Consider the following 144,179-nt stretch of genomic DNA (forward strand, 5'->3'; position numbering starts at 1 on the left):
AATCCCAAATCTGAGCAATGTGGAAAAGGACTTAACATCTCTCTTTTATAAGTGAACTGCCAGCTGGGGCCATCACTCAGACTGGAAACAGGAATTCAGCAAGTGGGTCAAAGGGAGACTCGAGATTTCAAACAGGAAGCGACCTGGAATCTGCTTCTGGCTGCCAAAGGTTGCTAGTGTAAAGCTCCTGGGGAAAGATGATCCTGCCTTTGTAGTCAGAAGGTCATTAGGAGGATTAAGCGGAGGGGCTTGCGTTGTGCAGTATGCTTAGTGAAAGGTAGAACCAGACCGAACCAGCTAATTTTAGTCTGAACTATGACATTTAGCCTCCCTTGTGATGTAGAGCAAATCATTCAGCCTTTCTGGGTCATAATTCTTTCATGTACATATAACTCAAATGTCATGGCTCCATTAGACAATGTAAACACATAAAAGCAACATTTGCATTAAATAGCAAAATTCCTAGTGGAGGAGACACCACCAACTTCATTGCTAGAAATTAGCCTACTAAAATGTCCTCTGGGGACAGCTGAGGCTTTCCAAGGCACAGTCTTAGGTACACTCAGACACAGCCTGTGTTTCTCTACTTGTCACACTCTGACTTGGCTCTTTAGTACACCACTAGCCTTCCCTTTTCCACACCCCGCTTCCGTAGGTAGTACTGGCAGGAACACTTGTGTCCCCTACCATACCTTTTCAACTTCCAGTAATTCCCCTTAACAAAGTACAGATTGGGCTTTTAACATTACGACTTCACTGAAAATTCCTGTGTAAAAAAATGATGAAAGAAAACAATTTAGGTGATACAATTAAACTTTACTTAACACTTAAGAAGCAGACAATCACCGTTTGAAGGACTGCAAAATGAACTGGAAGGCAGGATGCTTTTATTGGGTAAAGAATAAAGGAAGAGCCCTAACCGGTTTGGCTCAGTGGATAGAGCATCGGCCTGTGGACTCAAGGGTCCCAGGTTCGATTCCGGACAGGGGCATGTACCTTGGTTGCGAGCACATACCCAGTGGGGAGTGTGCAGGAGGCAGCTGATTGATGTTTCTCTCTCATCGATGTTTTTAACTCTCTCTCCCTCTCCCTCTCCCTTCCTCTCTGTAAAAAATCAATAAAAAATATTAAAAAGAAAAGAATAAAGGAACAAAAAAATAGAAAAATATCTGGTTGGCTGGAGCCACATAGTCAACCTTGTTTGGGGTGAAAAGGAACAAGAAAATAAGTATAGAGCTCAGACTTGGCTTGATGTTTAGGGATTGGCTGACTGGACATACTGCATTTCTGGTCTAGCAGAGCATTTACAGGGACATCAAAGTTAGCTAAGTTTTGATTTGTTGATGTGCCACCCTGGGGAGGAGTGGCTCCATCTTGGGCCTAGAGATTTATTTCAACATGAGCAAGGGAAGGAAAAAATAGAACACACACAGACTCCCTCTTTCCTTCCTTCCTTCCTTCCTTCCTTCCTTCCTTCCTTCCTTCCTTCCTTCCTTCCTTCCTCCCTTCCTCCCTTCCTCCCTTCCTCCCTTCCTCCCTTCCTCCCTTCTTCCCTCCCTCCCTCTCTCCCTCCCTCCCTCCCTTCCAATGAATAGTTATTGAATAACTAACAATATCCACTATGTGCCAGGCATGTGTAAGTGAAAACAGATGTGGTTCTTGCTTCTAGGTCCCATAGTCTAGTAGAGGAGGCAGACATTAACTAAATATGTAATCACTCAAATAAAAATCATTGTAACTTGATAAATGCTTTGAAGAAAAAAGTAGAGTTATAGATAAGGACGAGCTTACTTAGTCTGGGGACTTGGGACAAGAGTTCTTGAGGAAATGAGAGTAGAGCTGAATGCTAGAGGATTCATGGGCCTTCAGAGGCTAAGGAGGCTGGACAGAGAAAGAACATTCGATACTGAAGGAACAGCTGTGGGAAGGCTCTGAAGTAGTCTGGCCCTATTTGAGGAACTGCAAGGAGAACTGTCTGAGAGGGAGAATGATATGAGAGCAGAGAAGAAAGTTAGGTAGATCTTGGATAGAACCATAAGAAGCCATTGAACAGGGGAGATGTGAAATGCCAACCCCACGGGGATAGAGTGCACATACCTCAAGCAGTAGGCAAACAAGACAAAGCTAGGAGCAAAGCAACTGTGCTAGGGAAAGAAATATGGACTTTGTAAACTGGATACATTTTATTTTAAAAGTATTAAAAGAATAAGCAACATCCATGCAAAACTGTATACAAATGTTCAAAGCAGCATCTATACTAATAAAAGCCTTGGGGGTGATCAGGCCAGCAGGGGAGGGTATTTGGGGGCAATCAGGCCAGCAAGGGAGCAGTTAGGGGGCAATCAGGCAGGTAGGTGAGCGGTTAGGGGGCAATCAGGCAGGTAGGTGAGCGGTTAGGAGCCAGCAGTCCTGGATTGTGAGAGGGATGTCCAACTGCAGGTTTAGGCCCAATTCCACAAGGATCAGGCCTAAACCTGCAGTTGGACATCCCCCGAGGGGTCCCATATTAGAGAGGGTGCAAGCTGGGCTAAGGGACACCCTCCCCAGTGCACGAATTTCGTGCACCGGGCCTCTAGTTATTTATAATAGCCAAAAAGTGGAAACAACCCAAATGTCTATTAACTGGTAAATTGATAAATAAAAGGTGATATGTCTGTACAATGGAAATATTCAGCAACAAAAAGAAATGAAGTACTGATACATGCTACAGCACGGATGACTCTTGAAAACATTATACTAAGTAAATGATGTGAGACAGCAATGACTATTGTATAACTCCATTTATATGAAATGTACAGTATTGGCAGATCTAGAGAGACACAAAATAGATTATTGGTTGCTTAGGGTTAGAGATGAGGTAGGGAATGGACTGCTAATGGGTATGAGGTTTCTTGGAGAGGGGGTGGGCAAAATTGTCCTAAAGTTAGATTTTGGTGATGACTGCACAACTCTGAAAATATACATGCATGCATAAATAAATAAACAAACCACTTTAAGTGGGTGAATTGTATTATATCTGATTATATCTCAATGAAGCTGTTAAAAAAGAAAATAATTTTAAAAAGAATCAGGAAATGGGGATATCTATAAAAATAGATCTCAATCCTAAATTTCTCCTGACATTATATTCATTGTACCCCAAATAATTGACCACAATGACTGTCTTGCTAGGGTGAGTTGGGAGGATTTATGGCTCTGTTAGAATGGTAGAGTTGAGCCCATTGTTCATCTAAATCAGCAGTACCAAGCAGCTGTTTCAGTTAATCACACCAGAACTGCAAAAGGCACCAAAAGAGTGCTCAATCCTTTCAGTATTTTAAGAGTGGTCTTAATTTGTTAAAATAATACCTTTTCTCTTTTTAGTACTTTCCTTTGAAAAACTAACCCTGTAAGTTTTCTTAAAATCTTATTTTCATTAAAATTGTTAGCTTAACTTTAAGATACTGCCTTTTAAACATTTATTTTCCAGTTTTAAAATCTTGATTAGGAACATATGAATCATTATTTATTAAATACATCATAGGTTCAAAATAGCTATAGAGAAAGGAAATATGAGGCTCAGCAGGTGGCAATGCTTTTGCTTTCACACTCTGAGAAGGCCAAGGTTTGTTAGGGAAGCATTCCTGGTATCTGTATTAATCAGTTTCATAGTTCCTCAGCAGGTGTGTGTGTGTGCGTGTGTCCAATTTCATTTGACTTGTGCTGTTGACTCTGTTAGGTTCTTATAAAAATTCACTTCATTTCCTTTTCTGGCTTTCGCCTTACTGCTGTGTGAATGCTGAAGTGTAATTCAGGCTTACCCACTTGGGTGAGGCTGGTTAAACTGTGCCTTGTTTTATGTATGAGGAAGCTGAGCCTCAAGGAGAAGGTACCTTGATTTGATTGCTTCACCAGTTACTGAGAGGTTTTCCAGTCAGAACTCAACTCTCTTGATTTCTGTTTTAGCAAAACACCTTTATTTTCCAACCTTCAACCTCTATCTTTTCAAGTCTTATACTTAGGAATAAATATCTTTATTAAATATCACTTTATGTTCCTTTTTCTTAGAACTGACTTTAAGATTAGAAGAGGTGCTTATCGGTGTGGTGTAACTGGAGGGGAAAGGAAATCGAAGGTGACTTTTCTTTTGGGGCCATTTGTTTTCCCAAATAACAACTACCAAAAAACCCCCACAAACAACCCATTTATTTATCCTATTGGGATTAAATAACAGTAACTGAATATTTGTCCGGATGTTTTTAACCAAAGGCAGCAAACAGCACTAGGGCTCTGACCTAATGGATTTTAAAAGAGGAATGTCAAGGTCATTGGAAATTAAGTCTTTCAGGATTGCCTCTCACATGGATTACATGTCTCCCAGTCTTTTTGCTTCCTCTGTGGCCTCCTTACGATCCATTCTCTGCAGGAAAAATTTATTTATTCATTTATTTATTTACTTATTTATTAAACCGTAGGCGTCTCTTCCCTATTTAAAACTCTGTTTTCCACTGCACTTTGAATAAACTCCCAATTCCTTACAGAGCCTACAGGATCTGGCCCATGTTTGTTTGCTTCTCCAAGTTTCTTTCTTCTTTCTCATTTTTCTCCTCAAACCCAATTTAGGGCCTTTGAATCAGTGGTTTACTTTGCCTGGAAAAACACTTTCCACTGGTGTTGGTTATGGAAATCACTACGTTTCTCCTCCTCAAAAGGGCCGCCCCTCGAGTAGCCGCCCAATCCTAATCACCATCACATCATTGATGATATTTCCTTGGTATAGGGCTTAACGCCAACAGATGTTTTCCCTCCCTACTTCGGTCCCTCGTCCCTCCCTCCCCCCCAAGATCCCTGGACCCTAGACTAGTCTTCCTCGCGGCCCAATCGACAGCCTGCAGTCATGGCTAACATTTGTAGGAGCTCACACAAAAATTTCGAAGAAATGAACATAGGAATGCACTCTTTCCTCCCTGCCTCTGTGTCCCACACAGGGCAAAACTCATGATGAGATGCTCTTAAAAATGTCTTTCTCATCTGCCAGATATTTCCACCCTGAGGAACAGATGCCCTTGAGGAGTCTGCAGCTGGACTGGACGGGTCCTCCCGACTCTCGGCGGCGATGCTCACACACCAGCTTTCCTCCGGGGCTGGCTTTCTCCGCGGCCACGGCTTTTACTTCCCGATTCCCATACGCGTGGAGACGTCGGGGGGAGCACCAGGGCCCCGAGGTTCCCGGATGCTAACGGTGGCGGTTCGGCTGGGGCCGTTGGCTGGTGCGCTCTGAGTGGTCCTCCCGGGAGATGCTGAGAAGGGGCGGAGCCACCGACGGGATGAGCCGCACTTGAGCGGCCAGAGTTGGTGGGGCTGCCGCTGGGGCAAGGGCCCGGGAGTCGGAAGAAAGCAAAGCTTGCTTGTGACGAAGAAGGAGTCCAGCGGACCCCAGGCGGTAAGACTGAGGGGTCCAAGGAAAGGAGGCAGGGCCCGGAACCAAACCTACAGAGCAAGCCGAGGCTTGAGGTGTTTTGCCGGAGGAAAGGGTTAAACGGTTTCCAAGGTAACGGATCAGGAAGCGCGCACGACGTTCGCCGCAGGTTCAGAGGTTAGCCTGGAGTTTAAAGCTCCCACGGCTGTGCGGGGTTCTGGCCAATGGAGAGGCCGTCTCCACCTCACGTGACGTGAAGGCCGCTCCGCTCGCGGCCGCGGAGCACGTGAGCAGCTTTTCCCTTTTCTTTGCTTTTTTTTAAAAGCCCACCCACTTTTGCGCGGGCTTGGGTCACGAGGTTCTTCTCGCGAGAGGGCGCGCCTCCCTCTCGCGAGAGTGAGTGGGAGGCGTGGGGACTAGGTGGTGGTGCGGGCCAGAGCTGCGGCGGCGGAAGCCCGGGTGGGCAGGGCGGGGGCGGGCCGCGGGGCGGGGAGGCGGGCGGGCTGGGACCAGAGCGGGCGGAGCGCCGGCCGCTCTGCAGCTCGCGCGCCGGGTCGTTGCGGGCTGGTGATAAGCCTGTGGGCTGCGGAGGCTGCGGTCCTCAGGTGAGCTGAGTGCGTTTCCGTTCGCCGCGTGTCTGCCAGTGGCGGCGGGATGTGGGGCCGCGAAGGATGGAGGGGCCCAGTTCCGGCGTCCCAGCCTCCGCCTGTCCTCAGTCTTTGCTCTGACTTGGGGCTGCTCAAGAGCTGCGCCTTCGCTTGGAGGTGGGAGGAGGGCGGGAGGAGCCAGCGGAGGGAGGAGCGGGGCGGAGGGAGGAAGCCTAGGGCACGGGGGCGCGGGGGTGTGTGTACCGGGGCTGAAGAGTCCTCCGGGGTCCAGAGTGTGCGGCGGAGCTGCAGTCCTTTGAATGACAAGTTCAGCTTCCACCCCCGAGGTGCGTGGTGGGGCGTGCGCTTAGATTGTGTGCTGGAGGCAGAGGACGTTGCACTTTGTCCCAGAACAGCAGCATCCTTCACTGTCAGAATCCTTGAGCCCTGGCACAAGGCGCAACCCGTGTGGCAGAAATGGAAGGCGTCAAGCAGCTCTTCAGAGGGTTGAAATTTACATTTTCGGTCAAATTTTCTCTAAGGCTGTTGGTCGTTTAAATGCTGGTCATCCGTATTCCGAATGGATGGAGTATACGTCTGTTATTCCAGGCACCTAAGCTGCTTTATAAAAAACAACACATAGATGTGACCAAAGTATTAAAAACGTTGACAAAAAGACGATAGGAATAAAATCTAAACCACCACCGTAGTATGACTTGGTAACAATTCTTTTCTTCTGCTTAACCCTGTGCTCTGAAGCCTTATTAAACGGAAGGTGATTTTGCTTAAGATGTTAAGGAAATTTCAGGACGAGAAATACTGCTGAGACATCTAGTGCAAACGTGAGTTAAAAATTCAGGTTCTCTTTTCAGCTTTGTAATTATCCAGTCCCTCGCAAAACCTGTAAGCTTTCCTTAGCTTCTTCCCACCTTGTTAGGGATGTTGTGATGATTGACACGTGATTTTGGTATGTAAGGGGTTCTCGATAATGCAAAAATGGTTTTAATGTTTTATTTACTATTTTAGAGTAAATGGAAGTACAGTTCTCAGCGCATGATTAGGACATTTAAAATGTTATGACTTAATGAATCTTTTGAAACACACTTCGTTTTCAAGTAGTACCCTGGTTTTCATACTTTTTATGTTCCTTCTAGCAGCACTGCTGCAAGGGTTGCCAGTGAATTTCACTGTTAGTTGCAGCTATAACAGAGCAGTTTATGAGAGGTCAAAGAATGTAGGGCAGTTGGAACAAATGGGATCCCAAGCTGAACTGGTAACTAGTCATTAGTGTATGTCTGTACCTACCCACATAACTGCATTATTGATAAGGACTGGTGATATATCCTAGTTGTTGAGGATATGGTACTTGCCAAAGACCCTGAACCACAGTGAGAAATTCTCTAGCTTCTGATCTCCTGGGGTAAGTCTAGAAACTGAAGAAGTCTTTTGCTTTAGAGGCTTGAAGAAGGATAGTACATTTAAAATGTATGTGTGTAAATATTATATACATATTTTTTAATTCTAGGAACTTACCTTCTAGAAAAGGAAATCAAACCCAATCACCCAATCAGATGATACATTATTGCTCATTTTTAGGGAAGTTTTCATTTATAAATCGTGGAGTTCTGTCTATACTTGGAGAAAATGTGAAAAACTTAGGAAATGTCTTTTTGAGAATGGGTAAAAGAGACCCATCTGTATTAAAAAAATTCCTTCCCATTCCATATTGGCAACATGATATTCAGGGATAGAAAAACGGACTTATTTTATTTATTTTTGCTGGTCTTTATAACCTTTTGGCAAGGTTTCAAGCTTTTAGGATGTAAGTATTAGTTGTTTTGTCTTGCCTTTGAAAAGTAATTGAAGTAACTTTGGGTAGAATAATTATTTAAGTAAGCCGAATTTGTTCTTTTTCTATTAAGTCACCTACCTTTTAATAATAAAATGAACTACTTGGCGAGAACAAGGAGTGGGGGCAGGTCAGGAAAAGATACAAGCTTAGCTTGGGCTTGAGTTAAGGGTGTCTATATTGGTGAAGTGGGGAAAGGAAAGAAAAATACTTTATCAGTTTAAAAACAGACCAAACTTTTATACGTAAAAGTTCATTTTATTTAAAAATATTTACTAGAAATTGAGGCATTTGAAATATAGGGTGGGCCCAAAGTAGGTTTACAGTTCTCATGGAAGATATTACAATATATATATAAAAGTCCAAGCGACCACCTGGCTGGCTGGTAGCTATGCCACACACTGACCACCAGGGGGCAGATGCTCAACACAGGAGCAGAAACCACAGGCATGGAAACATGAAACAGATTGATGAATCTCAGAGGGAAGGAAGAGGGGGAAGGAGGGAAGAGATTAACCAAAGATCTTATATGCATACTAGAGGCCCGGTGCATGGATTTGTGCACCGGTGGGGTCCCTCGGTCTGGCCTGTGGGGATCGGGCCAAAACCAGCTCTCCGACCCCCTGAGAGGTCCCTGATTGCCAGAGGGCGCAGGCCAGGTCGAGGGACCCCACTGGTGCATAAATCCATGCACCAGGCCTCTAGTCCTATATAACAAAAGCCTAATATGGAAATTGTCCCCTTGGGAGTTTGACTGCTCGCTATGATGTGTGCTGACCACCAGGGGGCGGTGCGGAATGAAGGAAGGCCCTGGACAGCAGCCAGAAGACCCCAATCGGCCCTTATCTCCGGCCAGGCCTAGGGACCCTACTCGTGCACAAATTTCCTGCACTGGACCTCTAGTTTTAAATAATAGTACAAGAATAAACTGTTTTATGTACTCACAACTGTAAACCTACTTTTGCTCCACCCTGTATGTAGATTAGAAACTTGGCAGGATAAAAGGAGAAAACATTTTTAACATTTTTGGATTAATCTGAGAATGTTTCATGGGAAGAAATAAGAAGTGATGTAGTGGCCTGAAACAGGGAGTGTGTTTACTTGAGTGAAAATGAGGTAAATTGTGAAGAGTTTTAGGTTTTGGAATCTGGCAGATCTATAAATATTACTGAGCCTCTTTTTCCTCATCCTGAAAGAGTTAACATACCTCAAAAGGTATTGTAAAGAGCATAGTAGTTGCTTACTCAGTCTTTTTTTCATTGACCTCTTTTAATAGCTTGAGGATTATTTGTGAGGAACAAAACCCCATTTGAATTAACTTACTTTAAAAAAGGTGTTTGTCAGACAGTTAGATAACTGCCTTTAAAGTCTATTGTATGATGTCTACTCCAGCTCAGTGTCCTAGGGACCAAAACATCTTCAAGGGGTTAATCTTCTAGTTTTTTTCTGGGAATTCATGTTCTTATTCTCTGCTACTCTATGTTTTCTGCTACTAGTACTCTGTTATGTCTGTTCCAGGTTTTTTTTTTTTGTGTGTGTGTGTTTTTTCAGATTGTCCCTCTCTTTAAAGCTCCTGGTTTCTGCTTCCCCATAACTTTGGTTTTCATGAAACTTTGATTTGTCATGGTGCCAACACCAGACTCACTTTGACACTGAAGTATGATTCTCAACAAATACCTCTGTATCTGAATTCTGAATTTCTGAAGAGAGAATCTGAATGGTTAGGTACCCCTTCTAGTTCAGTGGGCTGTGGTTGGGGGAAGATGAAAATGGGAAAATGAATGGAGAGGAGACTTAGGTGTGTCTCACAGATTGTACTTTTTTAGACTGGGTACCGAAAGTTCTCTAAGAAAGCGGTGTGGACAGGGAGGAAATAAAACATATTAAAAAAGAAAGAATATCATTTCCACTCTCAGGAGTTTAGAAGTCTAGTGATGACCACTTCATATTTAAAACTATTTCTTGAATTTAATCACAGTAAATTCTTCTAAATCTACCTCACCTGCTTTTCAGACTGCTACCTATTTGTGGTTCTTTGTTTATCTGCCCAGGAACACTTTATTGTGGTTGTCCCTTTGGATTCTCTCTTGATCCTCTGTTTTTCCCCAGTCTCTAGGAGTCCAACCATTGCCTGATACATTGCAAGGTTTTTCTACTTTGGTTGGTGAGGATGCAAACTATTCCAAGTCCTGGCTGGATCCAGGTATTGTTTGGCCTATTGCTCTTTGGTAGTTATTTTCCCAACCTCAGATATTCTGCACAGATCAACATTGAGCCAGGGACTCTAGGGGAACTCATCTGCACATTTCTAAAGCTGTTACTCTTCCTGAGCTCTCTCTCCAGTACTCTGCCCTACAAATTCCAGACACTTTGGCCTTCCCAAACCCTGATCTTTGTCTCTGCAGCTAGGTGAGGCTTTCCTTTCCCTATGTTGTGACAAGGATGTAGCCAGATCATAGTCCTGCTTTGCCCGTTGTGAAATGTTTGAAAACCAATGTTTTACATATTTTGTCTTGTTTTGTTATAGTCATATTGAACAGAATATTAATTTTTAACACTTGGCCATTTGTTTGGGATTTGTCAGAATGTATGTTTGGAGCACATACTGTAAATATTTCTCAAATATTATAAAATTAGAAATTATTGTAGTCTTTTATTTTCTCAAATAATTCATTAAATGTATCCATTTAAACATTTAAAGACATACTTTGCACTTTAAAAATAATTACTTTTTATTAATTGAGCAGATGTTTGAATCTTACTGTGTTAGAATGCAAATACAATAAAATACTTTTGTCTCCAAGGAACTCACAATAGGAGGGAAGCATGCAAACAATTGCACCAGAAAAATAAAGTACAAATCACTTTGGCAGCATAAAGGAGGTGGCTACTGTTTGGGCAAGGAGATAAGATAAGCCAAGCCTTCCTAGGGAGGCCCTTGAACTGATGCATGAAGAGTCAGTAGCAGTTCAGCTGATGCAAGAAACGGTAGATTTGATGAATGTTTAGGAGGAGGATGGGTCAGGACTTGGTGATTTACTAGATGTGGTAGTCTGTAGTGATTGAGGGGAAGGTCAGTTTCTAGCTTGGCTTACCGGCTTATTTGGTTTACTAACTCTTCCTGATACAAAGAATGCAGGAGGTGATTGTTTAGAGAGAAAGTTTCATTCAGTTTTCAAACATATTAATTTTGGGGTAATTGGGACATTTAGTCAGAAGTACCTAACAGAAAATTGAACATAAGGAACTGAAACTAAAGTGCATGAAGTGTACTGAAGATATACATACATATTAGGGAGTTATGTGCATAGTAAAAACCAATGGTAGAGATAAAATATCCTTGGAAAACTAAATAGTATGAATGCCAAAGAGGACGAGGTGGAGGTTAGAAAATATTAGTATTTGAGGCCCTGGCTGGTGTTGCTCAGTGATTAGAGTGTCAACAGTTCGATTCCTGGTCAAGGCAAGTACCTGGGTTTTGAATTGGATTTCGCCCCCCAGTGGGAGCTTGTGGGGGAGGTGACTAGTCCATGTGTCTCTCTCACATTGATGTTTCTCTCTCCTTCTCCCCCTCTTTCCTCCCTTCCACTCTCTCTGAAAAGTAATGGGAAAATATCCTCTGGTGAGGATTAAAAAAGAAAATATTAGTATTTGAGTAGCAAATTATAAAAGAATTTAGAGACAGTGACTAATGTAATGGCTAGAGAGATAGACAGGTGTTTCTCAATCAAAAATAAAAGAGTACTTGTTAAAAAATAAAGATTTCTATTTTCCATGTAGACCTAAATCTAGATCTTCGGGGTTGGGGGCAGATTTTAGAAGTAAGCTGATCCTTATGTGTACTGAAGTTTGAGAATTGGTGCAGTAGGAAGAGAGTCAAGATAGGACACTATTGTTTTTTTTAAAATATATACTTTTCATTTATTTTTTTTTTTACATAGAGGAAGGGAGAGGGATAGAGAGTTAGAAACATCGATGAGAGAGAAACATCTATCAGCTGCCCCCTGCACGCCCCCTATTGGGGATGTGCCCACAACCAAGGTACGTGCCCTTGACTGGAATCGAACCTGGGACCTTTCAGTCCGCAGGCCGATGCCCTATCCACTGAGCCAAACGGGTTAGGGCAGGACACTATTGTTGATGGAAGACTAGGAAGGCGTTTTCAGAGACTCCTTGGCTTGGTTAAGTCATGTTATAAAAAGGCCAAGAAGTAGATGATGCTGTCTTGAACATTTCTTAGGCCAGAGAAGAGGAGAAAAGACTGGGAAGTATTTGTTTTTCTTATTATAAAAAATGTTTGCACACCCAGAAAAATAAAACACACAATATTGCATTTACCTAGACAAAACCAATATTTATACCCCTTAATATATGTTCTCTTTTATTGCACATAAAAATATACACATGTAATAATACAGATTTTACATAAAATGGGGATAATGTGAACATGTTGGAACCTGCCTTATTTCACTTAATTTATTATCTATATATATATATAAGGCTAAGTGTCCATCATCTGACCGGTAGCTATGATGCGCAGTGACCACCAGGGGGCAGACGCTCAATGCAGGAGCTGCCATGACAAGCACTGGCCATTTAAAAATAAATGGCACCACAGAACTGGTGCGGACAAACCAACACTCAGCTTCCCCCAAGTGGGACACAGGCCCCGCCACCACCCCAGAGCGACACCCCACCAAATCGCAGCCAACACTGCCAAGACCCGATGGCACAGCCCAGCTCAGCTCGGAAACTGTGGTTGTGGGCACCGGGTAATGACGTCGTAGCATCGCCCAGCTTCCTTTCCCTAGCGACTAGTATCCTTGGAGTTTCTTCAGCCCAGGAACCCAACTTGCTTTATAGCCAGGTGCAAACATTTTACAGTTTAACCAAATGTTTGTGAAGCGTTTTCCCGTGCCTCTTCTCATTTGATCCTCACAGAAGTCCTGGAGTAGGTAGATAGGAGACTCGGTAGAATCCTATTTTCTTTTCATCAGCAAGACGTGAATAGCGATATTAAAACACTAGAGGCCACGTGCACGAAATTCATGCACGGGTGTGTGTCCCTCAGCCAAGCCTGCACCCTCTCCAATATGGGACCCCTTGAGGGATGTCCAACTGCCCGTTTAGGCCCGATCCTAGTAGGATCCTAGTCCGACTGCCTAAACGGGCAGTCGGACATCCCTCTCACAATCCAAGACTGCTGGCTCCTGACTGCTCTCCTGCCTGCCTTCCTGATTGCCCCTAACCACTTCTGCCTGCCAGCCTGATCACCTCCTAACCACTCCCCTGACAGCCTGATTGATGCCTAACTGCCCTCCCCTGCAGGCCTGGTCACCCCCAACTGCCCTCCCCTGCAGGCCTGGTCCCCCCCAACTGCCCTTCCCTGCAGGCCTGGTTGCCCCCAACTTACCTCCTCTGCTGTCCTGGTCACCCCTAACTGCCCTCCCCTGCAGGCTGGATTGCCCCCAACTGCCCTCCCTTGCAGGCCTGGTCCCTCCCAACTGCCCTCTCCTGCTGGCCATCTTGTGGTGACCATCTTGTGTCCACATGGGGGCAGGATCTTTGACCACATGGGGGCAGCTATATTGTGTGTTGCAGTGATGACCAATCTGTATATTACTCTTTTATTAGATAGGATAGAGGCCTGGTGCACGGGTGGGGGCCGGCTGGTTTGCCCTGAAGGGTGTCTCGGATCAGGGTGGGGGTTCCCTTGGGCTGTGGGGTGCCTGGGCGAGGGGCCTGTGGTGGTTTGCAGGCTGGCCACGCCCCCCGGTGACCCAAGTGGAGACCCTGGTATCTGGGATTTATTTATCTTCTATAATTGAAACTTTGTAGCCTTGAGCAGAGCCAAGCCTCCTGCTCGCTCCGTGGCCGCCTCCCTTTTTGTTGGTATTTATTTATCTTCTATAATTGAAAATTTGTAGCCTTAAGTGGAGGCCAAGGCAGGCCAGGGCTGCGGAAGCTTGGCTTCCTCCATCGCTGGGGGCAACTCAAGCCTCCTGCTCTCTCCAGCTCCATGGCCGCAGCTATTTTTGTTGGGATTTATTTATCTTCTATAATTGAAACTTTGTAGCCTTGAGTGGAGGCATGGGCCTGCCAGGGTATGCAGAAAGCTTGGCTTCCTCCATTGCTGGAGAAACCCAAGCCTCCTGCTCGCTCTGTGGCTGCAGCCATCTTGGTTGGGTTAATTTGCATACTTGCTCCTGATTGGCTGCTGGGTGTGGCTTGTGGGTGTAGCAGAGTGATGGTTAATTTGCATATTACTCTTTTATTAGATAGGATTTCTTCTAATTAGTTTCCTTTCAATGTGCATGAATCAGTACACTGGGACACTAGTCTTCCCATGTTATATGACATTTTATAACATTTAAAAAAAGAAACAACTTGTCACGAGTGACCACTATCATGAATTTAGTCTGTATCTGTCATTTTTCCTAAGTGTGTGCATACACACACATGGGTGTGTCAGAATTGTGTTTGAAATTTTTCTTTTAATCACAAGTAGAGAACACACTATTTACACTGTTCTGTAACTTGTTTTTTCCATTTATATTTTGTGGACATGCTGTCATATCAATATGTATTGATATAACTATTTCCAACAGCTGGGTAATAATAATATGAATATATTATGATTTCTTTTAATTGGTGGACTTATAGATTAGTTTTGGTATTTTATCTTATTTTATTTTAATTAATATTCTTTCACATATATCTTTATGGATTTTTGTAAGTATATATGTAGGATAAGATGTGAAATTGCAGGATTAAGTGATAACGTATAACTTATTCAGAGTGTCCCATATCTCCATTTTCTGTACCCTTTATAGTTGTTTCTTTAATTGCTTTCTTTTGTTGTATTTTATATTTTGTGATATTTCTTAAAACTTCCTTGGTGTTCCAGTGTTTTAAACAATGTGTGTTCTGCTTTTTTGTTGCTTCTAAGGGATTTTATATTATTTTTATATCCTGTGTCTTTCCTGGGCTCTGGCAGCTCACTTTTGACTTGTTTGCCTTGTCTGTCTGTACTTTCTTGTCTCGGATCTGCTTTTTTTAAAAATGACTTAGGTTCACTTTCATTTCTTTGACTATAGAGAAAAACAATTAGTATTTTCCTGTTTAGGAGTCTTGTTTATTCACCCAGAATAGGTCACAGAGCAAAAAAAAAAAAAAAAAGAAAAGAAAAAAGGCATTAAATGAAAAATTTATTATTTTAACACAGAAGTGTCCTCAGGAAAAATACTGTATTTTTGCTCCTCTTATGAAATCTGTCTAAAACTACATACACTCTAATTATATAAGATCATGAAGTAACTCTGCTCTGTTACTCTTTCTCTCCATCTGTCTTGGCATCATTTCCAAAAGTGATTGTTTTTTCTTTACCAGAGTGCAAGTCATTTAATCTCATGTTAGGTCCACTTTTATGGACCATTGCATAGACATTCTCTGATAGATTTTTTTCTTTGTGAGATGTTTTACTTACATTTAAGATATACACAGTGAAGGAGTAGGGTTCATAATTGTGTGTTTTTTCAATGAGTGAAGAAAAGTGTAGATGTGAAATTAAATTTAGTTTCTTTTTTATTAATATAAATTCTGAGATATTATCCTGAAAATAAATAGTGTGAATTTTGGGTGGCATGGTTATATTTGTCTGGATTTTTTTTTCTTTCTTTAGTTTATTCCTTCTTATATTTGTTTTATTTATTTAAAAATTTTTTCTTTATAGGTCATTCATTTTTGCCTTGAAAAGAGTGTTTTATCTAGGTTTGCTACTCAGAAATATTGTAGGTAGAGTCAACTGGGATAGCTAGAGATGTCAGATCTGGGATGTTGTCTGAGAGCACCACAGGCCTCCCCACAAACTCACTGTGACTCTTTCTTCTGCCTGAGGTGGGCATGGCATGTCACACCTTCAGGTGAGCAGCTCATGTAGATAATTGGTCAGTTTTTTTCCTGGTGAAGCCTCCAATGATTTATTGTTTAATCTTTGCTCATATTGCCTCTTGTCAGCAGCTGCAAAGGTTATTGCTTTTTCCTATCTCTTTTCTCAACTCCGCCCTTTTATAGGAGTCAGAGAAAGTAAAGATTTTTTGTGCGTCTCTCCTGTCTGCCCTTCCTCTTTGTTTTTAAAAGGCTGCCATTACCATCTCAGGAATGCACGCCAATTTATTCAGTAACTCCCTTTTTTCTGGTATCTTGACTGCTGCTTATTTTTCTCTATGATAAAGTGTGATGAACAGCTTTTCAAACCTTTATGCCTGGTTATTAGAGTTTGAAGATTTGGATTTGAGTCCTCACTCTACTGCTTGCTGTGTGGGCTTGGATGAATTGCTTAATTTCCACTTGCCTGTTTTTCTAATTATAAAATTGGAATGCTACTTAGCCAGTCCTAAGGATTAAATGAGGTATTAACTTAATAATCTCAGCAAAGCACTTGGTGCTTTATAAACTTTAGTTAGAACCATAGATGCTCCAGAATCATCGTTATCTTTGCTGATTCCCAGAAGTAGAATTGTGTCATAGGGTAGGAATATTTTCAGGGTTTTGATATGCATTTCAAAATTGCCCTCCAGAAAGGTGGTGTCAGTTTCCTTGGGAGCTGAATTTGAGAGTTTTCTGAAACCCTTGCGTTGACCTCTATATTACATGTTTTACGTGAAGTTTGAGGCAAGTCCATTGGCCTAAGGGCTCTGGCAGTTGAAGAGAACTCTGGGGGTGGGAAGGGGAGTGAGTTGGCCTGGGACAAATAAAAGGATTATTTTCTTGTTCTGGCCACATAAATCTTTATATTTACACCTTGTTTTGATAATTTTGGTCCTCTTGTTCATTTTGCTCCATAAATATTTTAATTTTTATTTTACCTATGTTTTATAGTTTCCAAAGTGCCTCTCATAAATTATTTTCCATTTGATTCCCACAATAAACTTGCTGGGTGAGGATATATATATATATGTATGTGTGTGTGTGTGTGTGTGTGTGTGTGTATATGTATGTGTGTGTGTATATATATATATATTGAGGAAACAGATCCAGAGATAATGCAATTTACCTAAAGGAAACAAAGCTAATGAGAAGTAGAACAGGAACACAAATGATACTTTTCTGAATCCTGGTGTCTCTCTTTATCTTGTGCTTTTGGGACCTCTGTTTCCTTTCTTGCAGTCCTACTTCAGGTCAAGTCATTGGTCAAATTTTATTGTTAGACCACTAGGATTTATCTTAGTTCAGAATAGTATCTATATATATGAAGAGGTAATATGCTAATTTGTTCGTGAAGGTGTCCCTGTAACGACCAATTTGCATATTGATGCATGCGCAGCAGCGGGTGGGCGGCAGGAGCCAAGTTCCCGGGGGTCTGAGGAGAGCGCCTGACAGGAGCCCGGACTGCAAAGAAGGAAGAGGAAGCAGCCACCGGGAGCTCTTCCAGTTCCCCTGCACGGACACCCTACCCCAGCCCCCACACCCCCAGGGGGATGGGTGAACACCCTACCCCAGCCCCTGCACCCTCGGGGGGGGGGGGGGGGGTACAGGGAGGCTGACCGGATGGGGAGAAGACCCAGCCTCGGGGGTAGCTGCAGCCCGCACCTCCGACACTCGATCTCTTCCCCCGCTACCCCAGCCAGGGGCGCCCACAATAGCACACTGTCGACCACCCGTCAGCGCCCCCAGGGCCCGCCACTGCCCAGCCCTCTCCTCTGGGGCTGGGCACACCTCTCCTCCCCCCCCCCCCGCCCCCCCCACACACACAGTAGCAGCGCCCCCTTTGCAGAGGAAGCACGCTGAACCTCACTGGGGGCGCGGCTAAACTTGCCCTCCTAGCCTGCCTGGCTCCGCCCTGGCCCGGCCCCCACCCCGCACCAGGAGATTGGAGCCCCGCCCTGAGCAAGTAGAGCTGCGAAACTGCCACGTACAATTTAAAGAATGGCGCCAAGCGGGAAGGTTTGACAGTTCCCCTTCGGCCTCACCGTCCCCCCTAGCGCCCCCCTAATTTCCTGCCCACCGCCAGTGCCTCCAGGGACAACTACCGCTACAGGGCTGCTGGCCAGAGCCCGCCCCTCCGAGGCCTGCGGAACCCTCTGCAAAGCTTCCATAGCTACAGTCCGAGGAAACAATCATGCCCTCCTCCCCTAATCAGCACCTGCTACCGGCGAGGGTACCTGTGGGCTTAAAAATAACAATCCCTTCCCATCTAGACATCACTTACTTGATGAAACATTTCTAGGTTTATTAGCTCAGAACCTCCTCATGACAACCCAGTGAGGCAGGCAGAGAAGAGATTACAATTCCCATGGTATATGTGTATGTATTCAGAAATGAAGCTCAGAGAGGAAAAGTGTCAAGCCCACTGGTTCCCAAGGTGCAGCACATGCCCCACGGCGGGTGGGGGTGGGGGGGTGGGGAGGGCAATTTGATTTTAAGTGGGGGCAATTTGAGAATGAGTTAACAGTGAATTTTTTGCATTTCTTATGGTTCTAAGGGGCATCATCTACAGCATATCCTACATAATAAAAGGCTAATATGCAAATGACCGAATGGTGGAATGACCAGTCACTATGATGTGTGCTGACCACCAGGGGGCAGACACTCAACGCAGGAGCTTCCCCCTGGTGGTCAGTGCACTCCCACAGGGGAAGTGCCGCTCAGCCAGAAGCCGGGCTCATACCTGGTGAGCACAGCGGCAGTGGTGGGAGCCTCTCCCACCTCTGTGGCAATGCTAAGGATGTCTGACTGATGGCTTAGGCTAACTAAGCTGTCAGTTGGACATCCCCCCAGGGCTCCCGGACTGCGAGAGGGCACAGGCCAGGCTGAGGGACACCGCCCCCCCCCCCAAATGCACGAATTTCATGCACCAGGCCTCTAGTCATAATTTTTTTTCTGAAAAGTAGAACCTAGTAATCTCTAAAGGAAGGTGTATGTGTGGGTGCACACACACACTTCAGCTTTATTTCTAGTACAAGAATATAAAATTAGAACTCCGCTAAACTTTAGGGTTTTTTGCAGTTCTGATGGGACTAGGTTGAAGTTTGGTTTTCCATATAAGTCTCTTTATAATAAAATTTATATTAATAACTGAATGTCTTTAAAATTTCTATGAGGTTATTCTTTTTTTTTTCAGTCCTCATCTCAGGATACGGTCATTGATTTTTTTAGAGAGCAGGGGGTAGGTAGAGAGACAGAAACATCCCCAACTGGGGATCGAATCCAAAACCTAGGTGTGTGCCCTGACTGGGAATTGAACCCAAAACCTTTTGGTGTATGGAATATGTGCCAACTAACTGAGCCACCCGGCCAGGGCAGTTAGGTAATTTTTATAAGACAAGTTTGATTGAAACTAATTAACAATTTCTTAAATCTTTATTGACTCAAATTTTTTAGTTATTTAGTGATTTAAAATTCAATTCCCATTCCCACCCTTTACTATAATAAAACATTTTCCTGGCTGTTCTCCCCTGTATCCATAGCATCTAATGCAAGTAAATGTTGAATGAATGACCAAGTTACTGTGGTCAGATGTTGATATTGAGTGACTAATACTGAGTTGATTTAAGCTCTCAAAGGTATTTTATTAAAGCATTGATCAAAAAGTTAAGACTTAATTTTAGAGTGTTTCCCAAGGGCTTTGTGTCTCTGGGCATACATTTGCACGCATGTGTTTTAAGTACCATTCATTATTGAATTTGGATATTTGCTGAACTCTAGTATGCTGTTAAGATCCTATCTAATAAAGAGGGAATATGCTAATTGACACTCACACCATCACAAATATGGTGGTGCCCACAGCCAATAAGGAGGGAATATGCTAATTGACTGTCCCGCCCTCAAAGATGGCGGCATCCATTCCCCTCAACCCCGCTGGGGTGCCTGCCTCCTGAGTCCCCCAGTGCCCTCAGCCCCCCAGCTGCCCAGGGCTGGCCCAAGGCACAGGCCAGCCTTGGATGGCGGCTGCCCAGCTGTCCAGGGCTGCCCGAGGCTCAGGTAACCAGGGCTGCCCGAGGCTCAGGTAACCAGGGCTGGCCGAGGCTTGCGCTGCTGGCAATGGCAGCAGCAGAGGTATGATGGGGGTGTCGCATTCCCCTGATCACTGGGTAGCAGCAGGCCGGGCGGAAGGACAACCCCTCCAGTGCATGAATTTTCATGCACCGGGCCTCTAGTTACTATATAAAGAATTTGTTTTTGTTTATTTGATTTTAATTTGATATGTACAGATTTCACAGTTTTATTTGTATATTATCAAACCTATCTGCTCAAGAAGTAAGAATGTCTAGAGCAGTGGTTGGCAAACTCATTAGTCAACAGAGCCAAATATCAACAGTACAACGATTGAAATTTCTTTTGAGAGCCAAATTTTTTAAACAACTTCTAACGCCACTTCTTCAAAATAGACTCGCCTAGGCCGTTGTGTTTTGTGGAAGAGCCACACTCAAGGGGCCAAAGAGCTGCATGTGGCTCGTGAGCCGCAGTTTGCTGACCACGGGTCTAGAGCATTCACAGTTGCTATGAGGATAGAGTGCCTTCTATAAATTGTTTTCCATTTGATTCCTATGACTTTTAGGAGACAAGAAAAGAAGGCTGTAATCTTTTTGTGATATTCTCTATTTTAGATTTTAAAAGGTTTTTCAAATACTTATTGAGGCTTTCAAGTATTTTCTTATATTTTCAAATATTTGCAGTAAAAAGGGCAGTGAGATTGAATGATAAGTAAACTACTTTATAATAACCTTGAACATAAAAGTAAAATTTTTGTAATAATGTAGTATCTTATTAAGGTACTGATATTAACATATCTTTCAACTATTCTTGTTGGAATTGCTAAGTAAAAATTTTATGGCTCAGAATTTTTGTTTTTACTAAAAAAATATTTTAGAAGTTATTTTAGGGCAAAATGCTTGCCTGAATCACTAAAGTTAATAAATTGTTTTCTTTTAATATGTGTTCTTTAGGTGTCTTATGGATTAACTCTTCATTCATCACATACAGCAGCAATATAGTTATGGCGACCTTCCAGACTTTCAGAAACAGTCGCATGAAGACTAGAGCATCTGTTAGAAAAGTAAGTTCTCTATATTACATTACTTTTAGTGATAGTTTAGTAAAAATGTTGATTTTTTTTGTTAAGCAGCTATGATATTCTTGTTTTTAAATTACTCTCATTGAAATTAGTAACATTAAAATAATGCAAAGATTGGAATATATGACAGTAGTGATAGGAAATCATGAAGATAATGAACCTTATTTCCTAAAGATCACAGTGCCTCCCCATTTCTTCTCAGCAGATAGTTTTCTATCATCTTTTTAGCAATATAAGTATCAGGTGTAAATTTTCTTATAGATCTTTAGCTCTGCCCCATCTATCTGTCTGTCCGTCCGTCCGTCCATCCATCCATCCATCCATCCATCCATCCATCCATCCTTCTTTCCCTTGGGCTAGAAGGACTGAAGGCATATGGCATTTTGGTGACTAATTTGCCCTGTAGCGCCACTTTTCTGTCCTTGCCTCTCTCTTTTCAAGGAACCTGTACCACCAGGGGGCGTACTTCTTATGTACACTTTGCCAGAGGTATTGCTGTCAAGATGCTTTGGAGGGCTTCCACCTTCCTGCCTGTAAGGACATGGAGGATGCAGCAGCCACTTTCTTCTCTCATTGGTGCTTTCTCCCCATTCTTTCATTCATTCATTCATTCATTCTGGAAATACAAATTTGAATGTTTTTTATAGGTCAGGTTCTACACTAGGTATTAGATAATCAGTAGTGAGCAGATTTCTACTTTCTGTAAACTGTAGTGTATTATACTCTTCATATTAGCAACAGGACTCATAGCTTTAAGCGAATGATTAAGTTATACAGATTGCTTTATATTAATAATTAGAACTAAGAAATATACATACAAAATAGTAATAGTAATGAGCTAGTGACCTTGTTTTTTAAGCATAATACTACATACCTTTTTGACTCAAATTTACTAATATGAGGAATTAGGCCACAGCTGAAATTTCATACTATTATTTTAATATCTTTTGTTATTCAGCACATTATCCACATTAGGCACAAAATAAAGATTTGGTTTGAATTCATTTGAATATTTGGAAACTCTTAGATAAAAGTATGTGAATTCAAATGTTACATACTGTTTATATGTATGTGTATTATGCATACACGTACCATTTTTGATGTCTTTCTTTGATATGGCTGAATGACAAAACTTACCTATTGGCTAGTGTGGAAATTGAAAGGTGTACTTGAATTCTCTAGATTGCATTTTACTTTTAATTGAAAATAGAGACACATTAAATATTTATTAGGAATCAAGTATTATGAAGATCAGAAAGAGCTATACTTTCTACTCTATTATTTTTTAAACATGTTATTATGAAAAATTTCAAGCATATTGAGGAGTTAAAAGCATAGTATACCAACACGTAAGTCTGTATACCAAATACCAATACTCAACAGTTGTTAATAATTTGTCTTATTTGGTGTGTATATGTGTTTGTGTGTTTATTTTTTGGCAGAACTATTTGAAAATTTAAGTCTTAATGTCTCTTCACCCCTGAACACTTGAGCATGCTTCTCCCAGGAATAACAGCATCTTCCCACATAACAATAATACATGATCACATCTAAAAAAATTAAACATAATTTCGTTATATCTAATATTAGCCATACTCAGATTTCCTTTATTACCCTTAAAATATTTTTATAATCCCTTCTTAACTTCCATTTTGGATTCAGTGTAAACTCCTAGGCCTTAAGTTGCATTTGATGGTTATGACTTACTGACTTTCTTTTGGTCTGAAAGTTTCTCCTCTTTTTATTTAAATAATTTTTTAAAAAGTAAATATAACCTCAAGATTTTATTGTCTTCAGAATAAAACAAAAGCTGAAGCTTAGAACTGGATCAAGAAGTCTTTTCGCTTCTTTCCTTCTCCCAATTCAAAATGCCTGTGTGTCTTAAGGTTAGCATTCTCTTAGATCTACAATTGGACTCAATGCATTCAAGCCTCAGCAATTTTAATTTGAGCCTTTTTCTGGAAAATTGGCTTAGTCTGCCCACTATAGCCACTCTGCTTCCTGTCATAATGCTGCTTTCCCTGGGTATGCAGAGAACCCTTGTCCTTCTTGTTCTGTCTCCATGTGGAGTCTTGTACCATGGGATCTTATACTTCGTGTACTGTGTCACTTTGTGGGACTGGTGCTTGCCACACTTCTCATAGAAAGTCCAGTGGGTTTTAGGAATGTTCACCATGTCTATGAGAGTGCTATCCGCATGGAACAAGTCTCTCTCTCTCTCTCTCTCTCTCTCTCTCTCTCAATATATTCAATACTAACTTGAACAGACTAGGTCAATTTTTTGTACAATATTCCATATTCTGGATTTGTTTAGTTGTTTTTTCACAGCAATATTTAACTTATTTCTCTTCTATATTTCATATAGACTAGAATTTAGGTATAAAGGATTAATTAGATTCTGGTTAAACATATTTGGCAAGAATACATGATAGGGTGATTTGAGGACAGAATTTCAGGTTTTCCTATGATCAGCGATGCAAAAATTGATCAGTTGAGTAAGGTAGTAACTCTGTATACCTAGTATTTAAGCATAATACTACATACCTGTTTGACTCGAATTTAAGAGCTGTCCATTTTCTATTTTTTAGTTAGCAGATAATCTATAGGCTGATACTTGGTTGTATGTAAATATATTGTGTGTTTTTTCCCCCCAACAACCTTTCATCTAATATTTTTGGCATTTCTTAATGACCCTTTCCCGAACTTGTTATTTCCTAGAAGTTGCAAAATGGTAATTTTTCTCTATTTTCCTTTTCTTTTTTTTTTTTTTTAACATTTATTAGCTAACATTTTTTTTTCTTAAAGAAAAGCTTTCTGTCATCTACCTTAGATGAACTATGATATCTCCTATAAAGGGAGGGTAAATGCCCTTTAATTACCAATTTTCAGATTAATGTTTTAGTGGAATAGTTACTTCCAGTGGTGGCAAGTGAGTTTTTTCCCCTCACTCATTCATGTGTTTATTTGTATTGCTCTGGACTCATAGATTTTTAAAATAATCTACATTTTCCAATCCTTTATTTATTTATAGTCACTTATTCACTCATTTATTTGTATCAAGTTGCTTAAACCAGTGGTCGGCAAACTCATTAGTCAACAGAGCCAAATATCAACAGTACAACGATTGAAATTTCTTTTGAGAGCCGAAAACCGACTTCTGCGCATGGGCCACGAAGTTTCAATCGCACTGTATGTGCGCGCCACACATGATATTTTGTGGAAGAGCCACACTCAAGGGGCCAAAGAGCCACATGTGGCTCACGAGCTGCAGTTTGCCGACCACTGGCTTAAACTATTCCAAACTTGGCCTCTGGGAGCCCCTGCAAGCTGGTCCCTATGTCCTTTTGTCTCAGGCTCATAATTCTTGATTGCTTCCTTGTTTCTGCTACAACAGATTGACCCCAGTTTCACCTTCCACTTTCCCTTCCTCAGACCTGGAATTGGCTATTCCTCTAAAGAACTCTGAATAATATTCAGAAACCAAAGTCTGTGAACTAGGAGTAGGAATGCTTATTGCTTCTTCAAGTGTCATGAGTTTATATTGATAGTTCATGTTCAGATTTCACATTTTAATTCATGTTAGTATCTTAGCCTGAAAACCTTCACTCATTAATGAAAACAGAATCATTTAAAATATTGAATATTTTCAAGCCCACAGAAAAGTTGTGGGAAGAAAAATACAGTGAGCCCCACATATATTTTTCACTTATATTTACCCTGTTAATGTTTTACCATAATCATTCTATCTGTGTTTGTACACATGCACACATACATATGCACTTTTTTAAAAAATCCTGACCCGAGAATATTTTTCCATTGATTTTTCGGCAGAGTGGAAGAGAGAGGGAAAGACGGAGAGAAACACATCAATTGGTTGCCTCCTGCATGAGCCCCAATCAAGGCCTGGGCTGGGAGGAGCCTGCAACCAAGGTATGTGTCCTTGACCAGAATCGAACCTGGGACCCTTTGGTCCGCAGGCCAACACTCTATCCACTGAGCCAAACCAGCTAGGGCCATATGCACTTCCTTTTTGTTCATACATGCAGACCCAGAGAAAAGCCTGGAGACTGAAAAATATACCTCTGTAAGCAGAGGGCAGGGGAAGACCGAAGAAAGAAGTAGGTCGCTCCAGTCCAGCAATTAACAGAGTTTATTAAAGGAAACATAGGCTCATCTTGTGCTGTGGCAAGAGGAAGTAGATAATCTCCGTGATGCTTGGCAGGCATTAAAGAATTATTTAGAGCAGGGCAGGATGGATGAGGGACTGGACTGGTCCCAGGTAAGGGAAAATGCCTTTCATGCTCATCCGGGCAGGCAATGGTCTGTTCCAGGAACCAGCACAGCATGGAAATTGGGGAGTCAGCTATCTCTGAGGGGATTTATGGGAAGCAATCTCTCTTCTGGATTTACAGGAACAATCTCTGTTCTATCCAGGATCTAATATAATACAACTCAAGGGTCCAGTAGTGGTCATGCCAGGAAACAGTCTCTCCTCCATACCTTCTGAAACCATATGAGAGTAAGCTGCAGATATTATTTTACTTCTCTTCTGAATATGTCAGCATACATCTCTTAACATCAGCATCATTACCACCCTTCAAAAGTCATTAATTCAATAACATCACGTAATATGCAGTCTATTCACAAATTTCCCTAATTATCTCAAAATATCTTTGTTACTTTTCCCTTGCCTGTCTTTAAGGATGCAATCAAGGTTCACATTGTATGTTTGGGTATTGTGTCTTTGTGGTCTCTCCCAATCTAGTCCATTTCAATGGTCTAGATTCTTTTCTCATGACAGCAGGTCTTTGAAAGTCTGGACCAGTTGTCTTGTAGAACATCTCTATATTTGGAGTTCATCTGTTTTGCCCTGTGATTAGGTTTAGCAGGAAACTCCCAAAGGTGATGTAGTCTTTCCACTCTGATGCCAGCTTGACCAGGTGGTTAAGGTTATAATAATCTCCAATACAAAGACACATAATACCGTTGTAATTAATAAGTAATCTGTAGAGTGATTCGATGAGGCAGTGTGAGTATCCAGTTCCCCAGTAGTTTATAATCCAGTAGATCAGGATACACTGATGTTCCTTTCCTAAATCAATAATTACAGGGGGAGTTACAAATCAGATTTTCTAATTTTATCATTCTGTCCGTATTTGTTAGCATTTTTTTGTTTGTTTGTTTGTTTGTTAATCCTCACCCGAGGACATTGCCTTTGATTTTTTTAAGAGAGAGTTGAAGGGAGAGGGAGAGACACAGAGAGAGAAACATCAATGTGAGAGAGACACATCGATTGACCTCCTCCCGCACATGCCCCGAGGAAGGCTGGGATCAAGCCTACAAATGAGGTACATGCCCTTAGAACTGGGACCCTTCAGTCTGAGGGCCAACACTCTATCCACTAAGCCAAACTAGCTAGGGCAGTCAGCATCTATACTAAAAAGCACAATGTGCTAATTAGACTGGACGTCCTTCCAGATGACCTTCTGGACAAAGCCGGGGCTGCAGGGAAGCCCGGGTCCTGGGTGCCAGAGGGAAGCCGGTGCCAGCAGCTGGGAGAAGGAAGGCCTACTTTTGCACAAATTCCATGCATTGGGCTTCTGATTCTTATATAAAGAAGGACTCTTCCCCAGCTCTACCCTTTTATCTATCTCTTTTTTAGATTTTTTTAAAAAAAATTAGTTTTTATAGTCTGTTACCATTTTTATCCTTTTAATACCCAAATTGTCCCAAATTAGGCCAGTGGGAATTACTTCAAGTTGGCTTCCATGTCTTTTGAAATGACCTATTTAGTCTCTGGGCATTTCTTTGCATTCTGTCAATAAGAATTTGCAGCCACACTTCATATTTTTTCTATTTCTGACCTAGAATTAACCATTTCCCCAAGGAGCTCTAGTTCTTTTTATTGGTACATGGTATTTAGAAACCAAAATCTGGGTACTAGAAGTGCTCATTGTTACTGAGGGTCATTGCTTCTATGATTTTTCAGTGGAAAAATGTAGTACATATATTTAAAGAGTCTTGAGTTCATATTGATAGTTCACATTCAAATTTAACTACATTCTTTCTTTTCTTTTTAATTGTTTCACTGGTGGTCTGTGAGATCTGAAATGTTGGCGACCGCTGGTTTAAAGTATTATATATGTCTCCTTTTTCCCCCATGGACCCCTCCATAGCCACTCCCACCCCCCAGGACAAGCCCCCACCTCCCCAGGGTCCGTGTCCTTTGTTTATGCTAATATGCATGCATACAAGTCCTTTGGTAGATTCCCCCGCCCACTTGCCCTCCCACCCCTGCCTTCCCTCTGAGGTTTGACAGTCCGGTCCGTTCTGTGTTTCTCTGTCTCTGGATTTATTTTTGTTATCAGTTTATGTTGTTCATTATATTCCCCGAATGAGTGAGATCATGTGATATTTATCTTCCTGACTAGCTTATTTTGCTTAGCATTTCATATTTGTATCTCTTCTCTTAGACTGAAGATTTTCACTAATTTTCAGTTTATTAAAATAAGCACACATTTATTGAGTTCATATACAGCGTGCGGCAAATGTAGGTTTATAGTTCATATGGAAAATAATACAATAATAAGTAATAATACAAGAATAAATCTGAGTTTAGTGTACTCACAACTGTAAACCCACTTTTGCCTCATCCTTGGTGTGTGTGGTATTGAAATGTAGGGAAACACATTGAGTTAAATACAATTTTACAGTCTCTTGTCTCAGTAATTTGGTTTAATAGGTAGGCAAGACAAATATATCATGAAAACAGAAATTATAATATATTGTGATATAGATTAAATGATCTTAATTATACATTATGTAGGAACTTTGAGATTTATTATGACCAAGGGATGGGAACTTCGTCACATGTCTTGGAAGATTGAGGAATAAGGATATTTCTGATAGAAAAGCAGATCAACAGATCAGCAGGAGAGTAAGTTAGAAGGAAATTAATAATCTATTTATGTCTAATTATAATAGTTATTATTTTCTTTATGTAACTTTTCCTTCTTCTAGTACTTAGTACTTGTGACATCCTCTCCTGCCAAATCTGCAATGCCTTTCCTCACATTCATCATATAGCTAGCTGCCTTAAGGTCCCTGAAAACCTTATTTGTGGTTATTAAGTCTTTTTCCCCCCATAACCAACTTTGTTATGAGAGTAATCACTATTGTAAGCATACCTTATTGTAGCTTCCACAGTGTCTCACTCCTTATAAATTATTGCTTCTGTTCTGCCAATGACTTAGATATCAAGTATGCAGACTGTTAGGTTTTAATGTAGGGTAAGAGTAAGTGAACCTGGTGTAAGGGCCCCGTGGTCTTTCAGTAGGTTGAATGCCTGGGTTATGATATGTGTGTTTTGAGATGTGGAACTCTATTTAAGCATTTTATTCTTTTTTTCTCTTAGCTGAATTGAGTTCTGTATTTATCAAAAGGTATATAATATGCCAAATGAATATTAATTGAGTTAGTTACTCTCCATTTAAAACTAGAATATCTCTTGGATCTTTGATCTTGTCTTAGAATCAATCTTGTCTTAAGGATATCTTTTGTTTTCAGAGCTTCAGTGAAGATGTGTTCCAGTCTGTAAAGTCTTTATTACAGAGTGAGAAGGAACTGTGTAATATATCAGCAGAGGACTGTTTAAAGCAAGATGAACATACCAGTTTGACTGAGGTTTGACATATTATTCTCTATACCCTTTCCTAATAAAGCAAAATGTATGTTCATGCATTTCTGTAGAACTGCATTCCTACTTTTAAAATGCCTAAAATGTTTACATGTTGATACATGTATGAGAAGTACCTGTTTTAAATACCCACTAATATAATTGTCATTTAATTCAGTGCACAGGCATTATTGCCCACTCATCAGACAGACAGTGCTGTATCAGATGATTCCTACTCGATTTAGTAATTGGTACTTTAATACTGAAACTTTCTACTGTGAAACATGAAATATATTCTTTTTTTTTTGGTAATAGTTTTTTTGGTTATTGTTAGTTTTCTTGGTTGTTTAAATTCAGTACCTTGAGTCAAAATGAAAAAGTAGTGCTAAATTTATTTTGAAATTAAGATATTTAGTACTTGAAGATAAGATATCATTTGCTCACCAGTTTCACTGCTACATTAGTGTTTCCTATCTTTGTTTGAATTTATTACTAATAAAAAGGAATAACAGCCCTAGCCGGTTTGGCTCAGTGGATAGAACGTTGGCCTGCAGACTGAAGGGTCCCATGTTTGATTCCAACCAAAGGCACATGCCCAGGTTGCGGGCTTGATCCCCTGTAGGGGGCATGCAGGAGGCAGCCAATCAGTGATTCCCTTTCATCATTGATGTTTCTCTCTCTCTCTCCCTTTCCCTTCCTCTCTGAAATCAATAAAAATATATTACAACAACAAAAAGCTTAAAAAAAAAGGAATAACATTTTATTCTTCAATATAATCATAGTCCATTAACACATTTATGATATCAAATAAAAGAGGATATGAGCTCATTGAATCTGAAAAATAAGATATTAGGTTGTTAATACAGATTTTTTTGAAATTAGTATTCTAATAACATCTTGATTATTCTTATGTTTGGGAATGATTTTCTTTCCTGTTTCTTGAGAAACTATATTGAAATAGTCCCATAGGATGATGAGCACACCTTTCAGGCCTGTAGTGTTCTCTGACCAGAGCCTCTTCTTTTTGTATCAGCTCAATTTCTATGGCTCTTGACTATTACCTTAATTTCCCTTTTTACTTTATTTTCATAAAGCTGAGCCACTCTTAATCTCCTTGGTTGTTGCCATGTGTGACAAGTCTCCTGTGTCCTTCTGCCCTCAAACAATTTTCCAGCCTGTATATCTCCAGCTGCTTATGTAGTGCCTTTCCAAGCCCACATTTTGGCAAGGTCTTCTTCGATGAATGGGATATGCAAGACTCAAGTGGCATCTTTAAAACCCCAAGTCAGCTTATTTTCTCTTTTGTATTCAGTAAAAGGAAATTTGAAAGAATAGAAGGAATTTCTTTCTCACTTTAGAGTGTACATATCCCAAAATATCTTTTCGAAGAAAGGAAGGGAATTTAATTGAATGTTTCTTTGTTATTGGGTGCCTGTAATATACTAGGCACTTTCCTCTACATTATCTGATTAACCCTCACAACTGTGGAGGAGAAGTTGTATTGCCTTAAGTTTTATAGATGCGGAGACAAGCTACTAGAGGTTAACAATCTACCTAGACCTGTAGAAATTAACTGTAACAATTCTGTGAAGTAATAACCCTAATAAGTCAGAATAAACATCCTGAGCTAATTTCTGACTTGCTTCTGAATCGTCAGAAAGAGATCAAAAGTATATTGTGTTGCTTTATATTTTAACTATGATATTTTCCCTTAATTCCTAGATTATCCATATTGCTATTATTTAATTATTTCATACTTTTAGTCACAGTGCTTGCTTAGCACACAGTTTATTATTCTGTCTTCAAATGGAAAATAATTCTTCCAATAATGTCAAAGACAAAAGGAATATAAACTTTACTTTTATTATTTTTAATTCTCACCCAAGGATATTTTTCCGTTTGTTTTCAGAGCGTGGAAGAGAGAGGGAAAGACAGAGAGAAACACTGATGTGAGAGAAACATCTCAATAGGTTGCCTCCTGCATGAGCCCCGACCAAGGCCAGGGCTGGGGAGTAGCCTGCAACCGAGGTACATACCCTTGACTGGAATCGAACCTGGAACCCTTCGGTCTGCAGGCCGATGCTCTATCCACTAAGCCAAACTAGGGCTAGGGCTGAGAATATAAACTTTTAAAATAATACTTTTTTTCAGATTATAAAAGCAGTACATATTTCCTTATAGACAGCACAAAAGAAGAAAATTACTATCATTAATCTTATGAATGAGGGGAAAAAACCCACAGTGATAAAAGTAGAAAAAAAACTGGCTGGTGTGGCTCAGTGGTTGAGTGTTGGCCTATGAACCTGGAGGTCATAGGTTCATTTCCCGGTCAGGGCACATGCCCGAGTTGTGGGCTTGATCTCCATTGTGGAGCTTGCAAGAGGCAGCCAATCAATGATTCTCTCTCGTCATTGATGTTTCTGTCCCTCTTCCTCTCCCTCTCTCTCTGAAATCAATAAAAAAAGAAAAAAAAATATGATCACTTATAATTTCATTGTCTTGAGTTAATCACTGTTGTAGTTTGATGTATTGCTTTCCGGTGTTATTCCCATGCATATGTTTTAAAAAATATTGTTGAAATTGTAGGCATACTCTTTATCATTTTTGTGTAACTTGTCTTTTTTATTTAATGTGACATGTCTTCATATAATTTCATATTCTTTAGAAATTTAATTTATGTAAATTTCTACAGAGAAATCTCTATATAAGGGCATTGATGGAAATAAGTGATGATAACACAGGGCGTCAATAAGGAGGTAACCTTGAGGGCCTCCTCTCTGAGGAGGTAACATTTAAGTTGGATCTGGAAGAATGAGGTAGAACTGGGCATGGGAACATCCAAGGAACAGAGATCCAGGTTGAGGGGGCCCTACTGTAAAGCCCTTAGGCGAGTACATACTGGCATATTCTAGGCCCAGAAAGGGAGCCTATGTGTATAAATGAAAGTGAGGGGAGATTGAAGCCAGCTAACCCAGAGCCTTGGGGCCTGTTAGGATTGCACTGGGAAGCATGGAAGACTTTTGAAAGGCAGGTGACATGATAATTACTGGGATCTGGTGGAAGAGAATTGTAGTAGCGCAGATGAGAAGTGGTGGTAGCGGGAATGGAGAGAAGTAGATGTATGTGAGATATGTTTTGGGAGTAGAATTGATTGAACTTGCTAATGAAGTTGAAGAACTGCACTGTGAAGCCAAATCTTTGGTGGAAAGCCTCATCATCATCTTTGAAAAAATTAATCATTCTGTCCAAAATAGTCAGCATTTTTATTTATTTACTTTGAGGTCTAATTGACATAAAACATCATATTAGTTTCAGGTGTACAACATAATGATTTGATATTTGTATATGACAGTATTTTAATTCTTTATGTGTTTTTTTCTCTTTCTCAGCTGTCAGTAATCTAATTGAGATAAAATGTTAAAATTTGAACTAATGGAGCTTACTTTATATATTTTTTTTTAATCTAGGTCACATTTCTAGGTTTTAATGAAGAAACAGATGCTGCTCATATACAGGTATGGATGATTTATTAAACTGGGAAGGACCAGGAGAGATTATTTGGAACAAATTTTGAGACACGTAAAATTTGCCTTATTAACCAAAAACTTAACACACTAAACTTTTCTGTTATCATTCCTGTTTAAAGTTAAAAGGTGACATTTTGAGATCAGCTTTGGACATTTTCACTGAGTATTCTTGGTATGGAAAGCAGTTTTAGGTTAGGAAACCACAAAAGTCAATTATCTTAAGAAAGCTGAAACCGAAGGCTGAACTTTTTCTCCTGAAGTAGAATGTAAGCCTTGTTTTTTAATTTGGATGGTTTTTATAATCTGACCTCAACAGTCAGATTCTTATATTTTCAAATGAGATAGAATGAAATTTAAATGGTAAAATAAATGAGATAGAATTAAATCTAAAAGGTAAAATTTATAAAAAGTAATATTAGCCAATGCAAAACTTTTAGCCTGTTTGATTTACACAGGAATTTACAGAGGGACTGACAGTGAGATTAGGATCAGCAAAAGGAAAGCTTCACCGTTACATAAAGAGTGGTTGAAGCTCCAGGAGGTGTGGTAGGCATACTGTGTTTTACCTCATGCAGTATCTTAAGGTTTGTGATTGCCATATGTTTCCTTTTGTGGCAGTAAAGGTATCCCAATAGAAGAAGTAACACTATTCAATTCTTTGTGAACAATGCATAGAAGGTGATAATGAAAACTCTTGTGTGTCTTGATTGTACCCTTAGCTGAAGGGAAAAGTTTAGGCAGAAGGTGCAAGAGAGGACATACTCCTGAGAATGTGAGGCTGAAAGCAGAAGTGTTCCAAAGTATTTCTCTCTTGTTCTACTTCCTCTTTAAGAGTTACTGATAAAACCATAATTAGAAAGGAAAGTACTCTGAGAGGTCAAGGTTGTTAAAATACCTTAACTGGGTAAAATCCTATCTAATAAAGAGGGAATATGCTAATTGACACTCATGCTGTCACAAAGATGGCGACACCCACAGCCAATAAGGAGTGAATATGCTAAATGACTGCCCTGCCCTCAAAGATGGTGGCGCCCACAGCCAATAAGGAGGGAATATGGTAATTGACTGCCCCGCCCTCAAAGATGGCGGCACCCAGTCCCCTTAGCCCCCTAGCCACCCAGGGCCAGCCCGAGGCACAGGCAAGCCTTGGATGGCGGCTGCCCAGCCGCTCAGGGCCAGCCGAGGCTCAGGTAACTAGGGCCGGCCGAGGCTTGTGATGCCACCAGTGGCAGCAGCAGAGGTGTGATGGGGCGTTGCCTTCCCCTGATCACTGGGTCACCTCCCGCCCCTGAGGGCTCCCGGACTTTTCATGCACCGGGCCTCTAGTCTATATAAATAAAATAAAATAAAATAAATAAAAGCCTAAGCAACTGTTATGACCGGATGACCAGCCAGTAGCTGTGACACACACTGACCACCAGGGGTAGACGTTCAATGCAGGAGCTACCCCCTGGTGGTCAGTGCACTCCCACAGCCGACCTCCCATGGCCGGCCACACTCCCACGGTCCCTCCCCCTGGCCAGCTGGCCCTGACCAGGACTGGGCAATATGCCCCGATTGGCCCCGATCACTGGCCAGGCCAAAGGGCCCCACCCGTATATGAATTTGTGCACTGGGCCTCTAGTATTTACATAACAAGGACAAATGAGAGAAAAAAGCTATTTTCTTTTTCTTTACATCTTCATTAAATTATCAAAGTTTAATACTTCAGAGAGAAAAGGTAGAAAAATAGATTTGTATTTTATGAATATAAAACTTAAACTCCAATGAAGTATAATCTGTAGGCAAGAATCCTGTATGAAAAATTTCACAGTTAAACCTGAGGACTGCAGGTTGACATTTGCAGCTAAAAACTATTAACCCTCATGGATGTGTGAGGTACCATGTAAAATTTTTTGTATCTTCATATTAATACATTTAAAGGGGTACAGAAATGGCAGGTATTAAAATATTTTAGTACACTTCATTTTTGAGTTTTAAAAAAATTGATTGTGGTTGATAAGCATATGTTAACTATTATGAACTGGAAAATTTATTAACCAGTAGACCTTATGATTTTTAGATAGGACCCTCATTATAGGAATCTTAACAAAATTTTATTGTTTTAAATTAGGATTTAGCTGCTGTTTCTCTGGAACTTCCAGATCTTCTGAATTCACTACACTTCTGTAGTCTAAATGAAAATGAAATTATTTGTATGAAGGATATAAATAAATCACCAAATATAAACAATGGTCCTCTAAATCAGGTAACTTTTATATATAATTTCTAATGAGTTCTTAAGGGCAGATTTTACAATGACATTTGATTAAGACTGTTAAACTTTTAAATGCTTCGGTGAAGTTTTTTTTTTTTAAATAAACCATATTTGAGGAAGTATGATTCATGAGAAATCTAACTCATGAAGCTTTGAAATCATGCTGAATGCTACAGGAAAATGGAATACAAAAATAGAATAGTACCTGGTTCCTGTCTTCAAGCAGTTTGCAGGGTAGTTGGTAAGTTAGGTGAATGATTAAATAAGAAAAATCACAGGGCTGTACAGTAATACAGGAAAACATTATTGCTAAATGAATGGATAGTAAATTCTGTAACATTTAAGGAGATAATGTAGGTAGAATTTCAATACCTGGATAAGAGAAAGCTGGGAGAAAAAGATTGGGGAGTGAGAAATGTGGAGAAAGAATAAAGAAAAGAATTAAACATTACAAAATCAGGTTGCATTTCAGGATGCATGTATTTTTCTTTTTTATTTTCCCGCATGAGATTGTGTTATTTCTAGGCTTCACTTCCAGATAATATGTTTTGTATGTATAACATGTTTTGAAATTAAAATATATTTATCATCTTTCCCAAGAGTCGTCATTCTGGAATGCTTTGTGTCATGAGAGTGTCACCACCTACATTACCAAGACTCAGAATTGATTTTATCTTTGGTCTCCTAAGTAAATATGCTACTGGTATAAGATACACCCTGGATACATACTTGCATCAGAAGCGCCAACTTGAGACCACTAATGAAGATGATGATGATACTAACCAGTCAGTGTCTTCTATAGAGGATGATTTTGTCACTGCGTTTGAGCATTTAGAGGAAGAAGAGACCTTAAAGCCATATAATGATGGTTTGTTCTTTACTAAACTTCTTGATTTAGAGGATTAAAGTTTAAAGTTAAGTTTTAAAGGCTTTAAGGCTGAGTTACTCAATTCTTTTTAACCTTTTTTTCCTGATTGTCTGAGGAATTACTTTTCTTGAGATTTTTTAAGTTCATTGCTATCTGATTTTTATTTTTATTGATTTCAGAGAAAGGGAGAGGGAGAGAGATAGAAACATCAGTGATGAGAGAGAATCATTGATTGGCTACCTCCTGAACACCCACACTGGGAATCGAGCCCTCAACATGGGAATATGCCCTGACCAGGAATCGAACCATGACCTCCTGGTTCAAAGGGCAATGCTCAACCACGGAGCCATGCTGGCTGAGCCGTTCTTACCTGGTTTTTGGTTTTGCTATTTCTGTTCTTATTTTGTTAGTACTGTTTACCTTATCGTAAGGGTTTGGAACATGCCTAGGGTCAAACTTGAGAGGAGTTAACTGGCAGAATCACTCACTGTATTCGTGTTTCTAACACATGTGACAACATACTAAGCATTCTGTGTATTCTCAAGTATGGGGTAAAATTAAATTATTTTAGTAGAAGATATATTTGCTTTTGAGAATGATTTGGGATGAATATGTTAGCATAATTTAGAAGAGACATGTTACAAATAAATATTTTATGCTGAAAGTCTATTCCCATTGATTTAAATTTAAAAAAAAATCTGTTCAAGAATAATCTGATCATTTTATTCTTTTCCTATAGGAGTAAACGTTACTGCACTAAAGAGCCACTGTGATGCTGCTTCACAGACTACTTCTGGTCACCAGTTAGAAACCCATGATTTAAGGATTCTGGTTAGCTCTGGGCGGCAGAAGTCATTGGCTAAACCTTCAACTTCCTTAATAAATGTTCTGGGACGTAAAGAACAACCTGGGAAAAGTTTAGTCACAACATCAATTTCTGAGCCTTGGATCCAAAGGAGTTTCTATAGGTCATCTAATGCTTCAGATAAAGGTCATGACATGCAGAAAACGTTTTTTTCTTCTTCTCCTGCCTATTCATCTGAATCAGAATGCTCAAGTCCAAGTCCAGTTATTTTCTTAGATGAAGAAGGATATCAAAAAAGTTTAAAAGCCAAACTTGAGTTACCAAAAATTCCTGTAATGAAAGATGATATAGAGGACTCAGACTCAGAAGTAAGTGAATTTTTTGATAGTTTTGATCAGTTTGATGAACTAGAACAAACTTTAGAGACTTCTTGTCCATTTCTAAAAGATTCTGTAAAAGAGAAGATATTGCAAAAGAAAGGGCACAAACATGACAAATCTTCTGTAACCACTACTATGAATCCTCAGAAATTCAAGTTTGATTGTCCAGCTCTCCCAGCTAATGTTCGAAAGCCAACACCTCGTAAACCAGAATCCCCTTACAGCAACCTGAGTGATGCTCCAGATTCTCCGCGCCCAGTGAAGGCATCTGGGGAAGACAGTGGCTTGTTTAGCCCCATTCGGTCCTCTGCTTTTAGTCCTCTTGGAGGCTGTACACCTGCTGAATGTTTTTGCCAAACAGATATTGGTGGAGATCGGATTCATGAAAATCATGATTCTATTTATTACACCTATGAAGATTATGCCAATAGAATTACATGTGAAGTACTGGGCTCGGTCCTTCATACTCAACATACTAATGCAATATCAAACATTAATAGTGTTAAAAAGGGAGAAAATGAAACCATTGCTCTTAAGAGTGGAAACCTTGATCAAAATAAATCTAAAAATAAACCCTTAATGATTAGAGATAGCATTCAAAAATTTGCAGCAGATCTTGTGGAAAAAAGTTTTGGCAGTGCATTTAAAGACTTGCAGAAAGGATTCTCTTCATGTACCAATGCATTGTGCCATTTAGCCATCAAATTAACATCATCCGTTTTTCAGATGGCATTTAATGAACTGAGAAGGCAGCGTGCATTTTCACTGAAAGAGCGTGCTATTAGTGGTCTGGCTAATTTTTTGGTGAGTGAAGCATTATCAAATGCTTTAAAAGATTTACAGTATGTAAAGAAGCAGATATTTACAAACATAGTTGCTGGGTTTGCTGCAGATCTTGCTGAAGAGCTTATTTTTGAAGGTATCATGGAAGTGTGTCAATTTTCATCTCCTCCAACACCTGCATCTCCAAAGTATTCATTTGACTATGAAGACAAAGTAGTGAAGTCATATGCAAAAGATTTGTCTGAATCTGTAATGCAGGAAGCATTCATTGAGCTATCACAAGTTGATGTGATCTTTACAACAAAGGCAGCAGTTAGTGTTTCTACAGATAACATAAAGTATGTGAGTGCAGAAAATATTGTGCCATGGACACAGACCTCCACATGTCCCATTTTTAATAGTCAAGCAATTGTGGCAAAACCAATGCCAGAATATAAATACACTGTACAGCAGGCCTTATTTTGTACTTCTGGAATTGTAACTTCTATACCAGTGCCCCTGGCTGGAAGTGCCCTTCTCCCATATCACTTTTCATCTAATATATATCAGGCAAAGACTCATCTGTCATCTGGTGATAGTAATTTGAATGGTGATTCTACTGAAGCAGGTGTTTTCACAAAAAACAATGAAGAGGAAGTAGCTTGTCTCAGAAATATTAGTTTACCTTCAGAACACAGTCTAGGTAACCAGAATGATTTTAAACCAACTAATAATGATGTTGAAGTGCAAAGCTCTTCAAAATTAACAAGTGATCCTGTGATTATTAGCAACTTTTCTACAGCACTGGTGCATTCTATAGTAAATGAAACTTTAGAGTCAGTGACATCATTCAAAGTTACAAAAACAGTTGATGAACACACAGATTGTTTAACTAAAACAGTAAAGGGAAAAAACCCTCCTTTCCACAATGATCAAGTGACCCTGCAACAGAGTGAAGCTAGCAATAAGGACATGTTTGTTGATCGATTATCTAAATCTGTTATTAAACATTCTATAGAGAAAAGCAAATCAGTGATCTCCAATGTGGATAAAAATATGGTAAACAGGGAAGGCTTGCCTGTTGCTGGAGAAGAGTCACAGTTGATCTGGGAAAAGTTTCCCAGATCTCTTGATGCTCAAGATCACTTAACTCACTGTTCACTTTTAGTAGGAAAGGATTGTGTTCCAGAATGTAAAGATTCTATAGCTCATGGATTTTCTTTAGAGCCACTACCATGTTGTTCTACTATGGCAGGTCAGAAACCTGATTTGAAGGAAGCTGCTAAGGACACATTAGTGAAAAAGTATAATTTGAATAATATGGCACCTGTGCCCTTGTCTTTTGGGCAAGAAAGCCCTTCTCCCCATTCACATACTTTCTCATCTGCAGTGCTTACATATGTAGATGGTTTGCATGTGGAAGATAAACAGAAAATCAGAGATGGAAATGTAATACCTGATACTCCTCCATCAACTCCTCTAGTACCATCCCAGGCTAGTTCTGAATGGGATATCAAGAAGTTAACCAAAAAGCTTAAGGGGGAATTAGCAAAAGAATTTGCACCTGCTACACCACCTTCTACACCTCACTACTCATCTGTTGGTAGTTTGTCTGAAAATGAACAAAATACTATTGAAAAAGAAGAGTTCATGTTGAAACTCATGCGATCTCTTTCAGAAGAAGTTGAAAGTAGTGAAGGTGAAGAGCATCCAGAAGTGGATATGAAGGCAGAGCACTCAGAGAAAAAAGCTCAGTTTGCTGACGCATTAGCTTCACACATCATTTCTCTTGCAACTGAAATGGCAGCTTCCCATTTAGATAATAAAATAATTCAAGAACCCAAGATTAAAAGCCCTTGCTTAAATGTGCAGAGTCAAAGAAGTGTATCACCTACTTTGTTAAATCATGCAGATGAAAATTTACAAGCATTATGCAATTTTGCAGGTGATATGGCCGCAGAAGTCATTACAGAAGCTGAGAAAATAGCAAAAGTTAGAAGTTGTATGCTTTCCAGGCAGAAGAAGAGTAGTTATAGTGATGGTGACCAAGACCATAGAACAGAAGAGAAGCTGAATATAGAGACGGTGGCACACCCAAGAGAAGTTGATCCATTTATTCTTTCATTACCACCAAGTTCTTGTATGTCAGGTCTGTCATATAAGTATCCCAGCTGTGAAAGTGTGACAGATGAATATGCAGGTCACATTATCCAAATACTAAAACAGGAAGGTGGTAATAGTGAGTTAATTATGGATCAGTACGCCAATAGACTTGCTTATCGGTCTGTCAAATCGGGATTGAAAGAAGCAGCTAAGACCGCAACTATGAAGTGCAACTCAAAAATGTTTCTCTTGCAAAACTCACAGGTGAAAGCCAACAATGAACTCTTAATGTTCTTAAATAAACACCACCAAGAAGTAGATAAAAAAAGACAAAGTAAAGGAAATGGAGGTTACCTCTGTAAAAATCAAACTTGTGAATGGACAGGGGATACATACAGAAATAAATGCTCTGAACTGTATAGTTTTTCAACCTCTCTTGCTCACAGCATAACCAGAGATGTTAAAAAAGAGCTTACATTGTCTGCAGTTGGCTTGCCAAAATCCTCAACAGATTCTTGCCTTTATGAAAAGTCTGGATGTGATGAAGATAATGAGTCTCACATTGAGCCAGAATTTCCTAAGTTTCTTCAACCTTCCCCGCAAAATCACAGATTTTACCACAGTGCAGGCAGCTTAAATGCGTATGGTTATGAAGAGAATGTTGTTCAAGCTATAGAACAGTATGCTAAAAAAGTAGCGGATGACACTTTAGAACTCAGTTTAGGATCCGCAGTTTTCCAAGTGTCTGAGACCACAAAAGCAGCAGATAGGATCACTTATGCAGAAAAGTTGTCACCTCTTGTAAGTCAAGCTTGCAGGTATTGTGACGAGAAAGAACTCCATGACTGCAGTGGAAATTCACCTCAACATTCTTTCAGACAGGATTCACTTGCTCATAGTAAGCCAGGTTCTAATTCAAAATTTAGCAACGTTTATCAGAAATCTAGAATTTTTCACCTTGATGTCCCTCAAATTCATGTTGATCTTGATAAGAAGACAGTGCTCGCTGAGAAGATAGTTGCTGAAGCTATTGAAAAAGCAGAGAGAGAGCTGAGCAATACCAGTTTGGCAGCTGATAGTGGAATTGGACAGGATGGTGTTAGCTTTGCTGAAAGCCTTACTACAGAAATAATGACATCAGCTATCATGAATGTTGAACATGCTGTTAGTAGGTAAGTTTCAAATTTCTTTTGGGTCTGATGATAAAATGAAAAGTGAAACTCCATTATTTCTGGCTGGATGGCTCAGTTGGAAAGGTTGCGGGTTTGATTCCCAGTCAGGGCACCCAGTTTGCAGGTTTCATCCCTAGTCAGGGCAAGAATAAGAGGTAACTGGTATTTCTCTCTCACATCGATGTTTCTTGCTCTAAATTTTAAAAAAATCAAAGAAAACCATATCCTCAGGTGATGATTTTAAAAAAAAGTTAAACTTGATCATAATATGTCTTAGATTCTGTTCAGAAAGGCAGGATTTTTTTTAACCATAAATTAACAATTTTTCTCTGTTACATTTATGTATTGCTTCATATTCTACATATTACTTTGATATACATTCTTCATTATCCCACAACAGCCTTTTGAGGGAAGGTATTAACCGTTTACCCAACTAAAATATGTAGCTCTTATGGTTTAAAACTATAGTGTGATTGTAGGAATGCCCAATATAATTCTGGTTAGTATATTTTAAATACAAAATGAGACTAGCCCCAAAATGGGGGCAGTTCAGGACCTATTCTAGGCACTGGGGAACAAAAGTAAGTAAAACAGGCAAAAATATGTGTTCACTTGGACTTCATGTTACAGTAAAGACAATAAATAAGTAAAATGTGAAAAAAATAAGTAAAAGGGAGTTAGTGTTTTTGGTGGTGGCAGTACGTGGCAGCAGGTGGGGCTGGTTTGCAATTTTGAATAGGTAGCAGGCAAAAGTAACCCTGACAAGGTAACATTTGAGCAAAGAGCCAAAGGTGAAGAGAGAATAAGTCACATGAGAATCAGTGGAAAGAGGGTTCCAGGCAAAGGGGTGGGACTGTGCATGTGGAGGAAACGGCAAAGAGGCTTGAGTGGCTGAAGTGAGTGAGTCTAGGGGAGTAGTAGGAGATAAGGTATGGGTTATGAGAGATTGTCACACCAGGTTATATAAGTATTTGGCTTATTTTGACTGGTGAGAAGCCACTAATGGGTTTTGATCAGAAGACTAACATTTTTCCTCTTTATGTTTAAAAATACACTTTTGACTGCTATGTTGAGAATTAAATGTAGTTGGGCAATTGCAATAATTGAACAGTGAATGGCCTTCCTTGTGAAAAGATAGAATAAAATTTGAGAATGTTTCTTCATTGGAAAAAAGTGAGAAGGGTTAGGTTTATGATACACACTCAAATTCAAAGAGATTTGGCTTAGTTTGACTCTAAGTTTGATTTACACTACTAGAATTACTTGAACTACTTTTTTTGTTTTTTAAAGCCAAAATAAAGGGCTTTATTTTGTTTTGTTGTACAAATAAAAGTACTATCTTACAAAGCAGTTGGAAAACTTAGGAACTTGTGCTCTTTCATAGTGGTCCCACTTGAAAATATGAACTGCTTTGAAAAGAATTTAAATGATGCACTTGGGATGGATGGGTGTTCGTGGGTACTCACTTAACTCTGAAAGTAATAAGCTGCCCTGCTAAGTCTCTTTGTTAGCAGACACAACGAAAGGGGGTTAGGTGGACCATTGGTCTGACTCTGAATATCATTTCTTGTTTTTGTTATCTTTATTATTTAGAAGAATTAAAGTCTTACTAGAGGCCCAGTGCATGAATTCGTGCACGGGTGGGGTCCAGCTGGCTTGGCCCCAGTCGAGGCGGATTGGGGCAGGGCCTGTAGGGAGGAGGAGACAGCAGGAGGTTGGCCAACCGGCCCGCCCCAATCGGGCCCAATTGGGACCGGGCCGGCTGGGGAAAGGGGCCGTGGGGGGGAGGGGCAGCTGCAAGAGGTTGGCCAGCTGGCCCCACCCCCCGATTGGGCCTGTTTGTTGGCCACAGTGGGCATCATAGCAACCATTCGTTTCGGTCGTTCTGGCATTCTGGTCGCTGGCTTTTTATTTATATATATATATACTAGAAGCCCGGTGCATGAAATTTGTGCAATGGGGAGGGTTGTCCCTCAGCCCGGCCTGCACCCTCTCCAATCTGGGACACCTTGGGGGATGTCCGACTGCTGGTTTAGGCCCGATCCCGCAGTCGGACATCCCTCTCACAATCTGGGACCGCTAGCTCCTAACCGCTTCTGCCTGCCAGCCTGATTGCCCCTTGACAGCTCCCCTGCCAGCCTGATTGACGCCTAACTGCTCCCCTGCTGGCCTGATCGCCCCCAACTGCCCTCCCCTGCCTGCCCGATGGCCCCCAACTGCCCTCCCCTGCCGGCCCAATGGCCCCCAACTGCCCTCCCCTGCTGGCTCGATGTCCCCCAACTGCCCTCTCCTGCTGGCCCAATGGCCCCCAACTGCCCTCCTCTCAACTCGATGGCCTCCAACTGCCCTCCCCTGCCATCCCGATTGCCCCCAACTGCCCTCCCCTGCCAGCCCAATCGCCTCCAACTGCCCTCCCCTGCCAGCCTGATCAGCCTCCTTCATGCGAGGTGGCGGAGACACCGGGACTGGCCTCCTCCGTGCCACGCGGAGCCGTGGGATCCCCACGCGGAGCGGCCGCGGGATCCTGCCTCCGCTGTGCACATGGCCATCTTGTGGCGGCCATTTTGTGGTGGCCGTCTTGTGATGACGTCACGTGCGAGGAACACTTAGGTTTTTATTAGTATAGATAGTTCAGAACCTGATGCATTTGGCATTCATTCATTCATTCATTCATTTATTTTAGTCCAAAAGAAACAGAAGACTTTCAGTCAACTGAGTCTTTCGGTAGCCAGCAGATGAATCTCAGTATTGGTGATGACAGCACTGGTAGCTGGTCCAATTTAAGTTTCGAAGATGAGCATCAGGATGAAAGCAGCAGTTTTCATCATCTAAGTGAAAGGTAACTAAAATTTTACATGTGATTGCATAGTTTAGATCCTCACACCTCTGAAGTGAGCTATTAGTTTACATTGAGTATTATTTAAAATTCTGAATTTGAGAATCTGTCATTATTTTCAAAATGTATTTTACTTGCAATATATTTCTAATGGTTTTTAACATTTATTAAATACTAGAGTCCCAGTGCACGAAATTTGTGCATGGGTAGGGTCCCTAGTGGCTGCCAGCCGGGGGCACCTCCCTTTCCCTGGCCACCGGCCCCGCCCCCTGGTCGAACTGGTCGAACTCCCAGTCAAGGGGGCAATTTGCATATTAGGCTTTTATTATATAGGAAAATAATTAGCCCAGCTAATTTTCTCTGGATATGCCAATAGTTGATTTGAAAATGTTGCATACATTTAATTTTATACCCTTTAGGCTTTACCTGGACTTCTAATGAATTTTTTAGGAAAAACTTTTTTTCCCCTTACTTTAAAGAGAGTACTTTTTTGCCGAAACCGGTTTGGCTCAGTTGATAGAGCGTCGGCCTGCAGACTGAAAGGTCTCAGGTTCGATTCCGGTCAGGTAATTTCCCAGGGATTAGTTTAGGTAGTATTTTTGGGGGGAGAAGGGTTCTTACTTGTCCTGCTACTCAGGAAAAAAATGATCCATAGCATTTATACTCGAATGACTGAAAATACATAAACTCATTATAAATTGTTTGGTATAGCAGAAGGCACCTACCTCATATATAACTTTTCTTAATTAACTTTATTTTGAATAAAGTTATGGAATATTTTATTTATTGTGATACAGTTGTTTCTTATATGTATAACTCTATACAGGCATTTTCTAACCAATAAAATTACATAAAATCTTTATCCACATTAATTGAAAATTGGAAATGATAAATACCATTTATAGCTGAGTCTAGGGAGTGGAGAGGATTCTCAGCATACATACTTCCAATTTTGGGCATATGTGGAAAGGACCCTGTGAGGCTCTAGGTGAACAGAGCCTTGGAATGGACTTATCAGGAGCGGGAGGTAAGAGGAGGGATGAGGGAGCATAAGAAAGGAAATGGCTATCACTTGTTAAAACATATCATTTCAGAGTATTTTGTTTGATGCTTGGATTAGCTAATAATTATTAGTATTTTTATAAAGTATTTTATTATAGTTTCTTAAAATGTAGTTGTAAATCATCAATATTTCTTAAAATGTAGACCCAAAAATGGCAGTTTTTAAAACTGGTAGTAGGAAGTGGGGGTGATAATCACACATCATCACTTGGCTCTTTTCCATAACTTTAGACTAGAATATGAACACTTAAAATGTTCTCTCATCTTTGAGAGACATAGGCTTCTAGAGTTTCAGTGAGGGTTGACATTTCTTAGGAAATCCCAGTGTTAAAATGGGAAAACTAGGGTTAGAGGCTAGTGGCATTAAGAGGATTGTAGCCAGTAGAACAGCTCTATGTGGAATGTTACCTAGTTCGATGAAAAGAGGGAGACATCTACCATGCTCTGTTCTTGGTTCTGTCCTATATAGCATTATTTTATTGGTGATAAGTAATACTCATTTCTGAATGACTCAAAACGAAGATGAAAACAGTACATCAACAAGTGTTGGTGAGGATGTGGAGAAAAGGAAACCCTGGTGCACTGTTTGTGGGAATGCAGTTTGGTGCAGCTACTATGGAAAACAGTATAGAGTTTCCTCAAAAAATTAAAAATGGAACTGCCTTATGACCCAATGATTTTGGGAATATATCTGAAGAAATCTGAAACACTAATTGGAAAGAATATATGCACCCTTATGTTCATTGCAGCATTATTTACAATAGCCAAGATTTGGAAGCAGCTCAAGTGCCCATCAGGAGATGAGCAGATAAAACCTGCAACCGGCAGTACATTTACACAATGGAACACTACTTGGCCGTGAAAAGGAAATCTTACCTTTTGCAAAAGCATGAATGGACCTGGAGAGTATTATACTAAGTGAAATAAGCCAGTCAGAGAAAGACAAATACCATATGATTTCACTTATATGTGGAATCCAATAGAAAAAAACACAAACTAGAAACAGACTCATAGACACAGAGAACAGACTGACAGCTATCAGAGGGAAGGGTGTTGGGAGGCTGGGTGAAAAAGGTGAAGGGGTTAGCAAAGAAAAAAAACAATTCATAGACGCAGAAAACAATATGGTGATTACCAGAGGGGGAGGTAGAAGAGGGTAAAGGGGAGATGAATGGTGACAGAAGACTTGACTTGGGGTGATGAACACACAATACAAAATACAGATGATGTATTATAGAATTGTACACTTGAAAGCGATATAATTTTATTAACTAATGTCACTCCAATACATTCAGTAAAAATTTTTTAAAAATTAGGATGAAAGATAATCCCATTAATAGAATCAAGGTTCAAAAAGACCAAATTGGGCTGAGGCTAAAATAAGAATATTTAATATGGATAAATGCAAGTTGGTTCAGAAAATTAATTATTTGAATTCAGGATGGGGAAAGTTTGTCTTGATAGCATTTTGTCAGAAAAACTGTAGTTTAATCTACCACAGTCTTAAGAACTATTATGGCATTCAGGTTCAGCACAAAGAAAAAGTTAGTGGGACTCATCCAGGCTTGTTGGACATACAATTTCCAGGGCCTCATGTCCCAGAGATTGATTCCCTAGGTCATTAGAGGGTCCCAGAAATCTGCATGCTTGATAAGACCCTCAGATGGTTTTAATGCAGGACGTTCAGAGAACACATGTAAGATAATACGGCTTTTCATGTTTCATATTTTGATGACATGTGGTGTAGTAGGCACTGTTATTTTCTGGTACAGAGATCAAGGTAGGAGATTAAAGACTTCAGAGGTTTGGACAAACTTGCATTTTCCCTCTAAGTAGGAAGTTCCATAGAGGGCACCAGTTAAAAAAAGAAACAATAATCTCAAAATTTCACAAGTGTTTAGGAGGAAAGTATAATTATTAGATCAGAAAGAGAACTGGTCTATGTAAGTGAATCTCAAGTATTTCAGCAGTTTGTGAATTTCTTTCCCCGCACTGATTTTTAAACAGAGTGGAAGAGAGGAAGGAGGAAGGAAGGGTGACAGAGACAGAGACAGAGAAAAAACATTGACGTGAGAGAGAACACATTGATTGGTTGCCTCCTGCTTGGTCCCCAACCGGGTCCTGGGATCGAACCTGCAACCAAGTTACGAAGTACGTGCCCTTGACCGGGAATCGAACCCTTAACCCTTTGGTGCATAGGCTGACACTCTAACCACTGAGAAAAACTGGCCAGGACTCGTTTGTGAATTTCTTAGAAGTTAAGTTGTAGCCCTAGCTTTTTTGGCTCAGTAGATAGAGTGTCAGCCTGCGAACTGAAGGGTCCCAGGTTCGATTCCGGTTGGGGGCACATGCCTGGGTTGTGGGCTTGATCTCCATTTAGGGGACGTGCCGGAGGCAGCCAATTGGTGGTTCTCTCTCATCATTGATGTTTCTATCTCTCTTTCCCTCTTCCTTCCTCTCTGAAATCAATAAAGATATATTTTAAAAAGTTAAGTTGTAGTAGATTTAGGTAAGTGATGGGGCTGGACTTGCTAAATTTTTTAGATAACTTTTGAGATGTGGCTGAAAGCCACAGTAAAGAATTTTTGGCCCTGACTACCAGTGGTTTGCAAATGCCTGTCTTTAACATAGGAAACATGAAAAGACATAAAAGAAAATGATGGAAGCAGGACAGTCTTTAGGAATGAAATGAAAAGACTTTTAAGTGAAGAAATGAAGTTGTTTTATGTGTGGTTAACATAGGATGATCGTTCCTCCCAGTTTGCTCAGGACAGTCCTGGTTTACTTCTGTTCTGGTGTAATTATTGTTGGTGACGTCTTTCATTTTCAGAAGTGTCCTGGTGAGGTGAAAAATACATGGCCATCCTAGTTTTAAGTGGCATTTTGTAAATAACTGACTTCAAATCTTTACTTCAAGGGGCAACATGGAAGGGGGAATGAGGTTAGATAGAGGGAGTTCGACAATATTTTAGCTGGTATTTTCATGTTCATCTAATACTTAGATGATTGATTTTATTAAATGGGGGAATCATTAGTGTATGGGTAAGAAGTTTGTATATTTTTTTTGTTTAGATAATCATTCTGTTAATAGAAGTAAATACAGTGTTTGAGATCATTAATTTCTCTGGCTAGTAGCTCTCTGTTCACTCTCTATTTCTGTATTTTCTCAGTTTTGGTTTGTTGGACAGACTACGTGGGCAAGATTCTGGTTTTAATAGTTTTATGATAGAGCTATGTTTGTTTGAATATATGTGAAAAGCTACTGCTCCATTTTAACTTTTATTCTCTAATACGTTATAGTTTGTCACAATTTGTTAGTAGCAGAGTAAACATGGATATGTAAATTATTCGAGATTGCTTGGAAACTACTTAGAACTTTTAAATAATCTTCCTTTTTCTAGTAACTTTGTCAACATTTACTGATGCCTATGAAATTATTTAATGTTAATTCATTTTTTAAAACCAAAATTTTGGTTTATGTAAATCTTAACTTTTATAATTGCCTAGCCTAATAGGGGGAAATATAGCTGCTTTCACTGCAAACTAATGTGCTTACTAATTATTTTAATGATTAGAATTTTTAAAAATTGCATGTTTAGGTGTTAACCTGAAAGATTGAATTTAGTTTTGTTTCTGAACACAGTTGCCTTTTGTTTTTTATTGCTTTGCTGCAGTTTTAGAATATAGTTGCTTTCTTCTTTTGATTGGCTTAGTATAAGTTGTTATCTGTTTGGCATTAGTGACTGGCCAACCAGACAAGTGAAATGCTTGAATAAGCCTTGGTTAGTCAATATTCTGAATAAAATGTATGTTATTTGCCAACTACTGAATTATATGTAATATATAAAATGAAAATAATGACATAATAAGAAAACTTGTTTTTGCTAAGTAGTTGAAAAGGTCTCTTTGGGACTATGTTTTGGTGCCTACTTCCCTCACCCCCCCCCCCCCCAAGTCTATCACTGTTTGCACTATCTAAAGACCTGAGAGAATGTTAACATGTGTTTTTTTTATTTTTTAAACTTATTCCAAATTGAAGAGTATTAGCTTTTAAAACTTGACATATACTTAATTTAATTGTAAAACTTCATTCATTCATTTGCTATCTTTAAAGACATTTTGTTGTCATAATCTGTAAAATAAATATACATTTAGAATAATTTTTATGATCTCTTGAGGACAAGTAGGAAAATGTCCAGATCTCTGAAGCTGTCAGTTACCTTTTACAGTAGCAGTGTGGGCCTCTTGACCCCTGTGGATGCTGCACTCCCTGTGGCAGTTTCAGAACAGCCACAGTTACCACTTGACTGAAGCTGTTCCAAGGAAAACCACGATCGTCTTTACTATTCATTTTCTAGTTCAGCTCTGTTCTTTTCTTCCTCTGGCAGTAATGGTAACAGCAGTAGCTGGAGCAGTCTTGGTTTAGAAGGAGATTTGTATGAGGACAATTTATCCTTTCCAACATCAGACAGGTTGGTCCAGTCCAGAAACTTAAAAACTGATGAGTCTTTCACCACTAATGCATGATGTCATATTCTTAAAACAATGTGGGTTACAATGCCAATATGTATCAAGCTGCTTTTCTCCTATTTTTTGACATGATTCTGCTTGATAAATTACATCTAATGAAAACATCTACTATGCTAAGATATGATTGACATCTAATTGCAAAATGTATTACTTTTATGCATGTATTGCTCTGCTTGCTATTTTTCATTCTACCAATTATTATTTCATTAAAAAGAGCTTGCTTCCTACAGGATTTCTGGTTTGTGTTTTTTTTGGTTGTTTTTTTTTTTTTTGGTTTTGTTTTGTCTTTTGTTTGTTTTTGTATATAGTTTTATTTCATACATAAGAAAATGTGTTCTAACTATGTTAAAAATATATAAACGGCATCAGCAGAAGCATTAATAAATAATTATTTGTGGCATTCTATGATATTCAAATGCTGTGTTACCTAAAACCAAATTAGTAGAATATTTTTGGCTTCAAATTATTTTAAATTAAATTTTATTATGAAATTATTTGGTGCTCTATATATCATGGTCAGGTAGAACTTCTAGGTTACGATAACTTATCTAGGCATCATTTGCAATTCGTATTTTAACATGAAATGGTGTGAGAAGCAAAGCTTCCTTTTTTATTGTCATTTCTCCCCTTTTTAAATACCACACATCGTATTGTAACATTCATTCTTTACCACATTTCAAGAATTGGTTTTAATACCATTATTAAAGCTTTTTTGTTTAACCGCTTCTGTTCTTTTATTCGAAAAGTGATGGGCCAGATGATAAAGACGAAGAGCATGAGGATGACATAGAAGGTAATTGACAATTTGTTTTTCAAAGTGTTTGCATGTTTTGTTTTATTTTTAATATATTTTTATTGATTTCAGAGAGGGATGATGAGAGATTCATTGATCAGCTGCCTCCTGCATGTCCCCCTACTGGGGATTGAGCCCATAACCCAGGTATGCACCCAGATCAGGAATCTAACCATGACCTCTGGTTCATAGGTTGACACTCAACCACTGAGCCACAGTGGCAGGGCCATGCTTTTCTATAAGGTTCTCTAGAAGAGTCTTTAATTCTTGTATTTGTGCATTTCGTCAGTTAGGCTCTGGGCCATTACAAATAAGGGTATCTACACTAATAAAAGAGTAAGATGCAAATTGACAGTACCTTCGCGATGCCCACCAGCCAATCAGGAGTGAGTATGCAAATTAACCCAACAAAGATGGTGAGTTAATTTGCATACACAGTGCCGAGCAGCTGGGGGCGGGGTGGGACACTTGCGTCGTCTCCATGGCAACGATGCAGGCATTTTGCACCTCCCCAGCCGCTCTGGGCCTCTGGACAGCGTGGGAAGGCAGAAAGGCGGGTATGGGCTGGAGTGAAAAGGCGGTTCTTGCCCGAGTGAAGGCGGTGCTGGCAGCCAGGAGAAGGAAGGCCCATTCTTGCACAAATCTTCATGCATCGGGCCTCTAATTTACATTATAAATCAGGGTATTCTTAAATTAATTTATCCAATGTCAGGCCTTTTGTTGAGCAATTTGTATTATTTGATTGCTAAACTAATGAAGTACCCATTGATATAAAGACTGAGTTGCTTTAAAAGAATGATTTAATTACTTGTAAGGGAAATTTATGATCAACTCTATAATTATCTTTTTCAAAATATAAATTTCTTACTCATAAGATATTATTTATTATAACTATAGTGTATGTCATAATTCTTTCCTTCCAAACAAGTAACTTCTAGAATTAGTGTTTAATGACAATCTCACATAAATCATATTTCCTCTTCACATTTCTGCCCAAATTCTAGTCCTACACTCACATACATGTATTTGAAGAAAATACTCAATTCTTCCTTTAATGAACATAGTTCTGAATATGTTAATACCAGATACAATTGGTTACGGAGTTCTGGACTATGATTTGTAACCCCTAATTCAAATATATTAGACTGTCTGAGTGAATCTAAAAATGGTTCACGTTGAAGCTGAATGTTTTTTAAATGTATATATTTTTATTGATTTCAGAGAGGAGGGGAGAGGGAAGAGAGTGATAGAAACATCAGTGATGAGAAAATCATTGATTGGCTGTCTCCTGCACGCCCCACTGGGGATCGAGCCCACAACCCGGGCATGTGCCCTTGACTGGAATTGAACCTGGGACCCTTCAGTCTGTAGGCCAATGCTCTATCCACTGAGCCAAACCAGCTTAGGGCGAAGCTGAATTTTTATTGTATTTAGATGGTTGTTGAATCCCCCCCCCCCCCCGAATCTTATTTTTCCTTAATTATGAAAATACCAATTATGTCTTCTCTAGGGTGGAACATAAAAATATTCATACTGTTTGAGGTACAGTGCTTGTTTGTGAACTAGTGATTTTTTATGTTATCATTTATTTAGAAGTGGGTAAACTGAGAAAATTGCCAAAATGAATTTTTTGAAATGTATTTTATAACACCTAAATTTCCAGTTTTATTACCAATTGTACTTTTCTTGTTTAGTAAAGTCATGTACCAATTTTTTAGCTAAAATCCTCAGACCTAGGATGATTATTCTATTTGAGTGCTAGTGCCTCTGCTAAGTAGATATTCTCTTCATACAGGGCTTCTAGAAGTAAGTTTTTTCCATCAGATATAAAGTAGAAGTAGGGTGGTACTTTCTGAGTTATGGATAGGGTAGTAATTTAGCTTTATTTTTGTTAAAGTGTTGACTTTTTAATATAGAAACGTTTTTTACTTTTCCCCAAGTAATACCTATGAGTAGGTTATTCCAAAGGCTATATACATGGTATAAATGCATGTGGTGAATATTTTCTGTAATGAATGCTAACTTGACCGAGGAATGATTAAGAGAGAAGAAAATATAAGTTAATATCTATAAAATTCATTTAGAAATTTTCACTTTTGGCACTAGGCAGGCTGTTAAGGATTTCTTTTGTGAGTAAGTAGAAATCAGGAGATTATTTGAAAATATATGTCATTATCCAGATTGTGAGATTATAGTCATCTCTCATTATATAGAAAACTAGAGACCCGGTGCACGAAATTCGTGCATGGGTGTGTGTGTCCCTCAGCCCAGCCTGCACCCTCTCCAATCTGGGACACCTCGAGGGATGTCCGACTGCCCGTTTAGGCCCGATCCTACAGTCGGACATCCCTCTCACAATCCAGGACTGCTGGCTCCCAACTGCTCGCCTGCCTGCCTTCCTGATTGCCGCTAACAGCTTCTGCCTGCCAGCCTGATCACCCCCTAACCACTCCCCTGCCAACCTGATTGATGCCTAACTGCTCCCCTGTCAGCCTGATTGCCCCTAACTGCCCTCCCCTGCAGGCCTGGTTACCCCTAACTGCCCTCCCCTTCAGGCCTAGTCTCCCCAAACTGATCTCCCCTGCAGGCCTGGGTCTTCCCCAACTGCCCTTCCCTGTAGGCCTGGTTGCCCCCAATTTCCCTCCCCTGCTGCCTGATTGCCCCCAACTGCCCTTCCCTGCAGGCTTGATTGCCCCCAACTGCCCTCCCTTGTAGGCCTGGTCCCTCCCAACTGCCCTCCCCTGCTGGCCATCATGTGGTGGCCATCTTGTGTCCACATGGGGGCAGCCATCTTTGACCACATGGGGGCAGCCATCTTTGACAACATGGGGGAAGCCATCTTGTGTGTTGGAGTGATGGTCAATTTGCATATTACTCTTTTATTAGATAGGATAGAGGCCTGGTTCACGGGTGGGGGCCGGCTGGTTTGCCCTGAAGGGTGTCCCGGATCAGGGTGGGGGTTCCCTTGGGGCATGGGGCGGCCTGGGTGAGGGGCCTGTGGTGGTTTGCAGGCCAGCCACGCCCATCGGCAACCCAAGCGGAGGCCCTGGTATCTGGGATTTATTTATCTTCTATAATTGAAACTTTGTAGCCTGGAGGGGAGGCCAGGGCAGTCCAGGGCGGGTGGGAAGCTTGGCTTCCTCCATCGCCAGGGGCAACCCAAGCCTCCGCTGGCTCCAGCTCCGTGGCTGTGGCCATTTTGTTGGGATTTATTTATCTTCTATAATTGAAACTTTGTAGTCTTGAGTGGAGGCCAGGGCTGGCCAGGGCGGACAGGAAGCTTGGCTTCCTCCATCACCAGGGGCAACCCAAGCCTCCTGCTTGCTCCAGCTCCGTGGCTGCCACCATACTTGTTGGGTTAATTTGCATACTCACTCCTGATTGGCTGGTGGGCGTGGCTTGTGGGCATAGCGGAGGTACGGTCAATTTGCATGTTTCTCTTTTATTAGATAGGATTGTAGCCAACTTAAAAAAATTTTTAATTAGAAATTGGTAAATTAAGAGATAGATGATGTAGATTTATAGAAAGATTCAAAATTATGGAAATTCTAAGGAAACAACCCTTAAAATTTTTGTTGTTGGTTGTTTGTAGTTTAGGATGTCAGTCCCTTCTCTGTTTAGTACCTTCTCTAAAGACAAAGGTCACTCATAGGTGAGGCAACCAGGAGTCCTGAACTGAAAAAGCCAATAGTACAGAGAAGACTTGGGGTGACAGCTTCCAACCCCATGACCCCTGCAGGAATTACAAAATGGCCCAGAGACCATATTTAATACGATAGTGCACCAAAACCCTTTTTTGATTTAAAGTCATTGGTAAGAGAGGAGGGCAAAACAGTACATTTATTTTAAGAGAATAATGTGGACCAGCTTTTTAATTTTTTAATTATTATTTTTAATTTAATCCTTACGGTAAATTTTCCATTGATGTTTAGAGAGAGTGGAAGGGAGCGTAAGAGAAGAGAGAGAGAAACATTGATGTGAAAGAGACATACCAGTTGGTTGTCTCTTGCACATGCCCCTACTGGGACCAGGATCGAGTCTGCAACTGAGGTACATGCCCTTAACCTGAATCGAACCCACAGCCCTTCAATTCACAGGCCAACGCTCTAACCACTGAGTGAACCTGCTAGGGCCAGACCAGCTTTTTAAATGAAAAAATTAGGGACCTACACATATCCTAAAAATAATTAGTAGTGGTCTAGAATGCAAACTATAAAAATGAATGAGGGACATTAACCAACAAATTTCCATTACTGGTAGAATTTGGTACCATGTCTGCCAGCAGGCCGTACTGTTCACCTTTTGTGTGGGAGGGCCCATGTCTTAGCACTGCTTATTTTCCAGCCATCCTAACTTAAACAGGAGTGTTAAGTCATTACTTTTACAGTCAACAGAGATTCATCTTACTTTATGTTGAAAACACAATTTTATTTTATTTTTTAATCACCCAAGAATATGGTTTTTTTTACTTTGGTTTTATTTTACTTTCTAAATCCTTATCCGAAGATATGATTTTCATTGATTCTAGAGAGAAAGGAAAGCGGGGGTCGGGGGGGGGGGCGTGGAGAGAGAGAGACATCGATGTGAGAAAGAAACATCAGTCGCCGAAACCGGTGTGGCTCAGTGGATAGAGCGTCGGCCTGTGGACTCAAGGGTCCCAGGTTCGATTCCGGTCAAGGGCATGTACCTTGGTTGCGGGCACATCCCCAGTAGGGGGTGTGCAAGAGGCAGCTGATCGATGTTTCTCTCTCATCGATGTTTCTAACTCTCTATCCCTCTCTCTTCCTCTCTGTAAAAAATCAATAAAATAAAAAAAAGAAACATCAGTCAGTTGCCTCATATATGCCCTGACCAGGGATTGAACCTGCAACCTAGATATGTGCCTGATTAGGAATCAAACCCATAACCTTATTGTTGCACAGGAAGATGCTCTAACCAACTGAACCACCTGGCCAGGGTGAAAACATAACTTTCATTTAAAAAAAATAAACGTGAGAGCAATATTTTATTTATAATAGCGGTGTGCCAGAAAATTCCCTTGTCTTGCTTTTGGGATTAAAGTGGTTGTATATAACATTTTTCCATTAAGAGCATGGAGCCAGATTGCCTGTGTTCATATCCTTCCTCAGCCACTTCCTGACTCTGAGACTCTGGATCTCTCTCTGCCTCTGATACCTTACCTGTAAAATGGAGATGATAATAGTTTCTACATCATAGGTGGTTTTGGATTATAGGACTTTGCATATCGAAACAGCTTAGAATAATACTTTAATGTATGCTATACAAGTAGTTGCTGCTGCTGTTTCTCTTAGTTCAGAAAGCTTTCTTAAAGTCCATTTAATGTGTTTATTTGAGGTTTTTATTTGTGTGTTTCATTTGTATTTTGATTGTAATCTTGCTTTATAGTTTCATTTTCTCTCCCTTTACCTGTGGATCATATTTTGACACAAATGATGGCATGTGTGGTACTTCAGTACTGTGCTATCAGTAGGTGATCAAAGTTATCCCTTTGTTTTATATTATTTCGCCCTTTCAAAGAAACATTTTAATTGATGTTTTGGTGTGGTTAAGAAAGGATGAATTTTTCCAAGCATTCATTGGAATCTTAAGACGTGGCAAATATTTACATACCCTTGGAAACCAGAGTGTTGAGAGTTGAATTGATGCATTTCACTTTATATTGTTTAAATTTAAATATTAGGTTTGGGGCAAGATGGAAAGACTCTGCTAATAACGAATATTGACATGGAACCATGCACAGTAGACCCTCAACTAAGGATTATTCTTCAGTGGCTCGTGGCCTCTGAGGCTGAAGTTGCAGAACTTTCTTTTCATGACTCTGCAAAGAAGGAGTTTATACAAGTAAGTATCTGCCTTACAGGGTGGTTGTGAGGATACATTTAGTACATGATGTTCTGTGTCAACTGGTTGATCTAATAAGATAACTCATTGATAGTAGAGTGATTAAATGTGTAGGCAATAGAGTCTGATAGTTGGGCTCATATATCAGCCCTGCTACTCTCTAGCATACATGTAACTTTGGGCAAGTTCACCAATTTCCTGTCTGCACTGTGTAAGTGAGTATAGAATTTACAGAGGTTTGTGAGGATTCAATATAATACTATAAAAAATGCTTAATCTAGTGCCTGATACATCCTAAGTTCTCAAAGTTAGGTGCCATTAATAAACATTTCAGGTGTTTCTATGAAAAGATTGAGTTTGTATTTAATTGATTTATAATTGTGCCTAGTACTTCGTTTGTCCCTTTCTCTGTTAATCCAGTTTCATTATTGTGAGGAGCTAGCAAAATCAAAAGTCAATAGAAGTTTAAATTCTAATAAGGGACAATGGACCTGTTTAATAAGGTTCTAATAAAACATTCAGATTTGATGCACTAATAGGATATTTTTATTGAGAACGTACTGTATACCAAGCACTTTGTTAGCCAAGATTTTCAGTTTACTGCACAAACCAGCATTTGGGAATCATTACCACAGTTCTTTTATCTCAAATATCCAAAAAATAATGAGCATATTTGCTAAAGAAATACAATGGCATGTTATTACAATAAACATCTGTATTTTGATTAAAAAATATTTTTTCAGTTTAGATTCTTAGGGTTTTTGGCTCAGAATGTTTCTTATCAGAACTTTGGTTTAATTTAATTGTAAGGTATAGAATAGTCTTAATGAATAACCAATGTAAATTGCTCAGTAATAAAAGGGGAACTGTCCAGTTTCTCGTGATTCCTGGTTCAGAATTTACAAAAGTATTGTTGGAAGAAGTATGTGAAAAATATATTTTGAAAAAATACTGTGTTTTTTGTTGTTTGTTTTTACTTAGATATATATTTTTTTTCGTTTTTTTTTTTTTTTTCTAGTTTAGGTCTCTGTTTTTGGGCAAAGGGAAAAATAAGACAGAAAGTGATGCTCAGGAATAAACTGTCAAGAAGAAAGAATGGGTAGGAAAAGTGTTAGAAATGACCTTAGGGAGCAAACATTTTCAAGTCATTTAGTCTTAGATAAACTGAGGGCTAAGAAAGGCCAGCAGCAGAGCTGAGTGTGATAGCGCTTGAGTTAAGGGAGCTTGTCCCTATGGAACCTCAGAAAATATTCTGCCAGTTCCTCAAAAAGTTAAAGATAGAAAAATAAAAGTTAAACATAGCATTATTGTATAGCGCAGCAATTCCACTCCTAAATATATGAATGTTGTCCATTGCAACATTATTCATAATAGATCAACAGTGGAAACATCTTTAGTATCTATTAACTAATGAATGGATAAAAAAAAATATGGCATATCCATGCAATGGAACATAATCCATCAATAAAAAGGAATGAAGTAGATACATGCTACACCATGGAGGAACCTTGAAATTATTGTGCTAAGTGAAAGAAGCTGGTCATAATAGATCATGTGATATAAATAATAATTTCATATAAATGACTTCATTTATATGAAACTAGAGGCCCGGTGCATGAAAAATCATGCACTGGTGGCCGCGGGGGGTGGGGGGTGGGTCCCTCAGCCCGGCCTGCCCCCTTTCATAGTCCAGGAGTCCTCAGGGGCGGAAGGCGACCCGGCGATCAGGGGAAGGCGACGCCCCCATCACACCTCTGCTGCTGCCACTGCCAGCAGCGCAAGCCTTGGCCAGCCCTGGTTACCTGAGCCTCGGGCGGCCCTAGGCAGCTGGGTAGCCGCCATCCGAGGCTTGCCTGCGCCTTGGGCCGGCCCTGGGCAGCTGGGTAGCCGCCATCCGAGGCTTGCCTGCGCCTTGGGCCGGCCCTGGGCAGCTGGGGGGCTGAGTGGACTGGGGGACTCTGGAGCCAGGTGCGCAGAGCGGCCAGACCCACCTGAGGGCAAGGCCTGGTCGTGCTGCATGCCTGCCACCCCGGTGGGGCTGAGGGGACTGGGCACTGCCATCTTGTGGCTGTGGGTGCCGCCCTATTTGAGGGCGTGGCAGTCAATTAGCACATTCCCTCATTGGCTGTGGGTGCCACCATTTTGTGAGGACATGACGGTCAATTAGCATATTCCCTCTATTATATAGCATGGCCAAAATAGACAAATAGAGACAGAAAGTAGATTAGTGATTCTCTAGAGTTGAGGGGGTTGGGAGAAATGGGAAGTGATTACCGATGTGTAGGGCTTTCCTTGTGGTGTGATAAAATGTCCTCATATTGGTGGTGGTGATGGTTGCATTCAACTCAGTGAATAATACTAAAAACCATCAACAGGTACACTTTTAAAAGAGTGAATTGTGTGGTATGTGAATTATATTTTTATTGAGGTATAATTCAAAAGCTATTTTTTGAAAGGCTAAGCATATTTACATTACAGAAATTGAAGTAGTTTTTACAGAACTAAATAAAAAAAAATGAATGAAGATGTTCTGATTGGTGATGGTAGAGTTTTATTTAAACCTGTATGTATTAACTTTTTAAAAATCCTCATTAGAAGATATGTTTATTGATTTTAATCAAGAGAGCAAGGGGAAGAGAGAATGAAAGAGAGAGAGGGGAAAACATCCATTGGTTGCCTCCCATATGCATCCTGACCGGGAATTGAACCCTAAACCTTTTGGTGTACATAATGACGCTCCAATCAACAGAGACACCCGGCCAGAGCTACTTACTTTTTTTTTTATTGAGGTATAATTGCTATATAATATTATATTAGTTTCAGGTATACAACATCATATATACTGTATTGTGAAATGATGACCACAATATTTTACTTTTTGGGTTTTTTTGAAACATTAACATTTCTTAACTTAGAAAACCATGTTTCCTTTGAGGCTACAGTGTGTATTCCAAAAACACACACCACACTATATGTTGTGGAAGAAAAATCCACATCCTTTTATTAAGCTTGACATTGTCTTTATTATTTTATGTTTCTACTAGAGGGTGTGGCAGATGTATTTAGTTAGGTTAAGAGTATTTAGTTAGGTTAAGAATTTCCTGTAGAAATGTAGCACTATACTCCCACACAGGATATTCGCTTGGTGAGGTTATTGGAGTTCTGTCTCCAGCAATGCCAAAGTGTCATTCTGTGGAGGAGATGTGTTTATAAAGGGCAGGAAAGGAAAATGTTTAATTTGTGTAAAGTGGTGGTTAGGGAGAAAACTTGGTTATAACTGGGAAACAGTATTTTATTACAAACAGCAGGATTCTTAGATTTCGCTGATGTTAATAAAAATGAAAACTTTATTGTTATAAAATTATTTTTGGCTAATGTTTGACATATCTTTCTGTCTTATTAGCTTTCAAAACAATTACAAGAAAAAGGATGGAAAGTGGGAGACCTCCTGCAGGCTGTGCTTAACTACTATGAGGTGGTGGAAAAGACTTCCAGTGAGGAGAAATGCAAGTCACTGTATGATTGGCTCTTGGAAAACGCATAGAACAAATTCCAAACCAGTATATGTTTATTACTCGTTTTAGGAGAGGAAGAAACAGATAAAGACGCATAGGATAAAATTTGAATAGTGAATATTAACATTTAAAGTGAATTGGGGGAAAGTAAATATAGCTTGTTAAGCTCATTTGTCGTCACATACTGTATATAGTTCATACTTTTGTAATCTCTGTCAAATATTATCTTCATTCTTCTATACACAAGTGTAATATGTTAAAACCTTAAGAACGTATTTGAAGGAAGGTGTAACCATGAGGTTTTCAGGGACAGTCATGTCATTCTTTTTACATCCAAACTGTGCTGCTAGAAACTGCACTGAGGTAGCTAAGGATAGGTTCCAGGGATAAAGAGTTAGAATTTGCTCCTTTGTAAACAAGTGGTATCCTGTTAATAACTAATTTGACCAAAAAAAAAAAAAAAATAGCATTGGAGCTGATTTTTTTCTGGTAGTTTTGGACTCATTTTTAGAAGTCAATTTTATTTTGAAAGCTCAGCTATTGGTAGGTTTTTGAATCCCTCAAACTATTTAATTCCTTAGGAACATTAGTATTTTAGGTTTCTGTTAATACTGTAAATGATAGTTTCCTCAGCCTTTCATCAAAGTACATTATTTCCAATCATTCTGGCAGGAAAGTGAGTGTGTGTGAGTGTGTGTGTGTGAGTGTGTGTAAAGGAATACTTTAACCTTGCTGCTAGTGGTTTGTGCCCTCTTTTATTTTAATATTTTCTTGGTTAGAAATTCACCATTGATATTAAAAAGGTGCTTTAAAATAAAATGTCTGTAAAGATTGTGCAGCAAAAAACTTTATTTTTTTTTTTGACTATTTGGGGTCCCCAACTTATCCTATAAATTAAAATAAAGTTGAAAAACATGTTGAAATTTAAAAAATTAATGTTAATAGGGAAATGCATTTAGAGAAGCCCAATAATGATTTTCACTCTTGAATTTTTGAAAACCTCTCCTCTTGAGCAAGGATAAGTTTTTTTCTAGGGGGAAAAAAAAAAAAAGGATCCTCCCGTGATAAAATCTATCTGCACTATTTTGTAAACCTCTGACATGATCCTTTTGGGCTCGACATTTCCTACTGCTTTAGCTTTAGAAACTGCAAGTTGATTTGTCTAGAGGACCAAGATTGTGTCTTGGTTTTGTATTGGAGGGTGTGCATGTGTGAATTTTTGGTTCTTCTATGAGTGGATTTTGTAATCCAGAGTAAATCACTTTTTTCTGGGGGCTTTGGTTTTGCTTTAATACATTTTTTTTTTCTGAGCACTGACTTTTTTGGAAGCTGCACATAGTGTAGAAGCCATAGCACCTGCCATGGGACAAGAAATAGGGGTACTTAATGTTAATTTGAATTAATAATTATGGTAGAGAAATATATTTTATAATGAAAGAGTCAAATTTGCTTTTTAAGAAAATGCCAAGAGCTATTTAAATATTTTGAGGTTATATTGCAAGCTTTGGTTTTTCTCAATTTAAGATAAAGAGCAGGCCTTGAAAATAAAAGTTCCTCAAGTTTCTTTAAGTATTTTTTAAGGTGGAGAAATGCAGGAAATTATATAACCAGAATTGTTTCTGTCTTTAGCTTCTTGGAACTTGAGATACAGCAGCACTGGACTGGGTTTTTAAATGTTAGGAGCTGTGTTGTTAATTATAACATGTGTTAACTGATGATTAAGTTTGGATTGAATTTTTACAAATGTATAACTGTCATTGCGTTTAGAAACTTCAGTGTATGTATGGGTTTGATTAACAGCAAACTGAGTTCTGAATTTCTTTTAACCTAAAGTGACATTATATTACTTTTGTAAAATTTTGTGCTTGAAAATGTTTATGTTTATTTCTTGTGGCAGTAGTCATTTTGAGGTAAGATTTTCCTCAGCTCCTTTTCTCCTTTGCAGTTTTATGGAGCTGTGCTGTTTTCCGAGTTCTCTTAGTTAGCCTCCACTTATGTCAGCCCAGTTATTAGGTATTGGCATGCCTAGTAATAATCATAGAAAAGTCCACACTTGTATCAGTTCAGTGCAGGGGCATAGAGAAAATGTTAAGTATTGGCAGATGTGAAAAGAAGCCTCCTTACTTAGAAAACATTTGTGTTTAGAGCAGTATTTTTACCAAGTACAGTCTAAATTTACTTTCTTTGAAGGCACTTTGTGATTTTTCCAAAGACATTCTAGATCCCTTTGATTGCTCAGTCTTTAGAACAGCTCTGTTTTTTGAAGACAACTCTGTCTTATTTGAATACAAATCTACTTGACCTATTTATATTATAATATTGTATTAATGCCATTCTGTAGATTTGGCTCTTATGAAATAGCTTATTCAGAACTGTTAAAATTGTGATGTGCATTGAGTTGAATTTTCTTTATCACATTTAGAGCCATTGAAGGATCTGTGGAAAGAAAATTAATGAGGCCTCTGATAAGGGGTTTTTAGAACATTATTTTAGATTGAAATGTGGCAAGTCTTTCATAGTCTTCTTTTCTCAAGCTAAGTTTAAATTTTTAGGTATTAGTAATGTTGATTTTGAAAATATGTACAGATTTATACAAAAGAAATGATTCATTTATAAATCACAGAAGAAAATTACAATGTCTGTTGGATGGTTTGATACAATTTAATGGAATAAAACCTTTGAAAGTATTCACTCAGTGAATATATGTGATGACATCTTTATACTTTGAAAAATGTTTCACTTACCCTTTCAGATATTTGATATGAATTAATTAAATTAATAATACTTTCATTATGCTTAAATAAGTGGTTTATGTTGTTGATAAGAGAGTTTGATTACTTACTAAATGCACCCTATATGAAATGAAAGGTGGTTTACCCAATGACTTTGACATTAGTGCACATTCCCCAGAGGCAAACTTGAGTCATCATCAGAGTCCAGACCCAGATGTTTTCTTAGTTAATTATTTAGCTAATATTATTCTTCCACAATTAAATGTTATCAATTTCCCATCAGTATATTGCTTAAATTTTATATTTTTCAATGGAAACTTTCCAACTAATTTTTAAAAAATGACACATCCATACTCAAACTGTAGGGAAAATACTTTCATTTAAAACCCTATCCACCTGTCACCAGCACAAAAGAGTTAGAGCTTCAATGGGAATTATAAAATTGTACTAAAGTGAAATACATTTTTTTCTCATTTGTAGCAAAAAGCCCTGTATGTAGTTACTCACTATTTCTGCTCTGAAGAAGCAGATACAGTGTTAGTCACTCTTGTCACTTTATTTATTTATTTTTTTTACCATCCATGTACATTCCTTTCACAAGGGTAGAATTGTAGTTGTAGAAGTTCATTGTTTTATTTTTGTTGTAATGTTTGAATACTATTTAATATCAGGTTTAATATTGCTGGATTTGCTATCTTCGGTTATTTGTGCAGTGTTAAAAGTAATTCACATTCTTATTTAATATACCAGATATATAGCAAAAGCAGCTTTAAATAATTGTAGTTGTTTATTTGACTGTGCTGAATTACTATATTAAAACCTTGTATTGTATAACAGTAACTTCTTTCTGCTTTTCAGTAATTTAATATGTTCATTTACCGAAATATGAACTTTAGGATGCACTAAAATTTTGTTTCAGCAGTGGTTCAAAATAAACATTTCAGAAATTACTTTTGTAATAATTCACAGTTGTTCTTTTATCTTTCATCTATTGTTTAAGTCTGTGATTTTTCCCCTTCCACCTAAGAATTCTCCAATAAACTTAAGACATGCCTGGCCTTGGTTTCATTGTATAGTATCTTATTAACTACTCTGTACTGAACTAAAACAAAGGCATACAAGTGGAACTGCTATAATAGAAGACACATCAAATAATCTCAGTGCTTCCAACATGGTTTTCTAGAACAAGAGAAGTTAGGAATGAATATATATATATTTAAGTCCTCACCTGAGGACATGTTTACTAATGAGAGAGAGAGAGAGAGAGAGAGAGAGAGAGAAACATCGATGTGAGAGAACTGGGGATCGAATCCGCAACCTTTTGGTGCACGGAACATGCCCTAAACAACTGAGCCACCTGGCTAGGTCAAGAATATTTTTAATTGGACACTGGATTCTAACTACTTATTTAGGTGCTTCTGGATTCTGACACCGTGACTTGAAAGGCTATTTGTCTAATCTGATTTGGATTTTAGTACAAAGTAGAACAAGCATGTCAAACTCGCAGGCTGCTTTCAGCCCACTGATATAATGGTATGTAAGAAACGTTTTAATAAAAATTTCGTAACTTAATTTTTACAATATCCTGTTATACATAATCTATACTAATAATAGCCTAAGTGGTTGTCACACCCTCACGCAACACGCCCTAACGTCGTCACAAGATGGCTGTCACAAGATGGCCGTCACAAGATGGCCATGCTCACAGTGAAGGTGGGGCCCAGCGGAGGAGGCGGGTCACGGCAGGGGAGGGCAGTTGTGGGTGATTGGGCCAGCAGGAGAGCAGTTAGGCATCAACCAGGCTGGCAGGGGAGCAGTTAGGGAACGATCAGGCTGGCAGGCAGGCGAGCGGTTAGTGGTCCCGGATTGTGAGAGGGATGTCTGAGTGCCATTTTAGGCCCGATCCCTGAGGGGGTCGGCCATTCTGGCAGTCGGACATCCCCTGAGAGGTCCCAGATTGGAGAGGGTGCAGGCCGGGCTGAGGGACTCCCTCGTGCACGAATTTTGTGCACCGGGCCTCTAGCTATTAATAACAAACTACAATGTTTGCTAATGACTGATTACTATAATCATGTTGCGTTCATTTCCCTTACATGCCTTAAGCACAGGCGCACCATTTCTCTCCACTAATACTAGCAGCGAATATTTTAGCAGCTGATTGCCACGTCATTAGTCTTGGACTGACTTGTTTGGTGTGCGCAACAGGAAATATTTTGCTTTCAGAGAACAAAATAAATAGGTTTATTTGTGTTATGCTTATTACTTTGTGCAGTTATTTTGTCTGGTAAGTTAATGTTTAAGAAAAACTAATTTTTATTAAAATATTCAATTATTTTATGTTAACGATCATTTATTTCAGCCCTTTGTATTCAGCATGTCTCTATCAAAATAAACCTACATTTCTATGAAAATTGAAGCTTTTGTTTTTTAACGGCCCACATAAACTTAAACCTTGTTTATTTGGCCCATGTTAGCCTTTGAGTTTGACACCCTTGAAGTAGTAGAATATTTTGATTGCCTTCACTATGAGTGTGTTATGAAATAATTCTGGCGTGGGTTGAACACTCCTTCCATAGAACATAGGGATCATACCTCTATTATGCCATGAAGCATAAAGCACTTAACCTTTTGCACTCGGATGTCGAGTGTGACTCGACACGGTTAGCATCGGTAGCAGCTCTTTTTATACTCTTTGAATGTATCAATAATTTGAATTATAAAAAAATCCAAATAAATAAGTTTGTATGAAAAGAAACTCCAGTTTTTTATTCTACTGCCATGCTTTGTAAAATCTGGGGTATTTAAAAAATTAAATCCCGAGTAGAATAAAGGAATCGAGAAAAAAGCAAGCGAGTGCAAAGGGTTAAAAGTTAGGTGCTGTTAATTTATTACGAATGGAATTTGACTGCCTTAAGTATTTTAAGCCCTAGAAATTAGGGAATGATTTTTCTAGTTTTTTAGGAATGTTTCAAAATGCCAAGAAATTATAACAAACAATGGCTTGGGTGTGAGTGCATCCCAGTCAACACAACAATTTAAAAATTCTGAGAAAAGGTTAGCAAGATTACTTGAACTGCAATTCCAAAATTTGAACAATTTTGTACATTGGGATTATTTGTGATCTGTGTCCTATCTGGGATAGAGAGGAGGGTGAGGGACAGGGCTTGATGAAATACTTCAGATTTTTGAAAGTGGACAGATAGAGAGGAGTCACATATCCAAGGAAGAATATGCCCTTGGGGTTCTTATGTGAAAAGTGTAAGAGTAAAAATCTGAGCCCTTTTTGCAATAGTATGTTTATAGCAGGAACAAAAGAATGGGTGAAGGTGATTCCTTGGGGGTAATTGTTGCATTTTTCCCCTCCATCCTTAGTAGTTTTGTAATCACCTATTTGTGTTTTAGGTTAAGGAGGGTAATGCTTTAGATTGGAGAGAAATACAAAAGAAACATTTTAAGACAGGATTGAAGCCCCTGAATTTGATGTTTTAGCTCCTCACTCCCCTTCCCCCATACCTCTTCTTTTAAACAGATACCTACATAGATTTCTTAGCTTAGAGTAAGGGGTTAAGACTGGACTCCTGTTTGCTGAATCAGCCCAATGATATGCTTTGGCCCAATGGGAGAGTATTTTAAGGTAATTAACACAAAAATAAGGAGGTTTCACATTTCAATATGTTTTGTTACAGATTCTCCTTTAAAAAATGGAAGCTCTGGAACTGATTGCACTCCTCTGGCAGCAGTCTGGGTTTATGTTTCTTTTTACCTCTGGCAGGACCTGCTCCACTTCTCCCATTTCTGTTGCCCGCTGGGGGCCTGTAGGTATTTGAGATGCAACCTCTGATTTAAAGCAAATGAGGTCATGTGCTTAGAAAATTTGAACGATAGTCAAGCAATTTTTCCATTCTCTAGGATTGCTTGAAGGGGGGAGGAAGATTCTAGAAATTATAAACTTGGTGAGTTGATTTCTCCTGAGAAGAAAGCAAATCATAATTGTTGAACGCATATTGTTTTAAGTATAGAGAAGAAAGCAGGGGGAGGCTGCATAGGTTTACCAAGAGCAGATTCTGTTCGATTTACATTTCCTTTTTCAATAGAGTTATTGTACGGAGACATAGTATCTGTGTTTTAATGAGGCATTTTACATGGAGAAAAGGAATGAACATTTGTAGCTTCCTGGCTTTTTGAGAACATGTTCCCAGAGATCTGTAGTCAATAGTTCAGAACCCACCTGGCAGGTCAGCACTCGGAGGCGCCCTAGGCCATTTGTGCATGGCTTTTTATATTGCCTTGGGTGAAGACGGTTGGAAATCTGTCGGTCAGGGGTGTGCAAAAGAGCATTATGATAATTATTCAGTAACAATATCAAGGAATACTATTTAAGTAGAATTGAAGTAAACTAGGAGCAGACAAGGGACTTCTGAGTCTATTTTCCCTTTGTCTTGACTGAACCATGATTTGACATTTTCCTTCAAAGGTGGGAAGGTTCTATGTTTACACACTGCTCCTTTACAACTATGGGCTTGAATATTTTACTTCAAATGCTATATTTTTATGGCTTTCTTGATATAAAGTTACTTTTCTCCCTGTTACCTAAATTCTATGATGCTTAGAAATCCTATAAAGGCTTAAAATGCTGTTAGGAAGAAAGAGAAGCTGCCAGAATTACTTGTACCTGAAATCAGCTTCTTTTCTGTTTATAATGGTGTGTGTTTGTGGGGCAGAGGACATGGATTCCAGGGAGATTGAAATGCTACAATAGCTTTTCCAACCTGTAAGTCTATGTTACTGAGTCAGCCTCAGATGCATGTAGCAAATGTTGGGAAGTCATGTAAGTTGCCTAAGTTTGGGGAAGTCAATAGACCTCTTCACTGGCCCTGAACCCCAAGAAGCCACGGCTTCCAGAAGGAGGGGGCCTGGTTCAGTGGCAGAGTCTGCCGTTGATACAGCTGGTGAGATACAGTCAGTGTGTTGAGGGAAAATCAGATCCCGTAAGACCCAACTAGGCCCAAATGGTTAAGTGCTATAATAATGTGGGAGGTAAATCGTGGTCCTGCCTAAATACAGGGCAGTGGGAGATGAGAAACCCTCAGGCATGTATCAGGATCCGGAGAGGCTGCAGAGAGAAAGTATGTTGGTGCCAATGCCCTGTTGGGAGTGGGAATATGTTTGAATGAAAAAGAAAAGCTCAACATTTATTGACACCCCACCCCCCCCCATTGGTCTGCCGTTATGGAGCTTATTCTTTAGTGAAGAAGAGTCTTTTTAAAAAAAAAAAATGTTTTTATTGATTTCAGAGAGAGGAATGGAGAGGGGGAGAGAGAGAAACATCAATGATGAGAGAGAATCATCCATTGGCTGCCTCCTGTACTCCCTCTAATGGGGATTGAGCCCACAGCCCGGGCATGTGCCCTGACTGGGAATCAAACCATGACCTCCTGGTTCATAGGTCGATGATCACCACTGCGCCACATCAGCTGGGCAAGAAGAGTCTTTAAATGAACAATTTAAATTCTGTTGTAAGGTAGGAGCGTAAAACAGGGACTTAGGATTTCCCTGAAGATGTGAGGCTGAGGCTTGGGCTAGGTTTGAGCTTAGTAGGTCCCAACCAGGCAGGAAGTTAGGGGTGGAGGGGAGTGGGAGAGTGGCTCCAGTACAGCCAGCAAGCACCCTGAGGGGAAGAGGCTCGTGACTTATTTAAAGAACCAAAGACCAGTTCCGCTACAGCATGAGGAGTTGTGACAAATCTTGAGAGCAGCTTCTTAGCTAGCTCTCACTCGGATGCTTAATGAAAGTGTTTGTAGTTTTCTGCACTGCAGTGGAATGCAGTTTTTCTACTGCAGTAGTTGGTTTTAAGCCCAGGGCATGGTAGATGATAGTCTTGCTTGACCCTGTGCTATTCAAACCATGCCTAGTCCAGATACCATCTGAAAAAGAACAGAAATAATGTGAACCATCCACACCCATAACAGCCTAATATGAGAGAGCTAAAAATATGTCAATTGAGTTTTCACTGAAGGAAAAAGGCTGTTTGGGCCTGGAGAAGGAAAGGTGTGGGGGCTTTCAGTGTAGACAGATTGAAACTTGTCACCCTAGAGCAGTGGTCGGCAAACTCATTAGTCAACAGAGCCAAATATCAACAGTACAACGATTGAAATTTGTTTTGAGAGCCGAAAGCCGACTTCTGCGCATGGGCCACGAAGTTTCAATCGCACTGTACGTGCGCGCCCGCACGTGGTATTTTGTGGAAGAGCCACACTCAAGGGGCCAAAGAGCCGCATGTGGCTCGCGAGCGGCAGTTTGCCAACCACTGCCCTAGAGGACCAGGTAAGGACCGGGAGTAGAAGTTAGTGACAGGTTCAGCTAGCTCTTCAAAAATTGGACTAGATTCCCTTCATGAAAAAGGTGTTCTTGTCCTTAGAGATGTGTCTGCAGTGCTGGCTGATCACTTCTGCAGGTTTTGAAAAGAACTCCAAACAGTTCATAACTTTAGATTAAGTGACTTCCATTCCCATACACTTTTTTTTTTTTTTCCTGTGGCAGTTTAGAAAAGTAAGAACATAGGTTCTGGGGTCAAAAGAACTTGATTTAAAATTGTAGCTCTGCCACTTGAGACCTATCGGTATGACATGGAGCAAAGGACTAGAATGATGGTACTTTTTCTTTGGTGTGTGTGGGGGATCATTTCGGTCAGGTGCCTGGGGGCACAACTAGTTTGGGAGCTCCTTACTTTAAATTGAGGTCTCCTGGATCACCAGGGCAGCTTGATGGTGCTGCACTCCAGGCCAGGGCCTGCATGTGGAGAGTGCAGCCTGGGAGCGCCAACCTGACGAAGAGGTGGTTTATCCTGTTGGTGGTGCGGGGAGAGGACTGCCTTTTGCCTGTCTAGCCCTATGAGGCTGCCAGAATATTACTCTGGTTTTTGTCAGGTTTGGCAAATATTCTTGGGACAAAAAAATGGTGTTGAGTGCTGGGTTTACCTCCTAGGGTCCTTTGTTTTTGTTGGATTTTGACCCACTGACTCCTCAATTTCTTATTAGCTTTCAAGACGTTTTAATATTTTTTATCCACCTTCCCCTCCCAGGTAACCATAATATTTTAATCTACATGTAGTTAGTTCTTAAATGTTATTTTCTCCATATGCTTTGATGTTGATGTCCCTTTTATTTTTGTCTATATTTTATCTTTGGAGAGGGTCATAAGTGCATATGTTATTAAATTCTAGAAGGTATAAGAATGTGCAGTGAGAGCGGCTTTCTCATCACTTCAGCCTGGAGAACCATTATCAAGTATGCTGCGTAGAACGTGTGCTGTACAGGACATTCCAAAGCGTTGCTTTGCTGTTATTGTTGGATATTAATTTGAAAGTGTCAGAAACAGGAACTGATTACTATACTAGTAAAATCCAGGTTAGTGGCTACTTCTGGGGCAGAGGGATATACAGGAGACTAATGTATCAACAATATTCTATTTTTTGAGTTGGGTAGTGGTTAAACTATCCGCACAGATTACATGCAATTCTGTGTCAACTTTTCATAGAACGTGTACACATGCGCATGTGAGCGCATACATAATGTTTAAAACAAAACTGCAAAACTGACCATCTTCAAAACGACCAGAGGGTACAGATGGGTTACCTGCAAAGCAAAGTTTGGTTCACAGCAACCTGCTGAAGAGTTATGATAGAAGCCAAAAGATAATAGAACATCTTCAAAGTTCTGGTTTAAAAAAGTCAAATCCAGAAATTCATATTCTGCTAAACTATTTTTCAAGAGTGAACATAAAATTTCTAATAGACTGAAAGAGTTTACATTTAATTTACCTGTGCTGAGAAGAAAACCTGATGAAGTGTATACTAATTTTATAAGAAGGAAATTGAGCTCTAAGGAAATAGTGGAGAAGCAATGTTTAAAACAATAAGTAAAATAGAAAATGAAAGAAGGAGCAAGTACCCAAATGCAATACGTGTTCATATAATTCCTATTTACTGTTATGGCAAGCACTTCACATCATTGAAGCTACATATCAGCCTTGTCCTTATTCCTAGTTTTCATGTGGAAAAGACTCAGGCTCAGAGATGTTAGATTTCTTACATAACAGAGATAGGGTAATGCCCAGGTCATTAGACTCCAAAGCCCAAGTTCTGCTCATCACTCTGTCACCATATTTACAAACCAAAACACAAAAAGATGACAACTTGTAATAACATAGAGACCATTTACATGCTAGCATACTTCCTTCATGTTTCCCCCCCATATATCCTATCTAATAAAAGAGTAATATGCAAATTGACCATCACTCCAACACACAAGATGACTGCCCCCTGTGCTCAAAGATGGCTGCCTCCATGTGGACACAAGATGGCCGGCAGCGGAGGGCAGTTGTGGGTGATCAGGCCAACAGGGGAGGGCAGTTGGGAGGGACCAGGCCTGCAAGGGAGGGCAGTTGGGGGTGATAAGATCTGCAGGGGAGGGCAGTTAGGGGTGACTGGGACGGCAAAGGAGGGCTGTTGGGGGTGGCCAGGCCTGCAGGAGAGGACAGTTGGGGGGACCAGGCCTGCAGGGGAGGGCAGTTAGGGGGGACCAGGCCTGTAGGGGAGGGCAGTTGGGGGCAACCAGGCCTGCAGGGGAGGGCAGTTGGGGGCAACCAGGCCTGCAGGGGAGAGTAGTTGGGGGTGACCAGGCCTGCAGGGGAGGGCAGTTGGGAGGGACAAGGCCTGCAGGGGAGGACAGTTAGGGGTGATCAGGTTGGCAGGGGAGGGCAGTTAGGGGTGACCAGGCCTTCAGGGGAGGGCAGTTGTGGAGAACCAGGCCTGCAGAGGAGGGCAGTTGGGGACAACCAGGCCTGCAGGGTGGGCAGTTAGGGGTGACCAAGATGGTAAAGGAGGGCAGTTAGGGGTGACTGGCCCAGCAGGGGAGGGCAGTTAGGGGCAATCAGGCCAGACAGGAAGCAGTTAGGCATCGATCAGGCTGGCAGGGGTGTGGTTAGGGGGTGATCAGGCTGGCAGGCAGAAGCAGTTAGGGGCAATCAGGCAGGCAGGCAAGCGGTTGGGAGCCAGCAGTCCTGAGTTGTGAGAAGGATGTCTCACTGGGACATCCCACTGGGCCTAAACAGGCAGTCGGACATCCCTTGAGGGGTCCTAGATTGGAGAGGGTGCAGGCTGGACTGAAGGACGCTCCGCCCTGTGCATGAATTTCATGCACCGGGCCTCTAGTCTACACTAATAAAAGAGAAACATGCAAATTGACCATCACTCAGCTACGCCCACCAGCCAATCAGGAGCAAGTATGCAAATTAACGCAACAAAGAGTGCGGCGGCCACAGAGCTGGAGCGAGCAGGAGGCTTGGGTTGCCCCCAGCGATGGAGGAAGCCAAGCTTCCTGCCCATCCTGGCTGACCCTGGCCTCCGCTCAAGGCTACAAAGTTTCAATTATAGAAGATAAATAAATCCCAGATACCTGCTTCCAGCCAGCCCTGGCCTCCGCTCAAGGAGGCATTAAAAAAAAAAAAAAAAAAAGAAAGAAAAGAAAGAAAAAAAGGAGGGGCTGGGAGCCTGGATTCCCAGGGGGCGTGGCCAGCCTGAAAACCGCCCTCAGCTCCTCACCCAGGCTGGCCACACTCCCATGGGGTGAGGGTCCCCGCTGGGGGGCTTGGCCAGCCTGAAAACGGCCCTCAGCCCCTCACCCAGGCTGGCCAGGCACCCCAGCGGGACCCCCCCCCCCCCTGAAGGGGCTGTGGCAGCCTGAAAACAGCCCTCAGCCCCTCATCCAGGCTGGCCACGCCCCCCCCCCCGACGGGGACCCTCACCCCATGGGGGCATGGCCGGCCTGCAAACCACTACAGGCCCCTCACCCAGGCCACCCCATGCCCCAAGGGAACCCCCACCCTGATCTGGGATACCCTTCAGGGCAAACCAGCTGGCCCCCACCTGTGCACTAGGCCTCTATCTATACTAGTAAAAGGGTAATATGCTAATTAGACTGGGAGACCTTCTGGATGTTCTTCTGGACAAAGCCATGGTGTCGGGGCCGAGGTAGAGGTGGTTAGAGGCCAAGGTTAGAGGAGGGCAGTTGTGGGTGATCAGGCCAGGATGGGATGGCAGTTGTGGGTGATCAGGCTGGTGGGGGGTGGGGCCATTGGGGGTAAGCAGACCAGTAGGAGGGCCAGTTGGGGCGAGCAAGCCATCAGTGGGGGTCAGTTGGAGGTGATCAGGACAGCAGGGGGAGCAGTTTGGAGTGAGCAGGCCAGCAGGGGGGCAGTGGGGGCGAGCAGGCCAGCAGGCAGAGTGGTTAGGGGCAATCAGGCAGGCAGGTGAGCTGTTAGGAGCCAGCAGTCCCGGATTGCGAGAGGGATGTCCGACTGCTGGTTTAGGCCCGATCCCTGTAAACCGGCAGTAGAACATCCCTCGAGGGGCCCAGATTGGAGAGGGTGCAGGCCAGGCTGAGGGACAGCCCCCCCCACCCCCCTGTGCACGAATTTTATGCACCGGGCCTCTAGTATTTTATATAATTAGGATTTTCTTTAGTTCATAAATATTTGTCAAAAACATTTTTAAAAGCTTTGGACTTTTCAGGTTTGGTTGTCAATCAATTTGGCCACTCTCTTGACTGGAAATAACGGCCAGAGCTCTTTGGTCTGACTGACTTGATAGTGTATTTTTGCATTCCTATTATGTGGGATTGCTTTGTGTCAAAGTTGGTTCAGTAAACCATTGGTTGTGCATCCCTTGATTTAACGGACTTCAGATTTTTTAAAAAATATATATATTTTATTGATTTTTTACAGAGAGGAAGGGAGAGGGATAGAGAGTCAGAAACATCGATGAGAGAGAAACAGATCAGCTGCCTCCTGCACACCCCCCACTGGGGATGTGCCTGCAACCAAGGTACATGCCCTTGACCGGAATCGAACCTGGGACCCTTTAGTCCGCAGGCCAATGCTCTATCCACTGAGCCAAACTGGTCAGGGCTAACGGACTTCAGATTTAACGGACAAAATTTCTGGTCTATATGTCATATGTGAAAATTAACGCCCTTTTAGTTTTAAAATGCTCTTAACCAAGGTTTGCTTATAATTACACTAGAGGCCCGGTGCACAAAATTCATGCACTGGGGGCGGGGGGTGTCCCTCAGCCCAGCCTGCATCCTCTCCAATCTGGGACCCCTCAGGGGATGTCTGACTGCTGGAAGTCAGACACCTAAACCGGCAGTTGGACATTTCTAAACTGGCAGTTGGACATCCCTCTCACAATCCACAACTGCTGGCTCCTAACTGCTTGCCTGCCTGCCTGCCTGATTGCCCCTAACTGCTTCTGCCTGCCAGCCTGATCAAACCCTAACCGCTCCCCTGCTGGCCTGATCGCCCCCAACTGCCCTCCCCTGCCAGCCTGGTCACCCTCAACTGCCCTCCTCTGCCAGCCTGATCTCGCCCCCAATTGCCCTCTCCTGCCGACCTGATCTCTCCCCCAAATGCTCTCCCCTGCCAGCCTGATGGCCCCCAACTGCCCTCCTCTGCCGGCCAGATCTCACCCCCAACTGCCCTTTCCTGCCAGCCTGATGGCCCCTAACTGCCTCTGCCTGCCTGATCACCCCTAACTGCCCTCCCCTGCTGGCCTGATCTCACCCCTTCTGCCCTCCCCTGCAGGCCTGATCTCACCCCCAACTGCCCTCCTCTGATGGTCAATTTGGTTCTGATTGGTCGGTTTCTATGCCAGTCAGCATCAAAAGCTCTACCTCCTAGGCAGCCATTGGCTCCTCACAGTTGACCCAGATTTGGTTCTGATTGGTCGGTTTCTATGCCAGTCAGCATCTCTGGGCCTATCAATGGGGCCTGATCAGAAAGGCCTGGTGGAGGCCTGGAGGGAAATGGAGGTGTGGCTGCTGACCAGGCCCAGAGCTAAAGAGAGAGGCAAGTGCTGATCAACAGCTGCCACAGAGGCTATGGATCAGACCCTGCTTCTCTCTTTAGGCCTCTCTCTGGGCCTGATTCACAGCCCCCTCAGCAGTCAGTGCTGGGTCACAGTGCCTGCAGCCATAGCAGTCAGCGCTGGGTCACCACGGCAACCCAGCGCTGACTGCAGGACTGACTTCCGGTTGGATCAAGCCTCCCGGTCTTTGTGGATGTGACAGACCTAGGGTTTTTATATATTAGGATTAACAGTTTTTTTTAATTATTAATTCAGTAATTATGAATTTTGTTCATTCATTCATTCATTAATTTTTAACAAATTTTAGCAGACAGGCCATATGTTGGGAAATTTTGCTGACATAAATATATATTATATATCTATAACTACAGTTTACATATTTTAATTCAAGAGTCACTGCTCATAAACAGTGTTCCTCAAATGATTAGCTCATGATTGAACCACATCATTGGGTAATTGGTTCTATTACCTGGCTAGACTTTCTGTAACAGTTTTATTTAACTTCTGCCGCCTGCTGGTGATGTTAAGCCACGCCCCAGCCACGTGCATTTGTTTATCCAAGGTGACTGGTGAATGCATGCATTTACTGGACCTATTCAGTATAAATTTAAAATTAAGAGTAATACATGTAGAAAACTTTTCTCTGAAAGTAAACTTTTTATACATATTTAATTTTAATTATACAAATGTGTCTACATAAGTAAAAACAGGTAAACTAATTTGTCAATTTTTTAACATACACATTCAGAAAAATCTATTTATTACATAACGGACTTTGGGCTTTACTGGACACCACCTTGCCAGAATTAGTCCATTATATCAAGGTTTTACTGAACAGCTGAATATCTTTATAATGTATTTTATGTATATCTTTTGAGAAGGACAATATTAATAAGGGTCTCTGGTTGGTTTCTAGAAACCAGGCAAAAGTCATTATCTCAGCTTGACAATTTGATTTTTCTCTCTCCTTATCTTCAATCTTATTCTGCCCATCAGAGCTGACAGCAATAGAGGCCCTTTCATGCATGAACTAGAGCTCATCTTGCACCAGTAAACATGCACTATGTACCCTCCCATACTTGTTCAGGCTTTTGAGATTAACACTTTGGAGTAATCAGTTATCTTTGACCTCTTACTCTCCACCCTGACTCCTCTCTCCAAGAGGAAGGAGAAGCAGGTGTCCAGAGAAAAAATAATCCTCTATTCAGGGGAATGGGGAAAGTGAAATGTTAAAAGATGTTTAGGAAAGTTTGTAATTTGGTGCGATGTAAACCCATACTCCATAGCCAATGATTTTGAATCAGGTATGTGTAGTTATTAATCATTACTATTTTGTATTGGGTACAATATATTGAGTCTTACAAAAGATGGCTCGGTAGTACCAGATGATAGGAATCACCTAAGAGATGAGCCACATTTCTTGATTAAATAGTCTGTAAGGTAAATTAAAGAAAAGCACAACAGCCCTGGCCGGTGTGGCTCGGTTGGAGCATCGTTCTGTGCACCGAAGGATCACAGGTTTGATTCCCGTTCAGGGCACATACTCAGGTTTGGGGTTTGATCCCCGGTTGGGGCATGTACAGGAGGCACCTGATTGATGTCTCTCCCCCTCACCCTTCTTCCCCTTTCGCTAAAATTCAGTAGAAAAATATCCTTGGGTAAGGATTTAAAAACAAACAACACGAAAAGCACACTAAATCAGCTTGTTTACAGACTTGCATTTTTGTTAGCTTGGCAGATGATTAACCCTTCCATTGAAAACAAACATGCTGCATAAAATATTAAAACTTTTCCTAAATGCCTGGATAGGCAGCATGAAGGCAAGGAAAATGTAGGCCAGCATAAAAGTGAAATTGAGTGGGGGAACCCCAACTCTCCCACTCTGGGGATCAGAAGAAAACTTGTTTCTGTCCAAAACTTTGGCAGTAAATTGAGAGGAAAAACATCTTCCCTGAGAATTGATAAGCTAATTCTCATGTGAGCTTCAGTCTAAATTCACCCTACCTGGGCAGTTTAAAAAACCTCAAGTGAAGAATTTAACATTTTTCTGTTAATGCTTCTCAGAACCTGCGGGAGGCAACCGAATCCCATGTTCATCCTAATGTTTCGATTATTCCCAAAGATAAAGTTCCAAGAAAAATGAGAAACTTAGATTTTAAAAATTGACAAAACCATGAACATGAACGAAGCAGCAGAGTGGAAACCAGCTCAAAACAAAGACTTCAGATGTTGGTATTGTCAGATGCAGAATATAAAGTAGCTGTGTTATATATTTTTGTAAGACAAAAAGGGAAGTTTAAATATGAACAGAGAACCTGCTCATATCCACTAGGATGGCTAAAATAAAAGAGGTGGGGACAGAAAACGACGGCCAAATAGGCAGATGTGCCATGCACCTCGTGCTGGAGCCAGACTGGAAAAGCAACTAAACGGGCGATCATCCACAGGAATGAACAAATTACACACAGCTGAGGAGACAATTTACAACAAGGAAGGGCAGAGGAGGCCTGGAGAAAGGTAGAAACGGGGATCTGGGCTGGAGAGGGACACACAGCCGCCGGGCGGAGAGGGTGAGGAGGACGCTGCACTGCACCACAGCCGCGAAGGCTGCGCCGAGAAAGGCGCCCGAAAGACAGCCCAAGCAGCGCAGTGCCGGGAGGAGAAAACTCGCAGTTCGTGGTGGTTTTGGTTGCTTTGTCTTTGCTTTTATTTGCTAAACCCAGAACATAGGATCTTTCCATTGCAAACACTTGGAGCAGCGAGAGAGGCACAGTCTTGAGGTCCCTGAGGAGAGGTGGGGGAGGGGAGCAGGGCAGGGACACGTGGCCGGGAATCTGGCATTGGGACATTGTTGGACTTCGAACCCTAAGAGGCCATTTCTCTCCTGAAGAGCCAGCCCCTCCCGGTAATACAGCCGGCCACACCCTGCCTGCATTTTGAAAACAAAGGCAGAGGCCAAGTGTCTGGGTCTGAATAGGCCCCAAGAGCCCCCAGTGACTGGATTGGCAGAGGGGCCCGTCGGCCTTGCTATTCTGTGAACCAGACTGAAGAAACTCCAGCTTGCCAGCCAACCCCACTGGCCTCCCTGCAAGGATCTCTGACCAACCAAGGCCAGAGTAATATTTTGGGTCGCGTGTGGAGGAGTAGCTCTCCTCAGGAAAAAACCACCCATCTTATTCCCTGAAAGCGAAACAACACCAACCCCACCTAAAGCCCTAAGCCCTGTCAGAAACAGACTCTGAGTGATTAAGACTGACAGCTGGTCCTAGCCGGTTTGGCTCAGTGGATAGAGCATCGGCCTGCGGACTGAAGGGTCCCAGGTTCGATTCCAGTCAGGGGCATGTACCTTGGTTGCGGGCACATACCCAGTGGGGAGTGTGCAGGAGGCAGCTGATCGCTGTTTCTCATCGATGTTTCTAACTATCCCCCTCCCTTCCTCTCTGTAAAAAATCAAAAATATATATTGAAAAAAGACTGACAGCTGGCAGACAGGCAAAGAGGGCAGATTGGTCCCGCCTGCTTGTGGCCAAGGCTTGAGGAGACAGACACAAGCGGAGGGCCTGTGGACCGCTTAGAGCTTCAAGCAGGGTGCTGAAAGCCAAAAGATAGTGCCTGACAGTGGCCAGCACCTACTAGCAAGTACCTAACAGGAAGCCCAGGATTAACAGAACAGAAGAGTGGGTTCCTAAACCAGCTCCCATGGGGCATTAAACCTCAGCTGAAACTAACGACACTTCACTTTTTAATTTTTTTATTACCTTTTTATTTTTATTTTAAAGCTAGAGGCTGGGGGCACGAAATCATGAAGGGGGGGGGAGGGGGGAGGGGGCGGGGACCCTCAGCCCAGCCTGCACCCTCTCCAATCTGGGATCCCTCAGGGGATGTCCGATTGCCTCTCGCAATCCGGGACCGCTGGCTCCTAACTGCTTACCTGCCTGCCGCTGCCTGATCACCCCTAACCACCTCTGCCTGCCTGCCTGATTATCCCTAACTGCTCCCCTGCTGGCCTGATCGCCCCTAACCACCTCTGCCTCGTGCCGCACCCAGGACCCAGGATTCCCTCCTCCGGCCAGTTGCAGGCACCCATAACCCAGGCTTCCCTCCCTCTGGCCAGCTGAAGGCACCCAGGACCTGGGCCGACTTCGCCTGGGCCAGCCACAGCCGCAAGGGACTGTGGGTGGACAGCTTCATCCGGGTCCAGCCGCAGGCGCCTGGAACCACAGGGCAGGCAGCTTGTCCCTCTCCCAGGCCGCAGCCTGGCTGGTCCCCATTTCCCTCTCCCCAGTGTTGAGTGTCTGAGCCATTAGGGCATGATGACCATTTGCATATTAGCTCTTTATTATATAGGATTTTAAATTATTTTTTATTTTATCTTATTTTATTTTTTACTTTTTTGCACCCTTTTCTTCTCTTTTCCCTGTTTGAGTGTTTCTGATATGGAATTTTTGGACTGGAACACGTGATGTTCCCCTGGGTTCTTTGTCCATGGGAATCGAAGAATAAATCCATGGATGGAAGGTGGTATAGCAAAGGTGGAAATTTATTGAAGATCAAGTACAGACTCTCATGTGGGGAAGGGGGAAGAATCTCACAGCGCAGACTCCCAGGAGGGGGAAAGAGTTCCAAAGAACAGACTCTGACAAGGGGAGGGGGAAAGAGTCCCACCAACTTCCTGTTTCCACGGTTTATAAAGGCTGCAGTTCCTGTGTCCTGATATCCCCTCTGATTGGTCAATATTCCCTTTCAAATTGGTTACTATAGTAACTCCCGAGGCCCGCCTCCTTCATTGTCCTCCTATTACCTCTGGGCTTTCTTCCTCCTTCTTTATTTTGTAAATATAGACCTCTTGGCTACTCCCACTTCCCTTGTCTTATGTAGATGTAACTGTTGCCGCTCCCTTGTGTTATGGAAATGTACCTTCTCCCAGTTTCCCTTGTCTTATGGAGATGTAACTTCTACCAGTCTGTAGCCCTTTGTTTTTTCCCATGGACCCCAATTCTTAAAATTCCCTAAACCTGCCTATATACCCCTAAATTTCCTGTTTCATTCTTTCCCCCCCTTTTTAAAAATGGATCTTCTTTATCTGCTTTATTGGTGTGTTATCATTCCAGTCTCTGTTGATTTATTCATATATCTAATTTCCTCTTCCCTGCTCTTACCCCATTTTCTCTTCTCTTTCCTACTCAATTCTCTTCACTACTCAATTTTTTTTCTCTTGTCTCCTAATTTTTTAACTTGTTCCACTTCTTAAATTTAGGCCTATTTACTCTCTCCTCTATTCTCCTTTTCAAAAAATTTTTATTTTTAATTAAAAAAATTTTTTTTCTTCTTGTCTTCTCGTTTCTTTTCTCCGTCCTCTATTCTAAGCCATGGTCCTTCCCCTATTCATCCAATTCCTCAACCTTATTTTCTCTATTTAAGCTCTGCATCTACAGGTTCTGCCTTTGTTTCCTGGGTGTTTTATTTTGTGCTTTTTGCTTCATTTGTTTGTTGTGTTTTCTCCCATAGTCTTTTTCTTCTTGCTTATTATCATTCTTGTTCTCTTTTCTCTTTCCTAATTCTCTTTTCTCTGGTGGTCATTGTTATTGGGGTATAGGTGTCTTGTATACAGTTGTGTTCTGTTCCTTCTGTGTCGTGTCTTATCTTATTGTATTTTGTGCTGTTTGATCAGCGCCTCCATAATGGTTGGCACAATGTGGTAGGGAGCGAGCCACACAATCAGACAACCCGAGAGGACACTCCACCCATGAATGGGACAATAACATTCAAGACCCAACTATATCAGGAGAACCCAATTATCTCAAGTAGGGGGCCTCCCTAGTGACATTGGGGGAAAGGAGAACTAATACATGTCTAAATAATTATAGGAGGAGAAGAGAGAGAGAATGAGCAGAATTAATATTTAAAAAGATAATTGCTGGAATTTTCCAGAAATGATGGAAGAGCCATCCACGGATTCAAGAAACCCAACAACTCTCAAGTAAAAACAGAATACATATTAAATTTTTTAGGAAAAGCTATACATATATTTGTCTACTTTTGTGGATTATTAAAAAGCTAAAATGAATTTTCAGGGTGTTCAGTAAGAATATATATGTATATATATACTCATAATAATATATATATACTCATATATATGCTATATGTATTCATATACATGTTCTATATATAGACGTCAAGGAAGTATAAAAAAGAAACAGACTGGGACCAAAAAAAAAAAAAAATAGAAAAAACAAAATAAGATGGTAGGTATAAAGCCTGCTTTCCTCATCACTCACAGGTGTTCCTGACAGTACCCTCCAAAAAACTTCCTGCACAGGAACATCAGAGTCTGTTTCCAGGGCAACCTGATCTGTGAGATTGGTGCAATTGCTTTGAAAAATGATTATTACATAATTAAGTTGGATTTGTGTGTGCCCTATCACACAGCAATTTCACTATCATATATAAACTCTAGGGGAAAATCTTGCTTATGTACGCCAGGAGGTATGTGCAATATTTTTGAATAGTAGACTGCATATATAAATTGTGATATATTCATTCAAGGACATTTTATACAACAGTGGAAAAGGACAATTGCTATGCATCAACATAGATGCATTGCAAAAATATAATAGCAAAACAGGCATGTCGCAGAACACACAAAAGTAAATCCATTTAGGTAAAGTTCAAAAACAGGCAGAACTATATACTGTTGTTACATATACATATACACACTTATGTGTATACATACGCATTATGTATATACATGAATACATATATGACTATTAAAAATATAAGGGAATGATTATTACAAAATTCAGGATAGTAAATTACCTGTGGAGATGGGGAAAGGGAAGAAGATGCAATCGAGGCTTCTAAGGTACCAGTAGTATTCTTTTTATGAGTGCTGGGTCCCTGAATGTTCAATTTATTATTGTTCTTCAAAGTATACACATTCTTTATGTAATATTTTAAATGTATGCTATACATCACAATGAAAAAATAATTTAAAACAGATACAGTAGCCCTCCCCCCATCCACAATTTCACTTTATAAGGTTTCAGTTACCCGTGGTTAACTGTGGTCCGAAGATATTAAATGAAATATTCCAGAAATAAACAATTCATAAGTTTTAAATTGTGCGTTGTTCTGAGTAGCATGAAGAAATCTCAGGATGTCTTGCTCCTTCAGACCAGGGCCTGACCCATCCCCTGGTCCCGCTATCCACGCTGTGCACCGCTGCGCACGCTCCCCGCTCCTTGGTTACGTGGTATCCGTCTTGGTTATCAGACTGACTGTCGCTATGGCAGTGCTTGTGTTCAGGTAACCCTTATTTTACTTTATAGTGGCCCCAAGGTGCAAGAGTAGTGATGGTGGCAATTCGGATACGCCAGAGGATTCACAAAGTGCTTTATTTAAGTGAAAAGGTGAAAAGTCTCTCGACTTAATAAGGCATTTTATTTCACATCAATCCTAGCAAAAGGGTAGGAGAAGATATTTTGAGACCACATTCACATAACTTTCATTACAGTGTATTATAACTTATATTTTATTGTTAGTTATTGTTGTTCATCTCTTCCTGTGCCTAACATATAAATTAAACTTTATTGTAGTGTTGTGCATCTAGGAAAAAACAGAGCATGTACAGGGCTCTTAGTACTGTCTGAGGTTCCAGGCACCCACCGGGGATCGATATCCCCTGCAGATACGGGGGGACTACTGTACTCAACAAAATTTGTTGAAAGGAGGTGTGGGGGTGTATTTTTTTTTTTTAAGTGTTTGCAAAAACAACTTTGAAGAAAAATGACGTTTAAGCACAAGAAGATCAAGGGGGGGAAAAAAAAACAACGGAAACTTTTCTGTTTCCTGAATTTTTCCCTGGAAAAATACACATTCCCTGGGTTTTCGGCTTGTCAGCCTCTTAACGTTGGGAGGAGCAGGGTGAGGGAGGCCATGGGAAGCAGTCAAAGAAGCCAGTGTCCCGGCCGGTCTCATCACTGTGTCTGTGTGTCCTGAGGATGCACCAGGAGGTTGTGACCTGCGCGGCTGTTGCCCTGCGGGGACGGGAGCAGAGGAGGTGGAGCGGAGGAGGGAGGAGATGGTGGAGAAGGAGGCTCTAAGTCAGAACCTTGAGCAGGAGAAATGCCGGGAGGCGCAAGGACACCAGCCGGCCAGGGGCCAGGGAAGCGGGCAGAGCTGTCGCGTGGCCCGGGCTCTCAGGCGGGAGTGGGGGAATGCTGATCTCCGGAAGCTGCCTCGGGTTCAGGGTGAAGGAACAGCAGAGATGCTGGCGCCCCGGAGGGCCGAGGCGGTCATCCTGGCAGCTCGCCCTCTGCATGGCCCCCAGGCGCCTGTCTTTCGCAGGCACCTCTGCAGCCTTCCCCCGGGCTCACGGCAGGGCAGTCTCCCATCCAGCGCAGAGCCTCGCAGCGCTTCCTTACAACCGAGGGAGGGAGCCTTGGGGAAGGCATGGCCTCGGGTCCAGAAACTAGGTGATCGCTCTGCCCTTCAAGTGCAGTGTTCCTTTGAGCCTCAAGGTGGTACAGCAGCACAGCCCACGGCTTACAGAGCCCCGAATTCAGCGCAAAATGCTTCCTCGGGCACCATTGGCCCGGCCTTCAACCTCCTCGCAGTCTCCTGCGGGCATTCCTTGTTGCACATTCCCGGCCCCTCACCTGCACCCCCAGTCAGGATCTGGATCATTTTCTCCTCTTTGTTCACTTCTGCTCAGGTCTCTCCCTCAGTTTCAGGTTAGAACTGCTGTCCTGTGCTCACGGCCCCCGTCCGCACGGGCACCTCCCAGGCAGTGCCAGGCACGCAGGACAGGTAGATACTGGGGCTCCTGGGGCTGTCGCATCCACTGTCCCCACCACATCCCGTTCCTCCTCTTGTGTTCACACCTGCTCCTGCCTTTTTATTTTCCCATTTCCACCTGCTTCCACCCCACACAGCCTCAGTAGCTTTTTCCGGGATTTTTCTATTAGTATTTCAGCATGTCCATGCTGTTTACAATTAGCTTTTATTCTAAATATGCTCTAAATTGTACTCCTAATTTAGTCTCTGCTCAAAATGTCAATTTACCAATATCGTCTTCCCTTACTACGCTGGTCAAATAGCAACTACCTTCCAGCACTCTTTAACCCCTTACATTGCTTTGTTTTCCTTCGTTGCCCCCTTGCCACCTGAGATAAGTATTTATTTATCTCTTACACTCTCTAGAGCCTAGAGTGTAACTTGATACCTAACACAGGTATCAAGTTCCTTTTCAATATAAGGAGAAGAGAGTGAACATTTAAAACTGGGGACCTGGAGTATAAGCTCCCTGAGAGCTGGGACTTTGCCAGTTTTGTTCCCTATGTTCTTAGCCTTAGAACAGCATCTGGCATGTAGTGGGCACTTGGCCAATGTGCTCCCAACATGGTAAATAGGTTTCAGAATAAAATAACAATCATTAAAAAAAACCTTATCTTTGAAGACCAGCTACCACCTTATGCCATGATTTTCTTCGTGCTAGTTAGTTGTGGTTGTTTTGTAGGATTGGGACAAGTCTGGTATCTAAAAACCTTAAAATATCTTTTGAATGGTCAGTGACATGTGAGAGAGAAAACTCACGTCTGGAGGTACCGGTAGAACTTCCTGAACTTGGTTCTGCCTTTCTTACCTAAGGGAGGAAATCTTAATGAGCTGGAGGACAGAGGCCAGGCTTTTCCAGTGTAACTCCGTGGTTCTCAGGGTCCTCGATTTTAAATGTTCCCTCTCCTCTCCTTATACCGAAAAGGAACTTGATACCTGTGACAGGTAGAATGAGCCCCGCTCCTCCGTCCCCTTGGTATGTCCAGGCCCTTATCCCCAGAACCTGTGAATACATATATGCACAAGGGACTTTGCAGATGTGATGAAGTTAAGGACCTTGCGATGGGGAGGTTACTTTGGATTATCCAGGTGGGCTCAATCGAATCTTCTTAAACTGTAGTCAAAGGCAGATGTGATTAGAGAGGAAGAATCAAAGAGTTGAAACATGATTTTGATGATGGAGGAAGGGGTCAGAGCCTCTAGAAGCTGGACATGGAGTCTCCCTCAGAGGCTCCAGAAGAGATGCAGTCCTGATGTCACTTTGATTTTAGCCCAGCGAGACCCATGTCATACTTACAGAGCTATAAGACAATAAAGTTTGGGTTGCGTTAAGCTACTAAATTTGTGGTAATTTGTTACAGCAGCAATAGGCAACTAATACATTACCTTCTGTTTGAAAAAATGCTTTTCATTCCCCAGAGTGAAAGAAGAGCAGCCAGGCTAGGCATCTAAAGCCGTGCTGTCCAATATGACAGCCACTAGCCACATGTGTGGACTGAACACTTGCAATGTGGCCAGTCCAACCTGAGATGTGCTCTAAATGAAGAACACAGAGAGATCTTATGTGGACAAAATCTCACTAATGATTTAGTCACATCAATTACATCTTGAAATGACACTATTTTGGATATATTCATTTAAATAAAATATATTATTAAAATTTATCTCACCATTTTTTAACTAAAAAAGCGACTTTTAGGAAATGTAAACTGCACACCTAGCTTGCACTTGTGGCCCACATGAGCTGTGACATTCAGATCCAAGAGGAAAGATCAGGCTTTTTCTTTTTTTGCGTCTTTCTATATTGGACTGTGAGAGAAGGTGTCGCACGGGTCACTACATCGTTAGCATCTGGAGAGTGGCTGTCACATGCTTAGTGATTACTTGCCGAGCATTTGATGTTGCTGATCCGAGAAGATGCTTTGACAAGGCGCAAGATGGTAAATTTGTCTTGAACAGTTGTTTTGAAGGACCTAGAAACTGTGGTCTAACTAAAACCAGGATGCAACAACTGGGTCTTCTCCCTTTTGGCCAGTATTTGTTGGCCTACCTCACCCCTCCCAGACAGGGTTAGTTAGCATTTCCAAAAAATAAAGATGTCAAAAACCCAAAGGCAGCCTCAGATGTCTGAGCCCAAATACCAACAAGCATTCCACGTAGTGATTTCTGTTTGGCCTATTTCTTATCTCTGTGGCAACTTTTCAGTAATGCGGAGAAAAATGCCTTGAACTTAGAAATTAGGAGATAAACACTTCATTTGAAATTTTAATTCTCCTCTGATTTGCTCCATGATCAATTAGCTTCCCTGTGGTTTCCTTCACTGTTTGTTTATGAGGACCAAGTACTGTGAGGATTAATTAGTGATTCTAATTAAAATATTTAAAAAATATCAGGAATAATTTGCCTCAGAAACAAATTATCCTGGCACAGGATTTTGGGTTCTGATCAGTTGCTTCGCTACAATCCGGACATTGACATTTGCAAAATCTATTGTAGTTCAACAGCTAGTGTAGGCCCACAATACCACTGAAAGTGTCCATCACGGATATATGCAGTGAAATGTTGATTTCCCCCCTGTATGATGTCATTTGCTTAACTCAAATGAACTTTGTGCCATTAAAAATGGGTAAATACAATTGATTTCAATGCCATTTGAGTCTGTTCTGAGGTATTGTGGACGGAAATATCCTGGTTACTTGGTTGGGATGATTCATGTAGTAGAGCAGTCTGGGAATAAACTTTATCTTGTCCTTGTCTTTATTTTTGTTTTCTATATGGAAACTAATCATTTGAGGTTGGCAACGTGGATTTGGGCTAAATTTCTTCAATGAATTTTTTCCATGGTTCTCTACTTCAGACAAAAAATGTCCAACTCCAGGCTGTTTTCCAAAAGCAAATCTACTCACGGCTCTCTGAAAGACTGCTAGCCTGTCAGATACTGCAGTCAGCCCTCCTCTGAGGTTGGTTAGGTTCAGAATTCATTGCGCTTTAGTCAAAAACAGAGTGTTGCAATTTATTTCCAGGAGCAAGAAGGCAAAATAGTAATGGAAACGTTGTCAGTGGAGACTGCTGCCTGGTACACAGACCGAGCTCATTAGCCTGGCCCCATGCTGGGCCGTGGGCTGGGTGACCAGTGAGCAAGTGCTGATGGTGGTAACTGAAGACAGCATGCGCTCAGATTCACCGCTCCTGCTGGCGGGACTGTCTTCAGCAAGCAGTACGCTGGTTTGGTTAACAGACACACAAACACTCACACACTCACACACACTTACGTTTTTCCTGATGCTTCAATAAAGCCTGGGAGTAACTGACTATCTTGTCACTGTGAAAATGTCATATTCACAGGAAATGGATAACATGCCCACCAAACAATGAGGCTATAAAAATGAAGAGATCCAGGCATCAACAGCCATGGAGAAAATAATAGAAATCCAATCCAACTGTTTCTTAATAGTCTGTAGCAGCCCATTCCAATGGTATGGTAGGATTTATAATAACCACATATGTTTATTCCCTTACTAAACTATTTTAATAGATCAAGGCTCCTGTTTAAAAACTGAAGACCACTCACTAGTTAAAATTATGTTTCTTTTCATTGATGAAGTATAGAGTAAATATCTTAGGGTTTTGGAACGTGCCATTAGACCATGTACAACTAAGCACACTTAGATCAGCCTTGAAGTTGCACATGTTAGATGCCCTCCCCTGCGCCCTTCCTGGTGAATGAATAGCTTTTGTCCATGTAACATTATGTTCCGTTTGAGGGCTGCTGGAAGCAATGTCTTTTATTCCCATTTTATTTTCTTTATTGTGCGAGTTCGCAGAGCTAGAGGCCATCCTCGCTGTTTAAAGCTCATCTTTGTGAATGTGATTGTTCTTGGAGGCTGTCAAAATCGGAAGAAATGTGGCCTTCCTGAATGGCTGTGGAATAATATGACAGCATTTTCAGAGCAGCCCAGCACTGGGAATACTTCTCATGGGCCAGGCAGGTATAAGGCAGGCATTTTCATTCTCGGAGCCATTGGCGGAGGGAGGTAGACATTTTGTTGGCCGTTTGTTTTTCTGTTTAAACAAATATGTCTGGAGCATAGCCGTTTAAAAGTCTGCACAGACACCTGCAATGGAATCACCTGGGGAGCTTCCTCTACCTGCAGGTTGATGAGTCTCACCCAGACCTACTGAATCACAGCCTCTGGGGATGGGCCACCTGGGAAGCCCAATTTCTTCAAATACATTTTAAATTTTAGAATGGTTTTAGATTTACAGAAAAGGTGCAAAGATAGTACAGAGTTCCCATTTGTGTCACAGCCAGTTTTCTTTATTCATTTGTTACAATTAACGAACCACTATAGGTGCATTATTATTCACTAAAGTCCACACTGCATTCACACTATGTCCTCCTTCTGTTACCGCATCCTATCCAGGGCACCACGGGACATTTACGTGTTGTGTAAATGTCTCCGTAGGCTTCTCTGGGCTGTGAGTTTCTCAGATTGTCCTTGTTGTTGGTGACCTTTGAGAGTGTAGAGGCGGACGAGAGAGTATTTTGTAGAATGTCTCTCAGTTGGGATTTGGGTGATGTCTTTCTCATGGTTAGACTGGCCTTAATGGGTTTTGGAAGGAGGCCTCAGAGGTATAGAGCCCTTCTCATCACATCACATCCAGGGTCTTACTATCAACATGACTCACTGTGGATGTTCACCTGGTTCACCTGGCTGAGATGGTTTTTGCTTGCAGGTTTCTCCACGGTAAAGTTATTCCTCTTCTCCCACCTTTTCATGCTGTACTCTTAGCACAAGTTCATTGTAGGTAGCCCACACCTCAATAGTGGGTAGTTATAGCCACCTCCTTGGTGGGGGAGTAGCTACATACATTATTTGGAATTCTTCTGCATGAGAGATTTGTCTATTTATTTATCTCTTTAATAATTTATTTATATCAGCATGGACTCATAGATATTGGGTTATAATCCAATACTACTTTGTTAATCGAAGTACTGCAGCTTTGTCCATCGGGAACTCTTCCAATTGGCACCTGTATCCCCTACATATATCCCCATCATTGTATTTTTTGGGGTGCACTTCTGGGACTTTATGCCACTAAAAGATGCTCTAAAAATCCACATATTTAACAGACCCCAACACACTAAAAGTCAAGATTTATCATTTTCAACCATCAAACCCAGACATTTCCAAATGGCTTGTTTATTTGTGGTTGTGGAACAAAGTAAAAAAAGTCATAGAATAATTTGTATCCTAAAACTCTCTCTCCATTTACTCTGTAGCATGTCTAGCCAAGGCATGTAAGTCCAGTCAAGAGACTGGGACCATCTGAGGAGAATCATCAATGGAGTATTTTCCCAGGAGGTGCAGGGCTACTGGGCACAAGCACACCGCTGGGTGAGGGCAGCGTTGTTTGAGGTAGCCTGGTCTCTATCAAAGAGCATCGTGAGCCATATCAGCTGCCTTCTTGGGACTCTCCTGAGGGGGAGGGTCAGGAAAGACCTATGGGTAGCAAGAGTGAGGGCTGGCAGTGGAGTGGGCTGGAGCGTCATTCACAGAGCATTGTGTGGGCTAAGGCCCAGGTTGACTGAGCCTGTGCTGCAGAAACTGAAGGAAGTGACTGTTCTCACAGGGTGCCGAGTGCGTGTCTGTGTGTGTGTGTGTGTGTGTGTGTGTGTGTGTGTGTACACATGAACTTGCAAGTGGGCAAACATTTCTCCCATCTTACAACTGGGTTAGATTGAGAGCCCTTTGCTGCAGCATGTGCCTGCCGTGTCAGCCCATCAGATCCATGGCGGCACCCCTAGCACCCGGTTCAGATCCTGTTGAACGCTCTGCAGTGATGACAGTGCAGCCATGTAACACAGAACCACCAGCTTGAAGGGAACTGGCTCTTGTTTTTCTTGGCTCTTCCTTGGTCTCCATATTTGCTTTTGCGCCTCTTCCTTAGCTGAACATCTGTTTACTTTAGAATGCATCTGGTAGTGTTTCTAATTAGTGATAACAACGAATTATGCATACACCTTCACATCATGGCATTTGAAACTGCTGAATGTCTGATTTCATGGCCAGAAATCACTTGTCAGTTATTATTATGTACTAGAGGCCTGGTGCACGAAATTCGTGCATGGGGGAGGGGAGGGTTTCCTCAGCCTGGCCTGCACCCTCTCCAATCCGGGACATCCCTCTTGCAATCTGGGACTGCTGGCTCCTAACCACTCACCTGCCTAACTGCCTGATCACCCCTAACTGCTCGCCTGCCTGCCTGATTGCCCCTAACTGCCTCTGCCTCAGCCCCCGCAACCGGGACCCAGGCTTCCCTCCTTCTGGCTGGCTGCAGGCACCCAGGACCCTGGAAGGCTTCACCCGGGCTGGCCACAGCCATCCAGAACCGCTGATCACCCCTAACTTCTCCCCTGCCTGCCTGATCACCCCTAACTGCCTCTGCCTTGGCCCCTGCACACGGGACCCAGGCTTCTCTCCCTCTGGCTGGCCGCAGGCACCTGGAACCTGGGTGGGAGGGGGCTGGTCCCTCAGCCTGGCCTGCTCCCTCTCACAGTCTGGGAGCCCTCAGGAGGTGTCCTACTGACGGCTTAGGCCCGCTCCCCAGTGGGCCTAAACTGCAGTCTGGCCTCCGTCTGTGGGAGGTGACTGGCCGATTAGGGGAAGGCATGCCCCATCACCCCACCACTGCTGCCGCCTCTGGCCTCCCTCTGCAGGAGGTGACCAGGCCAGGTGACCAGGCCTATCAGGGGAAGGCGTTGCTCCCATCACCTTGCTGCTGCTGCCACTGCTGGCCTCTGCAGTGGCCTGCCTTTGGCCCTTATAGCTGCCTGCCCTCAGCCCTGGAAGCCACTGTGGTGGCAGCCTGCCTTCGGCCCTCGAAGCCACTGCGGTTTTGTCCGGAAGGACGTCCGGAAGACGTCCGATCTAATTAGCATATTGCCCTTTTATTACTATAGATACCCCCAGAGTACCCATATTGATTGTTCTTCCTACTCTCTACCTTAGGCCACTTCTCTTGTCCCTGTCCTCCCTCCCCTCAACACAACCTCTCCCCCCTCAGGTCTGCAGAGCACAGTGAGAACGGCCTGCAGGTAATCTTCTCCTGGCAGGCGCCAGTGCCAGCAGCAGCTGTCCTCCAGGTATGTTCTTGGCACACTTTCTTGCATTCTGGAAGCACTGTGGCTTCTGTGCTTTCAGTGTTATTGATTATTTTTATTGGGGATTTGGTGTGTTGTGTTTTGTCTCACAGGGATTTTTCCCATCTGTTTCTGGGCTTGGGATTATGGCAGAGGTTCATGTGAAATAGGATTGCTGGGTTTTTATTTTCCCATTTGAGGCAAGAGTGTAGATGGGCTGTACTTTTAATTCCCTTTCTGCCATGTAGGAGGAATTTGTCATTTTATTCCTAAAGTAAAGAGGAAAAAGAACCACATCTGAAATAATCTAATGCAAATGTGTGCTAACAACTCCAACTCCACCGCCCCTGGTAAAGCAATTTCAAAAATTCGTGTGATTATCTACGTCAAAGTCACTCTTTTGAGTTTCCGCTCAAGGTCTGTAATAATGATGATAAAAGTAATGTTAATAGCAATAAAGTAGCATACTTTTGTTGAATTCTGTCTAGTTGATAAAAATCTCTTCCCATAGTTTAGTTTTCACAATAGCTATACCCATCTTACAGTTGAGGAAACTGATGTGGGAGATTTTTTTTCTCCTTCAAGCACAGAAAGGTCCTAAAGGTGTACAATGATAACTTGACTGGAGAAGCTCAGTAAATAAACAAAGCAACTGAATTACAAGAGGGCTAGAAATGAATGAAGAGACCAATAAGGAAGAAAGCTCTTGGTGTATCTTCGTGGATTTGGACAGAGCGCTAGGCGGAGCTAGGGCTTGCCTCTAGGATGGTGACTCCGGATTCCTGCCCAGGATCTGTCTCCTGGACTCTTTCTCCGGGGCCCTCCCTTCTGGCCTCAGGCTGCTCTGAGCTTCCCCTAGCCAGTTCCTCTCTAGGCCTGCCCCCCACTGAGGAGGTACTTTCCTGTCTGCTCCCTAAGGATGCTCCTCTGGGCTTCCAGCCACTGAGCACTGACCTTGCTGTCACCTCCCTCCATTCCCTTCCTCCAGGAGGTCTCAGTTGGATTCTGCACTAACCCCTTACCCATTTCTTCTTCCCAAACTGTCAGAGAATATCTAGAATGCTACTCAGCTATGAAGGCGAATTCTGGCCTTCAGCAAAGCCTGGCCTTTTATGCATAAAAATGCTGAGACCTTGGGTCCTTCCCTGCAATGGCTGTCAAGGCTCATGGGCTAGCTTGGTCCATCACCAGCAACGTCCCTTCCTCCTCATGGCCAGTTATGGGCACACCCAGAGGCAGAGGGTGTTGGGGCATTTTAGGGGACCTCCTCTCAGGTTTCCATTGGGCAAGGCCAGCCACCTTGCACAGGCTCCCAGAAGTCACCTTTCCTCTTGGCTTTTGCCCACTTTCCCTTTCTACCTCTCTCTTTAGGGGTTCTGCTTGGTCTTGCAGTGAGGACAGCTTCTCTTCTTGTTCAGGTGTGGTCAAGCTCTGTTAACTCTGGATCCTTGATGTTCTTCAGAGCCAAGTACCCATAAGATAAAACAACAACAACAACAACAACAACAACAACAACAAACTCCTCTTGCTAATACCCAAGCTGATCTGTTTACGCCAAGACCTTCCCACCCTGGACACACACAACACAAACCAGGGGTGAGGTGGGGAGGGGGAGGGAATGGAAGCTCCTTCTGCCATTAGCAATTCTCCAGTAGCCTTGAAGATTTCCAGGTCCTACCTAGTTTGGGAGCCAGCATTAGGTCCCTCTAGAGCAGGATGCATATGCCCATCACCTCTGTTTCTTTTAAAACCTGCACTTTCTTTGGTAGCAAGTTCTGCTTCTCTTGTTAGGGACACCATCACCTTGGAGCAGAGCAAAGATGACTAACATTCCACTGCCCAGTGCTGACTGCTCATACTTCCTGGGTTTCCATCTGCCCCAGGTTTCCCCAATGACTATGACCTTCCCTTGCATTTTTAGCAAACCTTCATTGAACAGTTATTCAAATACTAGAGGCCCAGCGCACAAAATTTGTGCACAGGTATGGTCCCTAGGCCTGGCTTGCGATCAGGGCCATCTTCCCCAGCTGCTGGCAGCAAGCCCACCCCCCGCTGCCACCCACCCCCGGGTCCCCATTCACCATCTTGCACCTGAGGCGGGCCTGGCCCAGGATATACTTTGAGCCTGTGTAGGAGGATATGATCCCCCTGGTGGATGCCCGTTCATAGGAGGTGCTTTTGTGTGGAATTTCTTTCAGGTAAGGAATGGGGTATGGGCCCAATGCCAGAGAGAGTTCCAGGGGGCCAGTGGCACTATCAGGGTCATTCTGGTCACGCCTGAATATTCACTGTGTTTATTTGCTGGAGGATTCTAATTTCAGGGTCCTGGGGCGTGACAACCCATCTCACAAAAAGGTCCCATTAGATTTCAGGTCGCATCACTACTGAGGAGAGTAAGATCAGGTGCTTTAAGCAGAGAACACGGAATTCTGAACAGGGTTAGAATTCAGCAGCATCAGGAGACAGGTGTCTCAACAACCCACCTAACCAATGCTTGCTACCTTGCTGATGGTTTCTCCCTCCCCCTCAGGGAGCAGGTGGGGAGGAGTAAGGAGCTACTGTCTGCAGCTGTGGGCAGGCCTGTGTCTCAGCTGTAGGGAAAGAATACCAGCCGGCCGGCCCCGCACCCACCCCCGGTTCCCCATTCACCATCCAGCAATCAGAGCCTGCTGGCGGGGGTGGAGGGGCGGGGGTGGGGGGGGGCGTGAGGGACTGAGAGGTTGGCCTTTCCCACCGCTGGTCGCCCTCTGTATGTGGGGCGGCTGTCAGGGTGGGGGGCCTTGGCCTGGCGCCGCCCATGTTCTCCACCACCCACTCCTGGTTCCTTGTTCCCCATCAGGCGATTGGAGCCTGCCCACTGGGGGAAGGGACCAAGAGGTTGGCTGGTAGGCCCCCATTGGGCAATCGAGCCCTGCGGGCTAGGGGCAGCTCCTGTGTTGAGCGTCTGCTCGTCTGCTCTCTGGTGGTCAGTGTGCGTCATAGCAACCGGTCGTTCTGCCGTTCGGTGGATTTGCATATTACCCTTTTATTATATAGGATTATGCCAGGGAGGTGGTACAAAAAATGCAAGGGAGAGGTAGCTGGTGGGTACACATTTTCATAATCTACATTTTCTTTGTATTATTTATTTGTGTTTGCAGTTCTAGTGAATGGGGTGTTAAGAAAGCTCCAGAGGAGGTCGAGGTGAGCTTTGATGTAGATGGTCAGGAGAGTTTTCCTGTGAGAGGTGATATTTGGTCATGACCTGAAGGATGTCTAGGACAGTGACTGGCATGAATATGCAGTTGGAGGAGGGCTCAGGCATAGCAGAGCGCTGGAGCACGACACCTTGGGGCTTGTCCTCAGAGACCCTCCCGTGGCTAGTCTGGCACTGTGGAGAGATGTGGGGAAAAGGAATGGGAAGGGTTATAGGAGTGATGCTGTTGAGGGTTCCCATCGTAGAGGAGTGTTTTGCCAGTTCCCACAGTAGAGGAGTGCTTTTCCAGTTATTCCAGTGATAACAGTATAAAAATACTTCATATATACATTGAAAAGATTCTACCTAATTCTCTATAGGAGGAAGACAGCTATCACTTAACCACTATACTGTTAATTCCAGTTTTGAGCTTTTTAAAAGATGTAGGGAAAAACATGCACCAGCATCCTTGTTCCTGTGTGGAAACTATTTTCCAAAAATGAATAATTAATTGTATTTGTTTTTCTGTCTGACTTTGTAAATGGCTTTATGCCTTTTATTTTTGTTTTGTGCTTGCAGTCTGTATGTTTGGGGGTTTGAGAACGCAGGTAGGGGCCAATCTGCCTGGATTTCCACCTCCACTCTGCTACTCCCCAAAGGCGTGATGAGCAAGTATTGAACTCTCCTATTTCTTTGTTTCCTCTTCTGCAGAATGGAGGTAATGATGGTACATTCCAGGGTTATTATGAGGGTTAAATGAAATTATACATGTAAAAAACTCTCCTTCCTGGCACAGAGTAGACAATAAGTTTTCACTATTATTATCATACTTTTAAAAATTAAATGAATTATTCATATTGGTATTGAAAAATTGAAAGAGTAATACATACACATGGTGAAGCAACAGCCACAACCAATTCCCTGGTTTGTACCAGAGGGTGAATAGTGAATGAAACTCCCCCCGCCTCGGCCCCTCCCGTGCCTCCCAGCCTGAGGCCCTCCCTGTTACATTTTAGTGTATGTTTCCAGAATCAGGTTGAGATTCTACAGCATATTTATGCGTGTGTGCCTCCCTCCCTCTGAATCTGAAATATATGTGTGTGTTTGTGCATGTATCCATAAATGCTTAAAGACATATATGCATCATTTGCACCTTATATTTTCACATTATAACATCTCTTAGTGATCATTTTATATCTGCTATACAGACCTATAATATTTTCTTTCATACTAGAGGCCAAGTGCATGAAATTTGTGCACTGGGGGGGTCCCCTTAGCCCAGCCTGTGCCCTCTCACAGTCCAGGAGCCCTCGGGGGATGTCCGACTGACGCGGGGAGTGGCCTAAGCCCCTAAGTCATCAGTTAGATATTCTTAGCGCTGCCGCGGAGGCGGGAAAGGCTCCTGCCATCACCACTGCGCTTGCCAGCCATGAGCCCGGCTCAGGGCTTCTGGCTGAGCGGCACTCCTCCTGTGGGAGCACACTGACCACCAGGGGGCAGCTCCTGCATTGAGTGTCTGCCCCCTGGTGGTCAATGGCCGTCATAGCAACCAGTCACTCTGCTGTTTGGTCGATTTGCATATTGGCCTTTTATTAGATAGGACATTTAAACCCAGTTTCTTATAAATGGAATATTAAGATTGTTTCCAGTCTTATCTTACAAACAATGTTCCAATGATCACTTTAATACATTTTCATTTTGATGGATATTATCAAATTGAAAATTATGAAGTGAATTCTTCCGTTTTTCCATATACTCTTCAGTGCAATCTACATTTTTCATGTATGCTTTGTGAGGAGGATTTACTTTGGGGGAAGTGATGTGAAGTGTTGTATTCAGCTTCAAGGTGGTATAGGAAAAAACCATAGGTTACCTACATGTGAGATACTAGGAGAATTTTTTAGTGAAGGAAATCTCTCTGATGAAATATTATTACCCTTAAAATGTTTCTCTTGAAAAAATTTTGCTTTATCAAGCACAAAAAGCAGGTTATACATTTTTATTTATCACTAGTGAATCTATTGCTGTCTTGATATACTTTAAAACAAATCTATGAGTTAAAAAAGCAAGGAAGAAACATCTGCATATGATAGGTGAATATTTTAAAATATTCCATTAATTTAATTTTTTAAAATATTTTTTCAAGTGTTTTGGAATGTGCATGTGTTGTTTCATAATGGAAAATAGGAAATAAGAAGACATACTTATAAAAAATTTATCTTTATTGTTGAAAAGAATACAGATGCCCCCCTTTTTCCCTCCAATGGCCCCATACCTACCTCCTACCCCAGACCTTCACCACACTATTGTCTGTGCCCATGGGTTATGCATGTATGCATATAAATTCTTCGGTTAATCTCACCTCACCCACCTACCCACCCCCACCTTCCCTCTGACTTCTTAAAGGATCAAATTAAAAGCGGGGGTGGGGGGGTGGGTTAGGGGAAAGACTGCTGGAGGAAGGCATACAGACAATTGTAAGAAAAGGCGAAGTGGAGAAGGAGACCTAAGAATGGGTCTAGCAGTTAGGTCTACAGCTGAAACCTTAGGAACACCAGTCAAGTCTGTGGACAAATTGTACGGCCATTATCACACTAAATATTAATCTTTGGGGATCTTTAGTCACTGAAGAAAAAAGGCTTAGTAAATTCATAATAGATCGGCTCAGGTAAACTAGTGAGGAAGTGTGTAGTACATGTTAAAATAATCTTCATCAAGATAATTTTTGAAGTGTTATCATTTAAAGGGGGAAATCAGCTGCTATTAGAAAAATGCCCTGTCATAGACAAACTCATTGCTTAACAGTGCTGGATAAATGAGGCCTTACTGTATTTAGTCTTCTCAAATGTATACTGTTACCTTTTTTAAATGTTATCTTCAGAGAGAGATCTGTTTGTTTATTACTTGCTTAGCTATCTTTGATTATACGATTTGCTCCTTGTTCAAGTTGTTTATGAAAGTGTCACTATAAAATATAGTGACCTACAGAAAAATGACCTACAGGTCTAATTCCATTCCAAGAATTCAAGGGACTTTCCAAATTAATTTATTTGAATTCTGCTTGGAATTTGCAGTTCAGAAAAGGGTAGAGAGACACTAATGTTTTTATCATCTATAAAGTTAGGGTTTCTAAGCAGATGACTTATGTTTAACTTCCAGAAAACCAACTTCTTAAGTATCATCAAGTTTTGTTACAGGTGTCTGTTCACAAACAAATGGTGTGTGGTATATGATCTTACTGATCTATTTAATTTTTTATTTAACTTCCAAGGGTTTTATTTGACAACAATCTTGAAATGATTGATTTGTTTTTCAAAGAGTCAGATATTTTTTTCAACCCTCTGTCATTTCTTAAATGGATCTGGATTAGTGAGGTTAATACTTCATTTTAATACCAAATTCATTTTGTGAATTTATTGTATTGAATATTCTTGAAAATACGGGTTTGGAATGAAAATCTCTTTTTTTTAATGGGGAGATTTTGTTGCAATGATTCCTACTTTGATCTACACAGAATGAGCAGGCATTTTCTCCTTATTCCCTATCTGACCTTATCCCCTGTGTTAATGAAGGTTCTGTTAGGCCTCTCCCACCCTGCTGTGTTCCCTTGTTTTTCTAATACCAGATTACATTAGCTACCCAATGGAAGAAATCAGTGTTTGTTTCTCAAAGAAACAATATATGATTGTGATAATATACATCTACAACCTTCCAGTGAATGCCCAGCAATGCCTCCAGGCTCAGGCCCTTGTGTTTCAAGTCTCCTTCATGGGTATTGAAGCCTTTCAGATGAGGGCAGTCCATTCTTGCCTGAACTGGCGGGCCAACCGACGTGAGTACCAAGGCGAGCCCTGTGCTGGATACTACAGTCCTGACTTAGACAAAGCTGAGTTTAAAGAACTTTGGAGTGGACATTGGGACTCCTGGCTTTTTTTCTAACTCTTGACCTTGGAATGTTATCTCACCTCTCTGGTCTTCAATTCCACTGTCTTTGTTATAAGGCAGTGATACTTTTAATAAAAGGTCTTTTCTAGTGCAGAAATTAGATGATTCTAATGAAAGAAAAAGAAAATCATAAAGTGGAACTCCCATTTGACCCAGTAATTCCACTTCTAGGAATATATCCCAAGAAACCAGAAACACCAATCAGAAAGGACATATGGACCCCTATGTTCATAGCAGCACAATTTACCATAGCTAAGATTTGGAAACAGCCTAAGTGCCCATCAGCAGATGAGTGGATTAGAAAACTGTGATACATCTACACAATGGAATACTATGGTGCTATAAAAAAGAAGGAATTCTTACCATTTGCAACAGCATGGATTGAACTGAAGAGCATTATGCTAAGCGAAATAAGCCAGTCAGAGAAAGATAAACATCATACGATCTCAGTCCTTTGTAGAATATACTGAACAACATAAACTGATGAATAAAAATAGATCCAGAGACATAGAAGCATTGAACAGACCATCCAATCTTAGAGGGAAGGCAGGTTAGGGAAGTGGCTAAAGAAATCAACCAAAGGACTTGTATGCATGCATATAAGCATAACCCATGGACACGACAGTAGGGGGGTGAGGGCATGAGATGGGGGGTAGGGGAGACTGGGAGAGGTCAATGGGGGAAAAAGGAGACATATGTAATATTTTAAACAACAAAGAATTTTAAAAAATCATAGCTGAAGTTGGTATATATATTTAAGCCTTGTTCTCACCAAGATTTACCAGAGTTCTCTTTTCCCTCCCCCATGTTCCAGAGTTCATCATTCCTTCCTTCCACTGTGTTCTCCCAGTGCTTTGCCTTTAAAGGCTCCCCATTGGAGAGTTTATCATGTGATATTACACTTATCTATTTATAGTATCTGTCTCCTTTATGGGACCATGACCCCCTGGAGAGCAGGAACTATATCTCATCCTTATATCTCCATTCCCACACTCAGAATCTATCTTGTCAGTTACCCAAGAATGATTGTTGAAAAGCAATCCATTTGTAGGAGCAAAAAGCAATAACTTGCAGATCCTGAAAGTATGTTTTCTTATCATAGCACTAATCTGGCAGTCAAGAGACCCTGGTTTACAAACTGACCAGTTCTAGGCCCTTGGACACCTTGCTTAACCTATAGTTTGCCAAAATCACTGGGTTGTGCTAAGGCTCAAATAAGATGATTCAGAAGAAAATACCTTAAAGAATAAAGAGCTATTAATATTTTAAAAGAGCTATTAATATTAATAGTCATTTCTTGAGCCAATGTTAAAGCCATCATTACCATTTCTGTTTTATTGGTGAGGAAGTCAAGACTCAGAGATGCCTTGTTCAAAAATGCCACAGTTAGCAAATGGAAGGTCTGGGATTCAAAGCTCTTTCTACTACACTACACTGCCTCCTGCTTTGTAGTGAATATTAAGTTGCTACATCAATCTTTAGTGAATCCATACTATGTGCAAGTTGCTGTGTGTATGTATGTTTTTGGTGGTGATGAGAGGTTGTAAAAATATAATATATGCTGGATTCATATCCGTTTAGTCTCTCACCACTGTTTGACACTGTTGACCACTTCCTCCTTGAAACACACCCTTTCCTTGGCTTTATAACATAGCCCTCTCTTTGTGGCTATTCTTTTTTCAGTTTCTTTTGAAGATTTTTCCTTTTCAATGCAGCCATTATGTGTTGGTATTTCTGAAGAATTGGTTCTAGACCTTCTCCTCTTTTCATCCCCCGTTTCTTCCAATGCAGCTAAGACAAGGGCTTCATTGGTGCTTCGTCAATACTTCATTTACACTGATGATTTCTGAGTTCATATCTCTGAGCTTCAGGCTAGTATGCTTACAGACATCTCCAGGGCAACACAAATGTAGGCCCCAAACTACACTCATGCTGTCCTCGCTCCTCCCAATACCCTTCCTGGTTTTCTTCCAGGTATATTGTTTATCCTCACCCAAGGATATGTTTTTATTGATTTGAGAGAGGAAGGGGGTGGGGGAGGAAGAGAGAGAGAGAGAGAGAGAGAGAGAGAGAGAGAGAGAGAGAGAGAACATCTATCAGTTGCCTCCAGTAAGCACCCCAATTGAAGAACAAACCTGCAACCTTTTGGTGTATGGGACTGCGCTTCAACCAACTGAGCCACCTGGCCAGGGCTCTTACAGTTTTTTTTTTTTTTAATGTTTTTGTTTTGTTTTAAAATGTTTTTAAAATTGTTTTTAAAGAGAGGAACATTGATGTGAGAGAAACATTGATGGGTTGCCTCTCCTGGAGGACAGAACCTGCAACCTGGACACCGAATTGGTGACCTTTCGATGCACAGGATGGTGCTCAACAAACTGAGCCACACAAGCCAAGGCTCTTCCATTTTTTTTTTTTTTTAATGCCATCATTTATGTAAACCAGAAAAGGAGTCATGGTTTGGACTGTTCTTTCCTTCACTCTTCTGGAGAGAGTTCATTACCGATTCCCATCAGTGTTTCCACTAATTAGTTCTCTTATATATCTTGTTCTCTCCATTTCTACTGCCCAACCACAGTCTAAACCACCACCACCTGTCACCAAGACTGCTGCATTAGCATCCTAACTTGGTCTTCCTCTATGCTCTCTGGTCCACCTCATTTTTTTTTTTAAAGTTAATAAATCTTTTTTGTTCAGATTATTACAATTGTTCCTCTTTTTTCCCCCATAGCTTCCCTCCACTCGGTTCCCACCCCACCCTCTGCCCTTAACCCCCCCACCCCCCCCCCCCCCGGCACTGTCCTCATTCATAGTCTCTTCCCACACCCCCCACACCCCTTTCCCACCAAGAATTGTTAGTCCACTCCCTTTCTATGCCCCTGATTCTATTATATTCACCAGTTTATTCTGTTCCTCAGATTTTTTTATTCACTTGATTTTTAGATTCACTTGTTGATAGATATGTATTTGTTGTTCATAATTTTTATCTTTCCCTTTTTCTTCTTCTTCCTCTTGTTAAAGAATAACCTTTCAGCATTTCATATAATACTGGTTTGGTGGTGATGAACTCCTTTAGCTTTTTCTTATCTGTGAAGCTCTTTATCTGCCCTTCAATTCTGAATGATAGCTTTGCTGGGTAGAGTAATCTTGGTTGTAGGTTCTTGCTATTCATCACTTTGAATATTTCTTGCCACTCTTGTCTGGCCTGCATAGTTTCTGTTGAGAAATCAGCTGACAATCGTATGGGTGCTCCCTTGTAGGTAATTAACTATTTTTCTCTTGCTGCTTTTAATATTCTCTCTTTATCTTTTGCTCTTGGCATTTTAATTATGATGTGTCTTGGTGTGGTCCTCTTTGGATTCCTTTTGTTTGGGGTTCTGTGCGTTTCCTGGACTTGTAAGTCTATTTCTTTCACCAGGTGGGGGAAGTTTTTGGTCATTATTTCTTCAAATAGGTTTTCAGTATCTTGCTCTCTCTCTTCTTCTGACACCCCCATAATTCTGATGTTGGTACTCATGAAGTTGTACCAGAGGCTTCTTACACTATCTTCAAATTTTTGGATTCTTTTTTCTTTTTGCTTTTCTGGTTAAGTGTTTTTTGCTTCTTTGTATTTCAAATCTTTGACTAGATTCTTGCGATCCTCTAGTCTGCTGTTAGATCTCTGTATAATATTTTTTTATTTCAGTCAGTGTATGCTTAATTTCTAGTTGGTCCTTTTTCATACCCTCAAGGGTCTCACTAAATTTATCGGCCTTTTCTAGAAAATTCTTGAAAAACCTTATAACAGTGGTTTTGAACTCTATATCCCATCGTTTGCTTTCCTTCATTTCTTTCATTTGTGATCTGTTTCTTTGTCTCTGCATTTTAGCTGCTTCCCTGAGTTGATAGAGTGGCTTTGTGTGCTAGGTGTCCTATAGGGCCCAGTGGCTCAGCCTCCCCAGTTACCTGAGGTGGACACTCTTGGTGCACCCCTTTATGGGCTGTGTGCACAGTCTTGTTGTAGTTAAGCCTTGATTGTTGTTGGTATCACTGGGAGGAATTGACCTCCAGGCCAATTGGCTGTGAGGATCAGCTGTGTCTATGCTGGGAGAACTTCTGTGCTGGAGACACCCTTATGAGACAAGACTTGCAAAAGCCTCTGTGCTCAGCTTGGATGGGGCAGAATCTCAGGGCGGAGCACACAGCATTGGTTTCCCGTCAGCCCTGCCCTAATAGGCCTCTGGGTCTCAGTGTCCCATGGTAATCACTGCAAAGCACCTCTGAGAGAAAGCCGCCCTCGAGTTCCACCCGCTGCCAGACAGTCCAGTTTCGCCCCGAATGAGTCTGGGTCCCCAGAGTCTCGCCCGGAACTGGAGTTCATTGCAGTTGGGAGCTTTTGTCTCCCTCCCACTTGAGAAAGCCAGCCGCAGACTCAGTTGCCAGTCCTCTTCGCACGCGCGCGTCTCAGTACCTCTGCCTCCTGCAGCTCCTCTGAGTCTCAGTGTGCTTTTCTCTTTCCTTCTAGTTGTAGAATTTCCACTCAGCCAGCCTTCCTGTGGTTCTGGATGATGTCGTTTTGTCTTTTAGTTGTAGTTTTGAAATTGTTGTGTGAGGCAGCAGTTTAGGTGTTTACCTATGCCACCATCTTGGTTTCTCCTCTGGTCCTCCTCTTCCAGTCCCTTTTCCACACTAGTGACATAGTGGTTTTTTAAAAAACATAAATGTATTCCACTTACCCTCAATGGATCTGCATTGCTCTTAGGAAAAAGACCCAGACCTTTCGCAAGGCACAGTCTCTGAATGGGCTTTCCCACTGTTCTAACCTTACCTCCTTCTTTCTTCCCTCTCTGTTCACTTTAGTTTCACTGGCCTTGCAGTTCTAAGAACTTGACCTTCTCCATTCTACAACTGGGTGTTAACATAGGCTTCTACCTTTACTGGAATACTCATTCTATCTCCACTGTCTGTGGTAGGCGGAATAATGGCCCTCAGATATATACAGGTCCAATTCCCTGAAAACTGTGAATGTTACCTTATTTGGTATCAGGATTTTGCAGATATACTTAAGGATTCTGAAATGGGGAGGTTAGTCTGGGTTATGAGAATGAGCCCTAAATGTAACCACTAGAGTGAGGCAGAGGGAGATTTGACACAGAGGCAGAAGGCAAGGTGATGATGGAAGTAGAGAGAGATTTGGAAATACCATGATCTGGCTCTGAAGATGGAGGAAGGTGTCACGGACAAGCAATGCAGCTCTAGACACTGGACAGGCAAAGGAACAGATTCTCCTCCAAAACTTCCCAAGGGGCCATGGCCCTACTACAGATTGGTTTCTGCCCAGGGAAACCATTTTGGACTTTGGGCCTCCAGAACTGTAAGACAATAAGTTTCTGTAATTCTGAGGCACTAAGTTCATGGCAATTTGTTACAGCAGCAATAGTAAGCTACTATAAAACATTCTTATTTAAGCAAATGTTTTGAGCTCCCTAGAGTAAAAGAAGAGAGGCCCAGCCAGGGGTCTAGAACTATGCCATCCATTATGGTAGCCAGAGTTATAGGTGGCCACAGAGCACTTGAAAGTTGCACTTGGGCTAGTGCAACTGAGGTGAGACAGTGAGAGGTTGGGGCCATTTTCCTAAAAGCAATGCAAATCCATTGGGGTGAGGGAGAGGAATTCATTTGAATGCATTGAATTTGAAGGGGTTGCCACATGCTTTTAATTCTCCTTTGCCCCAGCTACAGTAATGGGCACATGACCCAGGCCTGGCCAATCATGATATGCTATCCTCAAGGCCATGATAACTGGCCTGATGGTCTAGTGCCCGAGCCAGAGCAAGTAGGAGCCTCTCCAGAGATGTTATGGGAATATGGAAATGGCAAACTCTCTCTTTCCCCCAGAGTTTCTGAGCTGGAATTATGCAAGACTAGAAATGTCAGTGACTCCGTGCTCCCCTTCTTCCTCTGCCTGGGGGAATGCATGGCAGCAGGAGAATAAGGTTGACATGGAGAAGCAGAGCTGAGATTGGCAGGGACAGAGGTAGAGAGAGAAAATGACTTGATTACATTTTTGGAATCCCTTGTGTCCCTAAGGCAATTTTTATCTCTGAGATCACAAGGGTAAAGATCACCAAGATCTGGGGTTGTAGGAGGCCACCTGTGTCACCATGTGGAATGAGCTTGCCAAAATAAAGCCAATAGGGAGGAGGGCAGAACTGAGAGACTAAGAAAAAGGGCTGGAGTCCTGAAGACCGCCCGTGAACTTTTGGGATCCCATGCACCAGATGCTAGCAAGACCTGTTAGATGTCCCAATCATGTAAGCAAACAAGTCCCCCCCTTTGCCCTAAATATTTTGCGTTAGCGTTCTTTCACTTGACAATTGAGTTTTATTCATACCACTAGAAAAGCTACTAGTGCATTATTTGAAGTAAGATTTTTAAAAATTTATATTTGTACTGTGTGGAGAAAAAGGAATTATTCAGAGATTCTTGAAAGATTAGGCAATAAAAGCAATAACCTATTTTACAACAGCCTTGTAAATGGCTGCAATAAATCCAGGCCCCAGTAAATCAATTGCTTCCCTGGTAAGTTACATTCCACCACCCTCCTCCTACCACCGTTTACTAGGGAGAGTTGAGATGCCAAACAAGGCACAGGGTTGGCAATCCCAGTGTTTTTATTGCCCTTTACCTCTGTCCCGCTGGTGATGACTTGGAAAGTCTTAAAACACAAGACTTTCAAGGCAACAATTTTTGGAGTCTGTCTTGAGTCTCTTGATGACTAGAACAATGCCTGCCTAGCTCATATAAAGTCCTCAAAACTATTTTTGAATGAATGGCAGCAATATTTACTTTGCACCTATTGTGTTAAGTACATTAAGGCATTTAAGGGAACTGACGAATTTAGGAATAGTTCCCTGTCCACACAGAGGGTACAAATTAGTTTATTTTTAGTTTTTTTTTCTAATTTACTATAAGCCCATAGACTAAAAATCATTGAATTTTTTCTTCTGATCTATTTGCAAAATATGCTTCAAAACAGCATCAATCCTATATAATAACTAGAGGCCCGGTGCACGAAATTCGTGCACGGGGTTGGGGTGTCCCTCAGCCCAGCCTGCACCCTCTCCAATCTGGGACCCCTCAAGGGATGTCCGACTGCCCGTTTAGGCCCGATCCTAGGATCGGGCCTAAACGGGCAGTCGGACATCCCTCTCACAATCCAGGATTGCTGGCTCCGAACTGCTTGCCTGCCTGCCAGCCTGATCACCCCCTAACCACTCTCCTGCCAGCCTGATCAATGCCTAACTGTTCCCCTGCCAGCCCAGTCATCCCCAACTGCCTTCCCCTGACAGCCCGGTCACCCCCAAATGCTCTCCCCTCCTATTACCTCTTTAGTAGATAGGGTTTTTTTCTTTAACATATTGGACTGTGTACCTGCCGTGGTCTTCACAAACCAGTAAAAAATGTAAACCCAAACTAAAAGTGTCATAAAATAAACTTAAACAGGAATTTCATGAGACCTTAGAAAGGTGATATGATGTGGTTGTTTCTTTCTTTTTTCTTTCTTTCTTTTTCTTGATGTTTCAACTTTTGTCCTTTCTTTCTTTTTTCCTTTTATTCCTTTTCTGTCCTCTCTTTCTCTTAACTTTTCCGTTGGTAGAATTGTCAGTACTTGAATCTGTCTTGCTTCCAGAAGACAAAGAAGAGGGAAACACACAGTCATCTGAAGAAAAAGATGATCTATGATGGGATTGGTGGTGTTTCTGGTTTTGCTCTTTTCCCGGTTTGATTGTCATTTCTGCCGGCCCCGGCATCTTCAGGACTTGTGCATGGGCACTTCTTATTCATGTCTACAAAACCTCCCTGCCTTGGTGAAAACTGTAGGGGAAAAGGCCTTCCTGGGTGGGCTCAAGCCCTGCCCAAGGTGCTGAGGAACCAGGGTGGGGAGCACTCTGCACCACCTCTGCAGAGCCAACCTCCGGACCTCGGGGTACTCTCCAGTAATGTAACTGTAATGTCCAGGTTTGCCTTCAGAAATTAGTTGTAAGTTACTTCTGATGTGAAACCCTATCTCAGACATTTCCATGTGGTTCCTAAAGATTTTAAACAAAACCCATTTACCTCCCTAACCTGGTCAGAACTTTCTACCCAATGGGAGAGGTTTGCTGGGCAGCATCGCCCAGATTACTAACCCCCTCCCTCTCCAATCACTCCGCTGGCGGCAAGGGAAGTTCCAAGGCTATAGTGTGTGTGGGGGATCACTCCATGGGGGTGCACCCTGACACCCCAGGCTGCCTCTTGGAGGGAATAGCTCTGGGGGCACGGCTGCCTCCCAGGCCTACACCCCCCAGCTGCAGATGGGAGCTGATCTCAGAGGGGGCAGGGTGGGGGGGGGGGTGGGAGGGAGGTGTATAGGCAGCCTGGGTCTCCCAGGCCCACAGCCCAGGCTGGGACAGGCAGCAGACGGCTCCTGCCATGCACTGGAACCTCGCAGGCCCAATGCCCAGGCCACTGTGGGCAGCTGATCGCGCCGGCCTTGTGCAGTCGCCTCCCAGACCCACGGCCCGGGTCGCGGAGGGCAGCTGATCAAGGCAGCTGGTCTCGGAGGGCAGATGATGGAGGCAGCCAGTCTCGGAGGGCAGCCTATGGAGGCGGCCCAGCGCGGGCGCCTACCAGACCCACGGCCCAGGTCTGGGCAGGCAGCTGATGGAGGCTGCCGTGCGCAGGCGCCTCCCAGACCCACGGCCCAGGTCACGGAGGGCAGCTGATCCAGGCAGCCTGTCTCAGAGGGCAGCCCATGGAGGCGGCCGTGCGCGGGCTCCTCCCAGACCCACAGACCGGGTCCGGGAGGGCATCCGATGTTGGCGGCCGTGGGCGGGCTCCTCCCGGACCCACGGACCGGGTCCGGGAGGGCAGCCCATGGAGGCGGCCGTGCGCGGGCGCCTCCCGGACCCACGGCCCGGGTCCGGGAGGGCAGCCGATGGAGGCGGCCGTGCGCGGGCGCCTCCCGGACCCACGGCCCGGGTCCGGGAGGGCAGCCGATGGAGGCGGCCGTGCGCGGGCGCCTCCCGGACCCACGGCCCGGGTCCGGGAGGGCAGCCGATGGAGGCGGCCGTGCGCGGGCGACTCCAGGACCCACGGCCCGGGTCGCGGAGGGCAGCCGATGGAGGCGGCCGTGCGCGGGCTCCTCCCAGACCCACGGACCGGGTCCGGGAGGGCAGCCGATGGAGGCGGCCGTTTGCGGGCTCCTCCCAGACCCACGGCCCGGGTCCGGGAGGGCAGCCGATGGAGGCGGCCGTGCGCGGGCGCCTCCCGGACCCACGGACCGGGTCCGGGAGGGCAGCCGATGGAGGCGGCCCTGCGCGGGCGCCTCCCGGACCCACGGCCCGGGTCCGGGAGGGCAGCCGATGGAGGCGGCCGTGCGCGGGCGCCTCCCGGACCCACGGCCCGGGTCCGGGAGGGCAGCCGATGGAGGCGGCCGTGCGCGGGCTCCTCCCAGACCCACGGCCCGGGTCGCGGAGGGCAGCCCATGGAGGCGGCCGTGCGCGGGCGCCTCCCGGACCCACGGCCCGGGTCCGGGAGGGCAGCCGATGGAGGCGGCCGTGCGCGGGCGCCTCCCGGACCCACGGTCCGGGTCCGGGAGGGCAGCCGATGGAGGCGGCCGTGCGCGGGCGACTCCAGGACCCACGGCCCGGGTCGCGGAGGGCAGCCGATGGAGGCGGCCGTGCGCGGGCTCCTCCCAGACCCACGGACCGGGTCCGGGAGGGCAGCCGATGGAGGCGGCCGTTTGCGGGCTCCTCCCAGACCCAGGGCCCGGGTCCGGGAGGGCAGCCGATGGAGGCGGCCGTGCGCGGGCGCCTCCCGGACCCACGGCCCGGGTCCGGGAGGGCAGCCGATGGAGGCGGCCGTGCGCGGGCTCCTCCCAGACCCACGGCCCGGGTCCGGGAGGGCAGCCGATGGAGGCGGCCGTGCGCGGGCTCCTCCCGGACCCAGGGCCCGGGTCCGGGAGGGCAGCCGATGGAGGCAGCCGTGCGCGGGCGCCTCCCGGACCCAGGGCCCGGGTCCGGGAGGGCAGCCAATGGAGGCGGCCGTGGGCGGGCTCCTCCCGGACCCACGGACCGGGTCCGGGAGGGCAGCCGATGGAGGCGGCCGTGCGCGGGCTCCTCCCAGACCCACGGACCGGGTCCTGGAGGGCAGCCGATGGAGGCGGCCGTGCCCGGGCGCCTCCCGGACCCACGGACCGGGTCCGGGAGGGCAGCCAATGGAGGCGGCCGTGCGCAGGCGCCTCCAGACCCACGCCCCAGGTCGGGCATGAAGCTGGTCATGGCGGCCGAGCGTGGGCGCCTCCCCGACCCATGGCCAGTTTCAGGGCTAGAAGAGGATCTGGCTGGAGGGCAAAGCCGCCTCCTAGGCCAACAGGCTGGGCTGCTCGCTGCCTTCTCTCAGCGGCAGCCTTCCCTGGGACTGGGGGACTCCTGCGGGCCTGGGCGCCGCCATCTTGTGTCTATGGGCGCCGCCATTTTTGTCGCGGAGTGATGGTTAATTTGCATACTACTCTATTATTAGATAGGAAGAGGTAATATGCAAATTAACCCTCATACCCTCACAAGATGGCTGCCTACGACCAGGCCAGCAGGGGGGTTAGTGAGGGACAATCAAACGACTGAACAAGCAGACTGCGTGGGGTGACCAGGCCAGCGGGGGGGCAGTAAGGGATGACCAGGCTGGTGGGAGGGGGGGGCAGTTAGGAGTGACCAGGCTGGCGGGGGGGGGGGGGGGGGGGCAGTTAGGGGCGACCAGGTAGGCAGGCAGGCAAGTGAGCGATTAGGAGCCAGCGGTCCAGAATTGTGAGAGGGATGTCCGACTGCCGGTTTAGGCCCGATCCCTGGGAACGGGCCTAAACCGGTAGTCGGACATCCCCCAAGGGGTCCCTGATTGGAGAGGGTGCAGGCTGGGCTGAGAGGACCCCCCCCCCCCATGCATGAATTTCATGCACTGGGTCTCTAGTGTTCTTATAAGTTTTAACATTATCTGGTTCAGGTATTTCCTTGGATGGATGGATCAGATGGATCAAATGCTTAAGAAATACAGACTCCATGGAAGCCTCAGGCTTATTCTATGAGATACAACCAACATTTTGTTTTTAACCATAGGAAATAGGTAATTGAAAGAGTAGGATGATTTAATTCCATATCTGATCTAAAAACATGGCAGCGCATTCTGTGTTACTCATGGAGCAAATATAACCCGTTCAAGCAAGTCATGGAAATCATGAATAAAGTGATGATGAGGGCCTTGTGATGGTGGTTTTCTGAATGCCTGCAGTCAGTTTGCCGTGGGAGATCTGCCAGGGGAGCTGTGCTTTTGCACTGTGCTTGGATCCGGCAAGCACACTGTCACTCCCTGACCCGCCTGCACTGTTTATGGTGAACCCAGTCAGCTCACACCCTGCATGCATGCACAGGTCAAGGGCAGCCTTTCAGCATCACCATGTCCACTGTGTGAATGCTGCCTATAAGGTGCGGTCAGGGGTGGGAGGGTGAAGGGAAGTAAAGCAGATGCTTGCTCCACCCTCCATTCCGTGCAAAAAGTCAACAACCCATAAACCACGTGGTCAGCCTCCAGTGTCCTCCCAGCGAGGGTGTGTGCACAGGGCCTAGCACCAGACATTGGATGCTGTTTATTCCTGTCTAGCTAAGGAGTCATTATTAGCCAGAAAGGAACCGTGACGTCAGTTTGGTCTTTGTGGATTTCCTGATTCAATGTTTATGAAGCACACACAGATGGTCTAAGATATCTGGTCTAATTTGTATCATACAATAGACATTTTTCATTTTCTATGTGCTGGTAATTGTCATGTGTTGTGTTCTGTGACACTGGAAATAAAACTATGGAGGCAGGTGGAAGGAGGTGGTGCTTTTTCAGTCTTCTTTCCCTCCTTACCACAGAGAGCGAGTGGGTGAGAGTAAGGCCCCTGCCGCAGTCAGCTCGGAGAATCCTTATTATTTCAGATTTTGTCTTGTTACAACAAAGCTGTAGTTCAGGTGCCCTCTGTCACCCATCAGGACCTGGAGCCTGGAGTCAGGTGTGCTTCTGGGACGGAGCACTAGCTCCCGAGAGACCCGCGCAGGAGGGAGATCTGAGGTCCTGTTGGCTCCCTCTCTCAGCTGCGAAGCCAAGATCTGAGGACCGCTCCCCTGCCTACGTTCAAGGGGTGGGAGAGTATCTGCGAGGCTCTTAAGCCTTTGAAGGCAGGTGCTGCAAGAATTTGAGATAAAAGTTTCCGGAGATGAAACAATGGTCAGGAGGCCCTCGAGGGCTGACAACATCAGCGCAACTGATTTTTCCTCTTCCTCTTTGCCAAGCCCTCGGCTTTCGAGTTTGTTGTAACGTAAGGACTTGAATTGAGGGGGGAAGCGTACTGTGATACCTTAACATCTCCTTCCTCATCCCCCCTCTGGGGAAGTGGGAAAGAAGAAAGGAGAGGAGGAAGAAAGGTTGGAGGAGGAGGTTAGGGAAGGGCTTTGATGCCGATCTTTTCTTAAGCGCACAGGAAGAGGAGAGATGCAGCGAGCTGCTTGCTCAGTGTTTCCAGGATGTGTCATCTCCTTCGAGCTTCTGTGCAGCTGTGGTCTCTCAGCCTGGGCTGCCCTTATCTCCCTCCTCACCTGGGAACCGGCGGTTAGCCAGCCTCCCTGGTCCTTGGTGAGTCCCCTGCTCCAGCACCGGGTTGTTCACCACTTGCTTGTGTCTGGCTCTCTAGACTGAATTCTTTTTTTTTTTTTTTTTAACACACATTTTTAAAGTTGATTTCAGAGAAGAAGGGAGAGGGAGAGAAAGATAGAAACATCAATGATGAGAGAGAATCATTGATCAGCTGCCTCCTGCACGCCCCCTGCCTCCTAGGGATCCAGCCCACAACCCTGGCATGTGCCCTGACCAGGAATCAAACCATGATCTCCTGATTCATAGGTCGACACTCAACCACTGAGCCATGCCAGCCGGGCTAGACTGAACTCCTTTTAAGTATAGGAGCTGGGCTTTATGTACCTTTTCACCTGCCTGATTCTGAATCCCCAGTGCCTATGCCCAATAAAGATGGATAGTGTAAGAAGAGTCCTCCATTCCACATCAGTCCAGGGGATGCTAATATTCAGAATCTGAAGGTCCCTCTAGCACAGCCATGCCACCAGGACAGAGTTGAAATATGATCCTTTAAATCTTGAAGCTGGTTAATTTCATATACAACCCACACGCTATTATTAACCTCTATATGTCTTCTATACTACATTTGCAGTATACATTTCTTTATAGGGAGAGATATATCTCACTTATATTTATTAACTGTTTGTGCTCTCTCCCCTCAACCCCAATAATACTCTGTATGCAGTCGGCATTTCAAAAGTGCTGTGTAATCTTATTTTCCTCAGCCTACAGGAACCCTGGTGGTTGTGGTGGGCCGAATAATGGCTCCTAAGTATGTCCACACTGTAATCCCAGGAACCTGCAAATATTACCTTTATGAGGCTAAAGGACCTTGCCGATGTGATGGAATTAAGGGATCCAGACGAGTATATTATCCTGTTATCTGGGAACTTGATGTAATCACAACAGTTCTTCTAAGAGTGACACAGGAGGAGTCCGAGGAGAAGGTGATGTGACCGTGGGAGTGAGGTCAGAGTGGTGCGGTTTGAAGACGGAGGAAGGAACCGCAAGCGGAGGCATGCAGGTGGTCACTGGGAGCAGGAACTGCCCAGGAGGAGCCAGCTGCCCCAACCTTGACCTCAGCCTGGTGAAACTGAGTTAGATTTCTGACTCCCAGCACTAAAAGACAATGCTTACTGTTGTTTTAAGCCATGACGTTTGTGGTAATTGGTTACAGCAGCAACAGGAAACTACAAAATGGTATGCCTGGTACCAGGTTCTGGGTGATCTCAGGGTAGTACAAGAGCCCTGCTGGACCGAGGGGTCAGGAAACAGGTGCAGACCAACCAGTTGACTCCCAGCCCCCTTTTCCCTCCCAGGCACTGGGCGGAGGAGACTCTGTCCTTGCAGCTTTGTGCATCCCTAAGGATTGAAATGTAAAATTCCCCTAGTGGCGAAGCAGCAAATGCAATGCTGCTATGCCTGGGATTCCACATTTGGAGATCCTTTCCCCCTAAGTCATCCACAGTGAGCCAAACTAGTTCTTTTGGCTTTTCCCCAAAATATATTCTCCCCAAATGAGGGAAACACCCCCAGGGAAAATGAGTTCCTGAGTCACAATAACTGCCTTAAAGACAGCAAATCAGACAGCATTAGCCATCCCAACTGTCCCTGACACACTGGTGCATGATTAAATATACCTGGAGAGATAAGGGACACTATTAGTACTGCTGGATAAGATCGAGAAGTACAAAAGAACAAAGCAGAAGCATGTCTGAAAAATTTAATAGTTGAGATAAATAACACAGAGAAGGGCCAAATACTTGGAAGAATACAGCAGAGACTAAGCCTATGAGTTAGACTATCAGACTGAGGGTCTCCCCTAGAAGGATGCAGGAAAGGCTCAAGAGATAAAAAAACGTAAAAGAAAAGCCAAACTGAAGAACACAGAAGACAGAAATAGAAATGCCGCCATTCATCTTATACGAGTCCCAGAAAGAGAAATCACGGAGATTAACTTCCTAGAATGACAGATTAAAAGACCCATATTGAGATACAGAGAACCCCCACACATAGACACATGAGAGGGACACAGGAGGAGTTTGATGAAGAAAACAGATCATTTATTAAGCCATAAAGGAAGTCACCATAAATATCAAGGGACGAGTAGCATATAGACGGCGTATACAACTATAAAACATATGGGCTCATTTCACTGGTGAATGTAGATGCATAATCCTATATAATAAAAGTGTAATATGCTAAGTGTCTGACTGATTGGTCTACCGCTTGACTAGTTGCTATGACGCACACTGACCACCAGGAGGCAGACGCTTGGACTGGTAGGTTAGCTTGCTGCTGGGGTCCAGCTGATCGGGACTGGGCGAGAGGGCCGGACACATCCTGGAGCCCTCCCACAGTCCCTCCTCAGCTGGCCGGCCCCATCGGGACTGGGTGAGACTGTTCTGATTGGCCCCGATTGCCGGCCAGGCCGAGGAACCCCACCTATGCATGAATTCGTGCACTGGGTCTCTAATTCTTAAATAAAACATTAATTGAATCCAACAATGCTTTTATAAACACACCATAATCAAGCTAGTAGATCTATAAACACATGAATGACATTAGATATATCATAGCATCATGGATAGATCTTAAAGCCATAAAGCCGAGTAAAGTAAGAAACAGAAAAACCTTTTACATAAAATAAAAGCACAATGAAAGACCAATATATATTTTGGAGGAATGTTTAAATCCTGGTTGCTGAATCATCTTAAGTAATTTTCTTCATCTTATCAGTAAAATAGAGATAATAATAGAACTTACCAGTTGTGACCATTAAGTGAGTAATAAATGGAAAGCCCTTAGAACAATGCCTAGTAAGTAGTCAATACATGTGAGCTATTATTTGCTATTAGTAAAAGTGTCCAGAGCAAGGATTGGGTGGTCTATTTTTTGAATTCCAAGGCCTACTACCTTGCCTGGCGTCTGGGCTAGCATCTAGTAAATGTTTGAGGAGTTGAATTGAAAATTATAATCTACGTGAGAATAAAACTGGAACATAGGGTAGGAGTAACTTTAGATCTATAATTTCATGTTTTATTTCAGAAAGACTTAGCACAGTAAGAAGTCAGTAGCCTGCCTAGTTGTCCAAAGATGAGCACAAGCAGGTGAATATGGAGTAGAAATAGCTCAGGCCATAGAAAAGGCCAAAGCATGGAGGAAAGCCCTGGTAGCCTCTAAAACATTTGTTGGAAAAGTTTTTGTTTTTTCCAAGTATTTTGTCTGGTAAACTAAACACTGAATAAATATAATGCATGATTATGTTGGGTAGTGGCTTCAAAAAAATTACATGAATTTACCATCTTAGCACATTAGAGCTGGAGGGGATCTCGGACATCTTACCTCTTCAGATCTCTGTTTCCTTATCTATAAACGAAGGAAAATGGAAATGGCTTCTCTAAAGTCACCTAACCACTTGTGCCAAAACCAGGACCCATGTCAGTGCTGGGTCCACCACATTCTGCTGCGGCCATCATAATTAACTGTGATAATTATATAGATACATCCCCTCTCATTCCTGTTAAGTCTGCTCCTCCTCTGTAACTCTCCTCCCAGCTGCCTTCGGTTGCTTAGTATTGATCAGACTGGAAATCTATCATATTGTAGAAGGGCATATTAGTAGAATGTGTTAAGTTAATGACTCAGGAAAAATATATAGGTGTAGAAAATCAGATAAGCTACCAAACACAAGACAACAGAAGGTTGACATTCTTTTAGTAACAGGAATGAGATAAGCCAAGAAAACTTTTTTTTTTTTTTTTAAAGCCTAGAAGGAGGCTAAAAGTCTTGGGGAAAACCAAAAAAGGACTTCAGCAATATTATTCCCAGGTGTCTTCAATTGTGGTAATTTAGTTCATCATAATATTCTGGTGAGTATTTTAACGAACTGCATTCAGTTTTTTTTTAATATTATATATATATTTTTTCATTTTTTAATAATGATTTACATTATTATATAAGCAGATAATACCTAGAATCAGGCACAAAATTAATCTATAGTATAGTGATCTGAAATGATAATTGTTTTTTTTGAATGATCATTCTAAAATTAAATATGTAAAAAATTTAATAACCAATAGATTTGAAACCAAGTTATTTGAACACAGCTAATACTTTTACAATTTAAAAATATTTGAATTGACATTGTTTAAGTAAACTGCAAACATGTATAAGCAAACTATGCAATAAGTTGTATAAATGACCCATAGAGCAAGACTGTCAATTTATACTCCACACTGCTATTTCTTAAGCTGCATATCTTATGTTATAAATGGAAATATAATATGCAAACTTGAAAAAAAGTATTGTTATATCATATCCCCCCTCACATTCTAGTATTTGAAAGCATGAGGGAAGAATGTGCTCATTTTAAGATTATTTATTTTCTTTCTTAGAGCTATTTGCTGTATTCAAACTATACATTTTTACTTTATTTTACTCTGTGTTTTTTTTGTGGAGCTTTTATTTTTTTATTTTTATTTATTTATTTATTTATTTTTAATTTCTTTATTGATTAAGGTATCACATATTTGTCCTCGTTCCCCCATTCCCATCCCACATCCCTCCCCACACATGCCCCCACCCCCCTGTTGTCCTTTACCGCCGGTTAGGCTCATATGCCTGCACACAAGTCCTTTGGTTGATCTCCCCCTTTACCCCCACCCTTCCCTACCCTCCCCCCGAGGCCCAACAGTCTGATCTATGCCTCCTTGTTTCTGGGTCTGTTCTTGTTCATCAGTCTATGTTGTTCATTATTTCCCCTAGATGAGTGAGATCATGTGCTATTAGAAATACACTTATAAGAAGCGAAAATGAGACAAGCAATAATGGTTATGGTGACAGGCAAATGAATCAGTGTGTAGTGAGTTTCTTTCTGGGCCAACAGTTCTTTTGAGACCCAATTTCAATGTCCAACAGTTCCTTATGTGTACATGTCAGCACTGACATTTCAGTTCTGGATGGTGGACAAATGGTGGTAATGCAGGTCCGACTCTGTCTGGTTTGGTCCTGGGCAATCTGCAGTGATGCACAGCTGCTAACTGCTAGTATGGGAAGGCCACATCAGCGTCTTCTGTCTCTGGACTGCTTCTCTTCTGTCTTCATGGCTGGAGTAGTCCTGTCGAATCCTTTCTTGCTGGAATCCACATGGTCTCGGAGTTGTTTTCTGAAAATATACAAACATATTCTCGACCAAAAGTTAATAAAGGAATATTTTCTATAAATCTGACTGGGGATCCTTTTTCAATTTTTGCCCAAATGATTTTCCTCTGGCTTGTTTTGTCACCTTGTGTGTTTTTCATGGGTGTCTTGCTTTTAGCCCTACAATTAATTTTCTAAGGTATTAATTTTCTAGATGTAATATACTTACAGGATATTTTTCCTTACATGATATTCCTCTACTATCCCCTCCTCTTTTGATTTAAATGTTAGGAGGCTTTTGAAAATTTTATAATGTAGTCTTGATGGCTTTTAAATTTTAATTTTTTTTGCACCATAATATTACTGTTTTAGGTTCATTATATGGTGCACAATTTTATCATGAGATGAAGTACCAATAAAAATTTTAGTTGACACTTTAGGAACACCTTTTTGTCTGGTACAATTAATTTTTCTAGAATATTCGCTTGTTTCAACTAGCCAATTTAAGTTTCCCTGAAAACTTGACTACTGTTTTACTGTCAAATTTATTACTCTAACAATAATCTTGTTTTACCCTGTAAATATTGGTGGAAGGGATTATTTGCCTTCTTGAGTAGGTCCTGAGCATTCCTGGTGGTAGGCTGGATTTAGATATCGTAAACCCTCTTCCCCACACCATGGGTACAAGACAATTCAAACAATTCTTGTTGGAGTGAGAGGGCAGCTGCTGTAGGCCAAGTCTCTGTCGGTCACCTGGGTCCTGATCTGAGCTGGGCATGGGAAGCAGCCATGGGGGCAGGAGACCTCCCTCAGAAGGGGCTAGGATTCAGGCCCCTGCAATGTTGGGGGGGTGGGTGAGGGTCTGTGCCCCACCTCTGTTGATCCCCAAATTCTCTCCTGATGGCCCCTCTGCGATTGTGCCTGTCTTAGGTTGTTCCTTCCTTGAGGAATCTTACCCGTCTCTGGTTAACCAGCCATCCTCCGGGGCCAAGCAGGGTGACGTGAGGTTCAGTTTTGTCTCCTTGGTAGCCTATGCCCCCGTGGCCTCCAACTGCATTCAGTTTTATTCCCTTTAAGATTATAAAGCACAGAGAGTCAAGCAATAAATAATACGGTGAACTGAATTCAAGTAGTTTTATAGTAAAGACCTATCAAAGTCAAAAGAATTAGATAGTTTCTCTCAATGTCCTTTTCACCTAAATTCATTCTATGAATTGGGTGATTTATACAAATAATATTAAATAATTAGACTGGGGGAAGGTGTGCATTTTGATTTGTCCCATTCTTTGGAAACTTCTTGGTCATTCCAACCACGTGACCTCATGAAATGTTTTTTACCGCTCTGAGCCTCACAGTTCTCGTCTGTAAAACATGGACAATATCAGTCTCACCTCAGGGTTGTAGATATATCTCTGAGTGTCTGAAAACACCAGTAAAATACCTACTTAGGACATAGTAAACACTCCAAATATTTTGCTCCCTCCTGCCATTGAACCCTTTTCATTCCTTTTCTTTCATTTCTTCAAGGATAGCAAATTATTCTTACCTTAGACATTAGGTTATCTAGGGAGTTCTTGTCTAATTTCCAGGGAAGTAGCTAGTACTGGCTAATATTCCTCCCCAAGTCCAATCTCATCTCTCTTAATGCAAATTGTTACAGAAAAGAAAGGAACTTTTCAGTGGTGGGTTCTTCTATCCGTCACATGAGATATAACTGTACAAAGTGGAACAGCATCCTGGTTTCTGAAGTGCTTTGATTATAGGCACCACCTCCTACATGTAATATGAGACTTAGTAGAAAGCTCCAGTTAGCTTACATATCAGCAAATTTGTTTCTTTCAGATTTTCCATCCAGAAGTCTGTCTGGCAAGGCAGCTATCCAGGAGTCTCTGCTGCATTTGCAAAAGCAAGGGATCTCTAGAAAGCCCATGATATGATTTCCTGGATCCATTTCTCAAATTTCGTACTATAAACACAAAACGAAATGACTGGGAATGGAAAGAGGAAACATTCAGTGAGGCATTGAGCCATTGAATTGAGGTAACTTTCATCAATATTTTTTATGGTTTCCTGTATTAAAAAATGTTCTCCTGTCAACAGGTATTACAAGTATAATCAGATGTTAAAAAGTGATTTTTAAACAGAAGTCATTCAAAGAAGAAGTTTGGAGGAAGATATTCTGTGTCTCTAGATGGGAACACATCTGAGTATTGTGAACCCTGGGTTGGGGGATGGGTTGGGAAAGACACCTACTAAGAAGGGTTCCTGGGGGCTCAGATTTTAAAAAACAGAGCTTAGCAGCCATTTCCGTAAAGGGACCTCTCAGCAATCTGCACTTTTTGGAGAAGCCTGTGCAGAGCTGCCTGTCTCTGCACTTAACTGCTTGCCTGCACTGTGTTTCTGCCATCTGAGCCAGCCCTTACAAAAGAGTTCCTGAAATACTATTACAATCAATAGGAATGAGGCTCTCCCCACCCAATCGGAGCTGTGCAGCTCTGGCCAATCAGAAAAGCCCTATTCTAACCAATCAGGACAGTGCCTTTGGACTAATCAAGCTTTGAGGATTTGGAGTCCTCATTTGCATAAGGACAGACCAATCAGAGATGAGGGGTGAGGATTCCTGTCCACATAAGCCAGCTCCCCTCTGTCTTGAGAAGCACACTTTCCCTTTCCACTGAAGACTAAACATGTCTCAAAGTGGAGCAGACCAACACAGACCTGTAGGGAGCAGAGCAGAGGTGTCTGGCTGGAGAGAGACCTGGCCCCTGGGCTGTGCTGTTTTCATACCCCTGCTGTATCACAATTGAGCTGTTTTGCACTGAATAAACTTTCCTTCTTCAACACACCCCAAATTGGCGATTCCTGTTGGCATTGAGTTGGTAACAACCATGGATTAGCAGTATGAAGGCTAACAATGGTTTCCAAGTGACTAAAAAGGAAGTGGCACTGGAGAGGGATTATTATGGGGCTTAAAGAAATCCTTCCTTTGAAAACAATCCCAAATTAAACAAATTGTTTTAGATTGTACATAATTAATGTAAACTTTAATTCAGAAGGAAGGCAGGGGAGGGTGGGTGGGAAGAGATCAACCAAAGATCTCTTGGGGGTATGAGGGGGTGGAGGTGAGCTGGAGGAGGTCAATGGAGGAAAAAAGGGGACATATGTAATACTTCCAACAGTAAAGTAAAAAACAAAACAAAACAAAACAAAACAAAACAACACAAGAAAAAAAAACAAAAAAAAGAGAAAAGGGGAAAAGAAACTGATATTCAAATATTTACAAATTGATAAACATCTTCCCAGACACCTTTTCTATATATTTATATTATTTAAGTATCCTATATAATAAAAGGCTAATATGCAAATCAACTGAATGTTGGAACGTCTGGTTGCTATGGTGTGCATTGACCACCAGGGGACAGATGCTTAATGCAGGAGCTGCCCCCTGGTGGTCAGTGCGTTCCCACAGGGAGAGCGCCACTCAGCCAGAAGCTGGGCTCATGGCTGGCAAGCGCAGCGGCGGTGGCGGGAGCCTCTCCTACCTCCGTGGCAGTCGGACATCCCCTGAGGGCTCCTGAGGGACCCCCTCCCCAAGTGCACGAATTTCGTGCACCAGGCCTCTAGTATGTATATAACTATATAAATGGATTGTGTAATTTGCATTTTTACTCAACAGTAAATCTTAGACAGATTTCTATTGTCAAAAGATAAAGGTCTTTGTCATTATTGTTAATGGCTACACAATATTGCATGATGCTGTAATTTACTCAAAAGAGTCTCCTTTTATTGACTACTAGAGGCCCAGTGCACGAAATTAGTTCATGAGTAGTGGCTGCCGGCTGCCAGCCGGGGCCTTTCTTTGTTCCGCGCTGCCCCCTGGTGGTCAGTGCACATCATAGCGAGTGATCAAACTCCCAGTCAGTTGAACTCCCGAGGGGACACTTTACACTTTAGGCTTTTATCTACATAGATAATAACAATGCTTCGGTATATACCTTTCCACTTGGGTGATAATTACTTTAGTAAATTCTTAAGAATTTTGTTCATTGGGTCATTTTACATTTTGATGCATTACATATCATATAAATTTACATTTTGATACTTATATAAATTTATAGTTCCATCAGTAAAACATGAGTGCCTGTTCTCCACACCCTATTGAGGGCTATAAATTTCTTGTTGTTTTTCATATGTAATGCAAATATATTTTCTAGGCTAATATCTTTTTCAACCTTTTTTTATGGCATGTCTTTAAAATAGAAGTTTCAAATTTACATATTTAAATTATAAGATTTTTTTATTTCTGTGTGTGTGTGTGTGTGTGTGTGTGTGTGTGTGATGAGATGATGATGATGTACTTACTTTTCTACCCATAGCTATAGAAATATTCCACCAAATTATTTTATGGTACTTCATATAAATTTTATTTTTCAAATCTTTGAGACATCTGGAATTTATTTTCTCAAAATAGAAGAGGCAGAACTCTTGCTGTATTTCTTTCCTCACTCCAAATATTTATCTAGTTTTCCCATATTTTTCTTAGATATATTTTCCTTATTGATTTTAAAAGTGATCTTTATTTTCTATGTTTGAACTTATTATGAGATTGTTTATTGTTTCTGTTCTATTATTCTGTTGTCCCATTCCTGCAATAGTCACTTATTTATAGATATATTATTGTCATATATTTTTAAATGTCTGATGGAACAAGCTCCTAATTGCTAACTCCACTTCCAATTATATTATTTTTCAGATTGGATATTTTTTCATGTGTTTTTCTGCCAGCAATCTTTTAGAAACATTCTTGATTGACTGTAATTTTGATTTGGATTGTACCAAATTTATAGATTAATTTATTTTAATCCATCAATACCTCTCTTATTATTCATATTCTTTTATATATTTTTTGCAATATTATCTATTTTATCATTTTTTCATATAAACCCTTTGTATTGCTGAGAAAATTTATTTCTAGTTTTCTTTTGTTTAAAGTAAACTGTGGTATTTTATACTTTGTCAAGGTAGCTAATTAGGAATTGTGTTTGCCAAAATTCTTTCTCCTGTTGCCCCACGTTTAGAGTGACCACAAGAGAAATTTGCGTAAGATTTAGGAATCAGAAATGAATCAGTGGCTACTGTGCTCCGAAGGTCATCTTGGGTCAGAGGTGGTGAGGGACATATGTGGAGGTGCTAGTGGGTTCCACTTTGTCCTTGCTTCTCCCACCGCCAAATATTCTTTCTCACTGCTGACCACCTGACTGACTGACACAGTGCACCCTCAGATAGAAACAAAGGCACCGTATTAATGCAAGATGTTTATAATAGGGGAAGCTGCATGTTGGGTCAGGGGCAGGGGAGTATATGGGAACTATTATCTGCTCAATTTTTCTGTTAACCTAAAAATTTTCTAAAAATAAAATCTTTTAATTTGAATCTCTTGTTTCTGACCAAATGTTACTTTTCTGTATACAAAACAAGGTGCAGGAAGACACAGCCTGATCTGACCAGGCAGCAGGCACAATGAATTCCCTATCCTGCTGTGATCTGGGACCCTTCACAACCTTTCTTATAAGCCTCTTACTTTATATTTTTCCTGTCACATTTTTGTCTTTACAATTAGAATGCTCAAGCTCTTTTGTTCCTATGTAATAAAATATTTGGCAATAGAATGTACCTTATTTTCTATATAAACTATCCAAAAATACTTACTATATTTGGTATGTTTTACAATATAAGGGAAAAGGAAATAGGGCTAAAAACCAAGTCAGAATATCTTTCTCACATTCTTTGCTGTAAATCTCTGATTCACTTTCTAATACTCTGGATTTTAAATCAGTCTGTGGCAAGCTCACAATCAAGGATACCATAAATTTGAATCCAGCTTCACTGTGCTTAGCACATGGTCTGGCACACTGGAGACTCAGTGTATGTTAGTTCTTCCGCCACAACCACCAGATGAGGGTAGGCAATTATTCCCTGAGCCTAAAGTGAGAATACCCAGTATATTTACCTTGCAATGGTATTGCAGAAATTATAAGAAATATTACACAAAAAGTAAGTACCATAGTGGCCCATAAATAGTAGATCTAAAGAAATTACAGCTGCTATTATTACTGATGTTACGCTCACTATTATTATTACTATTGAGTTGGAAGAATCTACTTCTGCTAAGCCACCCACTCAGTACAACACATCATGGCAATGGAATATAGCAATGCTGCTCTTAGGCATTGACATTTTCAAAACAGATAAAACTTCACATCAACAGGCTGTTTTGATAATTGGAAATTAACATCAATTGTATATTTGTTTTGTAGGTGCACCATAAAAAGCTCTTCGCTAACACACTGATGGCATCTTTTATTTTCTTTCACTAAATCAGAACTTTTCTGTGCCAAACAATTAGTCAAGCTTTCATCAAAAGCAACCACTACTAATGGAATGTTGATGTTCTACAGAACTTCATTATTCTTGCTTTTTCATAGTTGTCATGGGAAATAAAGATCAGATCAGAATCATAGCCTACAGCATAGGAAATATATGATTCAGAAAACAGCACAGGATCTTTTTCTTGCTGCCACAGGATGCAGAGCAACTTTGGGCTGAAAGCGTCCTTGCTCCACAGATTTATTCATTTTATGATGGTCAGAGTCATTGAAAGTAAATTTCAGATTGTACTAAAGGAAAATAACAAAGACACTAAATGGCAAGAGTCTCTTGTGTTTGACAGAAAATTTTATGCGTTTGATTGATTCAGATCTTTGGGGAAAATGGAAGTTAAGTGATAGACAAAAACATCAAACAAGGATGCCAGAGGTGAACATTGTTGCATGATACCTTTACTTTATTGATTATTTGCAAATTGTGTTCTAGTACTATATTCTCTCTCTCTTTTAAAAGATATTGGAAAATAACACAATTCTTAAGTTTATAGAGTTCAATATTGTGGCATAATTCCCAATTGTATCAATTTTCCCCTTCATCCTTTCAGTAATAGATTCTTCCACATTCTAGTTGGACATACTGACTCCATTCCCTAAGTCCCCTAGAAGCTAGGTATATAATTAAATTCCTGTCAGTGGGATGTGAGCTTCTCTTTAAAAAGAAGCTGGTTGCTAGGTATTCTCTTTCACTCTTCCTGTGGGGTGGAATGGAGAAGAGATGTGAGACAAGAACAACATCATGGGGAATAGTGGAGCCACAAGGTTGAAGGGTACACCAAAAAAATGAATTTGACTTTATGAAAATTAGATCTTAATACAAAATGGAAAAAAAATTAGAAGAGCCTGTGTTTCTGAGGGACCTCATGGAACAGAGTCAGTCTTGCCCACAACCTCTGCACTCCTCTGTTAAAGGAAAATATGCTTCAATCCTGCGGCAGCTGGGGCTACCCCTTAATTACTAGGGATGCTCTAAAATCCCCACACATACTATTTGCCCATTGGCTGAAGGACTTGTGAGACACAGTATATGTTAAAAGGAAAATGACTTCTCTAATGCTTTTTTCCAAGGTGATGGATGAAGCTAAACTTCACATTACAAGTACCTTTTAGCTTAGAATGTGTCCTCAGCATCTGTACCAGCTTTCATTTTTATTTTTTCTCTTGTTTGTTAAATGAAATTAAAATGACTGTGCAATGAGTTTTCAAAATGGCAGTCGAGTAGGTGGATACATCCTGTGCCTTCTCATGGAGCAGATAGAAGGAACAACTAAATCAAATAACATCCACCTGGAATTGGAGAATTAAACACAACTGGTGAGACAATCCATGGCTGGAAAGGACAGAGGATGCCTGGAAAATGGTAGGATTGGGGATCTGGGCTGGAGAGAGAGAGAGAGAGAGAGGTGAGACCACTGGGACAAGAGGGTCAGAAGGAACCTGCTCTGCACCAAGTCTTGTCCCTTGGGGACATGAGTAACAATCTAGATCTAAGTCCACAGCCATGAGGGGCTGCACCCAGAAAGGCAGCCTGAAGAACTGCCAGAGCCGTACTGGGGTAGGTGGGGGGGTGGGGGGAGAAACTCACAGTGGTACGGTTGTTTTGCCTTTGTATTTTCCCTGCTTTTACTCACTAAACCCAGTTCATAGGACCTTTCAATTATAAATGCTTACCAAGGCTGTGGTGCAGGTAGAGGTGCAGTTTTGTGGAGGCCAGGGAGGGGCTGTAGAGAGGCTCAGGACAGGGAGAGGTGACCAGGAATCTGGCACTGACACATTCCAGACCCTCCAACCATAAGCAGCCATTTTTTTCTGCTGAAAAACCAGTCCCTCCCAGCAGTCACAGGGCAACTAGTGCAGCTACACCCAGCCTCAAGCTTTGCAGAGGAAACAAAGACTCTGAATAGCCCCAGAAAGCCCTCAGGGATTGGGTTGAGGGGCCATTTGGTCCTGGAAACCAATACAGCAACACCCCCACCTAAAGCCCATGTCAGAAATAGACGATTGAGAAATTAAGACTGAGAGTAGGCAGACAAGGAAAGCGGGCAGATTGGTCCTGCCTGCTTGCAACTGAGGTTGTAGAGACAGACACAGAGGAGCTGTGGATTGCTGGGAACTTCAACATGGTGCTGACTACCTAACAGGAAACAGAGACTTGGCAGACAGAACAGTAGAGTGTGGTCTTAAACCAGCCCCCATGGGACATTAAAACTTAGCTGAAGTGAATGACAGTTCATTTTTTTTATTTTTATCTTTTATTTATTTATTTATTATTATCTTTTATTTTTTTGTATTATTTTTCTTCATTCTATTTTAATTTTTTATCATTATTTTATGTTATCTTACATTTTCTTTTCTTCCACCCTTATCTTTCTCACTTTCCCCTTTTTCATCATGTTTCTGTTCTCCTGACCCCTCTTCAGTTCTTCTTTCTCCTTCCTTTTTACTCCTTGTTAAAATTGATCTTCTTTATCTGCTTTATTGTTGTGTTATTATTATTGTAGTCTCTATTGGCTTACTCATATATCTAATTTCCTCTCCCCTGCTCCAAGTCCATGCACCCTTCTCTTTTCTCTTTCCTTGCTAGCCAATTTTTAAATGCTTTTGTTTTTCCTCTCCTCTCTTGTTCTCTTCTTCTCCTAATTGCTTAACTAGTTTCACTCACTAAATTCAAGCCTATCTTCTCTCTCCTCTATTCTCCTTTTCCAAAAATAGACGAATATATACCAGGTGTACTGGTTAATAATGCAGATTTTTTTCAATAAATGGAGTTACACATATGTTGATATATATGTGATTTGATATGTATGCTATTTTGTTGTATTGACAACAAGCTTCAAAACTTCATATGTCAAATTTTCTGAAGGTGTTAACATCATAGATATTTTTACCGTTAAAAACGTCGAGTTTCGTGCCAAAAAAAGAGCATTTGCGGGAAGTTTTAAGTCATTATTTTGAAGAAAAGTGCTGCTGAAAGTTATCGTATACTTCGGAAAGCTTATGGTGAACATGCTCCTTCTCAAGATACTTCTGAACGCTGGTTTAAATGCTTTGAAAGTGATGATTTCGATGTGAAAGACAAAGAACGTTCAGGTCAACTGAAAAAGTTTGAAGACCAACAATTACAAGCATTGAGTTTTACATGTAAAACTCAAAAACAACTTGCAGAAAGATTAAACGTTGCTCAGCAAACAATTTCTGATCATTTACAAGCAATGGAAAAGATTTTAAAGGGAGAAAAATGGGTGCCACATCAACTGAACAAAAGACAAATGGAAAACCGAAAACTCATCAGTAAAATGTTGCTTCAATGGCATAAAAGAAAGTCTTTTTTGCATCGAATTGTGACTGACAATGAAAAGTGGATTTATTTTGAGAATCCCAAATGCACAAAATCATGGGTTGATCCAGGTCAACCATCAACATTGACTGCAAGGCCAAATCACTTCGGGAAAGAAGACAATGCTCTGCATTTGGTGGGATCAGGAAGGTGTGGTGTATTATGAGCTTCTAAAACAAGGTGAAACTGTTAATACTGATCACTACTGACAACAAATAATCAATTTGAACCACACTTTGATTGTAAAACGACCAGAATGGGCCAGAAGACACAGCCAAGTAATTTTGCTTCATGATAATGCATCATCACACACTTCAAAACCAATTAACCCTTTGCACTCGCTTGCTTTTTTCTCGATTCCTTTATTCTACTCGGCATTTAATTTTTTAAATGCCCCAGATTTTACAAAGTGTGGCAGTAGAATAAAAAACTGGAGTTTCTTTTCATACAAACTTATTTAATGTAAGAAAAGCCCAAATAAAGGAGGAGGGATGGAGGGAGGGAAGGGATGGGCTACCGATGCTAACCATGTCGAGTCACACTCGACATCCGAGTGCAAAAGGTTAAAGATCTTGCCTGGGAAGTATTAACCCACTTGCTGTATTCACCAGACCTTGCACTTTCAGATTACCACTTGTTCCAATAGATGGCACACGCACTTTCTGAGCAGCACTTCAAAATGTACGAAGAAGTGGAAAATTGGGTGTGAATGGTTTGGCTCAAAACAAGTAAAGTTCTTTTAGTACGGTATCCACAAATTACCTGAAAGATGGGGGAAATGTGTAGCTAGTGATGGATGTTACTTTGAATAAAGCAGTTTTGATGTTTCTCTTGAAATTATCTTGTTTTCTTTGATTACAAAATCCGCATTATTAACCGGTACACCTGGTAGATAGATAAATTAAAAAAATTTTTTTGTTTTATCTTTTCATTTTTTATTTATTGATTATTTTGTTTTTTACTTTTCTTCTTATCTACTCATTCTCTTTCAACCTCATCTATACTGAACCGTGACTCTTCCCCTATTCATTCAATTCCTTAATCTTACTTTCTGTATATAAGCTCTGCTTCTACAGATTCTGCCCCACCCTTGTTCTGAGTGTTTGTTGTTTACATTTTTTGGTTTATTTGTTTGTTTTGTGGTGTTTTCTCCATATATATATATATATATATATATATATATATATATATATATATTCCCCTCTATTTTCTTTTTTCTTTCTTTTCTCTGTTACCATTTTCCATTTCTAAATATCATTTTTGCTCTCTTTTCTCTCTCCTAATTCTCTTTTCTCTGGTGGTCACTTTTATTGGGGTTATTTATGTTGTGAGTACATAAGTGTTATTTATTTGTGTTTTGTTCCTTTTGTCAAGTTATATTTTGTGTTGTTTGGTCAACATGGTAGGGAGTGAGCCACATAACTAGACACTCTGAGAGGAGACTCCATCCACGAATGAGACAATAACACTCAAGACCCAACTACACCAAGAGAACCCAAATATCCCAAGTAGGGGGAATCCCTAGAATACCCAGCCCAGAAGACCTGAGAGATTTCACCCTGGGTGTGACAAAATATCTACTATATAAGAAACACTCAAAAAAATCTGGGTGATATAGAAGTTTGATCTAATACATAGAAACAACCACAAAGGAATAGCAAAAATGGGGAGACAAAGAAACAACCTCCATAAGAAAGAAAAGGAGGAATCACCAGAAAAGGAAATAAATGAAATGGAGGAAAGCAATTTGTCACAGAAAGAATTCAGAGCAATGGTTATAAGAATGCTGAAAAGTATAAATGACAAATTCAACAACATGTGTAAGAATCAAGAGAAAATGAAGAAGAACCAACAGGAAATGAAGAAAGACTTCCAAGCTGCAATAAAGAAGACAATGGAAAGAATGTATCAATAGGCGACTAGAAGACTCTGAGGACCACGTCAGCGAGCTAGAAGACAAGGTAGAAAAAAACACCCAAGCAGAGCAGCAACTGAAAAAACCCCCACAAAATTTAAAAAGCAGGAATAGAGCCTATGAGAGCTTTGGGACAACATGAAACAAAACAACATCCACATATTAGGGGTGCCAGAAAGAGAGGAAACTGAACAATGAATAGAAAACCTGTTTGAAGAAATAATGAAAGAAAACATTTTTTATTTGGGGAAGAAAAAAACTCACACAAGTCTAAGAATCACAGAGTCCCAAACAAGATGAACCTAAAAAGACTGACACCAAGACACATCATAATTAAATTGGCAAATGGCAAAGTAAGAATCTTAAAGGCTGCCAGAGAGAGACAGAAAGTTACCTATAAGGGATTTCCCATTACACTATCAACTGATTTCTCATCAGAAACCCATCAGGTCAGAAAGGAATGGAATGAAATACACAAAGTGATGTAAAGCAAGGGACTGAATCTAAGAATAATATATGCAGCAAGGCTATTATTCAAAACTGAAGGTGAAATCAGGAGCTTCACAGACAAAAGAGGACTAAGGAGTTTATTACCACCAAGCCAGCAATGCAAGCAATGTTAAAGGGTCTGCTGTAAAAAGAAGAAATAGGAAGGGAAGAAGGAACACAGGCATAAAGAATAAAAATGGTGACAAGCAAGTACCTAGCAATAATAACGTTAAATGTAAATGGATTAAATGCTCCAATCAAAAGACATAGGGTAGTTGAATAGTTAAGAAAACATGACCCATATATTTGCTGTCTACAATAGACCCATGTCAGAACAAAGGACTTTCACAGGTTGATAGTGAAGGGATGAAAAAAAGTTTTCAGGAAAATGGAAATGAGTAAAAAGTTGGGGTAGCAATACTTGTATCTAACAAAATGGACCTCAAAGTGAAGGCCATAAAAAGAGATAAGAAAGGCCACTTCATAATACTAAAGGGAGCAATTCAACAAGAAGACATAACTCTGGTAAACATACATGCACCCAATACAGGAGCACCCAAATACATAAAAAAAAAAAAAAACTTCTGGAGGAAATTAAAGGAGAGATTGACAGTAATATAGTCATAGTAGGGGACTTTAATACCCCACTAACACCACTGGACAAATCCTCTAAACAAAAAATCAACAAAGAAACAGCAATCCTAAATGACTCACTAGATCAGATGGAATTAATTGACATCTTCAGAACATGCCACCCCAAAGACACAGAATATACATTCTTCTTAAGTGTACATGGGTCATTTTCAAAGATAGACCACATATTGGGTCACAGGCAAAGTCTCTTCAAATTCAAGAAGACAGAAATCATATCAAGCATCTTCTCAGTTCACAATGGCATAAAACTAGAAATCAACTACAACAAAAACAATTAAAAAAAACACTGTGAGGCTAAATTGCATGCTATTAAACAATGATTGGTTTACCAAAGAGATCAAAGAAGAAATAAAAAGCATCATGGCAACAAATGACAAAGAAAACACAACAATCCAAATTTTATGGGACACAGCCAAAATAGTCTTGTTAGGAAAGTTCATGGCACTACAGGCCTATCTCAAAAACAAGAAAAAATGGTAATAAATTATCTAACCCTACAACTCAAAGAGTTAGAAAGAGAGCAACAAGAAAAGCCCAGCGTAAGGAGAAGGAAGGAAATAATAAAGATCAGAGCGGAGATAAACGACATAGAGACCAAAAACAATACAAAAGATCAACAAAACCAAGAGCTGGTTCTTTGAAAGGATAAACAAGATTGATGAACATCTAGCCAGGCTAACCAAGAAGCAAAGAGAGAGGACCCAAATAAACAAAATCAGAAATGAAAAAGGTAAAGTAACAACCGATCCCACAGAAATACAAATGATTATGAAAAAATATTATGAAGAACTCTATTCCAACAAAATGGACAACCTAGATGAAATGGACATATTCTTAGAAAAATGCAAGCTCCCAAAACTCAATCAGGAAGAATAAAAAAAACCTGAATAGGCCGATAACTACTGAAGAAATTGAAGCAGTGATAAAAAATCTTCCAGCAATACTTTAGAAAATTAATTGTAAGGCTAAAAGCAAGACACCCATGAAAAACACACAAGGTGACAAAACAAGCCAGAGGAAAATCATTTGGGCAAAAAATGAAATAGGATTCCAAGTCAAATTTATAGAAAATATTCCTTTATTAACTTTTGGTCGAGAATATGTTTGTATATTTTCAGAAAACAACTCCGAGACCATGTGGATTCCAGCAACAGAGAGGAATCGACAGGACTACTCCAGCCATGAAGACAGAAGAGAAGCAGTCCAGAGACGGAAGACGCTGATGTGGCCTTCCCATACTAGCAGTTAGCAGCTGTGCATCACTGCAAGTTGCCCAGGACCAAACCAGAGAGAGTCGGACCTGCATTACCACCATTTGTCCACCATCCAGAACTGTAATGTCAGTGCTGACATGTACACATAAGGAACTGTTGGACATTGAAATTGGGTCTCAAAAGAACTGTTGGCCCAGAAAGAAACTCACTACAGACTGATTCATTTGCCTGTCACCATAACCATTATTGCTTGTCTCATTTTCAGTTCTTATAAGTGTATTTCTAACTCATCTAGGGGAAATAATGAACAACATAGACTGATGAACAAGAACAGACCCAGAAACAAGGAGGCATGGATCAGACTGTCGGGCCTCAGAGGGAGGGTAAGGAAGGGTAGGGGGTAAAGGGGAGAGATCAACCAAAGGACTGTGTGCAAGCATATGAGCCTGACCAGTGGTTAAGGACAACAGGGGGTGGGGGCATGTGTGGGGAGGGGTGTGGGATGGGAATGGGGGGATGAGGACAAATATGTGATACCTTAATCAATAAAGAAATTAAAAAAAAATCTTCCAGCAAACAAAAGCCCTGGTCTGGATGGTTTTATAGGGGAGTTCTACCAAGCATTCAAAGGAGAACTAAAACCTCCTCAGACTATTCTAAAAAATTCAAGAGGGAGGCACACTTCCAAGTTCTTTCTATGAAGCCAGCATTACCCTAATCCCAAGAGCAGATAAAGACACACACACACACACACACACACACACACACACACACACACACACACACAAACAAACAAACACAAAAAACCCACAATAACAAAAAACAAAAACAAAACAAAACAAAACAAACAAACAAACAAAAAACACTACAGGCCAATATCCTTGATGAACATAGATGCTAAAATCCTCAACAAAATTCTAGCAAATTGGGTTCAGCATTGCATTAGAAAGATCATACACCATGACCAAGTGGGATTTATTTCGGGGATGTCCATAATGGAATAAATATGATACATCACATAAACAAACTGAGAGACAAAAATCACATAATCATATCAATAGATGCAGAAAAAGCATTTGACAAAATCCAATACCATTTCTTAATAAAAACTCTCAGCAAAGTGGGAATAGAGGGATCATACCTCAACATAATAAAAGCCTTATATGACAAACCTACAGCCAACATCATACTCAATGGGCAAAAACTAAACTCATTTCCCCTAAGAACAGGAACAAGACAGGGATGCCCACTTTCACCACTCCTATTCGACATAGTACTGGAAGTGGTTAGCCATAGTGATCAGAAAAGATGAAGAAATAAAAGGAAAAGAAGAAGTAAAACTGTCCTTATTCGCAGATGACATGATACTATACATAGAAAACTTCAAAGATTCCATAAAAAAATCTACCAGCCCTAATAAATGAATTTGGCAATGTAGCAGGATACAAAACTAACACCCAGAAATCTATGGCCTTTTTATACACAAATAATGAACTCACAAAAAGAGAAGTGGGGGAAAAAATCCCATTTACTATTGCACCAAAAAAATTAAGATACCTAGGTAAACTTAAATAAGGATGTAAAAGACCTGTAGTCAGAAAACTACAGGATATTGAAAAAAGAGATAGAGGAAGACATAAACAAATGGAAGAACATACCATGTTCATGGATTGGTAGAATCAACATCATTAAAATGTCCATACTACCTAAAGCAATCTACAGATTCAATGCAATTCCTTTTAAAATACCAATGGCATATTTCAAAGATCTAGAACAAAATCTCCAAAAATTCATCTGGAATAAAAAAAGACCCCGAAAGGCCACAACAATCCTGAGAAAGAAGAACAAAGTTGGAGGGATCACAATACCAGATATCAAGCTATATTACCAAGCCACGGTTCTCAAAACTGCATGGTACTGACACATGAATAGATATTTAGACCAATGGAACAGAACAGAGAACCCAGAAATCGACCCAAGCCACTATGCTCAATTAATATTTGACAAAGGAGGCAAGAGCATACAATGGAGTCAAGATAGTCTCTTCAATAAAGGGATGCTGGGAAATTTGGTCAGAAAATGCAAAAAAATGAAACAACATCACCAACTTACACCATATACAAAAGTCAACTCAAAATGGATAAAGGACTTAATCATAAGACAGGAAACCATAAAAATCTTGGAAGAATTCTCAGGCAGCAAAATAGCAGACATATATTGTAGCAATATCTTTACCGACACAGCTCCTAGGACAATGGAAACTAAGGAGAAAATAAACATATGGGACTACATCAAAATAAAAAGCTTGTGCACAGCAAAAGAAACCATCAACAAAACAATAAGAAACCCCACTGCATGGAAGAACATATTTGTCAATGTTATCTTCGATAAGAGTTTAATTTCCAAAATTTACAGATAACTCATACAACTTAACAAAAGGAAGATAAACAATCCAATCAAAATATGGGCAAAGGACCTAAATAGACACTTTTCAAAAGAGGACATAAGGAAGGCCAAGAGACATATGAAAACATGCTCAAAGTCACTAATTATCCAAGAGATGCAAATCAAAACACAATGATATACCATCTCACACCTGTCAGATGGCTATCATTAACAAATCAACAAATGACAAGTGCTGGCGAGGATTTGGAGAAAAAGGAACTCTCATTCACTGCTGGTGGGAATGCAGACTGGTGCAGCCACTGTGGAAAACAGTATGGAATTTCCTCAAAAAATTTAAAATGGAACTCCCATTTGACCCAGTAATCCCACTTCTAGGAATATATCCCAAGAAATCAGAAACACCAATCAGAAAGGATATATGCACCCCTATGTTCATAGAAGCACAATTTACAATAGCTAAGATTTGGAAACATCCTAAATGCCCATCAGCAGATGAGTGGGTTAATGAAACCATGGTATATCTACAAAATGGAATACTATGCTGCTGTAAAAAAGAAGGGACTTTTATCATTTGCAACAGCCTGGATAGACCTGGAAAGCATTATACCAAGTGAAGTAAGCCAGTTGGATAAAGATAAATATCACATGATCTCACTCATTTGTGGAACATAATGAACAACATAACCTGATGAACAAAAATAGATCCAGAGACAGAGAAGCATCGAACAGATGGTCAAACCTCAGAGGGAAGGCAGGGGATGGGATGTGTGTGTGTGTGTAAAGAGATCAACCAAAGGACTTGTATGCATCCATATAAACATAACAATGGACATGGACACTGGGGTGGTGGGGGCTTGTCCTGGGAGGTGGGAGTGCCGGGGTGGGGTCGATGGGGGAAAAAGGAGACATACGTAATACTTTAAACAATAAAAAAAAATGACTGTGCTATGGCTATTATAACCTAGTATAAAAGTAATAAAGTGATTATAAGCTCTAAGTAAAATAGCCATTATTGACTTGTTATTCTAGAAAAGTCGGACAACAAGGAATATGGAAGAATGACTTTTGCCCCGGAAAACAGTATAGTGGACAATGTGAACTGTGATAATGTGAGAAAGGCGTGGTTTGTATTAAGCACTGACGGCAGCTAACCTTACCCTTCTCTAACTAGATGCCCCTAACCTCCTTGGCATGTATCAGGTGTTTGAGCTGCATCTCCCAAGAAGAACCCTGTGCATCATGCTGCCTATTTTAAAGGAAATAGGGAAGCTGTGGGGACCCCTATGAAACTCCCACTGACATATTTAGTCTGTGGTCCTGTGTCTGTTCACTCAAACTCCAGACGTGTGGGTGCTATTTAGTCAAATCGGAAGAAGTTTTGCATCTGTCACCAAGAGCTGAGGGAAAGGGAGCAGGTGTGACAGGCCACAGTAAAAATACAACGCAGACTTCCTTTTATGTGCGAGTGTGGGTCTGCTTTTGTCTCACTGGCACTCTTGGTACCTCTGGGATGGTAAATATCATCCTGAGTCATTCAGAATGTGGAAATGAAAAGTGGTGCTCTGTCTGCTACTGGGCTTTACATCCAGGAAGGAGAGACTTGGAGAGTACTTCACTTCCTTACCTTCTCTCTAGGTAGCGTTTTATTGTCTCAAGTTGTAGTCATATTGCTTTAAGTCACTGGTGTCTTAAATACCATCCATGTTTTCCCAGAAATATCAGAGGAAAAGATTTTTTTTTTTAACCTGGGAAGTTTGATGAGTCCAGAAATAATCTGAATACCTTATTTTTGGCATGTGAGGCCCTTTAGTTTGCCTCCAAGAGCCTATTTCCAGCCTCTGCCTTCCCTCTTCGAGTGATGTGATCTCTGATGGTACAGGCACTGGAACCATCGGACTGGATTACAGTTTTTGGCTACAAAGCACGACCCATCATTCCGTCAGATTCTTAGTAAGACTGACCCCATGACCTTCCCCAGCATGATTTTATTTTTACACCCATGGGAGGTTTTGACTCTAGTTGATTGGGTGCAGAGAATAGTCCTGGGTCCCTGAGATGGTTCTCCAAGAGGGAGGTGGTTTAGGAAGTAAGAGGCCGTGCTGTCTGCTCACTCCCAGCCTCGGTCCCAGGGTGCCAGGCCAGCTTCAGAGCCGAGACCACAGTTCTGGGGCCCCAGTCCTTTCAGCTGCTGCCTTCTTTTCTAGGGTCGTTAACAAGCATGCTAATTAGTGGCAATTTCCATGGTGGTTTTTGTGATGTGGGGATTTGTCCACTAAGAAATGGCCTGGAACCGCAAATTCATTCAAAATAGTCGATCCTACTGGATATAGAAATAACTCCTTGTCTATGTTGATCCTAGCTAGTGACCAGTGACCAGGAGGTGAAATCTTGGGAACGGAGGCCTGGGCTTCTGACTCAGCAGAAACCACTGTCTGACTTTTTTAGCCTCTCTTGGCCCTGTCCTACTGTAGAGACTGTGCTTCCTACAGGTCAAACTTGACAAAACATCTCAACCAGATCACATTCGGAGGTGTACAGCTGCCTCTCCACTAGTAAATTTGGCTTTATTTCTCATTACTGTTCCGATGCTTGAGGTCCATAAGTACATTTCTCTAAGGAAGCCCCAATTTGTATAATACTTGAACAAAATGTCCAAGAAGAGGAGAAAAAGCTAGTATCACGAACTGTGTGTGTGCTTCTGGCATCTAGTGGGTAGAATTCAGGGATGCTGCTAAATATCTGCAAATCCCAGGACAGAGCCTACACAACAAATAATTATCCATTCCCAAATGTCAGTATGCTGAGGTTGAGAAGCCCTGGAATACGTAAAGATGAGGAAGGGGTCTAGTATAATTTGTAGTTTAGGAAATGGGTTCTAAATTTTTTATTGAGCCTCTATTACGTATAAAAATGATGCTATGCTTTATGAGAGATTCTAAGAAATAAAAGTCATATTTACTAACATCAAGAAGTTTCCAATTTAAGCAGAAATAGTACACACACAGTGAAAAGTTGTACAGTTCATTTGCAAAGGAGATTGGTACTTGTATTAGTTTGCTAAGGCCTCTGTAACAAAATACCACAGACTGGGTGGCTTTAACAACAGACATTTATTTCCTTACAGTTCCGAGGTTAGAATCCGGGATCAAGGTGTCAGCAGACGTGGTTTCTTTTGAGGCCTTTCTCTGTGACGTGAGGTGGCTGGCTTCTCTCTGTGTCTCCCAGTGGTTCTCCCTTTGTGTCTGTCCCACCTGAAGGACCGTATTTTAATGTAATGACCTCTTTACAGACCACATCTTCAATACATGCAGACCCGTTCTGATGTACTGAGAGTTAGGATTTCAACACACGAATTTAAGAATTTAACCTATAATAATACTCTTTTGGTACAACTAAGTAACTAGAGTTAGAAATAAAGAAGCTAAGGAATGGTTTTCAAGGTATTATATAAGGGCTGTTACACTAAAATATGCCCAACACACTTTTTTTTTCCCTTAGTCTTAAAGTAGGAAAGGTTGTTGGTCCAGAAATGGTATTTTAGGAAGTTCTCCAGAATAAAGGCTCGATTAGTTCCTACCCCAGCTCATTCATATGTATTTCTTGAGCTCCTGTGATGTACCTGAGTTGTGTGAGTCTACTGGATAAATAAAAAGAAAAGGACTATTGCCTTTTGGAAGCTCACAGGCACATTTGTGTGTATTTGTAGGTGTGAGTCAGTGGGGAGGGGTTGGTGGAGGATAAGGCAAGAGATCCCTCACAGAAAGAGATAAAGGGTAGTACATTGATATTTCTAGGGCCAGGTTCTGAGGACCCCTATGCGCAGGGTGGCTAATTCTGACCAGGATTGTGGCAGTGCAGAGATTCAATGTAGATTCAATATGGTAGATCGGTAGTTCACAGCTGACGTTTATTATGATTGCTAAACTGGTTGCTAAATATTTTGAATGTCATCCTCTGGGAGTTGGGGAAGGTTGGAGAGGAGGTAAGAGTGTGAGCTAGATCTTGTGGATCTATAGGAGTTTGTCTGCTGGGAAATGGGGTGAGGAGGAAGGGCAAGGAATTATGAATAGAGAGAACAGCATGGAGTCATGAAAAGGACCAGACTATGGGCAACATGAGGTCAAGGATTGCATCTACTTTACTAACCACTAAGTCATTAGTACTAACATTTGACATATAATAGTGTTTCAATAAATGTTTATTAAGTAAATAAATGAATGAAAGGGCACACCATATTTGGAGAATGGTGAGAAGTGGGGGGAGGTGGATTTGAAAGGAAGTTTGGACCTTGTGCTAGGGTTTCCCAGGCTATGGGAAAAGTCAAGGGACATAGGTTTCTCCAATTCCAGCACCCCAGAAAGCCCAAGGGAGAGGTTGGAGACAAGGTGGAGGTAGTATGGGAAAGAAAAGTCTTATGCTGTCCTACTCACAAGTCACTTAAATACAGGGTAGTTTTAGGGACTAGATAGACCTGAGTTTTCTTCAAATTAGTCACATACAATTGTAACTGTCTTGGTCATTGTAAGTAATTCCACAAGTCTCAGGTTGCTCATCTGTAAAATTGGAATAACAATTGATTAACAATTGGAATAACAATCCTCATCTCATTGATTGAGGATTAGATTAGCTAATACAACTGAAGCATCACAGGCATGGCACATAGCAAGCACTCAACAAAATAATTATTTTTATTTTCTTGTTAATCCTCACCCAAGGATATTTTTTCCATTGATTTTTAGGGAGAGTAGAAGAGAGAGAGAAACACATCAATTGGTTGCCTCCTGCATGAGCCCTGACCAGGACTGGGGTGGGGCCAGGGAGGAGCCTGCAACTGAGGACATGCCCTTGACTGGAATTGAACCCAGGACCCTTTGGTCCACAGGCCGACGCTCTATCCACTGAGCAAATTGGCTAGGGCCAAAATAATTATTTTTAGATCAGAATGTCCACCAATGAAATAGATTATTTTTAGGATATTCTTTTAAATATTTCATCATCTGTCTAATGATGTTTGAAATTTCTTAGAGGAAAGAAACCTATCATTCTACAAGTAGAGTTAAATGACCTTCTCAAATACAAATTTAAATACAAATAGTGTTAGAGAGTGGGAATTTTTGAGCACTACTGAGGCCGTGGACTATGCCCCAGATAGAGATGTCAGTGCTGACACTAGGCCAGGCCTTGAGATATGGTCTCATGGCCCCTTCCCAGCACGTAGGCCTTCTTTCACAGAACACTGTCAGCTTTCTGAAGAACAGGATGACCTTGTGAATAACATGGTCGTCAATGGCATGACTCTGACGTTGCTTGGGAAAAACTGTTTTGTCTTGGGTTACTTGTTCTGCAAAAACCGGATGTGGTTAATGTGCTTAAAAGCGGTCCTACACAAAGGGTCGCTGCTGCTCTCTGGTCTCCCTGCGTGGAGAATGGCAGAGCAGTCGCCGGGTCGCCTGGCAGCCCGGCTAATAAAGGCTCCCTAAATTTTAATTTGGTCTGGGCTCCAGTGGTCATTCACTCGCATCCGCTCCACAACAATAGTAATGGCTTCTAATTTAAATATCCAGCTGTGGTAACCTAAAGGTGTGAATTAACTTTAGTAAAGGTGTAAACAGACAATCAGCAAGTATGGATGGCTGCTTACAGAATCTTGCTGGTCTGATTGAGGGAGATGGTGAAGAAAGTAACATAGCTCCTTTGCCAGGAAGGGAGAAGTGGGAGGCTGGGGAGGAGGAGAAAGTGTTCAAGAAAGAAGCCCGGGACTAGAAGAGAACTGCTGATTTCAGCTCTTCCACTCCAGTCTTGGGGTTCTACAGAACACAGATCTTTGGCTTCTGCAGCTGCACTTCTCCAATCACGCTGGCATGAGCCACCGAGGTTTGGTTCCAGTGGCTCAGTGAGCAGCCAGAGGAAGAAGGGAGTCCAGGGGCTGCGGTGTTTAGGGCAACCTTCCTAAAGGAGTAGATGGGAGCGGGGCCTGGAGGACTAGGAGAAGGGTGTTTGAAGAGTTTGTAAGGTCCTATCTGATGGTCTTGGCTCAAGGGATCCAGAGTCACGAATCTTGTGTGGAATCTTACTCCTGATGTGGTTCCTGATGGGAAGATATGCTCAGGGAAATGAAAAATGGGAAATTATAAAAAAACACGCCACACCCCCAAACTTAAGATGCACTGAGTGCTAACTATGTGTCAGGCCCTCTTCTAAGCAAGTTACACACAGCCATTTAATCTGTTTTTATCAGCCCTGTGAGTAGTATGTGGTTAAGAACTATTGTTGCCCTCCCTTTTTGGAAAAACATGTGGAGGAATGTGCTAAGAACATTTTGCCAGAAGTCATAGCAAAGTCAGTGATGGAGCTACTTTCTAATAGACTCACTTTATCATCAATGAATTGACTAGAATCCAACCACTGGGTTAAAACAAACAAACAAACAAACAAACAAACAAACAAACAAACAAACCCCCCACACAAACCAAATAAACCCCAACCAAACAACAACAAAAACAAACAGAAAAAGAAAGAGAGAGAACCCCAAAGGCCTGTTTTGCTGAATGTGATAGGTCCCGGGCATCAAACCAGAAACAGGCAAGACTTGCTGAAAAGAAAGGAAAGAATGTGTATTTTAAAATAAACTTTAAACAACTGAAGTGTGACATGCATATAGAAAGTGTGCCCATTGCAATTGTTCAGCCAGATGAATAATGACAGAATGAACACACTGGTGTAACCATCGCCCAGGTCAAGAAGTGGAACATTATGAGAAGCCTAAAGGCTCCCTTTGTGTCGACCTCCCTCACCCACCCCAGTTTCTCCTTTTCCCTCCCGCTAGTAAACGATTTTACAGGATTTCCAGCCACCGACTGAGAAGGGAAGCCCTTTGCTCAGGAGGCCTGGCTGAGCGTGGTGACAGAGGGCTTGGCATCCTCAAGGAACAAATTGAAGAATGAATTAAAGGTCATAGAGTAGCACTTACCAATGGTGAATTGGCAGAATGGACCCAGGATTGCATACACATAGCCTTTATTCCAGGCAGTGTTCTAGGGACAGTTTAAGGAATTTTCAGGGTAATGAACTAATGATTTTTGATGTAGTGTTAATTTAGGGTTTTCCCTAAATCCCAGTTATCTGGAACCACACTGTTTTATTCTCTGTGGGGATTCACTGGTCATGGGGCAGCCAGCTGCCCAGGCTCACAGCCGGCCTTGCCGTCCCTTCTCCCTACATCGGAGAGGAGAACCAGAGTGAGATGGCAGGGGGCCCAGAGCAGGGCAGGCCTTGCTCAGGTTACCCTTTCTGTCTCAGGTGAGAGTGAGCAAGGCCCAAGAGAGAGAAGGAATTGACTCCGCAGCTAGGGTGGCCGCTCCAGGTTCCACAGTTGGTTTCAGTCAAGGCTGACCACAGCTCCAGAGAACCCAGCATTGGGCCGTAGACCACGCCCCCTAGTACAGACATCGATGGGATCCAATCAGACCAGAAACCCCGCCTATTGGGGCAGAGCTAAAGGGGGTTTGTGTCCTCTCTGAAGAGAGGGTTAAAAGCCAAGGCTATAATCCCATTTGTTTATTTCTCCCTAGGAGCTGTGTCGGTAAAGATATTGCTACGATATATATGTCTGCTATTTTGCTGCCTATGGAATCTTGTAGGATTTTTATGGTTTCCCATCTTACATTTAAGTCCTTTAGCCATTTTGAGTTTGTTTTTGTGTATTGTGTAAGTTGGTGATGTAGTTTCATTTTTTTTTGTATGTATATGACCAAATTTCCCAGCACCATTTACTGAAGAGACTGTCTTTACTCCATTGTATGCTCTTGCCTCCTTTGTCAAATATTAATTGAGCATAATGGCTTGGGTCGATTTCTGGGTTCTCTGTTCTGTTCCATTGGTCTATATGTCTGTTCTTGTGCCAGTACCAGGCAGTTTTGAGAACTGTGGCTTGGTAATATAGCTTGATATCTGGTATTGTGATCCCTCCAAATTTGTTCTTCTTTCTCAGGGTTGCTGTGGCTATTCGGGTCCTTTTTTTATTCCAGATGAATTTTTGGAGAGTTTGTTCTAGACCTTTGAAGTATGTTGTTGGTATTTTAATGGGGATTGCATTGAATCTGTAGATTGCTTTGGGTAGTATGGACATTTTAATGATGTTGATTCTACCAATCCATGAACATGGTATGTTCTTCCATTTATTTATGTCTTCCTCTATTGCTTTTTTCAATGTCCTGTAGTTTACTGAGTACAGGTCTTTTACCTCCTTAGTTATGTTTATTCCTAAGTATCTTAGTTTATTTGGTGCAATGGTAAATGGGATTTTTTTTTGTTTCTCTTTCTGTGAGTTGATTATTGGTGCTTAAAAGGCCATAGATTTCTGTGTGTTAATTTTGTATCCTGCCACATTGCCAGATTCACTTATTAGGTCTAGTAGTTTTTTGATGGAGTCTACATTAAAATAAGAAGCTTCTGCACAGCAAAAGAAACCATCAACCAAACAACAAGAAAGCCCACTGCATGGGAGAACATATTTGCCAATGTTACCTCCAATAAAGGTTTAATCTCCAACATTTACAGGGAACTCATACAACTTAACAAAAGGAAGATAAACAACCCAATCAAAAAATGGGCAAAGGACCTAAGTAGATACTTTTTGAAAGAAGACATAAGGAAGGCCAAGAGACATATGAAGACATGCTCAAAGTCACTAATCATCAGAGAGATACAAATCAAAATGACAATTTGGTATCATCTCACACCTATCTGAATGGCTGTCATGAACAAATCAACAAACAACAAGTGCTGGCGAGGATGTGGAGAAAAAGGAACCCTCGTGCACTGCTGGTTGGAATGCAGACTGGTGCAGCCACTGTGGAGAACAGTATGGAGTTTCCTCAAAAAACTAAAAATGGAACTCCCATTTAACCCAGTAATCCCACTTCTAGGAATATATCCCAAGAAACTAGAAAGATTTACTGTCTTACCAACTTTCAAGTTTGCAATACAATATTGTTAACTATAGTCACCGTGCATTTTATCTCTTAAACTTACTTTATAACTAGAAGTTTGTACTCTTTGAGAATATCTCCTCATTTCCCTTATCCCAGCCCCTGGTAATCACCAATCTACTCTCTTTCAATATGTCTGGCTTTTTAAAATTCTACAATATATGCAACAATGTACAGTGTTTGCCTTTCTTTGTCTGACTTATTCCACTTAGCAAAATACCTTTAAGGTTCATCCACGTTGTCACAAATGGTAGAATTTCCTTCTTTTTTTATGGCTAACTAATTTTCCATTGTGTTTATCAAATTTTCTTTATTCATTCATCTATCAATGGACGCATAGGTTGTTTCCATATCTTGGCTTTTGTGAATAATGCTATAATGAATGTGGGAGTGCAGATATCTCTTCAAAATCCTTATTTCATTTCTTTTGGATATTTACCCAGGGGATTGCTTTACTCATTTCATTTTATCCCTGTTTTCCAATCCTGTTTCCTTCTCCATGTACTACTACTCTAATGTTTGTATTTTTTTGTTTGAAAGTGTTCTTATGAAATATTTGTTGTTTTCTTATTTGTAACTAATTAAAAAAAAATTTTCATTATGGGAAATTTTGAATGTACCCAAAAAGAGATGGAAGAGTATAATGAACTTCCTGTACCCATTATTCAGCTTCAACTACAATCAGCCCATGGCCAATTCTACCCCATACACATCCCATCCTCTTCCCTCCTTTCAGATGTCAGATTACTTCATCCATAGATATTTCCAGGTATACAAGATAACAAACCACAATATCCTTATCAATAGCTTAAAAACAATATTTTCTTAATATCATTGAATAGCCAGTGGGCAAATTTCCAGTTCTCTCACAAATGTTATTTCTTTTCACAGTTTGTTTATGTGAATCAGGATTTAAATAAGGCTCAGACGTAAATGAGTGGTTGATTTTTTAAAAGTCTCTTTTAATCAATAGGTTTCACACTGAATCTGTTTATTCTTTCCCCTTGCAACTTATTTGTTGAGGAACAGGTTGTAAGTTATTAGCTGGATCTAAGGACTTGCTCATATTCATGTTTAGCTTTTTTGACAAGACTGTTTTATGGCTTGTCTTGCATTCTCCCAATAGCACATAATATTTGCTGTGTGTGTGTGTGTGTGTGTGTGTGTGTGTGTGTGTGTGTGTGTGATATTAGCAGCCATTGATGACCAAAACCTAGGATCCCGTTAGTTTATTAGTGTCTAGGCATACCTTGGAGATATTGAGGGTTTAGTTCCAGACCACTGCAATAAAGCAAGTATTACAATTAGGTGAGATGTAATCTTTTTGCTGGTGGAGGGTCTTGCCTTCAATTTGTAAAACATCTGTGACATGCAATAAAATGAAGTGCAATAAAACAAGGTATGTCTGTATTAGTTATCTATTGGTGTATAACACGATTGCCACAAAGTTAGTGGCTTGAAATAAAACACATTAATTATTTCACAGTCAGAAATATAGACATGAGTTATCTAGGCCTCAGCTTCAGGGTCTCTCAGAAATCTACAGACAAGGTATTGGCTGGGCTGGAACGTCATTTGAGGCTTGACTGGGGAAGAATCTGCTTCCAAGCTTATGTGGCTGTTGGCAGGATTCAGGTCCCTTGGATTGTCTGACAGGGGGTCTCAGTTCCTTTCTGGCTGTTGGGGAGGCGACACCGAGGTTCCTTGTCTTCTGGGCCTCTCTTTGTAGCAGCTTACTTCATCAAAGCCAGCAAGAGAGACAGTCAATAGAGAGAATCTGCTGGCAAGATGGAGGTCCAATCTTATGTAATGCAATCATGGAGAAGATATCCCATCACCTTTACCATTTTCCATTGGTTAGAAGCAAGCCCCATGTCCCATGCATACTCAAGGAGAGGAGATTACACAAGGGCATAAATAGCAGGGATAATTGGAGTCTTACAGTCTGCCACAATCAAGTGTTGCAAAATGGTGATATTTTAATTCTAGCGTTTCTTCCTTGTTTACTGGCTGGAACACTTCTATAACATGAAACTACCCCTGATATATTATTTATCAATAATATAATTAATAGAGGAAAATCAGAATAAACGCTTGATTCTTTTTTTTTATTTACCAGTTATTTTACTCAAAACCAGCGAGTTAATTCCCTTGCATTCTCTAATGGTGGCCAATTATGTGGGCATGTATTATTAATTATGTAAATAGTGTTGTGCTGAATATAGCATTCTGTTTATTTTATTTTTCAGAAATTCAGTACTGTCTTTAAGATCTATTCATACCAGTGTATGTACATCTAATTCTTCACTCCTATTTATTGAATAGTATTCCGGGGTTATAGATCACCCTGTTATCTACCTGTTCACCCAGTGGACAGCAGGATGCTTCCAAATTTCTGCCATGGTGACCATTCTCATAACAGTTCCCTTAACACCTCTGTATCCAGGAGGGACTGCTAGCTAGGAGCGTGTGATTAAGTAGTCAGTTTGTTAAGTAGTGCCAAACTGCTTTCCTGAATGGCTTCACAAAGCTACTCTGTCATGGAAATGACTTAACATGTGTACCTCAGCTTAATGAGGGTGGAAACATCGCAATATCCTCATGAATTTTATGCCACTCACTAAACTGAACTACATTTCTTTTTTTGTTTGTTTGTTTCTTATATTTTTATTTTAATAGAGCTTCTATTTCTTTTCTAATTTCTATTTTTGTATGTACTTTGTTTCTTTTTCTTTTTTTTATTAAGGTATTATATGTGTACATATCTTACCATTGTCCCCCCCACCCCACACCCATACATGCCCTCACCCCCCAGAGTTTTGCATCCATTGGTTATGCTTATATGTATGCATACAAGTCCTTCGGTTGATCTCTTATCTCCCCCACCTCTCCCTAACCTTCCCCCTGTAATTTGACAGTCTGTTTGATGCTTTACTGTCTCTGTATCTATCTTTTTGTTCATCAGTTTATAATGTTCTTTATTATCCATAAATGAGTGAGATCATGTGGTATTTTTCTTTCATTGACTGGCTTATTTGAATTACATTTCTGAACAAATTTCTCAAAACCATTAATATTCGAAGTATCCATAGCTGTGCTAGGTGATGGATGCTATAAGACAGAATCTATACAAGCATTTTCTAACCTAGACTACTGTCATCTGGTAAGCCATTCAAATTCTATTGAGGACAAGGGGAGAAATGGGGATGAGAAAAGAAAGGAGGAAATTACTTCACTTATTTAGGAAGGGTGATAGGGGAATCTTGCCTTATTAACTAACTTAGCATCTCATTTTACAAATATGGAAACTGAGACCTAGAGGTGAAGCCATTTCTCCAAGGGTCATTTCATGAGTGTAACCTGCTGGGCTAGTCTGCTGACTCCCAGGAGAAGTCTGGGAGGGAGGTGGGGGAGACATATGCAAAGTTAGAGAGAGATGAGGAGGTGGCTAAAGATTGCAGCTTGGGGGCTAAAGACTGAAGCTTGGGCCGTGTTAATTTTCAGGAGCCAGAAAAGGAAATAAAAATGTTAAATGGGGAAGATCAGTCTATTGGCAACTCATGGAGACTGTGAACACTACACACATCTAATTTAGACTTCACCACAAGTCTTATGAAGTAGGGATTATCATTTCTCTTTATAGATGTGGAAACACAGGCTTAGAGTGTTTAAGCAACTTCCTCAATGTCTTGCAGTTAAAAAGTGTCAGAGTGTGATTCATATCCAGGTCTGTTGATGCCAAAATCTTTGCTCTCAGCGCGCACAGACACACTCACACACACACACACACACACACACACACACACACACTCAGAGGGTTTCAAGGTTGGTGTGGTTAACAGGGCCTAATGCTGAAGAAAGGTCAAGAAAAGTGAGGAGCGGAAGTGGTTTCAGAAATTGTGGTCTTAGGTGGAAAAAGCCCTTCACCAGTTTCCTCTGGCTGCTGCTGAGCAGGGCAGCTGGAGGTCATATGTGCTGATTCTGGGAGCCCCTAAAGCAAGTAGAAGTACTGAAATCATTTGGGACCACAGGCAAGTGGAAATACATAGTTGGATCTGAAGCCTTAAATTAGATGCAGTTTCAAACAGAATTTTTCTG

The 144,179-nt window shown here is 41.8% G+C and overlaps 1 protein-coding gene across 6 annotated transcripts; it reads left to right on the forward strand.

Annotated features, from left to right (window-relative positions):
• The first annotated feature begins 4,247 nt into the window (after nt 1–4,247).
• On the forward strand, nt 4,248–62,841 carry AKAP11 (A-kinase anchoring protein 11). 6 transcript variants are annotated; one of them, XM_079778839.1, is made up of 14 exons: nt 5,942–6,003; nt 6,745–6,827; nt 20,782–20,891; nt 24,741–24,839; nt 28,476–28,592; nt 32,052–32,099; nt 34,225–34,359; nt 34,969–35,236; nt 35,976–40,458; nt 43,142–43,297; nt 48,745–48,828; nt 49,633–49,679; nt 55,381–55,541; nt 58,945–62,841. In XM_079778839.1, the coding sequence occupies exons 3-14, from the start codon at nt 20,832–20,834 to the stop codon at nt 59,083–59,085; spliced, it is 5,799 nt and encodes a 1,932-aa protein (XP_079634965.1). In that variant the 5' UTR covers nt 5,942–6,003; nt 6,745–6,827; nt 20,782–20,831; the 3' UTR covers nt 59,086–62,841. The 6 variants fall into 6 exon arrangements, with proteins under 6 accessions (XP_079634963.1, XP_079634964.1, XP_079634965.1 ...); XM_079778837.1 differs by lacking the exons at nt 5,942–6,003; nt 6,745–6,827 and adding an exon at nt 4,248–5,422; XM_079778838.1 differs by lacking the exon at nt 6,745–6,827 and having other exon boundaries at nt 5,897–6,003.
• The last annotated feature ends 81,338 nt before the right edge of the window (nt 62,842–144,179 follow it).

This window comes from Cnephaeus nilssonii (genome assembly GCF_951640355.1).
Source record: "Cnephaeus nilssonii genome assembly, chromosome: 8".
Classification (NCBI taxonomy): Eukaryota; Metazoa; Chordata; class Mammalia; order Chiroptera; family Vespertilionidae; genus Cnephaeus; species Cnephaeus nilssonii.

Excerpts from the sequence above, each read along its gene's own strand:
- AKAP11 (XM_079778834.1), top strand. The coding sequence starts at position 6,053 with ATGTGGGGCCGCGAAGGATGGAGGGGCCCAGTTCCGGCGTCCCAGCCT. Across the intron at positions 20,892-24,740 it reads CTAGAGCATCTGTTAGAAAA|AGTGGAAGAGAGAGGGAAAG; the intron begins GTAAGTTCTCTA and ends ATTTTTCGGCAG. Across the intron at positions 49,680-55,380 it reads GCATGAGGATGACATAGAAG|GTTTGGGGCAAGATGGAAAG; the intron begins GTAATTGACAAT and ends TTTAAATATTAG.